Source organism: Geotrypetes seraphini, chromosome 2 (assembly GCF_902459505.1).
Source record: "Geotrypetes seraphini chromosome 2, aGeoSer1.1, whole genome shotgun sequence".
NCBI lineage: Eukaryota > Metazoa > Chordata > Amphibia > Gymnophiona > Dermophiidae > Geotrypetes > Geotrypetes seraphini.
The window spans coordinates 506,625,073-506,753,163 of record NC_047085.1 but is presented as its reverse complement, the minus strand read 5'-3'; the positions used below and the strand labels follow the sequence as shown (position 1 = coordinate 506,753,163).

General features: G+C 45.3%; 1 protein-coding gene across 1 annotated transcript; it reads right to left on the bottom strand.

The window, feature by feature from the left end:
* Positions 1-10,223: 10,223 nt before the first annotated feature.
* On the bottom strand, positions 10,224-118,689 carry LOC117354964 (zinc finger protein 479-like). Its single transcript, XM_033932923.1, has 10 exons — positions 118,358-118,689; positions 117,758-117,884; positions 88,383-88,502; positions 67,052-68,336; positions 40,774-40,886; positions 39,918-40,037; positions 15,675-16,064; positions 14,910-15,050; positions 14,664-14,798; positions 10,224-10,423 (listed from the first exon to the last, which is right to left on the bottom strand). The coding sequence occupies exons 1-10, from the start codon at positions 118,541-118,543 to the stop codon at positions 10,224-10,226; spliced, it is 2,817 nt and encodes a 938-aa protein (XP_033788814.1). The 5' UTR covers positions 118,544-118,689.
* Positions 118,690-128,091: the final 9,402 nt, after the last annotated feature.

Genomic DNA, 128,091 nt, shown 5'->3' with positions numbered 1-128,091 from the left:
GAATGCTGATTCCTTTCTCTCCTTTTATTTTCTTACTTGCCTTCTCTCTCCTGTTACTTCTGTGTGGAATGGTGTTGCTGTACTCATGTCTGATATTTATCTGATTCAACATCCCTTGCTTAGGGATGGCGAATATGCAGCTATTTTATTATTGTGTTTTAGCTATGGCTGATCTCCATATCCTAACATACAATGTCAATGGGCTTAATCACCCAATTAAACGCAAAAAGATGGTTAATTATTTAACTGCTAAGCATCCAGATGTTATTTTCCTTCAGGAGACACACCTTCCCTCTGCATCCGCTCTCAAACTGTCCATCAAAGGTTATACATCTCATGTGTTCTCGCCCGCCCCTAATAAAAAACAAAATGGGGTTTCTATCTTTTTTAAGAATTCCATGCCTGTCACTATATTATCACACAAAGCGGATGCAGAGGGCAGGTGGTGCCTAGCTCATGTTGCACTACATTCTGTGGAGTATGTCTTTCTAAATATATACGCACCAGTTTCAGATCATCCAGAATTTTTCAGAAACATTCAATCTGTTTTGCTTGAATTCTCTTCCAAATCTTTGATCATTGGAGGAGATTTCAATCAAATTCAAGATATAGTCTTAGACAGATCCTCTTCTTGCAAACCCTCTCAATCCAAGACATACTGGTCACCGTACCTCAAAAAGGACATGGCAATGCTTGAGGGAGTCCAGAGAAGAGCAACTAAACTGATTAAGGGTATGGAAAACCTTACATACACTGACAGACTGAAGAAGCTGGGGCTGTTCTCCCTGGAAAAGCGGAGACTCAGAGGAGATATGATAGAGACCTTCAAGATCCTGAGGGGCATAGAAAAGGTTGACAAGGACAGATTTTTCAATTTGAAAGAAACCACAAGAACAAGGGGTCACTCGATGAAATTGAAGGGGGACAGGTTTAGAACAAACGCAAGGAAATTCTTTTTCACACAGAGGGTGGTGGACACATGGAACACCCTTCCAGAGGCCGTGATAGGAAATAGCACAGTACAGGGTTTCAAGGAAGACCTGGATAGGTTCCTGGAGGACAAGGGGATTGAGGGGTACAGATAAGAGCAGTGGAAGGTTTAGAGATAAGTGTAGAGGTAGGTATAAAATTAGTCAGGGACCGCTGCTCAGGCAATATGCCTGATGGGCCGCCGCGTGAGCGGACCGCTGGGCGGGATGGACCTCTGGTCTGCCCCGGCGGAGGCGACTACTTATGTTCTTATTATGTTCTTATCTTTCCAGCCATTCTCCTGCCCATCTCCAGAGCTCCATTCCCAGCCCTGCCTCCTCTCAGGGGCTCCTGTGGGATTTGATTGTCAGTCTGAGTGTTCAGATTCTCTCTGGTGTTTGAGACCCCTGCAGCTGAGAAGATCTACAAGTCCCTCCTTGAAGGCCACAATCCAATCGGGTTTTCAGGATTTCATCAATGAATATGCATGAGATCTATGTGCATGCACTACTTTCAATGCATGTTCATTGGGGAAATCCTGAAAACCCAACTGGATTGCAGCCCTCAAGGAGGGACTTTAGACTGTGAACCTGCTGGGGCAGAGAAAGTACTTGCATATATGTACAGCGCTGTGTATGCCTAGTAGCTATAGAAAGTAGGAGGAGTAGTAACTATTTTTTGCTCCATTATACACACCTGACCATAAGACCCACCCTAAATTTAGAGGAGGGAAACAAGAAAAATAAATTCTCCCTGCCAGGCTCTGCATCCAACCCCATATTCCTTACCTGTACCCTGTCCCCCCCCCCCTCTGGTGGTAGGCCAGAACAGGGCAGGTAGGTACGCAGACCTCTTCCTCCGCCCCCCCCCCCCCCCCCCTGGCAGGCAGCAGGAAAGTCCTGGCCTCTTCCTCCTCCCTCCCTACCCCCCCAGGCAAGCAGCAAGGCGCCGGCCCCTCCTCCTCCCTCTCTATTTTTAATTGGGCAAACAGGCAGGCCCGGCCTCTTCTTCTTCACCTCCCAGGCAGGCGAAAGGCAGACCCTGGCCCTCTTCCTCCTCCCCGCCGGCCCCCACGCGTACTTTTTTTTTAACTTCTGTTCGCGGGCAAGGCTGGCTGGTTCCCACCGCATCCTCACAAAACTGCCAGCTGACGTGGCTGCCTCCTCTTCCGTTCTCTCGCAGCATAGCGGCGCACCAGGTTGCCTATCTGGGGACCAGGCAGGCAACCTGGTATGAAACATAGAAACATAGAAGATGACGGCAGAAAAGGGCTACAGCCCATCAAGTCTGCCCACTCTGCTTACCCACCCCCTGTCTATGCCCTAATGACCCAATTTCCTTATCTTGACCCTCGTAGGGATCCCACATGGGTATCCCATTTATTCTTAAAGTCTGGCACGCTGTCTGCCTCGATCACCTGCACTGGTAGCTTGTTCCAATGATCAACCACTCTCTCTGTGAAGAAATACTTTCTGGTGTCGCCATGAAATTTTCCGCCCCTGAGTTTGAGCGGGTGCCCTCTTGTGGACGAGGGTCCCTTGAGAAAGAAAATATCATCTTCCACTTCGACACGTCCCGTGAGGTACTTAAATGTTTCAATCATGTCTCCCCTCTCCCTACGTTCCTCGAGAGTGTAGAGCTGCAATTTGTTCAGTTTCTCTTCGTACGAGAGACCCTTGAGCCCCGAGATCATCCTGGTGGCCGTCCGTTGAACAGATTCAATTCTGCGCACATCTTTATTGTAATGTAGCCTCCAGAATTGCACACAGTACTCCAGATGAGGTCTCACCATGGCCCTGTACAACGGCATTATGACTTCAGGCTTTCAGCTGACGAAACTTCTATTGATACAACCCAATATCTGCTTTGCCTTAGATGAAGCCCAGTGGCGTACCTAGGGTATGTGGCACCCAGGGGCCCATCATTTTTTGACACCCCCCCCCATGTAAAAAAATATTTTTTGTAATGACCATGAAATGGAATAAATGGTCAAAATAGAAACAGGCAGTGAAAATTTTCTTATATTCCAAACATAACATAACATAAATTATGTCTGAATTGTCATGACATCAGAAGTACATATGGAGTAGTTGCAGGCTGATGCTTGGGACAGTTCTGATTGTGTTAGTTCGGTTTTATGTGTTTTTTGAATAGAAGGGTTTTTATTTCTTTTTGAATGGTTTTGTAGTCTGTGGTCGAGGTCAATAGGTTGTAGAGTTGGGGGTCGAGTGTTGCAGCTCGATTGGCTAGGAGGTTGTCGAACAGTTTTTTTCTTTTGACGTTTTTGGTTGGAGGGTGTGTGAATGGTGCGTGAGTTCTCCTATGTCTGTTTGAAGTGGATTGAATTATTTAGCTGAAGAAATTAGTTACCCCCTCATCCCACACACATTAATTCTCTTCCATTTTTGTTCCCATTATAAAAAACACTGATAAGTTCCCAGAAAAAAAATACATTAAAATAAGAAGTGAAAACAAAGGCCCCTACAGATGAGAACATAACATAAGAATAGCCTAACTGGGTCAGACCAATGGTCCATCATGCCCAGTAGCCCATTCTCATGGTAGCCAATCCAGGATACTAATACCTGGTCAAAACCCAAAGAGTAGCAACATTCCATGCTACCGATCCAGGGCAAGCAGACACTTCCTCCATGTCTTAATAACAGATTATGGACTTTTCCTCCAGGAATTTGTCCAAATCTTTCTTAAAACCAGCTACACTATCTGCTTTTACCATAACTTCTGGCCACTTCATTTTTAAGTTTAGATCTTTCCTTTCAAACAGAGACCTTGCTAGATGTCAAATACAGCACAAAGTAACTTCACATGGACTTAGCTGTGCAGGAAATGTGAATCTCCTCATACACCCACCATATAGTGCAAAAATGTGCAAAGGTCTGTTTTTTTCTTTCGATCACTACATAGCCTAATGCCACACAAGCAGCGCTGTTACAAACATATTCTGTAGGTCAATGCTAAGGATAACAAAGTTTCCTTCCTTGGACCAGAAGGAGATACTGATAAACCACTGGAAGAGATCACAACACAACACCCAAAGACCCGCTCAGTGTGTGAACCAATTGAGTGGAGTGGACTAACTGAGGGGTGGAAATGGGCCCGGAGTTTGCTCAGCAGAATTTCCCAGACCACCTCTTCCTCTCAACACATTGACACGCTGCTGCCACCACCACCACTAGAAACACCTCACTGGGTAGGCCAGCTATGCTATAAACTTTATAAAACACATTATTATATTTTCTTATAAAGCACATATTTTAACTGAACTCTCTGACATCCTCAGCCTTTCCATTCACAAAAATAGAAGGAAGAAAAGTTCCCATTTCCTGCTGTTTCATGTCCCCGGCCTATACAATATTTTTTTTCTGCAGACCCTTCAAAAGTCTGACCAAATCCTCATTTCACTTGCATTATAAAGTACTGAGGATGCCATCTCTCCCCAATCCCAGGTCCTAAAGTCTAAGACAGTAGCGCAAACTAATGCTGCCAGATTCAGGAAAAAAATTTCGATTTGATTCAGCCTATTGAATTGTTTTTTCAATTCGATTTTCCTGCCCAGTTGGGTGATTTTTTTCAAAACTCCTGGTGGGTTTTATAGCTTTTTCACCCCCTTTGGCTTCTCCTAACCACACTGGCGCTGTGGTGTAAATAAAATAAAGAAACAAAAAGGACTTTTCCTCTCTCTGTTAAATCCTAGCTCACGTTTGCAGTCCAACACCAGCTCTGTCAGGATACACATTTCAAATCTGACATATTATAATCACAAAACAGAAAATAAAATTAATTTTTCTACCTTTTGTTGTCTGGTTATATTTCAAATCTTGTTGGTCCAAGGCTCTGGTTTTCTTCTGATAACTTGCTTGCCAGGGTCTCCTTCTTCTTTCTGCGTGCTAACCATCCATCTGCCAACTCTGTCCTCCCTTTCCATTTCCCTTCCCTCCCCAGGAAGTCTGGTATCTTTCCTTTTTTTCATCTCCCTCCACAGATCCACCTTTTCTTAACTACCCTTTCATCCGGCATCTCTCCCTCCTTCCCCACCACCCCAGAGTCCACCATCTCTCCCTTTCTTTTCCCAATTACCCTCCTATCCAGTATCTCTATCCCTCCTCCACACCATCCCTTGTGTCCAATTTCTCTCCCTTTCAGTTTCTTCCCTCCCTAAATCCCATGGTCCATCATTTCTCTCCCTCTCCTCTATTTTCAGACCCATTATTTCTTCATCCCCCCCCCCCAAAGTTTGGCATATGCACGTCTCTTTGAACACCCCCTTCCCTCCGTGTACTTCTAAACCAGGGTCCCCCCAAAGGCCTGTCCCCCCTTAAAGGTCTGCCTGTCCCCCCTTGAAGGCCTGTCCCACCCCCTTGTAGGCCTGTCCCCCCCTTGAAGGCCTGTCCCTCCCCCTTGTAGGCCTGTCCCCCCACCTTGAAGACCTGCCTGCCTGTCCCCCCCTTGAAGGCCTGTCCCCCCCCTTGAAGGTCTGCAACCCCCCCAAAGGCCTGCACCCCCCCTGAAGGCCTGTCCCCCCCTTGAAGGCCTGTCCCACCCCCTTGTAGGCCTATCCCCCCCTTGAAGGCCTGCCTGCCTGCCTGTCCCCCCCTTGAAGGCCTGCACCCCCCATGAAGGCCTGTCCCACCCCCTTGTAGGCCTGCCCACCCCCTTGTAGGCCTGCCCACCCCCTTGTAGACCTGTCCCTCCTTGTAGACCTGTCCCCCCTTGAAGGCCTGCCTGCCCCCCCTTGAAGGCCTGTCCCTCCCCCTTGAAGGTCTGCACACCCCCCCGAAGGCCTGTCCCCCCCTTGAAGGCCTGCCTGCCTGTCACCCCCCTCCCCCTTGAATGCCTGCCTGCCTGCCCACCTGCCCCACCCTGAAGGACCGCTCGCCCCCCTGGCCTCCCCGCACCACCTATGAAGCAGCACTACCTATGCTCCCGGCCTTGCCATTCAGTCCCCACCACCCCCGAAGGACCGCTCGCCCCACTGACCTTCCTGCACCACCTATGAAGAAGCCGCAGCAGGATCGCGACGTCAGCTATCCCTGCGCTGCTTAGGCGCTGCTTCCTGCGCCGTGTTCCCGCCCCTCCTCTGACGTCAGAGGAGGGGCGGGACCGCGGCGCAGGAAGCAGCACCCAAGCAGCTCAGGGATAGCTGACCTCGCGATCCTGCTGCTTGCTGCTTCACAGGTGGTGCAGGAAGGTCAGTGGGGCGAGCGGTCCTTCGGGGGTACTGAACGGCAAGGCCGGGAGCACCCCTTCAGGGCTGGCACCCGGGGCGGACCGCCCCTCCCGCCCCCCCTTGGTATGCCACTGATGAAGCCTTCTCCACTTGATTGGCAGTTTTCATGTCTGCACTGATTACTCCTAAATCTCGTTCTGCTGAAGTCCTAGTTAAAGTTTCTCCGTTCAAGAAGTACGTCCTGCATGGATTTCCGCTTCAGAGGTGCATGACCTTACATTTCTTAGCATTGAAGCCTAGCTGCCAGGTTGAGGACCAACTTTCCAATGTAAGCAGGTCCTGCGCCATATAATTCTGTAAACTTCATTCACTTACTATATTACATAGTTTGGCGTCATCGGCGAATAGTGTTATTTTACCTTGAAGCCCTTGAGTCAGATCCCTTATGAATATGTTGAAAAGGAGTGGACCCAAGACCGAGCCCTGCGGCACTCCACTGGTCACCTCCGATGTTTTAGATAGGGTACTATTAACCATCACCCTCTGAAGTCTGCCACTCAGCCAATCATTGACCCATGCAGTTAGTGTCTCTCCTAACCCCATCGATTCCATCTTGCTTAGCAGCCTGCAGTGTGGGACACTGTCAAAAGCTTTACTGAAGTCCAGGTTCACGACGTCCAAAGACTCTCCCAAGTCCAACTTTCTTGTTACCCATTCAAAGAAGCTGATGAGATTGGATTGGCAGGACCTACCCTTGGTGAATCCATGCTGACTGGGATCCCGAAGATTCCCTTCGTTCAAGATCGTGTCCAATTTGCTTTTAATTAGTGTTTCCATGAGTTTGCACACTATTGATGTGAGACTCACTGGTCTATAATTCGCAGCCTCTGCCCTGCAACCCTTTTTATGCAGAGGAACGACATTAGCTAATTTCCAGTCCAGGGGAACTTTCCCCCTACTTAGGGAGAGATTGAATAGCTCAGCCAAAGGTTTCGCCAGGACATCGCTAGAGAACGGGAGGAAGCCGCGTCAGCCAGCAGTTCTGGGAGTAAGAGGGGGAAACCAGGCAGCCAGCCTGGCAACGAACAGAAGATAAAAAAAAAAAAGGCATGCGCGGAGGAGCAGTGGGGAGGAAGAGGGCCAGGGCTTACCTGTCACCTGCCAGCCAGCTGAGAGCGCTTTATCCGAGGGAGGGCGGCCGCAATTTAAATAGGTAACCGGGGGGGGGGGGGGCGCTTTGGGTATTCGCTCCCTAAGACACACCCTAATTTCCACCCACTTTTTGGGGGATATAAAGTGCATCTAATGGAGCGAAAAATATGGTAGCTCTGCCTCTTCCAGCTTCAGGTTGGAGTCTAGGAAGTCAGTTCCCTCAGTGAGAAGCTCCGCCCTCCCCTTTGTGATGTCATCAGTCTTTATCCTTTCCTCCTTTAAGTGACCTAAAACCCTCCCAGTCCTGAATTTCACTTTCTGTCCTTCTCTCCTTTCCACCAGCATTGCAAGAGAGAAACCCTAAGCTTCTCCCTTATAGCCAGGGAATGATCCAGATTCATTTCTAAATCCTGCAAACAGCACAAACCAAGAAGAAAATGCTTAGTGAAGCTTCTGCTCAGACAGGACATTTATTCCCAGATTCTTATTCTATGACGAATGGACTGCTCATTTCCCATCTCTGTTTATTTATCAGGATTTATTAAACGTCTTTATTAAGAGATTCATTCCAAGCAATGTACAGCAGGTACAGTTTAACCTAAAACTTAGAATTTGTTAAGAGCATAACAATAGTAATATAACCAAGTATAAACATACAGTAAATACATTAATTAGGTAAACTTGGAAATAGCAAATTAAAACCTAATAGGAGTATCATGAGACAATATCAGAAACATACACATATAACAACGTCAAAGCTCATGTCATGTCAACAGTCATGTCAACCTTCAAAATACTGAAAGGAATCGACAAAATAGAGCAGAGAAGATTATTTACATTGTCCAATTTGACACGGACTAGAGGACATGAAATGAAGCTAAGGGGGGACAGGTTCAGGACTAATGTCAGGAAGTTCTGCTTCACTCAGAGAGTGGTTGACACCTGGAATGCCCTCCCAGATGAGATTATTGCGGAATCGACCGTCCTAGGCTTCAAGAGCAAACTAGATGCATATCTCCTTAAGAGAGGCATGTAAGGATATGGTGGACTATAAATTACGACAGGTGTACACCTGCCAGGGCCTCCGCGTGTGCGGATCGCCGGACTTGATGGACCGAAGGTCTGATCCGGAGATGGCATTTCTTATGTTCTTATGTTAACGCTCCCAGAGATTCATCCGTTTCACGATTTGCTTCATCGGGGGTTAGTAATAGAGGTCTGCATGGGAACGGGGATCGTGGGAATCCCCTCATAACCCACAGGGACCCCCCTCTGGCCCATGGGACTCCCACAGGAACCCCCCTCTAGAAGCCAACGGGACTCCCACGGGGATGGAAGGCTTTGGAAGCAGGGTTCGTCCATATAATATAATGGACACGTCAGCCTTAGTAAAAGAGGGGGGTTTATAAGTTAATTACCTGAACAGAAAACAAAAAAAGGGTTCCACCAAAGAGATTCCACAAGGAAAACAGCAGCGCAAACACAAAAGAAACTGTGGAATTGATGATCCTGTGAGAAGTAATTGCTGCTTTTTATGGGGACGGGCGGGGATGGAGGTAATTCCCTTGCTGGGACGGGTGGGGATGGAGAGGGGACTGGCGGGTATGGGTGGGGACGGAGAGGATCCTGGCGGGGATGGGTGGGATTTCTGTCCCATGCAACTCTCTAGTTAGTAATAGTAACATTTCTGAAGATCAGCTGTCTTCTTCACTGACGTTTCACCTTTTGATTGGACAAGCATTGTTTTACCATCAATGACACCTCTATTGAGCTCTGCATTATAGCGAATTTCAATCTGATTGGCTTGAATAGTAATACTGGTGAAGATCAGCCGTCTTTGCCCTGCCTTTTCCTACTGATGTTTTACCTTTTGATTAGATATGCATTCCATTCATCATCGATGACATCTCCATTCAGCTCCATAATGTAGTGAGTTTCAATTTAATTGGCTTTTGGGGGTCAGCGTCCTAGTTACAAGCTGGAGGCCATTTTTTCAAACTTGTTATGAACACAAGCCAGAATTCGGCAAGTAACAAGTGATATACTGGTCTTTAAAACTTTTTGAACCTTTTCTACCTTGTGTGAGTTACATTATGTCTTGTGCCAGGTTTTCTGTTTTTTTTTTTAACATTATTTTTATAATGTCATGTCTTTTTTAGAGCGTTACAAATGGGATAGTTCCCTGTATTAAAGAAATACTACAGTGACTTTAACAACACCTGTATATCAGGATATAGAAAAACTAACTCCTGATGAAGCAAATCGTGAAACGGGTGACTCTCCGTTGGAAGTGTTAAGTGTTTCTTTCTAAAAATTTTTTTTTTTTTTGCAACTGCATTAATTGTTCACTATTTTTTGATGTTTATTGAGCACAAAAATTGAAAAATTAAATAAAAAACCAACTTTCAAGTCGAGGGAGGTGTTGTGGGATCAGTAATAATAGTCATAACCCCAGCAAGATGTGGGGTATGTTCACACATTTGGATGCTTGAGGTCCCCTGTCCTTTAGTGACACATGTGAATCCAATTTTGCTAGACATTTCTATGCTCGTATTTTTGTGGTGTTTTAGGAAAAGCCATTTTGTGTTTTTGAATTTAATTTCTTCAATATCATTTCAAAATTTGTCTGCTGGTATTTCCATAGGTGGTTTTGTTCCAGTGGGTCCAGCTGGGTTGGTGGGTGGGTTGGGGGGGGGTTAGCTTGTCTCATATGGATTGAATCATTGTTTTAAAATAGTTAGCTAGTTCTGAGGCTGTTGGAATAGAGGAGTTGTCGCCATTTGTGATGGAAAACAGGTTCAAAAGAGTCCCACACTGAAAGAGCATTAACTCAGATGGAATGCAAAACTCAATTGGTCAGGCAGCCAGTTTGCAAATCTCAGCACACTTTAAACTGCCTCTCTGATTGGAGGAGTCAGAGCAAACTGACATTGGTAGAGCCAATCAGATATTCGCTATCATGTAGCAGATAGATGACTATGTTCTCAGTGATGAGAGACAGAAGGCAGATGAGGAATTCAATGCTACCATGAATGAGTACACAAGAGCAACACTGTGTCACCTTCAAGGACTTCATAGCTAAATTTGATGCTGAGAAAGTCCCTGGCACCATGACTGCAACATGTACATAGAATAAAGCAAAAATTAATGTCCATATTCATTCTTCAAACTGGTTGTGGCAGTAGTGACAGGTCCATAGTGTGTTCCAGGAGAATACACAATACTCTGGTTCTGGCTTCATATGCATAGAAAAAGGTTGTTCAGGCTGAGGGCCTATAATAGAGGCCGACTGAATTTTGGGTTTGGTTTTGTCCCATTTGGCATCCCTTCACATTTCCACGAACATAAGAAGCCCCCTCCCAGACCCACACATACCCTACTTATGTTGCTCTCCTCCCCGAGCTCATCCATAGGCTTTTGTAGGTGCTGCTCTTAGGCTTAGCTTACCACTCTTGTGGTCATGTGGCACATTGGGGTGGGATTAATCCATCGTCACTCCTGCCCAGCCTATGTCTCCAATCAAAATGTGTGCTATGATGTTTAGTGGCAGCCAAATGAGATGACTCATAAGAAAATAAGCAGTGCCTCTGCTGGGTCAGACCAGCGGTCCATCACGCCCAGCAGTCCGCTCACGCGGCGGCCCATCAGGTCCAGATCCTGTATAGTAATCCTCTATCTATACCCCTCTATCCCCTTTTCCTTCAGGAAATCATCTAATCCCTTTTGAACTCCAATACCGTACTCTGACCTATCACACCCTCTGGAAGCGCGTTCCAGGTGTCCACCACCCTTTGGGTGAAGAAGAACTTCCTAGCATTGGTTCTGAATCTGTCATTAGAACATAAGAATTGCTATTTCCGGATCAGACCCTGGGTCCATCAAGTGCGGTGATCCGCACACGCGGAAACCCCGCCAGGTGTACCCTGGCAAAGTTTTAGTCCCCATTTCACTGTATGCTTCTCAAAGAAGATGTGCATCTAATTTACCCTTACCCATATCACTCTATGCCACTCTTAAGAAGATGTGCATCTAGTTTACCCTTAAATCCTAGAACGGTGGATTCTGCAATTACTTCTTCTAGGAGAGCATTCCAGGTCCCCTCTTAACTTTTCCGAATGCCCTCTTGTTCTTGTGACATCCAGATGCAATTTAGGGATTTAAAGCTGCATGGGCAGGAGCCCGTCTACAATAGCCAAAGCTATTTGAGAATGCTGGAAGAAGCTCTTGATTAACAGCGCTTTGTCTTATTCCATGATGTGAATTTTTAGATTGAATGCTGATTGAAGCTTCTATTACACTCATAAGAACAGCCTTACTGGTTCAAACCAATGGTCCATCAAGCCCAGTAGCCCATTCTCACAGTGGCCAATCCAGATCATTAGTACCTAGCCAAAACTCAAGGACGTGCAATATTTCAAGCTACTGATCCAGGGCAAGCAGAGGTTTCCCCAATATCTTAATTTGTCCAAAAATTTGTCCAAACCTTTGTTATAACCAGCTACATTATCTACTCTTACCACAACCTCTAGCAACACCTTCCAAAGCTTAACTAATCTCTGAGTTAAAAAATATTTCCTCCTATTGGTTTTTTGTTTTTTTTTTAAATATCATGTTTATTGAGACAAGAGACAACTGGACAACAAGAGCCAAACACGAAGCAACAAAGCATACAGGGTATCATACAGTGGCGGAATGGTACAAGAAGTATTAAAGCTCACAAAGTTACACAGACAATACCATGTAATCACGGCATGGTCAAAGTGAAATGAGTGAACAGCTCGCAATCCAGTGCCCCTCGTCCAATTTAAGTATAGAAAAACAACCTGAATCCCCAAACGATTCAATACAAGCAGACCACAGCCAAACACAACATGCTCAAACCGTGCTCAAACCCATACACTACAAGACACATCCAGACACTCACACACTCACAAACACACAATCACAGCTCTCTGCCAGAAAAAGCTGCAGTATGAACAGAATGTAAAGGAAAATCCAGGAAACCACCAAGCGGGCACATGAAAACAGAATGAAAACGAACCGAGTCCGTTTCTTGGTCCCGAAACTGCCCTGCACACACTCTGTCCCCTGATCGAATATCCGGAGGCAATTTCCTTAGGAAAGAAGGATTCACAGAAGTCCCAAAGAGATTGCCTAATCTTGTATTAGTTTACATCCAGCTTTATACCTTTTTTTTGTACAAGGGTCAGTGTAACCAATACAGGAAAAGGGGGTTGGACAAGAGAGGGCAGTGGGTGGACGAGCAGGATATGTGCTTCATTGTTTAAATCTAAAGGTGTTAAAGCTTCCCTTATCTCTCTCAACCGGTACATGGCAGTGGGGGGGTCGAACCTCCATTGTCTCCAATGCTAACTTCATTAACAAGATTAAATGGCCTTTTCCCAGAACATTAAGAGAACAATCAATCACACACACACTGTCTGTGTTTGAGCACCTCCAGCACAGACAGAGACAGAAGACTTATCCTTTCAAATGTGTCCTTTCACAGACTATAGCAACTAAACAGCCAGGTCCAAAACCTGCTGCCAGAGGGAACAAGAAGCCTTCCATTGGTCCTGTGGGCGGGCCGCATAAGTGTCTAACTCAAAACGAGCTTGCTGTTTCATCAGGGCTACCCATAGGGTGTAGGATGGTGCCTCCTCAGAAATCCAATATTTCAAGAATAAGCTTTTTCCCCACAAGAATCGCATGTGGGACAAATTTCTGAGAAGGGAAATCCAAGCCGTGCTGTTGTGGGTCATGGACATATCCCCAACAGCAGAGCAGGTGCATTCCAGGGCATCGTGCACTGCAGGAGAACAGCCAGACAACTCTTCACCGAGTCCCAGAATGTCAGTTTGAAACAAACAAAAAAGTAGTGAAGGAAAGTACCCCTATGAGTTTTACATTTAAGACATTTATCATCAGGCCATAACCCCATAACATAGTCCCCGGGTTCGAGTGAGGTAAGAGCAGTGCAAAATTTTGTATTGTATCCCTATTAGTTTTAAAAGTATTTCCCTGTATCTTCATCCAGTGTCCTAGTCTTTCTCATTTTTGACAGATTGAAAAAAAAAAAATCAATCCACTCATCCCCATTCTACTCCACTCAGGATTTTGTAGACTTCAATCATATCTCCCCTCAGCCTTCTCTTTACCAAACTGAAGAGCTCTAACTGTTTTAGTCTTTCCTCGTATGAGAGGAGTTCCATCCCCTTTACATCTTGGTCGCTCTTCTTTGAACCTTTTCTAGTGCCCCTATATCTTTCTTGAGATAAGGAGACCAGGATTGAAAGCAATACTCCAGGTGAGGTCGCACCATGAAGCGATACAGCAGCATTCTAATATTTTTAGTCTTGTTAATCATCCCTTTTTAAATAATTCCTAGAATCTTGTTTGCTTTTTTGGCCACCACCCCACACTGGTCGGAAGGTTTTATCCTATTGTTTACAACAGCCAGATATTTTTCTTTCTGAAAATCTAGATACACTGACTATATCAACCAACCCACCTTTATTCACACCTTCAAAGAAGTCAAGCAAATTGGTACGGCAAGATCTCCCTCAGCTGAACCCATTCTGACTCTGTCTCATTCAGTCGTGTTTGATTAGTCTCTTCTATGGATCCTCTGGTGTCTTTTTACATGTGAATGTTGAGTGAAGCTTTTATTACACTCAGTACATGTAAATGGTTTGTACCCTCTGTGAATCCTCTGATGTCTTTTTAGATGTGACTGTTGAGTGAAGCTTTGATTACACTCAGTACATGCATGTGGTCTGTACCCGGTGTGGATCATTTTGTGACATTTTAGAACTGAAAGGCGAGTGAAGCTTTTATTACACTCAGAACATGTAAATGGTTTGTACCCTGTGTGGATCATCTGGTGTTTTTTTAGATCTGAAAGGCGAGTGAAGATTTTATTACACTCAGAACATGTAAATGGTTTGTGTCCCTGTGTGGATCATCTGGTGTTTTTTTAGATCTGAAAGGCGAGTGAAGCTTTTATTACACTCAGAACATGTAAATGGTTTGTGCCCTGTGTGGATCATTTGGTGTTTTTTTAAATCTGAAAGGTGAGAGAAGCTTTTATTACACTCAGTACATGTATGTGGTTTGTACCCTGTGTGGATCATTTTGTGACTTTTTAGATTTGAGAGTCGTGTGAAGCTTTTATTACACTCAGTACATATATATGGTTTGTGCCCTGTGTGAATCATCTGGTGTCTTTTTAGATCTGAAAGGTGAGTGAAGCTTTTATTACACTCAGAACATGTAAATGGTTTGTCTCCTGTGTGGTTCTTCTGGTGAATTTTTAGACCTCTAAGGCAAGTGAAGCTTTTATTGCACTCGGTACATGTAAAAAATGCTTTGTATCCTGTGTGGATCATTTTGTGATTTTTTAAATTTGAGAGCCGTGTGAAGCTTTTATTACACTCAGTACATGTAAATGCTTTGTGCCCTGTGTGCATCATCTGGTGTTTTTTTAGATCTGAAAAGTGAATGAAGCTTTTAGTACACTCAGTACATGTAAATGGTTTGTACCCTGTGTGGATCATTTGGTGCCTTTTTAGAAGTGAAAGCTGAGTGAAACTATGATTACACTCAGTACATGTATGTGGTTTGTACCCGGTGTGGATCATTTTGTGACTTTTTAGAACTGAAAGGCGAGTGAAGCTTTTATTACACTCAGAACATGTAAATGGTTTGAGCCCTGTGTGGATCATCTGGTGATTTTTTAGAACTGAGAGGTGAGTGAAGTTTTTATTACACTCAGAACATGTAAATGGTTTGTACCCTGTGTGGATCATCTGGTGTTTTTTTAGATCTGAAAGGCGAGTGAAGCTTTTATTACACTCAGAACATGTAAATGGTTTGTGCCCTGTGTGGATCATTTGGTGTTTTTTTAGATCTGAAAGGTAAGGGAAGCTTTTATTACACTCAGAACATGTAAATGGTTTGTCTCCTGTGTGGTTCTTCTGGTGAATTTTTAGACCTCTAAGGCAAGTGAAGCTTTTATTACACTCAGTACATGTATGTGGTTTGTACCCCGTGTGGATCATTTTGTGACTTTTTAGGTTTGAAAGCCGAGTGAAGCTTTTATTACACTCAGTACATATATATGGTTTGTGCCCTGTGTGGATCATCTGGTGTCTTTTTAGATCTGAAAGGTGAGTGAAGCTTTTATTACACACAGTACATTTATATGGTTTATCTCCTGTGTGGTTCCTCTGGTGAATTTTTAGATTTGAATGCTGAATGAAGCTTTTATTACACTCAGTACATGTAAATGGTTTGTCTCCTGTGTGTATCCTCTGCTGAATTTTTAGAGTTTTAAGCCCAGTTAAACTTTTATTAAATTCACTACCTGTAAATATTTTCTCATTTTTATGATCCCTTTTCTGCATACGGAGTTCTTTCTGGTGTTTTTCTCCTTTACTCTTGCCCTGGAGGAAAGCAGAAGTCACTTTATCTCTATTATTAATTTGGAAGGGTCTCTCTGCTAGGTGTTTCTTGTCCTCAGGGATGTTACTGAGCTCTCTGTCATTTCTCTCACACCTAATGACTCCATCCGTTGTGTCTCCTTCAGGGTGTCTCTGTTCCTTTGATTCCTGCTTACAATTATTTGTGTTAATCTTCTCAGGTCTCTGGGAAATATCCACACTGACATTTTCTGACTGTGTTTGGATTTGTTCCATTTTTACCGGATCTTCTCCTCGATTCTTTATTCTCTTCCATTTGTGTCGGATCTGATGATCTGTTAGATATAAACAGAAGGTATTTCTCATGAGTTAGAAAACAGCAGTTAGACCTGTATATAATGAGAGAAAGATAGGTTGTATCACACCAGGAGTTTCCATGTGTGGATTGAGAATCAGTCAGTTTCCTATTTGCAAACCATTTTTTCAAGCATTTTATCTCCAGACAGTGCAAGTTGTGAGCTGTTCCTTGAAAATGGCAGTGTGGAGAGTTAAGGGAGACAATTTTGTAAAGGTGCCAAAAATCTGAGTGCTCGACCTGTAATGTATTGATTTTGCGTGTAGGTATAGGAATTGTCTATAACCCACTTGTGCCCCACCTATCTGCACATCATCCCTTCGTACCTATCTGGAATAGCTCTTAGGCCTTCTTATGCTAAGGTATATTTCAGTTGATAATTGCCTTTTAGAACTCTTTTGACAGCAATGTATGATTTAAAGCTTGATTGTATTTCTGAATTGATTGAATTTGTGCTCTATCCCTGTTTATAACAGGGACGATTAATGATGTTGTTTAGACATGTCTATGCTATATGTGGTAATCGCAGGGAAACAAGATTTTTTTGTATGTAATATGGAAATCGCATAGTTGTATGCGGTATATATATTTTTAAATAAATAAATATAAATAAGGCAGGGGTGTCAAATGTCGGTCCTCGAGGGCCGCAATCCAGTCAGGTTTTCAGGATTTCCCCAATGAATATGCATTATATCTATTGGCATACAATGAAAGCAGTGCATGCAAATAGATTTCACGCCTATTCATTGGGAAAATCCTGAAAACCCGACTGGATTGCGGCCCTCGAGGACCGACATTTGACACCCCTGCCTTAAGGAATAGCACTTAAGTGCATTTCGAAGAAATAATAATAATATAACAGTTTATATACCACAGGACCATGAACATAAGAACATAAGCAATGCCTCCACTGGGTCAGACCCGAGGTCCATCGTGCCCAGCAGTCCGCTCACGTGGCGGACCAACAGGTCCAGGACCTGCGCAGTAGCCCCCTATCTATACCCCTCTATCCCTTTCTTCAGCAGGAAATTGTCCAATCCTTTCTTGAACTCCAGTACCGTACTCTATCCTATTACGTCCTCTGGAAGTGCATTCCAGGTGTCCACCACACGCTGGATAAAGAAAAACTTCTTAGCATTTGTTTTGAATCTATCCCCTTCCAATTTTTCCGAATGCCCTCTTGTTCTTATATGTTTTGAAAGTTTGAAGAATCTATCCCTCTCTACTTTCTCTATGCCCTTCATGATCTTGTAGGTCTCTATCATGTTCTATGTGGTTTACAATAATTAGAAGATGTTACAGATTGAATGGATTTAACAATGTTCTGCCGGTTAACATTGATTGAAAGATGCTACAAGTTGAGTGGATTTAACAAAGTTAGAAACTAGTGATTAATAACTCTCGGGATGAGGTTAGCTGCTTAAGTACTTACTTTAGGAACAGATATGTTTTTAGGCGTTTCCTAAATTCCCCATAAGTAGTAAGCAATTGTTCTAGATCTTTACCCTATAATGCTGCCTGGTGTGAGAGGAGATGTTGATGTCTTTTGAATTTACATCCTCTAACTGGAGGGGAGACAAAATTTGAGTATGAACTTCTTTTATGTCTGTTGGCTGAGAAAGAGAAAAGGTCATTTATGTATTTAGGGACTAAACCGAATAGTACCTTGTAACAGAAACAACCAAACTTGAACTTCACACCTGCTGCATTGGCAGCCAATGCAGAAGTCGGTAGGAAGGTGTAACATGGTTGAACTTCTTCAACCTGAGGATCAGACTGATCGCTGTATTTTGCATTAATTGTAGTCGCCGTGTATTCTTCAGGGAAATTGCCAAGTAGGCAATGTTACAGTAATCAAGTTGACTCGGTATGAGGGATTGTACCTGAATTCTAAATGATGACACATCAAAATATGCTCTAATGGACCGAAGCTTCCAGAGAGTGAAAAAACCCTTTCTGATTACGGAGTCCACCTGGTCTTTCATAGTTAGGCTCTGGTCCAGTGTTACACCCAGTATCTTCATAGTAGATTGAATAGGATAACTAATTTAGGGAAAATGGTGGCTTCTATTCAGGAGTCCAAATCAGGATTAACATTGGAGCAGATTACAACATTATTATCGGGAGACAAGACTTTTGGATGGACAAGCTTTACACTGGCAGCCGACTGGGATGATTTAACCAAGTCCCACAAAAGTTCAATCAGAATTGCATTCAGCCATACACAAAGGATTCCATGAGGCTTACAGATCAACAAAGATTTATGGAAAATACGCACTATGTAGAACAATGGAATAGAGTTATATCTCAGTGATCTTTAGATTTAATGCTACTGACAGTAGAAGCTTTACAACCAATAATTTCTGAACAAAGGGTTGAGATGGAGGATAAATAATATAAAAGGGACGCTAGATGATACTAATTTTAATGACTAACACAGGACCTATGAAGACATATTCTTTTCAACATATTCATAGGGGATCTGACTCAAGGGCTTCAAGGTAAAATAACACTATTCGCCGATGACGCCAAACTATGTAATATAGTAAGTGAATGCAGTTTAAAGAATTATATGGCGCAGGACCTGCTTACATTGCAAAGTTGGTCCTCAACCTGGCAGCTAGGCTTCAATGCTAAGAAATGTAAGGTCATGCACCTCGGAAGCGGAAATCCATGCAGGACGTACTTCTTGAACGGAGAAACTTTAACTAGGACTTCAGCAGAACGAGATTTAGGAGTAATCATCAGTGCAGACATGAAAACTGCCAATCAAGTGGAGAAGGCTTCATCTAAGGCAAGGCAGATATTGGGTTGTATCAATAGAAGTTTCGTCACCCAAAAGCCTGAAGTCATAATGCCGTTGTACAGGGCCATGGTGAGACCTCATCTGGAGTACTGTGTGCAATTCTGGAGGCCACATTACAGTAAAGATGTGCGCAGAATTGAATCGGTTCAACGGACGGCCACCAGGATGATCTCGGGGCTCAAGGGTCTCTCGTATGAAGTGAGACTGAACAAATTGCAGCTCTACACTCTTGAGGAACGTAGGGAGAGGGGAGACATGATCGAAACATTTAAGTACTTCACGGGACGTGTCGAAGTGGAAGATGATATTTTCTTTCTCAAGGGACCCTCGGCCACAAGAGGGCACCCGCTCAAACTCAGGGGCGGAAAATTTCATGGCGACACCAGAAAGTATTTCTTCACAGAGAGAGTGGTTGATCATTGGAACAAGCTTCCAGTGCAGGTGATCGAGGCAGACAGCGTGCCAGACTTTAAGAATAAATGGGATACCCGTGTGGGATCCCTACGAGGGTCAGGATAAGGAAATTGGGTCATTAGGGCATAGACAGGGGGTGGGTAAGCAGAGTGGGCAGACTTGATGGGCTGTAGCCCTTTTCTGCCGTCATCTTCTATGTTTCTATGTTTCTATGACATTATTGAAAAATATCGAGGGGGAACCATGGATGTTAAAAATTACAAAATTTAAGCAAGGTCTGTTTGATTAAGCAAGGTCTGTTTTGTTTACCTCTGGATGAACAAAACCAAATCAAATAAGAAAAAACGGGTCGGGTCAAAGAAACATGTGGCTTTTAAAAATTTCATCCAGTGACACATCGGGTGAAGATCATTCTGAATATGCGTCATTGGATGCAACTACAGTGACCCCCCTCTGGATTACCCGATAGCACAGTTACTTACCGTAACAGTTGATATCCAGAGACAGCAGGAAGCTATTCTCACATGTGGGTGATGTCATCCACGGAGCCCGGATGTGGACAGCCTCGCAAGCAGACTTGTTTGTAGAAAACTTAGAAGTTTCAAGTCTTCCGCACCGCTCATGCGTGAGTACCTTCCCGCCCAGCACAGGGCGCTTCTCCTCAGTTCAGAGAGCTAGCAGAGAAGCCCACCAGGGGAGGTGGGAGGGTTGTGAGAATAGCTGCCTGCTGTCCCTGGATAACAATTGTTATGGTAAGTAACTGTGCTTTATCTCAGGACAAAGGAACGGCACTAATGTAAATGTTGATACTACAATTAAGGTTTCTCCACTAATCACATTGGAAAGTTACTAACGTTTCTCAGAATGCCACACCAGACAGCAGTGTGGTAGCATATCCTCACCGGAACAATTATTTGTAACTTAATGTGAACTTTATATTTTTCATATAGTGATACTATTTCTATAACTTATAATTTGTTAAAGCTGATATATGCTATAAAGAATAACTTATCTTTTTTGCACCGGGTCTGTTTCATTCCCCACCAACGCATTTCAGATGTTTCCTCAGGGTCGGGGACATGATTCACTAAAAAAAGGAGAACCCCGTTAGTTCAATGAACCGGTGTCCGACAGTACTTACAAACAACTATATGCTAATATAAATACCAGACTTATCCGGAATACAGCATAATGCTAATCCTGATTGAAAGTCCAAGGCTGTAAAATGGCCACGGTGTATAGTGGAGTATTTAAAGCAGCCTCCCCCTAACATGTGACCCATGATGTCACAAGAACCAGCTGAACCAAAGTGTCATTAATTATCTAACCCTGAGTAGATTGTCAGAAAAAGTAAATTGTCAGAAAAAGTAAACAACGGGGCAAAGGACAGAGAATTAAAGTGCTGAAGTCAGCCAATCACTAGTAAGATTTAATCCATGGGGATTCATGGTGTTTAAAGAGAACATCCATCGTAGTTCTCTGTCCTTTGCCCCGTTGTTTACTTTTTCTGACAATCTACTCAGGGTTAGATAATTAATGACACTTTGGTTCAGCTGGTTCTTGTGACATCATGGGTCACATGTTAGGGGGAGGCTGCTATAAATACTCCACTATACACCGCGGCCATTTTACAGCCTTGGACTTTCAATCAGGATTAGCGTTATGCTGTATTCCGGATAAGTCTGGTATTTATATTAGCATATAGTTGTTTGTAAGTACTGTCGGACACCGGTTCATTGAACTAACGGGGTTCTCCTTTTTTTAGTGAATCATGTCCCCGACTCTGAGGAAACATCTGAAACGCGTCGGTGGGGAATGAAACAGACCCGGTGCAAAAAAGATAAGTTATTCTTTATAGCATATATCAGCTTTAACAAATTATAAGTTATAGAAATAGTATCACTATATGAAAAATATAAAGTTCACATTAAGTTACAAATAATTGTTCCGATGAGAATATGCTACCACACTGCTGTCTGGTGTGGCATTCTGAGGAACTGTTAGTAACTTTCCAATGTGATTAGTAGAGAAACCTTAATTGTATTATCTCAGGACAAGCAGGCAGCCTATTCTCACATGTGGGTGACCTCCAAGCTAACCAGAATGGGATGGTGGGAGTGTTGGCAACTTAGGAGAATAAATTTTGTAATACTCTCTGGCCAAAATGGCCATCACATTTGGAGATCCAGACAATAATGAGAGGTGAAAGTATGAACCGAGGACCATGTAGCAGCTTTGCAAATTTCCTCAATAGGAGTGGATCTGAGGAAAGCTACGGAAGCTGCCATGGCTCTGACTTTGTGGGCTGTGACTAGACTCTGTAGATACAGTCCAGCCTGGGCATAGCAGAAAGAGATACAAGCAGCCAAGCAGTTGGAGATGGTACGCTTAGAAATTGGATGTTCCAACTTGTTTGGATTGAAGGAGACAAAAAGTTGAGGAGCTGATCTGTGTGGTTTGGTGAGTTCTACGTAGAAGGCCAAAGCACGTTTACATTCCAGAGTATGAAGAGCTGATTCTCCAGGATGAGAATGAGGTCTTGGAAAAAAACACCGGAAGTACAATAGATTGGTTGAGATGAAATTCTGAAACCACTTTAGGTAAGAATTTAGGATAAGTACGGAGGATCACCTTGTCATGATAGAAAACTATGAAAGGTGGATCAGCTACTAAAGCTTGCAGCTCACTAACTCTTCGAGCAGATGTGAGGGCATTAAGAAACACCACTCTCCAAGTGAGATATTTCAGATGAGCTGTAGACATTGGTTCAAATGGAGGCTTCATCAGCTGAGCAAGAACAATATTGAGATCCCAAACCACTGGAGGTGGTTTGAGAGGAGGTTTGACATTAAAGGTCCTTTCATAAATTTGGAAACCATTGGATGAGCAGAGAAGGGTTTCCCTTCAATAGGCTGATGGAAAGCAGTAATTGCACTGAGATGGACTCGGATAGATGTAGACTTGAGGCCAGAGGTAGAAGTGCAAAAGATAATCCAGAACAGAAGATAAGGAGGAATCTTGAGGCTCCTTGTCATGAGAGATGCACCACGTAGAAAATCTGGTCCATTTTTTGGAGATAGCATTGTCTAGTGGCAGGTTTTCTACAAGCCTCTAAAATGTCTCGTACAGGTTGAGAAAACTGAAGAGGAGTTATGTTGAAAGAAACCAAGCTGTCAAGTATAGAGACTGCAGGATGGGATGAAGTAGAGACCCTTGACTCTGTGTAAGCAGAGATGGAAAAACTGGTAAAAGGTAAGGCTCCCTGCTGCTGAGTTGAAGTAAAAGGGAGTACCAAGGTTGTCTTAGCCACCGAGGAGCTATCGGAATCATGGTGGCATAATCGTTCTTCAGCTTGACAAGAGTCTTGAGGATGAGAGAGAATGGAAGAAATGCATACAGAAAGAGATTTGTCCATTCCAATAGAAAAGCATCTGCCTTGAAGCAATGAGGAGAGTATATCATGGAGGAGAGTATCATGAGCAGAACTGAGGCAGTTTGTGGTTATCCCAGGACAAGCATATGAGTGATGTCATCAACGGAGCCCCAATGCAGAAGCCTCGCAAGCAGACTTGCTTGAAGAAACTAGAAGTTTCGAGTCAGCTGCACCGCGCATGCGCGGGTGCCTTCCCGCCCAGCACAGGGCATGTCTCCTCAGTTCTCAGTTTTCCGTGGAGCCGAGAAGTCCCTCTTTGACTCTCTGCATTTAACTTTCTTACTTCGTGCCTTCTCAACGCAGTTTATGTTCTTTTTCTTCAGGAATCGCTGTATTTCTTTTATTTTCTGTTTAAAAAAAAAAAAAAATTATTTCTTCCGTTCAGCTGCCGGGGCAGGCCGCTCGGCCGCAGCCCAGGGGCTTCGACTTTGCGGCGGCTGTTTTTCCTCCTATGTCCCATCAAGCAACAGGCTTCAAGAAGTGTAGCCAGTGTCAACGTGCGATTTCTCTTAAGTACCCACACAATAGGTGCCTCAAGTGCCTTGGGCCAGACCATCATCCGAAGTGGTGCGAGCACTGTGCTATTCTTCATCCTCGAGCCCTTAAACATCGTCTACTTTCAGTGGAGAAGCTCTATGGGATGGATTTGATCACTTCCTTGACTCTGAAGCTGACCTCGGGCTCACCTTCAACCGAGGGTCCTCCTGCCTCCACTGCTTCAACCTCGAGCCTCATCAGACCTTCTTCGTTTGCAGTGGCTCTTTCCTTAACGACGTCTGCTGTATCTTCCCCTGTATCCTCAGGTCAGATAGCTCAGCAGAAAGTTGCAGCGGTGGTGCTTAAGGTGCCTAAGACTTCCAAGTCGAAGCACATTTCCACTGCCTCTGTGGAACCTCCAGCCAAAGAAGGTGGTCCGGTTTCAGACACGGATCCATCCTTGCCGGCTTCTTTCCAGACCATGTTAGAGAAGCAATTCATTCAGTTCCTCACTAATATGTGACCGAAGCTTGTTACTCTAATCCAGCCTGGGCTTTCTGCAGACTCCCGCAACGTCGAGCCTCTTCCTATGCCTCAGTCTGAACCTAAACACTCTATGCAGGGAGCAGGGTCTCTGCAAGTGTCTGGTCTGGCATCTATGCACGAGAAGCAAGGAGCAGATTCTTTGCAAGTGCCTCATCAGGAATCCTCACACTCCATACAAGGAACAGAGTCTTTGGGAGTGCATCGAGGTTCCTCCATCAAGCCTCTGGAGCTTCGATCCACAGCTTCCAGCCCTATCCATTACTTGGTAGCATCGACTGCTTCCATCTCTGGGGCGAAATCTCCTAGATCTTCGAGATCTGCTTCCAAGCACCATTCTCACCAACGATCGAGACCTTCCTCGAGGCATACTTCCAGGCATAGCTCTTCTTCCAAGGAGTGTCCTTCTTCAACTAAGCCTCGATCTACACCTTCCGGTTCTACTAGACTCCTTGATCAAGGTCTCCACTTCCACACCTCGAGAACTCAGTGGTGTCTATTGCTTCGTCCAAGTCTCCCTCTTCTTGTGAAGCCTTTTTTCCTGTCAAAGCTTCATCTTCGACCCAGGCTGCCTTGATGTCCTCGAGGCAAGGCATTGGTGGATCAGCTATCTTTCTCTTCTAACATAGTAGATTACGGCAGATAAAGACCCGAATGGTCCATCCAGTCTGCCCAACCTGATTCAATTTAAATTTTTTCTTCTTAGCTATTTCTGGGCAAGAATTCAAAGCTCTACCCAGTACTGTGCTTGGGTTCCTACTGCCGAAATCTCTGTTAAAACCTACTCCAGCCTATCTACACCCTCCCTGCCATTGAAGCCCTCCCCAGCCCATCCTCCACAAAATGGCCATATACAGACACAGATCATGCAAGTCTGCCCAGTACTGGCCTTAGTTCAATTTTTAATATTATTTTCTGATTCTAGATCCTCTGTGTTCATCCCACGCTTCTTTGAACTCAGTCACAGTTTTACTCTCCACCACCTCTCTCGGGAGCACATTCCAGGCATCCACCACCCTCTCAGTAAAGTAGAATTTCCTAACATTGCCTTTGAATCTACCACCCCTCAACCTCAAATTATGTCCTCTGGTTTTACCATTTTCCTTTCTCTGGAAAAGATTATGTTCTACGTTAATACCCTTCAAGTATTTAAACTGTCTGAATCATATCCCCCCTGTCTTTCCTTTCCTTTAGGGTATACATATTCAGGGCTTCCAGTCTCTCCTCATTCATCAGATGGCTACTGACTTGGACCTTCAATTAGATAATCGCCAGGGTCCACTATAAATGCACCTGTTTAGCTTTCAAAATCCTATATGGTATCCTCCCTCCCTTTATCCCTCTTTCTTGGAATTCCTCAAACCCTAATACCACCAGATCCTCCCACAAATTAAAACTATCCTTCCCCTCGCTAAAAGGCATTTCCCACACAGGAAAGCTACCCTCCACTTCAAAATCACTGAGCTCTGGAACAACCTTACCTCCCCTCTTCGGAACTTGAGCTCTCTCCAAGTTTTCCGCAAACATCTGAAAACCTGGCTTTTCTCAAAAAATGTAAGTCTCCCTCCAATTTAGGAATCAAGGAAACTCTTCTATCTTGGCATCCCAAGTCCTCTAAATTTTCTTCACACTTCTACCTCTAACCTTCTGTTGTAGTTCCTTCCTATATCTCCTACTGTAAACCACGTCGAGCTCTACGAACGTGGAGATGATGCGGTATACAAACCTAAGGATTAGATTAGATTAGATGCTGGTTCCAAATACTCTAAGGAGTATTTCGAAGTCATGCATCTTCCTCAACCTCTGGCAGAGACACTTAAGCTTCCTCTTCACAAGCTTTTGTCTCAGACCTTTACCAGATGACTGGAGACTCCTTTTGCAATTCCAGCTGTTCCAGGCAAATTAGACTCCAGATATAAAACTCTTCATTGCAAAGGATTTGAGAATTCGCTGTTATCTCACCAATTCCTACTTGTGGAGTCATCCTTGAAAAGGTCCCATCCTTCCAAGGTTTATGCTACCGTTCCTCCTGGAAGAGAAGGGAAAACTATGGACAAATTCGGACATCGCATCTATCAAAATACCATAATGTCCTCTAAAGTCCTTAATTACAATTTCCATTTTGTCACTTATTTTGAGTTTCTCATTGCTCTTTTACCTAAATTTCTCAGTTATTTAGATACTCAGAAGCACTTTGAATTTCAAGAAGTCATAGCTTCTCTATCACAACTTCACAACTCAGATTACATTTCCTTCAGTCTTCTTATGATGCCGTTGAGTTGTCTGCCAGGGCGGCTGCTTGCTCCATAGCAATGCGCCGCCTTGCCTGGCTTCGTACCATTGACAAGGATCCTGGAATAAATCCTCTGATCTCGTCCTTGAGACCATCACTAACGCATTCCTCAAATTTCAAAGACTGCTAATCATTGGAGATATTAACCTTCACATAAACGACACCACCAACAAGGATGTTATCGATCTCAATAATTTCCTCAACTCTCTAGGCTTCCCCCCCCCCCCGACTCTCTTCCCAACCCATGAAAAGGGGCATACGTTAGACCTTATCACCTTCCTCGACCTCACCGATTACAAAACCTCGGTTGACGACACTCGCTGGGAACCTGTCCCTTGGTCCGACCATTTCCTAGGAGCTTTCTGCCTCCCCATCTTCATGTCATACCTCGAACCACCACCACGCACCCCCAATCCCATTACCTTCCGAAAAAAAATTACGAGCGACCTGTTCTGGAACAAATTCCTCAACCTATTTTCCATCACTCCCAATCCTCCAAGCCCTGAATCCAATTGGCTCAACTGGATCACCCTCTCTGAAACCACCTACCGCTCCCTTGCTCCACTATCAACTAAAACCGTCTCCTACTCCCGCAAGGCTCCCTGGTACCTTCCATACCACAGACATCTGAAACAGAAATGTCGAATACTGGAAAGAAAATGGAAAAAATCTAAATCCCCCACCGACAGACAGTCCTGGAGGGAAAATATCAAGTTCTATAATACTGAATTAAAAAAATCAAGGAAGAACTACTACGGCAACAAAATCTCCAGATCCAACAACCAAAGTAATACACTGTTCAACATTTGGCGTTCCATATCCTCCAAACATGATTCCGCCACACCCCTCTCCTCTCCATCTGCTGATGAACTAGCAAAATTCTTCAATGAGAAAGTCACCACCTTACGATGCTCCTTCCCTCCAACACCCTCTTACAACTCCCTTGTGCTCGCCGCCTCCAACCCAAATCTAACCGATGCCAACCATATCCCAGCCGATAGATCCTGGACCACCTTCGATCTCGTCTCTGATTCCCAGGTCTCCAAACTCTGCCTCAAGTTAAAATCCTGCAACTGCACCTTGGATCCTTTCCCCTCCTACTTATACGAAAATATTCCCACACAAGCCATCTCATCCCTCACCAAACTTATAAATTCTGCTTTACTCTCAGGCCTATTTTCTGCAGAAATGGGAGTCATTGCCTTATCCCCTCTTCTGAAAAAAGCTGATCTAAACCCCTCCACACCGTCCAGCTATCGCCCAATAGCTAACATTCCTCTCCTGACCAAGATGCTGGAGTCCATCATAGCCACCCAACTCTCATCCTATCTTGAGAGATTCTCCATTCTACTACCCTACCAACATGGCTTCAGACCTAACTTTAGCACTGAATCCCTTTTGGCCTCTTTAATTTCAAAAGTCCAACATCTTCACTCTTGCAACAAGTTCGCTGTCCTTCTTCAATTTGATCTTTCCGCAGCCTTCGACATTGTCCATCATGACATACTAATCCTTCAACTTTCTGAAATTGGCATAAACTCCACAGTCTTAGATTGGTTCGCAAAATTCCTACGTTCTCGCTCCTACTTCGTTAACATGAACGGTATCTCATCCTCCCCTTGGAAACCGATTTGCGGAGTTCCTCAAGGTTCACCCCTATCCCCGATTCTTTTCAACGTTTATATGTCCTCTCTGAAACTCCTCAAACTTTCCCCCTTTGAGACACTCTACACCTACGCCGACGACATCCTTGTCCTCCTCGAGACCGACTCCAACCTCACCAACCTTTCTGACAACATCTCTTCTTGTATAACGAACCTCCAATCCTGGGCTCTCACCGTTCAAATGAAACTCAATGAGACCAAAACAAAACTCCTATGGCTAGGCCCAAAATTAGATCAGCTGCCCACCCTCATCCCACTATCCTCAGGCTCCAAACTGCCGCTTGAGTACTCAAGCAAAGTTCTGGGAATCATCATGGACTCTACACTGTCCTTCAACGATCACCTCAACTCCTTAGTAAAAAAATGCTTTTTCAACCTTCACATGCTAAGAAAAGTCAGATCCTGCTTCAACCAACAACACTTCGCTATCCTCGTTCAATCCATTATTCTTTCTAGACTGGATTACTGCAACTCCATCTACCTAAGCCTAACAAAGAAAAGTCTTCTCAGACTCCAGCGGATTCAGAATACCGCGGCTAAATTAATTTTCGCAAAAAGCAAATTTGACCACGTCTCCCCGCTTCTATCTAAGCTTCACTGGCTCCCAGTTTTCCTCAGGGTCCACTACAAATGCGCCTGCCTAACCTTCAAGTCTCTACACGGCATCCTTCCTCCCCTGTTTCCACTATCCTGGCTCTCCGCAAATCCCAACTCCACCAGATCCTCTCAGAAATTCATACTATCATTCCCCTCCTTAAAAGGCATTTCCCATACAGGTAAACTTGGAACATCCCTCCTCTTCAAGATCACCGTTCTGTGGAATAGCTTATCCGCCCCTCTCCGGAGTACGACCTCCCTCCAACGCTTCAGAAAACATTTGAAAACTTGGCTTTTCTCTAAAATGTAACCACTCCCTCCCTCTCCTCTACACTTAATCCCTTCTCTCTCCCCTTATTACCAAGATCTTCTTCTTCCCATTGTAACTCCTTTCTTTTGTAATTCCTGTAAACCGTGTCGAGCTCTACTTCTGTGGAGATGATGCGGTATACAAACTTAAGGTTTAGTTTAGTTTAGTTTAGTTTAATCTTCAGGACCACTTGGCTATTGTTCCTTGTGTAGGCAATGACCTCTTCGATGAATCTATTGAGGCAGCCACCAAAAAATTATCTGAGCATGAAAAATCCTTTGCTTCTTTTGTCAGACCTAAGCCAAAGCCAGCTGCTGCCAAGCCTGCATGACTTCCTCCTATTTACCAGAGGCGTTTTACTCCGAGAGCGGATCCTTACACTTGCCCTTCTCCCAAGAAACAGCAGAATCAGAAGCAACAGAAATCTAAACCTTCTGCTGCACCTAAGGCTACGCAGCCTTTTTGACTGTTTAAAACGGAGCATAACCTCCACCGTTCTGTCTCTGAACTATCTTCCCCCTATTGGAGGTCATCTCCATCATTTTTACCACTGATGGGAGACAATCACATCCGACCTCTGGGTGCTGTCAATCATCAGCGAAGGATACTCTCTTCATTTCACTCAGGTTCCACCAAGAGAGTATCTTTCCAGTCCATCCCAGACCGGCCTTCTTCTTCAAAAAGCTCAAACTCTGCTTCGTCTCCATGCCATCGAACCAGTTCCTTTGGAACAACAGAACAGGGGGTTTTATTCCCGTTACTTCCTTATTCCGAAGAAGACGGGCGATCTGCGGCCAATTCTGGATCTCAGGGCTCTCAACAAATTTTTAGTCAAAGAAAAATTTTGCATGTTATCCCTTGATACAAGTACTGAGATGGTTCAACTTCGGAGAAAATTTTGTTTCATGGATCCAAGCTCTTTACTGGAATCCTTCCTCTAGGATTCTTATTAATGGATCTCTCACAGCTCCTTTTATATTGAACAGAGGCACGAGACAGGGATGTCCCCTTTCTCCACTCCTCTTTAATCTCTCTTTAGAACCAATCCTTTCGGCAATCAATCTCCCCTAATACAAGGAATCCCGTTAACATCTAGAGAGCTTAAAATTGCAGCATACGCTGATGATATTATGTTATTCATTAAAAACCCTTTGTCTTCTCTCCCATCCTTTATACAAATTACAGACACATATTCCATGTACTCCGGATACAGAGTTAACTGGGAAAAATCAGTTATTCTTCCTCTAAATAACCGAACTTCACATGTGGAATTAATGAACTTTAGATTTGCATGGTTCACCTTCCCAGTAAAATACCTTGGTATATATATTCATAAAGATCGAGACACTAATATTGCTAAATTAAAAGAACAGATTACAACTTCTATAACTAAATGGCAACCACTATATATATCTTGTTGGGGACATATTTCTTCCCTCAAGATGACGTTGACACCTCAAATCACCTACATCTTGTCAATGTTGCCCAGTCTTTGCAAACCTTCCTTTCACAAATGGATTGACCGAAAAATATCCGACTTTATTTGGAGAACTAAAAAACCTATAATTGCCCTAAATAAATTAAAATCTCCTAAAATATATGGAGGATTAAATATTCCTGATTTTCACAGATATCACATAGCATCTTTGGCTAAATATGGCTCAAAATGGATTATATATAACCAATCTCAATTTGCTTCATCTGTCCCAGTCTGGTTGGAACTTGAGATTTCAATTTGTAATCCAATACCTATTAACATCGTACCAACTATGTCTATCCTATCTCGACTTAAACAATTTTCTCTTCTCCCAGGTACTATCACTGCAATACGTACTCTGGATCGTATAGCTCATCATTCTATTTTCTCACATAATGAAACGGCCCTTTGGAATAATCCGGCCATTAAACATAGAAAACGCTTATTAAACTAGACATCTTGGAACAAACTTGGTATATGGCATGTCAAACAACTATACCAAGATAACAACTTACTCTCTTTCGCAGAATTTATTCAACGATATCCAACCCTCTCTGAAAAACGGTCTCAATGGTCTCTACTGACCTCCTTACTTTCCTCCATACAATTCTCGAAAGTCACATGCATTTGGAAATGGAGTACCTTGATAGAAGCCCAAGGGAGACCAGTTTCTTATTTTTACAAACTTTTACAAGATAATCAATCCACAGTAAATACAGAAATTAATCATAAATGGTCACAGGAACTTAATATGCAACTCTCAGACAAAGAATGGTCTAGATTTTGGTCAAAAGTAAATAGACCCTTCCTCTCTACCAGTATGTCACAGTCTTTGTTATTTCTCATGTGGCGAGTTGTTTGGACACCACATAGAATGAAACTAGCACATTTGAAATCAGATGATTTATGTTGGCATTGTTTAAAAACTCAGGGTACTTTATCTCATGATTTATGAATGCTCACTAATTTTACCTTTTTGGACTCAAATATGGACTTTTATAAAAACTGTTTCAAACTGTACTGCAGACCTATCCTTTTATATAATTATAATGCGATCTCTTCATTCTTGCTTTACTAACTGTTCCTGTGAACCACAACTGATCGATATTCTACTGTCAGTTGGCCTACAACAAGTCCTATAGAACTGGAAATCCGCTCCCCTTTTAAACTTTACTTTCTGATGGAACTCAATACGTTTATACAAGCGATATGAACAACATGCTTTGGATAAGAGATGACCCCATCTCCTTACTACAGCACACAACATATGGACACCCATTGACGAATATATATGCTCTCTTTGACTATGTGATACCTATACTTTCCCACATATATATATTCAACAATTTTGTTTGTACATTACATATTTACGTAGTTCCAAACTTCTGTATACTGTTATAGTTACATGATATTCATTATTTCTGTTTATTCCTCATTACTCAATAAGCAAATTGAACTTAAAAGAAAAAGTACACACTGTAATACCTTACTCCACTATTCTAGATATCATCCCCGTCCATTAAGAGATAACATTCGCATAGGACAGTTTTTACGAATCTGCAGATTGTGTTCGGATATGACCACTTTTAAACAACATGCTGCCTCTTTACAGACAAGATTTTACAAAGAGGGTACAAAATCGGGTCATACAGAGCGTATAAAAGGGCAGTAAACACTCACCCGGAGTGGAAGACACAGGATTATACCATGGGAGATAACAGTGAAGCCAAGGGAATGAATCATTTAGTACACGTGCTTCCTTATTCATCTCAGGCTTTTAATATCAAAAGCATTATATTAAAACTAGTCTTTAAGTCCGTTACATTAACGAGTGCTAGAATAGATGTGTCTGTCTGTCTTTCTTTGTCTCTCTCTCTCTCTCTCTTTGGCCGCTGTCTGTGTCTTTCTTTCTTTCTGTGTCTCTCCTTGACCACTGTCTGTGTGTCTTTCTGTCTCTCTCTCTCCTTGGCTACTGTCTGCCTGTCTTTCTGTCTCTCCCTCTCTCCTTGGCCGCTGTCTTTCTCTGTGTCTCCCTCTGTCGCTCTCTGTGTGTGTCTGTCTTTCTGTCTCTTTCACTCTCTCTCCTTGGCTTCTGTCTGCCTGTCTTTCTGTCGCTCCCTCTCTCCTTGGCCGCTGTCTGTGTGTCTGTCTGTCTTTCTGTCTCTTTCTTTCTCTCTCTCTCTCCTTGGCCGCTCTCTGTGTATGTTTCTGTCTCTTTCTCTCTCTTTCTCCTTGGCCGCTGTTTATGTGCCTTTCTGTCTCTTTCTCTCTCTCATTGGCTACTGTGTGTCTGTCTTTCTGTCTCTCCCTCTCTCCTTGGCCGCTGTCTTTCTGTGTGTCTCCCTCTGTCGCTCTCTGTGTGTTTCTGTCTTTCTGTCTCTTTCTCTCTCTCTCCTTGGCTTCTGTCTGCCTGTCTTTCTGTCTCTCCCTCTCTCCTTGGCCGCTCTGTGTATGTTTCTGTCTCTTTCTCCTTGGCCGCTGTTTATGTGCCTTTCTGTCTCTTTCTCTTTCTCATTGGCCGCAGTGTGTCTGTCTTTCTGTCTCTTTCTCTCCTTGGCCGCTGTCTGTGTATGTTTCTGCCTCTTTCTCGCTTTTTCTCCTTGGCTGCTGTTTATGTGCCTTTCTGACTCTTTCTCTCTTTCTCATTGGCCGTTGTCTGTTTCTCTATCTCCTTGGCTACTGTCTGTGTGTCTGTCTGTCTTTCTATCTCTTTCTCTCCTTGGCTGCTGTCTGTGTATGTTTCTGTCTTTTTCTCTCTCTTTCTCCTTGGCCGCTGTTTATGTGCCTTTCTGTCTCTTTCTCTCTCTCATTGGCCGCTGTGTGTCTGTCTTTCTGTCTCTTTCTTTCTCTCTCTCTCTCCTTGGCCGCTGTCTGTGTATGTTTCTGTCTCTTTCTCCTTGGCCACTGTTTATGTGCCTTTCTGTCTCTTTCTCTCTCTCTCATTGGCCGCCATTGGTGTGTCTGTCTGTCTTTCTATCTCTTTCTCTCCTTGGCTGCTGTCTATGTATGTTTCTGTCTTTTTCTTGGCCGCTGTTTTGTGCCTTTCTGTCTCTTTCTCTCTCTCTCTTTCCATGGCTGCTGCCTGTGTGTCTTTCTTTCTGTCTCTCTCTCTCTTTGGCCGCTGTCTGTCTTTCTATCTCTTTCTCTCTCCTTGGCCGCTGTCTTGTCTGTCTCTTTCCTTCCCTCTCTCCCGTTCCCTGCCTGCACCCCGTGCCCCTTCCTTTGGCCGCCCCCCCAGCCCATCCCACCCCCTCTGCAGCAGCGTCACCAGCCTCCAACAAATCCTCATCCTCGACCCGGAAATTCACCCAGAGGGGAGAGTGGAGGCAGAGGAGAAGGCTGTGCGACCACGGAGCGGCAGTAGTTGTGGCCTTCCCTTCCCTAGCTCCGTAGCTCGGTCACCGCCGCCTCCTTTTCTCCCCGATGTTTGCTCCCAATGTGCGCACGCGTCGCACACGCTCCACACTCTGCAACATTTCTCCGCCGACCACAGAACGAGCCACAAAAATTGAAGTGCGCATGTGCGCTAAGGGTATTATTATCTTAGATACTGGCGCCCTAAGTTTGCGTACACTCGAGATAGGAATCTGGGCGAGATACTTAGTAGTCCCCTGTTGCGCTTCTCACCAATAGACAACCTGGGACATTTTAAATGTGGTGAATGTTCCATTTGCCAATATACAATGGAGATTAAATCTATTTAAAAAAACCCCACATAGTTCCCAAGATTCCCATTTACGCAGTCATACTGACTGCAACTCCAGCGGAGTGATTTACTGTATTGTATGTCCGCGTAAAAAAATGTATATCAGACAAACTCAGCGCCAAGTTAAAAAAAGAATTATAGAACATCTTAGCCCAATTCGAACTAGCAAAATGGAAGCTCCTTTGTCAGCCCACTGGTTGAAATATGGCCAGACTTTAGGATTTAAGATTTGCTGTTTTACTCCAATTGAATGCTGACAGAAAAGGTAACATTATTATTCAAAGAACAGCGGTTCATTTATGAATGGGACATTTTAGTTCCTAGGGGCTTGAATAATGAGATTGAGGCCCAAATTCTGTAACCAGCGCCTAAAGTTAGGCACCTATTTCGGAGGTGCTCAACTACATAGGCACCTATCTAAATTGAATAACAAGCTCAATTAAGCTTTTTTAATCAGCACTGATTGAAACATAGGCGCCTATCAAGAAAGCGCGATTCTGTAAATATTTAGGCAGCCCTCAAAAAAATAGGCGCTATGCATGTTAGGCATGGGCGTGGCTACCTGTTAGGCGCCTTCTTAGAGAATAACTGCTCTTAAGCGTGCTTAAGCCCTCAGCTAGGCGCCTAACTCTTAGCTGTGCCTAGAGCTGGCCTATTTCTTGGGCACCTCCAAAATAGGTTCCGCTCAGCACCCAATTTTACTTGAATCGAGCTGAACAGTGCCTAACTTTTGGGCGCTTCTTATAGAATTTGCCCTTGAGTGGCCAATAGGTTCTATGTAGTAGTTGTCGACGTCACTTCGCTTTATAAGCCCCCCTCAGCATCAGCTTAAAAACTCTCCCCCAGCCGCACTCAATTAATGATAGCTTGGCGATCTTGCCACTTCCTGAACACCCCTGAGTGGAGGGCTGCCGACAAAAGGTTCTTTATTTTTTATTATTTATACTATTTTTGAGTCAGAGTTGATTAGTTTGTTGAATTATAGGATGTGATTTTTGAGATTTTTACGATTGAGTATTTTTGACACAATTCATTTCAATTTGGTATTTCCTATGGCTAAAGCACGCTTCAGCCACTTGGATGACTTTAAAGAATTATACATCATTCCTCCTGATGAAGACATTTTGAAACTCAGCTAGAGTTGAGGAGTGGACTATATATAAGTCTATTTTTAATACATCACATATGATGGGATTTTGTTTTTGGATTATTTTTCACGTTTTTTGAACACAGAGAAGAGTCCATTTGGTGTCACACACCGTTCGTATTTCTGCACTAGACATTAGGATATTTGATTGATATTTATAAACCTAATTGTGAACCGGTACAACATCACCATTATAGACACTGATTTACATTTTTGAATTTAATGAGATCAGGTTATCGGAGGTCAATGGAGAACAGAATGTGGCTATGATGGTTCTCTGTCTCATTGGCCAGTGTCCAGATGGCTGATGTGCACTGGGGGTTCTGAGCACATTCTTTATATTATATTATTTTACTAGTCTTTAAGCCCGTTACATTAACGGGTGCTAGAATATATGTATGTCTGTCTTTCATTCTTTCTTTCTCTCTCTCTCTCTCTCCCCTTGGCCGCTTTCTGTCTCTCTCTTTCCTCGGCAGTCAACCATCACCCCTTGCCTGTTCCACCTGTCCAGCAGTAGGCCTTCTCCCTTCCTTTTACCTCCCCCTGTCCAGCAGTACTCCTTACCTGCTCCCCAGTCACTCTTCCCTGCATCTCCTGTCCAGCAGCACTTCTTACCTGCTCCCCTGTTTCTCTTCCCTGTTCCCCTTCCCTGCTCTCCCTGTCCAGCAGCCCTCCTTCTTTTCTCCCCTGACCCTCTTCCCTGCTTCCCCTGCCCAGCAGCACTTCTTACTTTCTCCCCCTGACCCTCTTCCCTGCTCCCCCTGTCCAGCATGCGGCTCCTCTTCTTTAAAAGTATGTCTGTATTTTTTTTTTTGCTGTCTGTCTCCTTGGCTGCTGTATGTCTGTTTGTCATTTGTTTCCTGTGTCTCTCTCTCTCCTTAGTGTTTTGTTATTTTTTCAATGTGTCTCTTTAGCCCCCTGTCCTTCTGTGAGTGTCTGTGTGTCTCTAGTCTTTAAGCCCGTTACATTAACAAGTGCTAGAATATATGTATGTCTGTCTTTCTTTCTGTCTCACTCCCTGCCCTTATGTCTTTCTTCTTTTCTTTCTGTCTCCCTCCCTCCTATTATTTGTCTTTCTTTCTATTTGTCTCTCTTTCTGCCTCCTATAAAGCATTTATCTCCCCTTGTCCACTTTCCTGTACAGTAGCCATATCAGCATTCCCTCCCCCTCCATTTCCTTGTGCATCAGCATTTCCCCCCTCCCTACTTCCCTGTGCAGCATTTTCCTCCCTCCCCACTTCCCTGTACAGCAGCTGCAGCAGCATTTCTTCCCCTGTCCATTTTCCTGTGAGAGCCGGGTGAGAGCTGCTACACTCAGCTGTGTTTTTTTATTTTTGTTTTTGTAGATGAAAGCCGCACTGCAATTAGGGTTTGCCGGCCGCCAGCGCTCAACTGCACCGTGAGAGCGGCGACCTCCAGTTGTGTATTTTTTTTTTTTTTTTTAGTTGAAAGCCGCCGCTGCAGCTCCTCTCTCGATCCTGGTGCAGAGCGGGATCAGCACCGCCGGCCCCCAGGAGCTCGAGGTCGACGGCGGACATGCCTGGCGTGCCATGGTGCAGGAGGAACAGAGATCGGTGGCGGCGCGAGGTGGAGAGCAGGTGGTGAAGTAAAACGCGCACATGCGCACTCGTGTTTCCGCGACGGATCAGGAAACACGACTTTTGAGTGCGCATGCACGGCCTACCATTTTATTATATTAGATAATATACTTTATATTATAATATTAATACATACACTATATATGTACTTTATTAGTATTGTTTAAAAGGCATTTATATTTGGAGATATATTTGCAGGGTGCCTATTTAATAACATTTTTCCTAGTAATTGAAGAAGTTTAGAAGAACTCTTGCCATGTTACCTCCGATGCGGCACATAACTGCCATTTTAGCATGAAAGTTACATATCAAAGTGACAATTAACGTTTGGCACACTGTATTAGAGAGTTGCGCGGGGACAGAAATCCCACCCGTCCCCACCCGTCCCCGCCAAAATCCCACCCATCCCCACCCGTCCCCGTGAGGAATCCCTCCGTCCCCACCCGTCCCCGTGAGGAATCCCTCCGTCCCCACCCGTCCCCGCGAGGAATCCCCTCCGTCCCCACCCGTCCCCGCGAGGAATCCCCTCCGTCACCATCCTTCCCTATAAACTTCAGAAATAGTTATTTTATTTAATTATGCTACTGAATTAAAGGCTCTGGTAGAGACCCATTTACAAATAAGCAAAGAGACTATTAATTTGGAAATATTAATTGGGAAGAATACATACTTTGTAAATGGGTTTCTACCAGAACCTCTAATGTAAATATAAAATATAAATATTCAGCTGATGAGAACCCACAAACTGTCAGCTGAGGACTTCCTTTGCAGTTGGCCTGGGGTCCCTTTTGCCAAGCTTGGCAGGCAGCAGTAGCGTCCCTGAGTCACAGATGCTGGCACCTCAGTGGCTCATGGATGCTGCCAGCGACTGCTGCGCTTGGTGGAGGGGAGTTCTGACCATCTCTAGAGGAGGTCCTCTGCTGGCGGTGCTTGGGGATCCCCACCAGTCACAGCAAGGGCCAACAAGTACTTCAACACTGTAGAAATAAAACCAGAAATGCATTTCCTTTTCTTTTGAACACAAAACAAAGATATCTGCCATATACATTTCCCAAGGCAGATGACTCTATGCAATGTCACCTCGGTAACAAAATACAAAAATAGACAAATACACCCCCTCCCTTTTTACTAAACCACAATAGTAGGTTTTAGCACAGGGAGTTACGCTGAATGCCTCGCGCTGCTCTCAATGCTCATAGGTTCCCTGCGCTAAAAAACAATATTGCGGTTTAGTAAAAGGGAGCCATAGTGCAAAATATAGACAGCAGATATAAATTCTCAAAACAGACACATTTTGATCACTAAATTGAAAATAAAATCATTTTTCCTATCTTTGCTGTTTGGTGATTTCATGAGTCTCTGGTTGCACTTTCTTCTTCTGACTGTGCATCCAATCTTTCTTCCTTTCTTTCAGCCTCCTGTATGTTTCCTCTCCTCCAGACCTCATTCTCTCCCCCAACTTTTTCTTTCTGTCTCCCTGTTCCCCCTTCTTTCTGTCTCTCTGTCTGCCCCCTTTCTTTCTTTCTCCGTGCCCTCCCCCAAGCCACTCGGTTTGCTGCCACCGCCATCGGGGAATAGTCCCCAAGCCACCGCTGTCCCAAGCTTTCCCTGCAGAAGCGTCGCGCTGACCAGCATTCCGCTCCCTGACGTCAATTCTGACGTAGGAGAGGAAGTTCCGGGCCAACAAGGCATTTCTCCTCATTCCATCCAGCCTGAGCCCCATCTCTCCTTGATCCAGCATTTCCCTTCTGTGTCTGTCAGAATTACCATTCCACCTATTTTCCAGCATCACCCTTCTTTGTGTCCATCTCACCTATATCCCTATCTCACCACTTTTTCAGAATCTTCATTTGTCTCTGTCCTTGTCTTTACCCCATATTCACCATTTGCCCTTTCAATGTCTTTATCTCCCCCCCCCCCCACACACACTTTTTCAGCATTACTTCTATGTCTCTATTTCACCTCCTCTTCATGTCCCCTCTGTATCTCTATCCTTATTCAGAAGGTCCTGCTTACCCTTTCTCTTCTTTGTGTCACTATCTCCATTTTCAGCTTTCCCCCCTTTTCCTTTGTTAATGCACCCTGTAGCCAGAATCTTTCCACCCTCCCTCCACTCCGGCCCAACCCAGTATGAAATATTTCCTTTTGTTTCTCTCCCCTCTCTCTTCTCCTCCCTCACCCACGAGTCCTGCATCTGGCCCTCTCCCTTCTACCTGCACCTGGCAACACCCCCCTGCTCCGCGGCTCTCTTAAGCAACTCGTCAGCAGCGGTGATCAAGACAAGCTGCCGACATCGAGGCCTTCCCTCTACGAGTCCCACCTTTGTGGAAAAAGGAAGTTGAAACAAGCGGGACTCGCAGAGGGTACGCCCCGACGTCAGAAGCTGCTGCTGAGTTGCCGAAGAGAGCCGCAGGTAGAAGGGAGAGGGAGATAGGAAGGCTGTAGAAGCTCCGGAGCATGACACCGAACCCGGCCAGGATGATTTCTTTTTCAGGCTGCTGCTGCCGCTGCCATCCCCCACCCGAAATGACAAAAAACAGCCTAATGCCCGCGTCGGGAAATAGCCATGCTGAGCAGTGAGCTCAGCACGTACACAGATGAAAGCCTTGCTTGCTGATTGGTCCGGCGGCACGGTGGGGCGGGGCCGCCGGACCAATCAGCAAGCAAGGCTTTCATCTGTGTACGTGCTGAGCTCACTGCTCAACATGGCTATTTCCCGACACGACGCCAGACTTGTAATCTGCATGCTTGCATCGCCAGAATTTAGGTAGGTTGTTTTCATCCCCGTGGGAGTCCCGTGGGCAAGGGGGCGTCCCCGTGGGAGTCCCGTGGGTCAGGGGGGCATCCCCGTGGGAGTCCCGTGGGCCAGGGGGCGTCCCCGTGGGAGTCCCGTGGGCCAGGGGGGGAACCCGCGGGATCCCCGCGGGACCCGCGGGATCCCCGCGATCCCCGTTCCCGTGCAGACCTCTACACTGTATAGAACTAGAGGGAAGAGCTCTGAAGAAAGAGAATATATTATAATATCCTAGGACAAGCAGGCAGCTATTTTCACACCTGCCTTCCTACCTGCTGCATCCTGAGACAGGTGGATCTGCAGGATGGTCTGAAGAAGGGCCTAGTGGTAGCTTTGTTCTGGGTACAGAGTGCCGGTCTTTCGTGTATGGGCCCTCCATCTCTAAAGGAATCACTGGCAGATCATCCAGATGTGGCTCATTTTCTAAGGGGCGCTCTGCGACTTAGGCCTCCGTTGCGCCTTCCCTGTCCAACCTGATCCTTATCTATAAAAGGGCAGAACCCCCTGTGCTTACACTACAGAAAATGTCTATAGAAGGCATTTTTACCCCAGTCCCTCTTATTACTATACTCACCTGAGCAGCTGCTGTTCCCAGTTTCTCTTTCCTCTGATCCAGGCTCACCCCTGATGTACGGCTCTTCTCCTTGTTCGATGTGGGATATAATCATAGGGGTGACAGTTGGAGAACCTGTTGCTGGGGTAAGAAAATTGCATTAAATTAATTTTCTCAAAAGTTTTATACCTTATCAAAGTAAACCCTCTTTACTCAACTTTAAATGACTCATCTACTCTAAATAGGTCAATGTATTATCACCTTTAAAAGGGGGACAGATTCAGAACCAATGCTAGGAAGTTCTTCTTCACCCAACGGGTTGTAGACATCTGGAACGCGCTTCCAGAGGGCGTGATAGAACAGGGTACGGTATTGGAGTTCAAGAAGGGATTGGACAATTTTCTAAAGGATAAGGGGTTGGAAGGGTATAGATAGAGGGCTACTATACAGGTCCTGGACCTGATGGGCCGCCGCGTGAGTGGACTGCTGGGCATGATGGACCTCTGGTCTGACCCAGCAGAAGCACGGCTTATGTTCTTAACTTCTTGAACCCTTATACGACATGCAGGTCTCCTTCTTCACACCCAGAACTTCTGGAATAAGGGGAAACAAACACACTGAGCATGCTCAGACTTATATGAGCTCAGAGAAAGGGCAGGAAGCCAAAATCATTTTCCCACATCCATCTCCAGAGAAACCTTTCCAGCAAAGAATCAGCATTTCAGAGATTATCTTCATTTTAATTGAGTTATTTCTTGGTATCTTTTTGCAGCCTGTATCCTATCCCCAATATTGCAGATGAGAGATCAGATACAAAATGAAAAATGATCACCAATCAGAGCCTGAGATGTTAATAATCTGTTGGTGTGGATATTACCAATATCTACTATAACTTTGTCCTGGGCTCCCGTCTGCCTCTGTAACTTGTAGATGCTATAGAGATTTTTAATAGACAAGGTATCTGTGTTCTCCAAAGAGTCTGCAGTAAAGCTAGCAGAACCTGATTTCAGAGTGTCTAAAGCTGAGTTTTCTGTTATTAAGTTAGACTCACAGGTGCGATTGCAATGAAAGATTAGGTTCTTACCTTTGCTAATCTTCTTTCTTGTAAATCCACACTTTATTCCTGGACAAGTGAGTTTGTTTATCCATACTTGCCAGACAACTTATAGGAAGCCCCTCCCCTCTTAAGTTAGGACTGCCTCCAGGGAAACCAGTGCTGCAAAAGCAGACAGCCACACTGGAAAGGAGAAAGATAAGAGGAGGGGAATTGGGAAACTCCCTGACAAATAAGTCTATTCTGCTCAAAACTAGAACACAAACAAATCATGAACATTATCAATATGAATGATAAAAAACAGAGCTATAGGGAGATACAGCCTGCATGAAAGGGGGGCGCTAGAACTAGAAACCCCAGGGCAAAGTGCTAAACATAGTAAGATGACATACTTTGAAAGGCTGGTCAGAAATTCAGCTTATTAGTATTGGTCAAGGCAGACAATCGGCAAATCAGCAATGTCCTCGGCGAGTTCCAGGAATAAACTGTAGATTTACAAAAAAGAAGATTAGCAAAGGTAAGAACCTAATCTTTCACTCTTGTACAATCCCACTTTATTCCTGGACAAGTGGGACGTAACAGAGTGGTCCCATAAAATCAGGGTGGGACTGAAGAGACCGCTGCAAAAATGGAGAAACCAAAAGCAGCATCCTGATTGGCTACCACATCGATCCTATAAAACTTGGAGAAAGTATGTAGTGAGGACCAGATAGCAGCCCAGGAAATTTCCTCCAAAGAAATCGCCGACGGTTCAGCACAAGACAAGGACGTGCCTGTAATATGTGGTGGTCTTCTAGGCGCCACCTTGTTGCGTGAAGCGTTGGAGCATTGCTCCCGTTGCTGACCCCTCACACTGAGGGTACCTAAATTTCACAAAATTCTTAAAGTTATTCACATTTAAGCGTTTGTTTATTCAACGCTAGTTGTTTATTTAACTTTTTGTGGTGTTTGCTGTTCTAACACTCTTGGAACCCTTGACCATTTTTGCCTTTTTGTTGGTCTAGTAGAATGAGCCCACATAGAAAGAGGGGCTTCTTGCTGGCTGCAGTGTAGACAGGTGAAATAGCCCTACGCATCCATCTGGAAATAGTAGCCTTCGATGCAGGCCAGACACACCAGAACGAACAGATGGTTGGAGACCCGGAAATCGTTTGTGACCTCCAGGTAGCTCAACAAAACCCTGTGCACGTCCAGGAACCGCAATACCCGGTCCCGCTGCTGAGACCCAGAGGTGGTAAAGGATGGGAGCCAAACCTCATGGTTGATGTGAAAGGCTGAAACCACCTTGGAAGAAACGAGGGAACCATGAGCAGAAATACTGCGCAATCAGTGATCATAAGAAAAGGATCACAGCAAGACTGGGCCTGAAGCTCAGACACCTGGTGAACTGGCCACCAGAAAAACCATCTTGATCGAGATATCCATCAAGGAGGCATGGTCTAGGGACTCAATGGGCAGACAAGTTAAGAGACAAGAGGACCAGGTTTAGATTCCAGGTCATACAGGGCAACTGAAGCAGAGGCCCTACAGATTCATCTGGAAATAGTAGCCTTCAATGGGGGCCAGACCCACCAGAACGAACAGATGGTTGGAGACCCGCCGATACCATGAGGTCAAATGTTGGATGACTCCAATGTTCCACTATGTAGCTGAACGTTCTCTGGGACAGGGACCATTCCCCAGGATCCAGGGTCCAGCGGAGATAATATACCTGGACATTGTCCACTCCAGCTATGTGGGCAGCTGATATCACCAGAAAGTGAGCTTCTGCCCAACAGAAGAGAAGCTGGGCCTCCACACTCAGAGGCGCACTTCAAGTGCTCCCCTGATTGATGTAAGCCACCGCAGTGATGTCCGAGAAGACCCTCACAGTTCGAATATAGAGGCAGCACTTAAAGCAGCGAGCCAGCCTGATCGCCTGAAGATCCAAGTGAATGATCGACACTTCTGCTTGGAGGCTGACAAACGACCCTGAACCAGGTTGGTCAGGCATCCCGCAACAATTGTAGAGGCTAGCATCCATCATCAGGATAATCCACTCAGAGATCCGAAGAGGGAGCCTCATGGCCAGAGAAGGTGGACACAACCACCTTCCGAGACTGCGCCATCAATGGGAGGCAAACCTGAAATGGATCCAGCTGCGAACTCCAGTGGGTAATCACGTTGCTCTGCAGCAAGCACAGGTGAGCTCTGGATCAAGGAAGTACATCATTGCAACCATGGACACAAATACCTGGATATTGTAGTAGGATACGGAAATATCCCTACAATATACTGCCAGGCCGTTGGAGCCAAAGTGGCCAGAAAAGCTCTGATGAGCTGAGGGAGCTTCTCCTGGCACTCTGCCGGCAGGAACACTTTGCTGACTCCCATGTGGAAGTGAATCCACAGGTGCTCCAAGTCCTGTGTCGGTTCAAGGTGACTATTTGGGAAATTGATCACCCAACCCAGGTGTTGAATCAGTTGTACAACCTGGTGAACCGCCTGATACCCCTTGGCCTTGGAAAGGGCACAAATGAGCCAATCATCGAGATACGGGTGAACCAGAACCCTTAAGGTTTTTAGGTGAGCAGGCACTACCACCATCATTTGGTGAACATCCAAGGCGCAGTCGCCAGCCCAAAGGGCAGCACCACAAATTGGTTGTGCTCCTGTAAAACATGGAATTGCAGGTATTTTCTATGATCTGGAATGATCGGAATGTGGAGATAGGCTTCTGTCAGATCCAGGGAAGCTAGTAACTCCACTGGAGCCACCAAGGCGATAACTGAGCGCAGCGTATCCATCCAGAAACAAGGCACCATGAGAGCCGCATTGACCGTTTTGAGATCCAGGTTTGGCCTCCAGTCTTCAGAGCCCCTCTTTGGCACTATAAAGAATTGAGCATCTGTTGGAGCCAGAGTCTGGTTCCAGAAAGTGCTCTATGGCCGCAATGTCCAGCAGCCCCTGCACTGTGGCCACTACCTGGCCCACTTTTCCGGTCTCCCTGCAGCGGAATCCAGGAAAAACCCATGCAGAGGATGACACAATTCCAGCTTGTTGCCATCCCTGAGGACCTCCAGGACTCACTTGTCTGAAGTAACGGGCTGCCAATCCATTAGAAATTCTGGAAACTGATGTCTGATCCGTGGGAGGCATCACAGGACAGCTCCCAGATGGCTGCTGATGCTGTGAACCCCCGAATCTTTGCCTGCCTGATGGGGCAGAGATCCGCCCTTTGCTTCCCCCAAAGTACTAACACAAGCATCTGGGGGGATGAAAACTAGAGCGCCATGATCCCCTGGAAGACCGTAGTTGATTATCCAGCAAGACCTTGGGCTTGTGACCCTGCACACTTGCCATCAGGTCATTCACACCTTTGCCGAACAGCAATTGCCCTCTGAGGGGTAACATGCTTAGGGTCACCTTAGTAGAGGTGTCCCCGGACCACTGTTAGATCGACAACATCCTGTGTGCCGAAATGGAATAGGTGGAGAGCTTAATGAAGACCTTGAAAATGTCGTACAGAGCATCTGACATATAATCCATACTAAACTTCAGAAAAACGAGATCCTGGACCACAATAGTATCCGGATTAGAGAATAACACGGTGGCTGTTACCCACCGGTAGCCGCAGGTAACCCGCCAAAACGGTGAGGAAAAACCTGTGTTCACCATGGCTACGGAGATAAGGCCATTCACCGCCCCATGGAGTGGTGAATGGCCTTGTCCCCGCAGTTAAGGGAGGGAACACGTGCGGTCACCTATCACGCTCCCTCCCTCCTTACTGCCGCCGCTGAGTTGAAACAGCTCCCTTTCTCCCTCCCTGCCCCTTACCTTTGTGGCCACGAGTCTATACTGCCTTTTTACAGCAGCCGGAGCGTCGAAGCTGTGTGTGGCTGCTGTAAAGGTCATCTCTGACGCAACCGGAAGTTTCATCAGAAACGACCTTTACGGCAGCCATATGCAACTACTACGCTCCTGCTGCTGTAAGAAGGTAGTTTAGATATTGCCGGCCACAGGTAAAGGGCAGAGAGGTTTGTCGGACCGGGCCCGGGGGGTGAGGGGGGTGAAAGTGCCACAAAGGTAAGGGGCAAGGAGGAGGAAATGTGGGGTGGAGAGGAAAAAACGCTGAAGGGAAATGGGTAAAACAGAGTGGGGAGAAGGATGCTGAAAGCATATGGGAAAGACAGAATGGGGAGAAGGACGCTGAAAGCACATGGGGAAGACAGAATGGAGAGAAGGACGCTGAAGGCACGTGGGGAAGACAGAGGGGGGAGAAGGACACTGAAAGCACATGGGGAAGACAGAAGGGGGTAGAAGGACGCTGAAAGCACATGTGGAAGACAGAATGGAGAGAAGGACGCTGAAAGGACTCGGGGAAGACGGGGGGGGGGAGAAGGACGCTGAAAGGACACGGGGAAGACAGAGAGGGAAAAGGACGCTGAAAGGACACGGGGAAGACAGAGGGGGGAGAAGGACGCTGAAAGGACATGGGGAAGACAGAATGGGGAGAAGGATGTTGAAAGCACATGGGGAAGACAGAGGGGGGAGGAGAAGGACGCTGAAAGCACATGGGAAGACAGAGGGGGCAGAAAGACGCTGAAAGGAAATGGGGAAGAGAGAGTGGGGAGAAGATGCTGGCAGGGAAGAAGACAGATACCAGACTATGGGGGGAGCATAGGGCAGAAGATTGTTGCCAGACCAATTTGGAAGGGGGGAGAAAGGGAGAGGCAAAGTAACAGAGCAAATGGAAGATGCAGAGAGAAGAGAGACAGTGGATGGAAGGAATTGAATGAGAAGATGAGGAAAGCAGAAACCAGACAATAAAGGTAGAACAAAAAAAAAATTCTATTTCTTTTTTGCTTCAGGATAAAGTAGTATATTATTTGTGTTGATAAAAATTTATAAACAAAGCCCTGCCAATTGAACATCTCTTTCTCCAGTTCAGCAGCCAGAACTTTGATTTATAAGGAAGGAATAAGCTAAATATTGCAGTACTGAGGCTTGTAAGGATGCTGCAGTGACGGTAACGGGGCAGTGAATGGGATGGCAGTGACAGTGATGGGGCGGTGAAGGGGATGGTGGGCCGGGGACGGTGCAGTGACGGAGACAGATTTTTTCCCCTTATCATTCTCTAATCCGGATTATGGCGGAGCTTAGAATGACAAGCTCTGACCACAAAGGAAGAGGCCACTGTTGTCTTAAGCCTGGCCACTGCCGAGTTGGAGAGGTGCTTGAGGACAAAATCTACCCTAATGTTCTATGTATCCTTGAACAGGGCGCCACCATCACTGGGCATAGAAGGGCGCTTACTGACCTATACCACCGAAGAAGCCATCTTTGGAGACGTTAGTTGAAGGTGGCCACCATTTGATAAAGTCTGGACATGGCCTTGGCGCTGTTCAGGGAACTCTCCAACACTTCCCAGATGTCTGTGAACATCTTGACAAAATCAGGATAGTCCAGAAAAGAAACAGCCTGTGGCTTCTTGTCACTCATGAGAGAACAGGACGCCATGTTGGAATGGTCACAGGCCAACTTCAATTCCTGAAGAGATTACGAGATCATATCAACCAGGTGTGTGGGCTGGAAAAATCCGCCGCACGGCAGGATCCTCACCAAGATCCTGATCATGGAGATGCACAAGAGTGGCAGTGTCCCCCGCAGTAGAAATACCAGCCTGTATAACAAAAGGCATCAATGGCATCAGCATCAAACAACGGAGCAAAAGACGGAGAAGCCATGGGAAGACCAAGTTCCATACCTATGTCCTGCAAGGTGGCACAGACACTGGCTATGTATAGCAGAAGCCACAAGTGTGCTGCCTTGGGGTCCAATTTTTACTTTTTCGGATACCTCCATGTCAGGAATGGCATCAGGACCCCCTTCTGGGGTCGAGGTGACTTTGTCTGATGAAAAATCACCTCCCTCCCATGCCGCAGCACACATGAACATGGTCCCTCACTGGACAACCATCCACCCCAAATAAGCTATGAATTAGAAGTGCCCCGCCCTGCGTAGTCCATATGAGTGGTTATCTTGCCAAAACTAAGCTTGTAAGGGCATAAAAAATCTTTAAATTCAAATACAGAAAAAAATCCTAGATGGCTGCCGTGCAATTTTCATGAGAAAATAGCTCAGAAAAAGCACAGTAATCCCCCCCAAAAAGCAGCGATTTTAGGATTTTAGGGGTGGGAGTACTACATCTCACTCTCAAAATGTCCAAAACCCACTTTTGGAGACTCCCAACTCTCTGAATAGTACAGTTACTTACTGTAACAGTTGTTATCCAGGGACAGCAGGCATATATTCTCAACAGATAGGTGATGTTATCCACGGAGCACCATAGCGGAGAGCCTCGCAAGCAACTTGCTTGTAGAACTTCAAAGTTCGCGAGTGACATACCTCGCATGTGCGAGTGCCTTACCGCCCGAGTTAGGGCGCGTGTCTCCTCAGCATCTCCTCAGTTCAGCTAGCTGGCTAAGAAGCCAATCCGGGGAGGTGGGTGGGTTGTGAGAATAGCTGCCTGCTGTCCCTTGATAACAACTGTTACGTAAGTAACTGTAGTTTATTCCAGGACAAGCAGGCAGCATATTCTCAACATATGGGTGATCTCCAAGCTAACCAGAATGGGATGGTGGGAGTGTTGCCAATTTAGAAGAACAAATTTGTAAAATTGCCTGGCCAAAAAGGACAGCTCTTCTGGAGAAAGCATCCAGACCATAATGAGAGGGGAATATATGAACCGAGGAAGAAGTGGCAGCTTTGCAGAGTTCCTCAATAGGAGTAGATTTAAGGAAAACTACTGAGGCCGCCATGGCTCTAAATTTATGGGTTGGAACTCGACTCTGCAGAGCGATCCAGTTGGAGATGGTTTGCTTAGCAACTGGATGTCTCAACTTGTTTGGCTCAAAGGAGAGAAATAGTTGAAGAAAAGATCTCCGTGGCTTAGTCCTTTGCAAGTAGAAGGCCAAAGCACGCTGACAGTCCAGAGTAGAAAGAGCTGAATCTCCAGTATGAGAATGAGGCTTTGGAAAAAAAACACTGGAAGGAGAATGGATTGGAGGATATGAAATTCTGAAATTACTTTTGGTAAGAATTGTTGATGTGTACGAAGGACCACCTTGCCATGATGGAAAACAGTGAAAGGTGGATCTGCAACTAGAGCGTGGAGCTCACTGACTCTGCGAGCAGACGCGAGAGCAATGAGAAAAAAACACTGTCTCAGTGAGGTAGTTGAGATGAGCCGAAGACATTGGTTGAAATGGAGGCTGCATCAGTCGAAGAAGAACAACAATGAGATCCCAAATCACTGGAGGAGGTTCAAGAGGTGGTTTGACATTGACAAACCATTCATAAACCTGGAAACCACAGGATGAGCGGATAAAGGTTTCCACGCTAAAAGCTGATGACAAGTAGCAATTGCACTGAGATGGACTCGAATGGATGTTGATTCGAGGCCTGATTGAGACAAATGCTCCATGTGATGAATGATGATAATAACTTTATTTTTATATACCGCCATACCACAAACAGTTCTAAGTGGTTTACAAGGGAAGAGATGGTATACAGACAGCGACATTACAGCGAACTTTCAAAATTTACATTGGCTTGCTAAGTTTAGTCAGGTTTATCTGGAAGTGTATTGGGAGTACATCAGGTTGAGGTGGGGGTCAGAGAAATTTGTCAAAGAGATAGGTTTTTATTGATTTTTTGAACGTTTGGTACAAGTGTGCGTTTGAGATGAAGTTGGTTAAACATATATTCCATTTGCCTGCTTAGAAAGATAGTGTTCTGTCGAGGTATCTCTTGTAGGTGCAGCCCTTAAGGGATGGAAAAGCGAACAAGTAGATACTGCGTGTATTAGTTGTGCCTGGGAATTCAAATTGGTGGGACAGATAGGTTGGGGATGAGCCTGTCATGGTTTTGAAGCAAAGGCAAGCAAACTTAAAAATGACCCTTGCTTCCACAGGCAGCCAGTGTAGTTTTCTGAAATATGGGCTTACATGGTCTGATTTCTTGAGGCCATAAATGAAGAATAATAATAATAACAACTTTATTTTGTATACCGCAATACCACAAGCAGTTCAGAGCAGTTTACAGAGGAAGAGACTGTACATATACAGCGATGTTACAGGAAGTATTGTCAAACACATTTCAATTACATTAGTGGGGCGAGAGAGGTTGGGTATAACCGGAAATATGTCAGAGGTACAGCAAGTATTTCAGTGATGTAACAAGGTAGGGAGGGGTCAGAGAAATTTATCAAAGAGATAGGTTTTAATTGATTTCCTGAAGGATTGGTAGGAGGATACACTTGAAATGACGGTGGTTAGACATTTATTCCATTTGCCAGCTTGGAATGACAGTGTTCTATCAAGGAATCTCTTGTAGACACAGCCCTTCAGGGAGGGGAAGGCAAACAGGTAGGTACTACATGTGCAAGTGGTGCCTGGAAACACAAAACGCCCGATGTCCCATTCTGGATTGAGACGGATTGCAGCATTTTGGACCAACGAGGCCGCTGACGGGGTCGAGGACGGGGCCTTTTCAGTAGACGGTTTCATGACCCTGAAAAGTTAAGTGAATGTGGACCCAACAAGTCTTGAGTCCGTTTCTGAAAAGTTGCGCCGGACTTAGGACAGTGGTCGGGTCCTAAGTAGTTAAGACACGAATGGTGTAGGTCAGTGAGAAAAAAACCGCACGGTTACAGTGACTACAGCGTTTGAATCTCAGAACAAGCCGGGAAATTAAAGAAAACAGCCGCAGCCAAAACGAAGACTCACGGCTAGGGCCGCAGCACAAGCCGGTCAACGGAAGAAAGAAACAAAGGGATTTTTTGTTTGTTTGTTTTTTTACATGCGCCACACAGCGACTTGAAAGGAAAAGTAAGAAAGAAAGAAACAAAGCCGTGGTGTGAGAAGGCAACGAACAACTGGGCAGAGCTAGAAACAGGTGCTTCTCAGCTCCACGGAAAAACAAGAACTGAGATTCTGAGAAGACGCGCACCCTAACTCGGGTGGGAAGGCACTCGCGCAAACGCGGTGTGGCACTCGTGAACTTTGAAGTTCAACAAGCAAGTTGATTGCGAGGCTCTCCGCTACGGGGTTCTGTGGATGACGTCACCCACATGTTGAGAATATGCTGCCTGCTTGTTCTGGGATAACGGGCTGTACTCACTGTGTGCCATGAGGTGCTGGGAGACTGCATGGAAGGAAGCAAAATAGCCCACAGGGAGATCCTCTGCCTCAAGTGTGCAAACAGACTTCTGATCTTCTGACTGCCCCTCCAGTCCAGCATCAATAACCGAGGACCCCTGCCTCCACTGGACACCAGCATGGACGTGACCTTGCGGAGGGATGCAGTGGGCTCCGATCCCGGGTGCACCTCCACTGAATCACTCAGCCTGTGCTCAGACCCACTAGTTGATGAACCTAGGGTGAGCAAGCTCCCAAGGGAAATGTCCCTGAGCCCTGAATTGAAGGGGCAGGCCTTTCAAGGGGTGCACTGCAGTGTAGCCAACCCCCTGGAAACTGATTTTCCACAAAATCTGTGATCTCCTGCAGTCAGAGGCATCCCCTGTGGAGAATCTCTGCAGCACTAAGGTGCGACTCATGAAGAAAACACTGATTTTAAGAAAAAAATAAACACAAGGAGGAAAGACAAGCTTCCTCTGTCTGGCTTATAGGAAGAGAACTGGTTTCCCTGGAGGCAGTCCTAAGGTAAGAGGGGAGGGGCTGAAGACTGAATAATTGAGGCTTCCTATAAGTCTTCTGGCGACTATGGATACACAACCCACCTGTCCAGGAATAAGGTGGGATTGTACAAGGACTTGGTGGAGCTCAAATAAAAGTCTGGTAACAAAGACCAATTAAGATCCAAGATCTGCGGATTTTTAACTTTCCCTAGACGAGGCTGCTTTTACCTATGGAGCTGATTAAAAAATATTTTCTTGAAATGTTAGGGTTTTCAGATAGTGAGTTCATTGCAATTTCCAAACTGTATTAGTTGCCTGATAAGAAGATTCTACGGGATGCTGAGGGGGAAAGTCAGGATGTTTTATAATGCCCGATACACAGGTCCCCTCTGCTTTCTTACAATCTCCATCTGATAATATTCCCACAGCTTAGCTCTCGTATTTTAGCTGTGGGAGCGATGTCTTTCCTTAAATTCCCATAGAGGTGTCTGATTTCTGTTCATTGGTATCGGACACATTTTTGTGTTTTCTGGAGGTCATTTTTTTTTCATGTTTATTCACATTTGTATATCAAGAACAGTATACAAACAGTTCATAAATACAACCACGAGGTCCTTTTATTAAAGCTTAGCACACGCTAAATGTTGAGTGTCCTGTTTTATACCTCTGGGCCACGTGGCACACATAGTGGACGCCAAGCTTTAGTAAAAGGAGGCCTAAGTTACTAATACAATTCAACCCCCCACCACTAATCCTCTAAATCCTCCCCCACTACCCACCTAACCTCTGTTGCAATACTCCAACATGACAGACTGTGGCTCTCTACGGCCTACCCCCAATTCTAGTCATTGGCAATCCAGCCTGCGTCCAGAAATCCACTGGGCAGTGCTGTTTCTTCTAGTGTCCAGCTGTATGATTCATCCTGAAAGAGCTCTTGACCTCCTATTTCTCCCCTTCCCTCCTCTCCCCCAGCCTTCTGTTTAATACCACTTAGAAAAAACCACACTCCAACCTAAATTTAATTTTCATTTTCCTTTCACCAGTTTCCACTCCTCATATAATCCCCATCATTTCTCATCCTAAAATTCGGAAGGAAACTGAAAACATTTCTATACAATAAACCAGGGGTAGGGAACTTTGGTCCTCGAGAGCCATATTCCAGTCAGGTTTTCAGGATTTCTCCAGTGAATATGCATTGAAAGCTGTGCTTGCAAATAGATATCATGCATAATCATTTGTGGAATCCTGAAAACCCAACTGGAATACGGCTCTCGAGGACTGGAGTTCCATACCCCTGCAATAAACTGTCAGGATCGCCCATGCGACAACATTCTCTTTCTGTACAACTGATAATATTGAATAACTGGCATTACAGTAAGAATGGCATTGTATTGAATAACAGAGTGCATTGTATATCTTGTATAATTCTATACAGTAATTAAAACTGTCCTTATAATAATGGCCCACTACTGCTAATAAACATGTAAATTTATCTCTTACCTAGAGAAATCAGGATCTGATAATTCTCCTTCATCACCTCCTTGTAGAGCTCCTTCTGCTCTTCATCTAAATATTCCCACTCCTCCTGGGAGAAAGAGACAGCGACCTCCTCAAATGTCACCTGCATCTGAAATACAAATCAGAAACACACTCAGCACTTTCAGAAAGAGGCCTCCCAGGGCTGGCGCTCATTGGGGAGGAGGAAATTATGCCGGGTATACATAATTTGCAATTACATAACACAGAGTCCCAGAACAGGGTTACATTTCAGGAGACCTCCCAATGCTGGGGCTGAGCATTACAGAGGGACATATTTGTAACACAACCCCAGAGGAGGGTTAGATTTCAGGAGAGCTCTCATTAGAGCAGAGGAAGAGATTTCTCTGTGTATATAATTTGCAGCCACATAATTGACAGTCCCAAAGCAGGACTATAGCAGGAAAAACCAGTTACAGCCAAAATCTCCCTTTGAGACTCCTGATCTCTCTCCTTCCCCTCAGGGGGGTCCCAAAGTGTCTTTCCTCAGCCCCAGCTCTGCTCAGGGTCCCAAGTCAGAAGTTGGGGGGGGTCTCTCCCACCTGGGCAGAAGCTCCTGCAGACATTTTTTCCCCCTCTGCTTTTGTAGTTTTCAGGATTAGAAATGCAGGTGGGGCTCTTTCTCTGGCTGAGGGTTTGTTTCTTGCAGTGTCGGAAGAAGGAACAAAAGGACAGGAAGTGAGATTCGGAGCTCTGATGAGCGTTTCCTGTTGGGCGTAGGCTGATGAGGTCACAAAGGGGAGGCGGGGCTTCACACTGATCGAGAGACGCGAGTACTGTACAACACCCAGCGCAGGAAGCATTTCATGGCAGATGGGGGCGGGGCGTTCTCTTTCGTGCGTCACAAGGAAAGCTCATTAGAATACGAAGGCGTTTGCAGAGAAGTTTCTGTGCCCCTGAGGCTGCTTTAAGAGTCTTACTGGGAGGGAATCCTTTGCAGCATCCGGGTCCTGGTGTTTTCTACTCGGCTCCACCCCTTTCAGTGCTGATTGGTCAGAAAAGAGCTGGTGTAGTTAAAGGGATCTGCCCACTAACACTGAGAGGGGGGAGGAGTTTTAGCTCATTCTGGCACTTATTGGTCAGAATAATCCTGGGATGGGGGAGGAGACTTTAAAGAGGGAGGGGAAGAGCCAAGTCAGCCTGTAAGTTCTGCTCTAGAGAAGGGGGGAGGAGACTGACCCCTGCTGGTTATTCCTTGCCAATGTCTCATCAGCTGTAAGGGTTTTGTCCAGGTGAGAATGGGCTACTGGGCTTGACGGTCATTATGTTCTTATCTTTCCAGCCATTCTCCTACCCATCTCCAGGGCTCCATTCCCAGCCCTGGCTCCTCCCTCCCCTCACAGCCTCCTAAGGAGCAACTGTGGGATTTGTCAGTCTGAGAGTGTTCAGATTCACTCTTGTGTTGTGGATATTTTCAGCTTCAGGGTTTTCAAAGTCCCTCCTTGAAGGCCGCAATCCAGTCGGGTTTTCAGGATTTCCCCAATGAATATGCATGAGATCTTTGTGCATGCAATGCTTTCAATGCATATTCATTAGGGAAATCCTGAAAACCCAACTGGATTACGGCCCTCAAGGAGGGATTTTAGACTGTGAACCTGCTGGGGCAGAGGAAGTACTTGCATATGTGTACAGTGCTGTGTATGCCTAGTAGCTGTGTATGCCTAGTAGCTAAAGTAAGAGTAGTAACTGTATTTTTCGCTCCATTAGACACACTTGACCATAAGACCCACCCTAAATTTAGAGGAGGGAAACAAGAAAAATAAATTCTCCCTGCCAGGCTCTGCACCCAATCCCACACTCCTTGCCAAGCTCTGTACCCTGTCCCCCCTCTGGTGGTCTAGTGGTAGGCCAGGCCAGGACGGGGCAGGTAGGAAGGCAGACCTCCCCCTCCCCCCCCTCGACAGGCTGCAGGAAAGCCCCGGCCTCTCCATCCTCCTTCCCTATTTTTAATTTGGCAGGGAGGGCAGGCAGGCCCCGGCCTCTCCCTCCCTACCCCCCAGGCAGGCAGCAGGCAGGCAGGCTCCGGTCTCTGCCTCCTCTCTCCCTATTTTTAATTGGGCAAACAGGCAGGCCCGGCCTCTTCTTCCTCACTTCCCAGACAGGCAAAAGGCAGACCCTGGCCCTCTTCCTCCTCCCCGCCGCCCCCCACACGTACCTTTTTTTTTTTTAACTTCTGTTCGCGGGCCAGGCTGGCTGCTTCCTGCTGCTTCCTCACAAAACTGCTTGCTGACGCGGCTGCCTCCTCTTCCGTTCTCTCGCAGCGTAGCGGCACACCAGGTTGCCTGCCTGGGGACCAGGAAGTCAACCTGGTGCACCGCTATGCCACGAGAGAATGGGAGGCAGCCGCTTCCCAGCAGATCTGGGAAGAAGTGGCGGGAACCAGGCAGCCAGCCAGCCTTGGCTGCGAACAGAATGAAAAAAAAAAAAAAAAGGTATGCGCGGGGAGGATGAAGAGGGCCAGGGCCTCCCTGTCACCTGCCAGCCAGCTGAGAGCACCGCATCCAGTGAGGGAGGGTGGCCGCACTAAAAGGTAACCGGGGAGGGGGGGGGGGGTGGCACTTTGGGTATTCGCTCCATAAGACGCACCCTAATTTCCACCCACTGTTAGGGGGGAAAAAAGTGCATATAATGGAGTGAAAAATACAGTAGCTCTGTACAAGCTCTGCCCCTTCCAGCTTCAGGTTGGAGTCTAGGAAGTCAGTTCCCTCAATGAGAAGCTCCGCCCTCCCCTTTGTAATGTCATCAGTCACTATCCTTTCAGAAGTTCTTCCTCTCCTTTAATTGATCTAAAACCCTCTAGTCCTGAATTTCACTTTCTGTCTTTCTCTCCTTTCCACCAGCATTGCAAGAGAGAAACCCTAAGCTTCTCCCTTATAGCCAGGGAATGATCCAGATTCATTTCTAAATCCTGCAAACAGCACAAACCCAGAAGAAAATGCTCGGTGAAGCTTCTGCTCAGGCAGGACATTTACTCCCGGATTCTCATTCTATGACAAATGGTCTGCTCATTTCCCATCTCTGTTTATTTATCGGGATTTATTAAACACCTTTATTAAGAGGTTAACTCCCAGCAATGTACAGCAGGTACAGTTTAACCTAAAACTTACAATTTGTTAAAAGCATAACAATAGTAATATAACCAAGTATAAACATACAGTAAATACAATAATTAGGTAAACTTGGAAATAGCAAATTGAAACCTAATAATAGAAGTATCATGAGACAATATCAGAAACATACATATATAACAACAATGTAGGATGGTCATGTCAACGCTCCCGGAGATTCATCTGTTTCACGATTTGCTTCATCGGGAGTTAGTAATAGTAACATTTCTGAAGATCAGCTGTCTTTGCCCTGCCTTTTTCTGCTGACGTTTTATCCGGATTCAAAATACATTAGAAGAAATGATGAAGATAAATTAAAAATCTTTATTGAAAAAGGTTACAGAGATGTGTGAAAAATGGAACCCATTGCATTTGTCATGGTGGGGGAAAATTCAAACTGTTAAAATGATGATTTTCAGGGGTCCTTTTATAAAAAATTAAATAGTTTTCTAACAAAATTTATTTGGCTTGGAAAATCTGCAAGAATTGCTATGGTATCTTTACAAAAGCCAATTGCGGAGGGTGGGGTAAATTTTCCCAATTTTTATAGGTACCATCAAGCCTATATTATGCGTCAAGGTATGTACTGGATCCTCCCTGAACTCATGAAAGAGTTTACGGATTGGTTTCTGGATTGGTTGACGTTAGAATGGCAACTCATGTTTCCTTTGAGTTTAAGTCATGTCATTAATATCAAAATGCCCAGAATATATAAAGATCACAGAATACTAACTGATACATGGAAAACATTTAGATATGTTAATGATTGAACACCTATTTCAATACTTAAATCAACATATCAGACCATATGGCTAAATTCCAAGATTAAAATTGGCGGATATAAGGTCATTTGGAAATACTGGATGAAGGCAAGTATACGTACTTTAGATGATGTTATTTCTAATGGGAAGTTGATTGATTTTTCACAATTGCAACACAAATATGATAAGTAGTTTGCCTTTCTTGTGTTTCCAGGTAGACTTCCTGTGCCTCCAGGCTGCTCAGTGGTATAAATTAATATCTGGATTTATGAATCAAAAAATGGTCTTCAAGACATTTGGAGCATTGAGATTAAGCATCAAATTACTGCGTCTCATTGGCCACGAATTTGGTCTTGGAAGATAAGATGTACAATGTCTGCATCTATGAGACAAACTTGGTTTTTTCTATTACATAGAACATTCTGGACCCTGGTGCGTTTACAAAAATTAGATAGCTCTAAGTCTAATAGGTGTTGGCACTGTCATCTTGAAGCTGGGACATTACATCATTTGTTGTTTTTTTGCCCTCTAATACATAATTTTTGGAAATCTATTTGGAATCAAATTAATAACTTACTTGAAAATCCGGTAGCACTCTCATATGATACGATATTATTTGGGACATCAATGAGGAAAAAGAGTCAAATTTCTTCTAAAAACAATCACACTTTTACTCATAATGACAGGAGTTGCTAATCAACAAATTGCAAAAAATTATGATAGATTAAATTATAGTTTTTGGTGGAATTAATTGTCCCATTTTTTAAAATGGAGAAAATATTAGCTGTCCAACAGGGACGTTATAAAAAGTTCATTGAGGTTTGGGAGCCATTAACAAATTATTGTAAGGATTGATTATAATTAATAATTGTTTCTCCCCTTTTGTCTACTGAAGAATAGGGTGGGGGAGGGTGGGATTAATTTTAATTATATAAAACTATAAGATTATATTGGAGGGAGGGTGGGAGGGAGAAAATATATTATGAATTAATGAATGTATGATTAATAAGTAATATTACAGTGTATATGTTTGTATTATAAATCACTTGTTGAAAGTTTGAAAATGAATAAAGAATTTAAAAAAAACACACAAAAAAAACCCATTTCTGAAGATCAGCTGTCTTTGCACTGCCTTCTTTCACTGACGTTTCACCTTATGATTGGACAAGCATTATTTTACCATCAATGACACCTCTATTGAGTTCTGTATTGTAGCGAGTTTCAATCTGATTGGCTTGAATAGTAATACTGGTGAAGATGAGCTGTCTTTGCCCTGCCTTTTTCTACTGACGTTTTACCTTTTGATTGTATATGCGTTCCATTCATCATCGATGACATCTCCATTCAGCTCCGTAATGTTGTCAGTTTCAATTTCATTGGCTTGAATAGTAACACTGGTGAAGATCAGCTGTCTTTGCCCTGCCTTTTTCTACTGATGTTTTACCTTATGATTGGATATGCGTTCTCCATTCAACTCCGTAATGTAGTGAGTTTCAATTTGATTGGCATTTGGGGTCAGCGTCCTAGTTAAAAGCCGGGCGCCATTTTTTCAAACTTGTTATGAACACAAGCCAGAATTCGGCAAGTAACAAGTGATATACTGGTCTTTAAAACTTTTTGGACCTTTTCTGCCTTGTGTGGGTTACATTATGTCTTGTGCCAGGTTTTCTGGTTTTTTAACATGATTTTTTAATGTCATGTCTTTTTTAGAGCATTACAAATGGGATAGTTCCCTGTATTAAAGAAATACTACAATGACTTTAACAACACTTGTATATCAGGATATAGAAACACTAACCCCTGCTGAAACAAATCGTGAAATGGGTGACTCTCCATTGGAAGTGTTAATAATAATAATAATAACTTTATTTTATATACCGCAGTACTGTCAGTTTGAAAGTGGCCCCCACAATATTAGGTGGTAGGGGTTAAGTGAAAGTGGCCCCCACAATATTAGGTGGTAGGGGTTAAGTGAAAGTGGCCCCCACAATATTAGGTGGTAGGGGTTAAGTGAAAGGCGTACTGACAAACGCCAGGTCCCAGGTTCAGTTCCTTCACAGAAGTTTCATTAGGGATAGAATCAAATAAGAAGCACAGCCAAGGGTGATTATATAAAGAATATATTATAGAAATAGTCTTACAGAAAAGTAATATTTATAAGGATTACAATTAAGCAGAGAGCATTACACTTAAGCAGAGAGCAAGCAGTCTCACTGCCTTACAGAGGTCAGAGATAAAGAGGGACATAGAAGCTTGTAGTTCTAGGAAGCTTCGTGTTCCATAGATAAAGGGAAGGATAGACAGAGAGAGGGAGAGCCAAGACAGAACCAGAGTGCCAAGCAAAGAGCCAAGAGCTAGTTAGATAGAAAGAGAGAGAGAGAGTGAAGACCCCTCTCCTGATAGCTCCATAGAAAAAGAGAGAGAGAGATCTGTGTGTTGCAGAGCGCAGGCTTTTATACCTTGACTCAATATAGAAACCTGTATGCCCCAGTATCTTTCTGTTTAGAATTTGTAAACTGTTTGAAACAATGGTTAATTTAATTGCTAAGGAGGGTGAGATACCTGTAAGCATGGTGATGGGATTAAGTCTCTGGCTTGATCTGTGCACCATTTTCCTAAGCACCCTCTTAATCAGACATTAACACCTTTTAGCTAGCCATGATTCAATCAGGGCTACTTGAAACTTAAAATATATCAATCAGGGCTACTTAAAACAGTTTCCCTGCACTAAGGGTCTATCTGCCTTCCCATGCCAGGGTCAGATTGATATAATCTCCCAGAGGCCTCTAGGCTGACAAGTACCACAAACAGTTCAGAGCAGTTTACAGTGTAAGAGACTGTACATTAAGGCCCTGATTCTCTAAAAGTGCGTCCCGATTTTAGGCAGCTGTAGACGTCCTACAGCTGTCTAATCAGCCAATCGGGATGCACGTTTAAAAAAAAAAAATGCTCCCCAGGCAGGCCTGAAGGCGCCTCCGGGAGCCTAGGGAGACCCGCAAGATGCCTAAGCTCGTCTAAGGGCCTTAGGCTGAACCTAGGCGGCCCTACGCGTCTCCCTAGTAGATGAGAAGCTTAAAAATGTAGGCCAGCAAAATGCTGGTCTACATTGTAAGTAGATGCGGCCGCTATACTTATCGCGGCAAGGGATCTCTCTGCCGCTATAAGTATAGCGGGCCGTGGCCCCTGACCGATCACTGGCAGGAGGGTGCCCAAACCCTCCTGCCCGAAGACGCACCCCCCTCCCTGACACTACCGACCGCCCCCCCCCCCCCCCCGACACTACCGACCGCCCCCCCCCCGACATTACCGATCCCCCTCTGACAATATCGGTCGCTGGCAGGAGGGTGCCCAATCCCTCCTGCCCGAAGACGCACCCCCCCCCCGGCGTTCAGACCTTAGACTTAGTAGGGATGGGCGGACCCGCTATTCCTAAGGCCTGATTGGTCCAGGCTTCTAGAGCCTGGGCCAATCAGGCCTTAGGCTTCGGCGGGATGGGCCGTGAAGGGGCGGGCCCGCCTCATTTCGACGAGGCGTGCCTGCTTGCTCGACATGCAAGACCCATCTGTAAGAACAGGTTTGGTGGAGTGGGGGTTGTTAGCGCCGGGGGGGGTGCGTCTTCGGGCAGGAGGGATTGGGCACCCTCCTGCCAGCGACCGATATTGTCGGGGGGGGGCGATCGGTAGTATCGGGGGGGGGGGGCGGGCGGTAGTGTCGGGGGGGGGGGTGCGTCTTCGGGCAGGAGGGTTTGGGCACCCTCCTGCCAGTGATCGGTCAGGGGGCCACGGCCCGCTATACTTATAGCGGCAGAGAGATCCCTTGCCGCGATAAGTGTAGCGGGCCGTGTCTAATCTAACCCGATTCTCTAACCCGTGTCTGTAACATGGACGCCGGTTACAGAATCGGGGTTTAGTTTAGGCCGATTCTGAATAGGACGCCTCTCCCGGGCGTCCTATACAGAATCAGGGCCTAGGTGTCTTACGGGCCTCGCCTTCAATATAGGCGGCCTGCCTGGGGAGCATTTTTTTTTTTTAAACGTGCATCCCGATTGGCTGATTAGACAGCTGTAGGACGCCTACAGCTGCCTAAAATCGGGACGCACTTTTAGAGAATCAGGGCCTAAGTGTTTCTTTCTAAAAAAAAATTTTTTAATTTATTCATTTTCAAATTTACAATAAGTGTAACAATATATCCAAACAAATTAACAATAAATATAACACTTAATAATCATCAATGTTACAAATAATATGCTCTTATCTCCCACCCTTCCCACCCTTTCTTATCATATAATCAATACCTTATATAATATATAACAATAAATTTACCCTCCCCTCCTCCCCTCACAATCAAACTTGTAAATTTAAGGGGGAAAAAAAAAATAAAATGTCATCTAATCGGTACAATACTTTGTAAATGGCTCCCACACATCCTGAAATTTCCTGAAAAAAACCGTGCTGTATTGCAATAAATCTTTCCATTTTATAAACATGACATAAGGAATTCCACCAGAATTTATAATTTAATCTACTCCAATTTTTCCAATTATACTTAATTTGTTGAATGGCAACCCCAGTCATTATAAGTAATAATTTGTTATTATTTGTAGAAATCTGACTTTTTGCTCTCATTGCCATACCAAATAGCACAGTATTATATGATAATGCCACTGGGTTATCTAATAAACAACTCATTTGGTCCCAAATTGATTTCCAGAAATTCATAATAAACTAGTCTTTAAGCCCGTTACATTAACGGGTGCTAGAATATATGTCTGTCTGTCTTTCTTTCTTTCTTTCTGTCTCTCTCTCTCTCTCGCTGTCTCTCTCTCTCTCCTTGGCTCCCTTTTTCTGTCTGTCTTTCTCCCTCTCCCTAATAAACTAAAAACTTCAATGGTAAGAACAACAAAGTTAAATTGGCAGGAGAGGTAAACAACATTGCCAATGCAAAATTAAACTACCCAAATATGGTATCACATACTATTGTTATTTTGTTTACTCCCTGGAGAATTCTGCAAATTCTGCATTATTTGTAGTATTTTTGCACAGAATTTTTCTATAAGGCCTGAAATTCTCTCCTTCCTTTTTCCTCCTCAGGCTCCAGCCTCCCAGTTCTCTCTACAAACCCAGCAAGAACTCTAATTCTGTCTGTCCCAAAATCTTATCCAACATGCAGTACTCAAACCGCTCATTCTTTCTTTCCTTGTAGACATACCCTGACCTCTAATTCTTCCTTCCCCCCCCCCAGACATACACTCCCACTTCTTATTCTTTCTCCTCTTGTTCCCAGGTATCATTATATCATTTCCCATGGCACACAGTCACGCTTGATGTCCTCCCCCTCCCAAAACACACCAGTAGAATACTTTCACCTTTTTCTGCCACCTCTCCCATCCATATGATGCATATTATGCTTTCTCTGCTCACCTCTCATTCTTCTGGTGCACCCTCCAAAATCCCCAGCGTAGTTGCAGCATTTCCCCCACTCCTTCCCTTCTCTTACCGCGATCTTGCCTGCTCCGTTCGGCCCCTCCCCCGCATTCTGGCCTGCTGCGATCTGGCTGCTCCATTCGGCAGGAGTCCTCTTATTTGTCGCCCCCTCTTCCCTTCCTGCAGTCTTGAGCTTCGGTCTGGTCGCTCGCCTTGTCGTTTTTTTTTTGTTTTTTTTTAGTTGAAAGACGCGGCGGTGGCTCCTCTCATGATCCGCACCTGCGTCGGAAGTCCGACGCAGGCGGGGATCGTGAGAGGAGCCACCGCTGCGTCTTTCAACTAAAAAATGCAATACGGCATCCGTGTTGCAGGAAATCGTGCGAGTTGGCGAGAGCCGGTGACTGCCTCAAGCACTGTTTTGGGTGGGGGGGGGGGTAGGCAGGCGTGGGGACCGGGATGCACGCTTTCGAGATCGAGTTGCCGCCATTTTGAAGATATTTTTAATTTGAAAGACACGGTGGCGGCGGCTCCTCTCAAGATCCCCGACTGCAGAGTTTTGTTCAGTTCGAGAGAGGAGCTGGTAGCATGCAGAGTGAGAGGCGGTGGTGAGGAAGGCCACCGCAGATGTGTAAGTTTTTTTTTTATTTGAAAGCCGCCGCCGCAGCCATGAGTATAAAGCGAGTAGGTGGTGACGTAAAACCCGCGCATGCGCACTCGTATTTTCGCGACAGATCAGGGAACACGTTTTTTTTAGTGCGCATGCGCGGCCTATCATTTTATTATATTAGATGGACGATAGAATAATAAATGATCTAAAGTCCCTGTTTCGAGATGACAGTGCCAACATTTATTAGACTTAGAGCTATCCAATTTTTGTAACCGAACAGGGGTCCATAATGCTCTATATAACAGAAAAAACCAAGTTTGTCTCATAGATGCCGACACTGTATATCTCATCCTCCAAGTCCAAATTCATGGCCATTGAGACGCAGTAATTTGATGCTTGATCTCAATGCTCCAAATGTCTCTCAGACCAGTGTTTGGTTTCTTTTTAATAAATCCAGTCAGCAATTTATACCACTGAGCGGCCTGGTGAGCCAAGAAGTCCGCCTGAAAGCATAAGAACGCCATACCATATTGATTATTAAGGTTTTTCCAGTCAGGGAACCCCGCCTGAATGGCATGCTTCAGTTACAACCATCTAAAACTTTCAGATTTATTAAGGCCATATTTATGTTGCAACTGTGAAAATTCAAGCATTTTACCATTAGAGATAACATCATCTAATAAACGTATTCCTGCTATCATCCAATGCTTCCAGGCGAGCCTTTCTCCTCCATTTTAAATCTTGGAGTTCAGCCATATAGATTGATTTGTAGATTTGTGAATGTATCAGCTAATATTCTGTTATCTTTACTGTAACTAGGCATTATGATACTGAGCACATGACAAAGTCGCAAAGGAGACATGAGTTGCCATTCAAGCCACAACCAATCTGGGAGTTTTTCCATGAGCTCTGGGAGGACCCAATACATACCCTGGCGCAAAATATAGGCTTGATGATACCTATAAAAATTGGGAAAATTTACCCCTCCCTCTGAAATTGGCCTTTGTAAAGATACCAAGGCTACTCTGGGAGTTTTACCCAGCCAAATAAATTTTATGAGAATACTATTTAATTTTTTATAAAAGGACCCTTGAAAATAAACCGGCAACATACCCATCTGATAACAAACCACAGGCAAGATCATCATCTTAATAGTTTGGACTCTCCCCCACCATGAAAGATGTAAAGGATTCCATTGCTCACACATTTCTGTGACCTTCTGTAATAACAATTTTTCATTTATTTTTATTGTTTCTTCCATTGTATTTTTAATCCAAATGCCTAAATATTTTATTCCATCTTCCCTCCATAGAAAGGGAAATGAATCAAACAAACCTTTTGTACAATGGACATTTCTAAGATTGATTGATTTATTTAAATTTTTTTTTTTTTCAACTGCATTAATTGTTCACTATTTTTTCAAGTTTATTGAGCACAAAAATTGAAAAATTAAATAAAAAAAACCCACTTTCAAGTGAAGGGAGGTGTGGGATCAGTAATAATACTCATGACCCCAGCAAAGATGTGGGGTGTGTTCACACATTTGGGTGCCTTTAGTGACAAATGAATCCAATTTTATTAGACATTTCTATGCACGTATTTTTGTGATATTTTAGAAGCCATTTTGTGTCTTTGAATTTAATTTCTACAATATCATTCCAAGATCTGTCTGCTGGTATTTCCATATGTAATCTTTGTTCCAGTGGGTCCTGCTGGGTTGGTGGGGGGGGGGGGGAGTAGCTGGTCTCATATGGATTGAATCATTGTTTTATACTAGTTAGCTAATTCTGAGGCTGTTGGAATAGAGAGGGGTTGTCGCCATTTGTGATGGAAAGCAGGTTAAAAAAAATCCCACACTGAAAGAGCATTAACTCAGATGGAGTGATCAATTTATTTGCATCAACATCACTCAACCAAGCCCTGACCGAATGCAAAACTCAATTGGTCAGGCAGCCAGTTTGCAAATCTCAGCACACTTTAAACTGCCTCTCTGATTGGAGGAGTCAGAGCACACTGACACTGGTAGAGCCAATCAGACATTTGCTATCATGTAGTAGATAGATGACTCATGTTCTCAGTGATGAGAGACAGAAGGCAGATGAGGAATTCAATGCTACCATGAATGACTACATAAGAGCAACACTGTGTCACCTTCAAGGACTTCATAGCTAAATTTGATGCTGAGAAAGTCCCTGGAACCATGCAACATGTACATAGCATAAAGCAAAAATAATGTCCATATTCATTCTTCAAACTGGTTGTGGCAGTAGTGACAAGTCCATAGTGCGTTCCAGGAGAATACATGATACTCCGGTTCTGGCTTCATAGGTTGTTCAGGCTTAGGGCCTATAATCGAGGCCAACTGAATTTTGGGTTTGGTTTCGTCCCATTTGGCATCCCTTCACACTTCCACGAACATAAGAAGCCCCCTCCCAGACCCACACATACCCTACTTATGTTGCTCTCCTCCCCGAGCTCATCCATAGGCTGTTGTAGGTGCTGCTCTTAGGCTTAGCTTACCACACTTGTGGTCATGTGGCACATTGGGTGGGATTAATCCCTCTCACTCCTGCCCAGCCTGTGTCTCCAATCAAAATGTCTGCAATGACTCCTGTGACATCCAGGTGCAATTTAGGGATTTAAAGCTGAATGGGCAGGAGCCCATCTACAATACCAAAGCTATTTGAGAGTGCAGGAAGAAGCTGTTGATTAACAGCTCTTTGTCTTATTCCATGATGTGAACTTTTAGATTGAATGCTGATCGAAGCTTCTATTACACTCATAAGAACATAAGAGTAGCCTACTGGTTCAGACCAATGGTCCATCAAGCCCAGTAGCGCATTCTCACAGTGGCCAATCCAGATCATTAGTACCTGGCCAAAACCCAAGGAGTTGCAATATTTCATGCTACGATCCAGGGCAAGCAGAGGCTTCCCTCATATCTTAATAACAGACTATGGACTTTTCCTCCAGAAATTTGTCCAAACCTTTCTTAAAACCAGCTATGCTATCCGCTCTACCACAACCTCTGGCAACACGTCCCAGATCTTAACTAAACTCTGAGTTAAAAAATATTTCCTCCTATTGGTTTTAAAAGTATTTCCCTGTAACTTCATCCAGTGTCCCCCTAGTCTTTCTCATTTTTGACAGAATGAAAAATCGATCCACTTGTACCCGTTCTACTCCACTCAGGATTTTGTAGACTTCAATCATATCTCCCCTCAGCCTTCTCTTTTCCAAGCTGAAGAGCCCTAACCATTTTAGTCTTTCCTCATACGAGAGGAGTTTCATCCCCTTTACCATCTTGGTCGCTCTTATTTGAACCTTTTCTAGTGCCCCTATATCTTTCTTGAGATAAGGAGACTAGAATTGAACACAATACTCCAGGTGAGGTCGCACCATGGAGCAAAACAGCAACATTATAATATTTTTAGTCTTGTAAATCATCCCTTTTTAAATAATTCCTAGAATCTTGTTTGCTTTTTTGGCCACCATCCCACATTGGGCGTAAGGTTTCATCATATTGTTTACAATAACATCCAGATCCTTTTCTTGGGCACTAACTCCCAAAGATGGACCCTAACATCTGGTAACTGTGATTTGGGTTAATCTTCCCAATATGCATCACTTTGCATTTGTCCACATTAAATTTTATCTGCCACTTGGACGCCCAGTCTTCCAATATCCTAAGGTCTGCCTGCAATGTTTAATAAGCCGCATGCGTTTTAACAACTTTGAATAGTTTAGTGTCATCTGCAAATTTCATCACCTCACTCGTCATTCCAATTTTCAGATCATTTATAAATAAGTTAAATAGCACCAGTTCCAGTAGAGACCCCTGCGGCACTCCACTGTTTACTCTCCTCCATTGAGAAAAATGACCATTTAACACTACCCTCTGTTTTCTAGCTGAAAACCAATTCCTAATCCCCAACTGAACTTTGCCTCCTATCCTATGACTCTTTAATTTTCTCAGGAGTCATTCATAAAGAACTTTGTCAAAAGCTTTCTGAAAATCTACATACACTGACTATATCAACTGATCCACCTTTATTCACACCTTCAAAGAAGTCAAGCAAATTGGTAAGGCAAGATCTACCTCGGCTGAACCCACTCTGTTTCATTCAATCGTGTTTGATTAGTCTCTTCTATGGATCCTCTGGTGTCTTTTTACATGTGAATGTTGAGTGAAGCTTTTATTACACTCAGTACATGTAAATGGTTTGTACCCTGTGTGAATCCTCTGATGTCTTTTTAGATGTGAATGTTGAGTGAAGCTTTTATTACACTCAGTACATGTAAATGGTTTGTACCCTGTATGAATCCTCTGATGTCTTTTTAGAAATGAAAGCTGAGTAAAGCTTTTATTACACACAATACATTTATATGGTTTGTCTCCTGTGTGGATCCTCTGATGAATTTTTAGATATCTAAGCCAAGTGAAGCTTTTATCACATTCAGAACATGTAAATGTTTTGTACCCTGTGTGAATCCTCTGATGTTTTTTTAGATGTGAATGTTGAGTGAAGTTTTTATTACACTCAGTACATATAAATTCTTTGTATCCTATGTGGATCCTCTGGTGTTCTTTTAGATGTGAATATTGAGTGAAGTTTTTATTACACTCAGAACATGTAAATGGTTTGTATCCTGTGTGGATCCGCTGATGTCTTTTTAGATTTGAGAGCAGTCTGAAGCTTTTATTACACTCAGTACATGTAAATGCTTTGTGACCTGTGTGAATCATCTGGTGTTTTTTTAGATCTGAAAGGTAAGTGAAGCTTTTATTACACTCAGAACATGTAAATGGTTTGTACCCTGTGTGGATCATTTGGTGTCTTTTTAGAAGTGAAAGCTGAGTGAAGCTTTGATTACACTCAGTACATGTATGTGGTTTGTACCCTGTGTGGATCATTTTGTGTCTTTTTAGATTTGAGAGCCGTGTGAAGCTTTTATTACACTCAGTACATGAAAATGCTTTGTGCCCTGTGTGGATCATCTGGTGTTTTTTTAGATCTGAAAAGTGAGTGAAGCTTTTAGTACACTCAGAACATGTAAATGGTTTGTACCCTGTGTGGATCATTTGGTGTCTTTTTAGAACTGAAAGATGAATGAAGCTTTGATTACACTCAGTACATGTATGTGGTTTGTACCCAGTGTGGATCATTTTGTGACTTTTTAGATTTGAGAGCAGTGTGAAGCTTTTATTACACTCAGTACATGTAAATGCTTTGTGCCCCGTGTGGATCATCTGGTGTTTTTTTAGATCTGAAAGGCGAGTGAAGCTTTTATTACACTCAGAACATGTAAATGGTTTGTACCCTGTGTGGATCATTTTGTGACTTTTTAGGTTTGAAAGCCGAGTGAAGCTTTTATTACACTCAGAACATGTAAATGGTTTGTGCCCTGTGTGGATTATCTGGTGTTTTTTTAGATCTGAAAGCCGAGTGAAGCTTTTATTACACTCAGAACATGTAAATGGTTTATGCCCTGTGTGGATCATTTGGTGTTTTTTTAGATCTGAAAGGTGAGTGAAGCTTTTATTACACTCAGCACACGTATGTGGTTTGTACCCTGTGTGAATCATTTTGTGACTTTTTAGATTTGAGAGCCGTGTGAAGCTCTTATTACACTCAGAACATGTAAATGTTTTGCATCCTGTGTGGATCATCTGGTGTTTTCTTAGAGATGAAACCTGAGTGAAGCTTTTATTACACTCAGTACATGTATATGGTTTGTGCCCTGTGTGGATTATCTGGTGTCTTTTTAGATCTGAAAGGTGAATGAAGCTTTTATTACATTCAGAACATATAAATGGCTTGTCTCCAGCATGGATTCTCTGCTGAGTTTTTAGCCCAGTTAAACTTTTATTACACTCACGACTTGTAAATATTTTCTCATTTTTATGATCCCTTTTGTGCATACAGAGTTCTTTCTGGTGTTTTTCTCCTTTACTCTTGCCCTGGAGGAAAGCAGAAGTCACTTTATCTCTATTATTAATTTGGAAGGGTCTCTCTGCTAGGTGTTTCTTTTCCTCAGGGATGTTACTGAGCTCTCTGTCATTTCTCTCACACCTAATGACTCCATCCGTTGTGTCTCTTGTAGGGGGTTTCTGTTCCTTTGATTCCTGCTTACAATTCTTTGTGTTAATCTTCTCAGGTATATGGGAAATATTCACACTGACATTTTCTGACTGCGTTTGGATTTGTTCCATTTTTACCAAATCTTTTCCTCGATTCTTTATTTTCTTCCATTTGTGTCGGATCTGATGATCTGTTAGATATAAACAGAAGGTATTTCTCATGAGTTAGAAAACAGCAGTGGTTTCTAAGATAAGACCTATATATAATGAGAGAAAGATAGGTTGTATCACACCAGGAGTTTCCATGTGTGGATTGAGAATCAGTCAGTTTCTTATTTGCAAACCATTTTTTTCAAGCACTTTATCTCCAGACAGTGCAAGTTGTGAGCTGTTCCTTGAAAATGGCAGTGTGGAGAGTTAAGGGAGACAATTTTGTAAAGGTGCCAAAAATCTGAGTGCTCGACCTGTAATTTATTGATTTTATGTGTAGGTATAGGAATTGTCTATAACCCACTTGTGCCCCACCTATCTGCACATCATCCCTTCGTACCTATCTGGAATAGCTCTTAGGCCTTCTTATGCTAAGGTATATTTCAGTTGATAATTGCCTTTTAGAACTCTTTTGACAGCAATGTATGATTTAAAGCTTGATTGTATTTCTGAATTGATTGAATTTGTGCTCTATCCCTGTTTATAACAGGGACGATTAATGATGTTGTTTAGACATGTCTATGCTATATGTGGTAATCGCAGGGAAACAAGATTTTTTTGTATATAATATGGAAATCACATAGTTGTATGCGGCATATAAATTTTTAAATAAATAAATAAGGAATGGGTGTCAAATGTCGGTCCTCAAGGACCGCAATCCAGTCAGGTTTTCAGGATTTCCCAAATGAATATGCATTAGACCTATTGGCATACAATGAAAGCAGTGCATGCAAATAGATTTCATGCCTATCCATTGGGAAAATCCTGAAAACCTGACTGGATTATGGCCTTCGAGGACCGACATTTGACACCCCTGCCTTAAGGAATAGCACTTAAGTGCATTTCGAAGAACTCTTGCCTCAGTAATTGAAGTTTACACTAATTGAGGGAAAATGGTGGCTTCTGTTCAGGAGTCCAAATCAGGATTAACATTGGAGCAGATTACAACATTACTATCGGGAGACAAGACTTTTGGATGGACAAGCTTTACATTGGCAGCCGATTGGGATGATTTAACCAGGTCCCACAAAAGTTCAATCAGATTAGAATTGCATTCAGCCATACACAAAGGATTCCATGAGGCTTACGGATCAACAAAGATTTATGGAAAATACGCACTATGTAGAACAATGGAATAGAGTTATATCTCAGTGATCTTTAGATTTAATGCTACTGACAGTAGAAGCTTTACAACCAATAATTTCTGAACAAAGGGTTGAGGTGGAGGATAAATAATATAAAAGGGACGCTAGATGATACTAATTTTAATGACCAACACAGGACCTATGAAGATATTATTGAAAAATATCGAGGGGGAACCACGGATGTTAAAAATTACAAAATTTAAGCGAGATCTGTTTGATTATACGAGGGGATACATTTACCCCTGGATGAACAAAACAAAATCAAATAAGAAAAAACGGGTAGGGTCAAAGAAACATGTGGCATTTAAAAATTTCATCCATTGACACATTGGGTGAAGATAGTTCTGAATATGATGTCATTGGATGCCACTACAGTGACCCCGCCTCTGGATTACCCGATAGCACAGTTACAGTTGTTATCCAGGGACAGCAGGCAGCTATTCTCACATGTGGGTGACCTCCAAGCTAACCAGAATGGGATGGTGGGAGTGTTGACAACTTAGGAGAATAAATTTTGTAATACTCTCTGGCCAGAATGGCCATCCCATCTGGAGATCCAGACAATAATGAAAGGTGAAAGTATGAACCGAGGACCAAGTGGCAGATTTGCAAATTTCCTCAATAGCAGTGGATCTGAGGAAAGCTACGGAAGCTGCCATGGCTCTGAGTTTGTGGGCTGTGATTCGACTCTGTAGATGCAGTCCAACCTGGGCATAGCAGAAAGAGATACAAGAAGCCATCCTGTTGCAAATGGTACACTTAGAAATTGGATGTCCCAACTTGTTTGGATCGAAGGAGACAAAAAGTTGAGGAGCAGATCTGTGTGGTTTGGTGCGTTCTACGTAGAAGGCCAAAGCACGTTTACAGTCCAGAGTATGAAGAGCTGATTCTCCAGGATGAGAATGAGGTCTTGGAAAAAACACTGGAAGTAGAATAGATTGCTTGAGATCAAATTCTGAAACCACTTTAGGTAAGAATTTAGGATGAGTATGGAGGACCACCTTGTCATGATGGAAAACTGTGAAAGGTGGATCAGCAACTAAAGCTTGCAGCTCACTAACTCTTTGAGCAGATGTGAGGGTAATAAGAAACACCACTTTCCAAGTGAGATATTTCAGATGAGCTGTAGACATTGGTTCAAATGAAGGCTTCATCAGCTGAGCAAGAACAACATTGAGATCCCAAACCACTGGAGGTGGTTTGAGAGGAGGTCTGACATTAAAAGTCCTTTCATAAATTTGGAAACCACTGGATGAGCAGAGAGGGGTTTCCCTTCAATAGGCTGATGGAAAGCAGCAATTACACTGGGATGGACTCGGATAGATGTAGACTTGAGGCCAGAGGTAGATAAGTGCAAAAGATAATCCAGAACAGAAGATAAGGAGGAATCTTGAGGCTCTTTGTCATGAGAGATGCACCATGTAGAAAATCTGGTCCATTTTTGGAGATAGCATTGTCTAGTGGCAGGTTTTCTAGAAGCCTCTAAAATGTCTCGTACAGGTTGATAAAACTGAAGAGGAGTTATGTTGAAAGGAAACCAAGTTGACAGGTGTAGAGACTGCAGGTTGGGATGAAGCAGAGACCCTTGACTCTGTGTAAGCAGAGATGGAAAAACTGGTAGAAGGTATGGTTCCCTGCTGCTGAGTTGAAGTAGAAGGGAGTACCAAGGTTGTCTCGGCCACCGAGGAGCTATCGGAATCATGGTGGCATAATCGTTCTTCAGCTTGACAAGAGTCTTGAGGATGAGAGGGTATGGATGAAATGCATACAGGAAGAGATTCGTCCATTCCAATAGAAAAGCATCTGCCTTGAGGCGATGAGGAGAGTATATCATGGAGCAGAACTGAGGCAGTTTGTGGTTGTGGGGAGATGCGAAGAGATCTATCTGAGGAGTTCCCCACTGAGAAAAAATGTGGTGAAGAGGCGAGGAATTGAGTGTCCTTTTGTGAGGTTGCAGAAGACGACTCAATATGTCCGCCAAACAGTTTTTCGCCCTTTGGATGTAGACAGCTTTCAGGAAGGTTTTGTGGAGGATTGTCCAGTCCCAAACCTTCAGAGCTTCTTGACAAAGAGAGAGAGATGCTGTTCCTTCTTGTTTGTTGACATAATACATAGCGACTTGGTTGTCCGTCCGAATGAGGACTATCTTGTCGTAAAGAAGATGTTGAAAAGCTTTGAGCGTACTGAAGATCGCTCTGAGTTCCAACGGATTGATATGACACGACGATCCGTGCTGGACCAATGGCCTTGAGTACGGAGACCGTTGAGGTGAGCCCCCCAAGCGTAGGTCGAGGAATCTGTTGTGAGGACCTTGTGAGTAAACCTCTGGAGAGATTGAAAAAGAGCTTCCACAAGTGGAGAGATTGCTTCAACGAAGGAGTGACTGTAATGTCGAAAGAGTGGTTCGCAAACCTGAGTCCACTGAGATGCCAGGGTTCACTGAAGAATTCTGAGGTGAAGTCTGGCAAAAGGAGTCACGTGAATGGTCGAGACCATGTGACCGAGTAGTACCATCATGTGTCTCGCTGAAAGGAAAGGAAGACACTTTGTGACACAACTGAAGAGCATCCAGACGCTATTGAGGAAGGGATGCTCTGAGTTGGATAGTATCCAGAATAGCTCCAATGAACTGCAGATTCTGAAAGGGCTGAAGGTGGGGTTTGGGGAAGTTGATCTTGAATCCCAAACTTTGTAGGAACCACGTAGTCCGTTAGGTTGCTACAATAAGCCACTGAGATGTTGAATCTTTGATGAGCCAGTCATCTAGATATGGGAACACCTGAAGATCATGGTTTCTAAGAGCTGCTGCTACCACCACCAGGCACTTGGTGAACACTCTTGGAGATGATGCAAGGCTGAAGGGTAGCACTCTGTGTTGATAATACAGATTCCCCACACAAAATCTGAGGTACTGACGGGAGGCTGGATGAATGGGAATGTGAGTGTAAGCCTCCTTGAGATCCAGAGAACATAACCAATCGTTCGGATCTAGAAGGGGACAAAGGGATGCCAGGGACAACATGCAAAATTTTTCTTTGACCAAAAATTTTTTGAGAACCCTGAGATCAAGTATGGGTTGCAAATCACCCATCTTCTTCAGAACTAGGAAGTAATGGGAGTAAAATCCCTTGCTCTGCTGTTTCAAGCGAACTTCCTCGATGGTACGGAGATGAAGCAAGCTTGAGCTTCCTGAAGAAGAAGGGCGGTCTAGGATAGATTGGAAGTATACTTTCTTGGAGGAAGCTCTGGTGGAATCTGAGTCAAATGAACAGAGTATCCTTCCCTGATAATTGACAGTACCCAGAGGTCGGTTGTAATGGACTTTCATCGATAGGAAAAATGATGGAGATGACCTCCTATGGGGAGAGGAGAGGACAGAGGCAGAAGAATGGAGGTTATGCTCTGTTTGAGACAGTCAAAAAGGCTGAGCAGCCTTAGGTGCAACAGAAAACTGAGGTTTCTGCTGCTTCTGTTTCTTGGGAGGTGCTCGAGTTTAAGGAGCTGCCCTTGGAAGATAGCGCCTCTGAAAAGATGGAAGAGGTCTGGAAGGTTTTACAGGAGCCGGCTTAGGTTTAGGTCTGACAATAGAAGCAAAAGATTTTTCATGTTCAGACAATTTTTTGGTGGCGGCCTCTATGGATTTGTCAAAGAGCTCATTGCCCTCGCAAGGGATATTGGTCAGACGATCCTGAAGATTGGGGTCCATATCAATGATCCGAAGCCAGGCCAGGCAGCGCATCACTACTAAGAATGCAGTGACCCTGGAAGAGAGTTCAAAGGCATCATAAGATGACTGAAGAAGATGTTACCTGAGTTTCGCCAAGGTAGCAGTGACTTATTGGAACTCCAAATGTCTATGTTGGTCAAGGTTTTTTGTAAAACCTGGAAGTATATCAATCAGGTACTTAAAGTAAGTAGTGAAAATAAAATTATAGTTGAGGACTCTGGAAGCCATCATCGAATTCTGATAAAGGCGATGGCCAAACTTGTCCATGGTCTTACCCTCTCTTCCAGGAGGTACTGTGGCATAGACCCTGGAAGGATTGGTCCTCTTTAATGAAGATTCCACAAGAAGGGATTGTTGATGAGATAGTTGTGAATTTTCAAAGCCCTTGCAATGTAGAGTTCTATACCTTGATTCCAATTTGCCTGGAACAACAGGTATAGCATAAGGAGTCCCCAGATTTTGTTTGAAAGTTTGAGACAGAAGCCTATTAAGAGGAAGTTTGAGAGATTCTGCAGGAGGTTGATGCAGATGCACTTCCTCCAAATACTCCTTAGAGTATTTAGAACCAGCGTCCAATTTAAGATCCAAGTCGTCAGCCATTTGACGGAGGAAGAAGGAAAAGGACAATTGATCCGCTAGAACATGGCCTCAAGAAGGACTCGATGACCTCAAGGCGCCTTGAATAGAAAACGAAGGCAAAGCCTCTCTGGAGTATTGCTAGCGGAAAGAATAGACAGACTGGGATGAGGCATTGGAAGCAGCTGAGTCCTCGGGGTCTGCAATTGGTGTCCTCGATCGAGGAGTTGGAGGCCTCAAAGAGCTGGAAGGTCTGGACAGAGGCCTGGATGAGGAAGGCTTTTCTCTGGAAGAGGACCTGTGCCTCGCTGAATGTCTTGCTGAGGACCTCAATCAATGATTAGAATGCAGCCTGGAAGCAGGTCTTATAGAAGATCGAGGAGACTTCACCTTATGCTTGGAAACGGGCAATGTCGCCGATGAATGAATAGGGCTAGAAGTTGTAGATTGAAATCCCATAGACTCAGTGGTTTGGATCGAGGAATCTTAAAACACTCCCAAAGCCTCGGATTCCTGATGAGACACTCGCAAAGACTCGACTCCTTGCATAGAGTGTGAAGATTCCAATTAAGACACTCGCAAAGACTCGACTCCTTGCATGGAGTGTGTAGATTCCAGATTAGACACTCGCAAAGATTCGAGTCCTTGCATAGAGTGTGTAGACTCAGCTCAAGGCACAGGCTGGGACTCGACCTCATGTGAGACTGCTGATTGCCCAGGTTGGACTGCAGGAAGCAAAGTCAAGACAGGACTGTATTTGCTCAGTAACTGAACAAATTCCCGCTCTAAAATGGTCTGGATAGTAGCCTGCAATTTTGAACATAAGAATTGCCGCTGCTGGGTCAGACCAATGGCCAATCCTGCCCAGCAGTCCTCTCACATGGCGGCCACAAGGTCAAGACCAGTGCTCCAAATGAGTCTGAAACTGGACCACTTGCTGAGGCTAAGCTCTGATATGGCAGGAGAAGCATACTTCAACTTGGTGGATTGATGCTTGGATATCTTGAGGACCACTGCAGGAATCTTCTGCTTAGGTATCTGACCTGAGGGAAGCTTAGGGGAAGATAAAACAGGTGTACTCGAGGCCAAAGATGATCCAAACGAAGGTCTGATGAGACTCGAGGTTGGAGTAGTGGAGACAGGAGGACACCCCGTTGAAAGCTTCACCGAGTCAGAAGTCGAAGTCGAGGATGTAAGAACATAAGAATTGCCACTGCTGGGTCAGACTAGTGGTCCATCGTGCCCAGCAGTCCGCTCATGCGACAGCCCTCTGGTCAAAGACCAGCACCCTGAGACTAGCCCTACCTGCGTACATTCCGGTTCAGCAGGAACTTGTCGAACTTGGTCTTAAATCCCAGGAGAGTGTTTTCCCCTATGACAGACTCCGGAATAGCGTTCTAGTTTTCTACTACTCTCTGGGTGAAGAACTTCCTTACGTTCTTACAGAATCTATCCCCTTTCAATTTTAGAGTGCCCTCTCGTTCTCCCTACCTTTGAGAGAGTGAACAACCTGTCCTTTTCCACCATGTCTATTCCCTTGAATGTTTCAATCATGTCCCCTCTCAATCTCCGCTGTTCGAGGGAGAAGAGGCCGAGTTTCTCTAAACTTTCGCTGAACGGCAATTCCTCCAGCCCCGTAACCATCTTAGTTGCTCTTCTCTGGACCCTTTCGAGTAGTATCGTGTCCTTCTTCATGTACAGCGACCAGTGCTGGACGCAGTACTCCAGGTGAGGGCGCACAATGGCCCAGTACAGCGACATGATAACCGTCTCTGATCTGTTCGTAATCCCCTTCTTTATCATTCCTAGCATTCTGTTCGCCCTTTTCGCCATCGCCACTCTTTCCTGGGAGGTCTCTCCAAGTACCGCCCCACACATCCTGCATTCGTACATGAGATTTTTGTTACCAACATGCATCACTTTACACTTATCCATGTTGAACCTCATCTGCCATGTTGATGCCCATTCCTCGAGCCTGATTATGTCACATTGCAAATCTTCGTAATCCCCCTGCGTCTTTACTACTCTGAACAACTTCGTATCGTCCGCAAATTGAATCACTTCACTTGTCGTACCTATGTTCAGATCGTTTATAAAGATATTGAAGAGCACGGGTCTAAGCACCGAGCCCTGCGGCACCCCACTGATGACGCTCTTCCAGTCTGAATATTGTCTATTTACCCCCACTCTCTGATTCCTATGCTCCAGCCAGTTTTTAATCCACGTGAGTATTTCACCCTCGATTCCATGGCCCGCAATTTTCCAAGGTAGTCGTTCATGCAAAACCTTGTCAAACGCCTTCTGTAAATCTAGATATACAATGTCGACTGCCTAAGAAGCATGTCTCCAAGTCAAAGAGTCGTTCTTCCTCTTCTTCCTCGGAGACTGTTGCTGTGCCAAAAGTACCAGGTCCTCCAGTCTCGGAGTCACATTTGGAGGCTCTGATCCAGACCATTTTGGATTGTCAGTTGGGCAATATCCTTGCCAAACATACTCCTGCCTCGACTCTGCTTCCTGCAGTCCAGCCTGAGCACTCAGCAGTAACACCTGGAGTCAGCCTCGAGCTGAATCTCTTCACTCTATAAAAGGAGTCGAGTCCTTGGGAGTGCCTCAAGAGGATTCCACATTCTGTATGCAAGGAGTCGATTCTTTGCGAGTGTCTCATCTGGAGCATAGGCACGCTATTCAAGGAGCCGAGTCCTTGTCAGTGCCTCAAGATGCCTCAACACCAGAAGCTCAATCTCAATCACTTACCGTGCTCTTGCCCCTCTAGCCACTAAATCCATCTCCTACTCTCACAAGGCCCCCTGGTATCTCCCATACCACAGGGAACTAAAACAGAAATGCCGAGCCCTCGAGCGAAGATGGAAAAAATCGAAATCCCCTTCAGATAGGCAATCCTGGAGAGAAAACATCAAATCCTACAACTCCATACTAAAAAAAGCTAGGAAGATCTTCTATGGAGATAAAATCTCCAGATCAAAAAACCAAAACAGTACACTCTTCCACATCTGGCGAAACCTAACTTCTAAAAACGACTCCTCCCCCTCCCCCACCCTCCCATCCCCAAATGACTTAGCCAATTTTTTCAACGAGAAGATCTCTACCATAAAGAGTTCGTTCCCCCCAGCTATCCCTTACAACTCTCTTCCTCTGAAAGACTCCGACCCTATCCCTGCTGACAGATCATGGACTACTTTCGAACCTGTATCCGAGCCCCAGATCTCTAAACTCTGCCTGAAACTTAAATCCTGCAAGTGCATCCTAGATCCTTTCCCATCCTACCTCTACGAAAACATCCCAGCGCAGGCCATCTCTTCCCTTACAAACCTTATAAACAAAGCTTTACTATCGGGCCTGTTCTCCTCAGAAATGGGCCACATTGCCTTGTCCCCTCTTCTGAAAAAAGCCGATCTTGACCCTTCCTTACCATCGAACTACCGCCCCATAGCCAACATCCCTCTTTTAACAAAACTTCTGGAAACCATAGTCGCTACCCAGTTCTCCTCTTACCTAGAGAGATTCTCCATCCTCCAACACTACCAATTCGGATTTAGGCCCAACTTCAGCACCGAGTCCCTCCTAGTTTCTCTAATCTCAAAGGTGCAACAACTACACGCCCGAAACAAATTTGCTGTTCTCCTACAGTTCGATCTCTCCGCAGCTTTCGACGTCGTGCACCACGACATACTAATCTACCAACTTTCCGAGATAGGAATAGACTCCTTTGTCCTAAAGTGGTTCTCAAACTTCCTTCGCGCACGCTCCTACACTGTCAACGCAAACGGCTCCAAATCCACCTCGTGGACACCATCCTGCGGGGTCCCACAGGGCTCTCCCCTATCCCCTATCCTCTTCAACATGTATATGACCTCCCTGAAGCTTCTCAAACTATCCCCCCTTGAAACAATTTACACATATGCAGACGATATCCTTATCCTCCTCGAAACAGACCAGAACCTTACAAACCTCCAAGAGAACATCACCTCATGCATAATGAGACTTCATGCCTGGTCCCTCTCTGTTCAGATGAAATTAAATGAATCAAAGACAAAACTACTCTGGCTCGGCCCAAAGTTAGCACACCTGCCCACCCTCTTCACTCTACCCACAGGTCCCGCTCTTCGCCTTGAATTCTCAAGCAAGGTCCTCGGCATCATTATCGATTCCTCCCTCTCCCTAAACGATCACCTGAACTCCTTGGCAAAATCATGTTTTTTCAGCCTCCACATGCTTAGGAAAGTTAGATCCTATTTCCACCAAAAACACTTTACCGTCCTGGTACAATCCATCATCTTATCCAAACTCGATTACTGTAATGCCATTTACCTGTGCCTAACAAAAAAAAGTCTTCACAGACTCCAGCTCATCCAGAATACTGCGGCCAAACTGATTTTTGCTAAACGCAAATTTGATCATGTCTCCCCCTTACTTACCAAGCTTCACTGGCTCCCTGTACTTTCCAGAATTCACTTCAAATGCTCCTGTCTAGCTTTCAAGATAATTCATGGCATCCTTCCGCCACTAATCCCTCTATCCTTCCTCGCCCAAACGCCTGCTACCACCAGATCCGCCCACAGACATAAACTATCCTTCCCCTCTCTACGTGGCATCCCCCACGCAGGCAAACTGGGAAGATCCCTCCTCTCCAAAATCACGGGCCTTTGGAACGATCTCACTATCCCGCTGCGAAACCTGGGCTCCCTCCAGCTGTTCCGGAAACAACTGAAAACCTGGCTTTTCTCTAATATATAACATCTCCTTCCTACTTCCCCCTTTTCATATGCCCTTGTAAACTCTCTCTCCCCTCTTCTTGTATTTTTAAGCTTTGTAAACCGTGTCGAGCTCCGCTTGCGTGGAGATGATGCGGTATATAAACTTAAGGCTTAGTTTAGTTTAGTTTAGTATGGTGTCTCGATCTCCAGCCCTCGTTCCTCACATAAGGCACCGCCCTTCCTGAGGCATAGGGCAAAGACTCCTCAAATTTCTTCTCAGCAAGACCTGCCTGGTTTGAGGCATCCATCAAGGCACAGATCCTTTTCTCGAGACATGCCTCGTCTCTCTACAACTCGAGGCTATTCAAGGCTTTCTACTCCGAAGTCAAGGACGCCACCTCCATCTGCTTCTTCTGCGAGGGATTCTTCTCCCAGTGAGTCGTCTATATCTGCATATTCAGGTCTCAGGTATGAATACTCCAGGGAAGCTTCGCCCTCGTTCTCTGCTCTTCGAGGCACTTTGAGGTCACCTTCCCCTCGAGGTCTGCCTACCTTGGAACAGATATCCTTTTCTTCTTTCCTACGTCAAATGAGTAAGGAACTCAATATTAATTTGGACTGATTCCAAATACCCTACTGAGTATTTAGAAGAAATGGGTATGTCTCGACCTCCTGCAGAGTCTTTTAAAATACCCAATAGACTTCTTTTTCAAACTTTCAAGAGGAGCCTTGAAACACCTTATTACATTCCTGCTATACCAAGCAAACTGGAATTCCGTTACAGAATGGTCCATTGCAAGGGCTTCGCGAAATCTCAATTATCCCATCAATCCCTTCTCGTGGAGTCCTTTCTGAAAAGGAACAACCCTTCCAAGGTTTATGCCACTGTCCCCCCTTGAAGTGAAGGCAGGACCATGGACAAGTTTGGCCGCCGTTTGTATCAGAATTCTCTGATGGCAACTAGGGTTTTGAATTACAATTTTATCTTCATTTCTTATTTCAAGCATTTGGTTGATACACTGCCTGCATATTTCAAATATGTTCCTCAACAAAGTCTTGCAGGTTTTCAGAATACCATTACCACTCTGAATCAACTCCACATGCATCTCCTTCAATCTTCCTATGATACATTTGAGCTTTCCTCGATGGTCACTGCCTTCTCAGTGGCCATGCGCCTGCTTGCCTGCCTTCGCACTGTTGACATGGACCCTAATCTTCAGGATTGTCTTGCCAACAGTCCTTGTCAAGGCAATGACTTGTTTGATGACTCCATCGAGGAGGCCACTAAGAAGTTGTCTGAACATGAGAAGTCATTTGCTTCCATCATTCGTCCTAAGCTTAAGCCTCCCACCTCTAAGGGCTTCAGGCCTCTAACATCTTACCAGCGGCGTTTCCCACAGAGGGCAGCTCCTTATACCAGAGTGCCTCCTAAGACACAACCACAGCAACAGATGCAGCAGAAACCTCAGACTCATGGAGTACTGTGTGCAATTCTGGAGGCCACATTACCGCAAGGATGTGCTGAGACTGGAATCGGTCCAGAGAATGGCCACCAGGATGGTCTCGGGACTCAAGGAGCTCCCATACGAGGAGCGGTTAGGGAAGTTGCAGCTCTACTCACTCGAGGAACGTAGAGAGAGGGGAGATATGATCGAGACATTCAAGTATCTCACGGGCCGCATCGAGGTGGAGGAAGATATCTTCTTTTTCAAGGGTCCCACGGCAACAAGGGGGCATCCGTGGAAAATCAGGGGCGGGAAACTGCACGGTGACACTAGGAAGTTCTTCTTCACTGAAAGGGTGGTTGATCACTGGAATAGTCTTCCACTTCAGGTTATTGAGGCCAGCAGCGTGCCAGATTTTAAGGCCAGATGGGATAGACATGTGGGATCTATCCGCCAAGATAGATAGGGAGGGTCATTAGAGTGGGCAGACTTGATGGGCCATGGCCCTTATCTGCCGTCTACTTCTAACCTTTTGACAGTCTAGTACAGAGCATAACCTCCATTGTTCTGCCTCTGTTCTCTCCCCTTCCCATTGGAGGTCGTCTCCATCTTTTTTACCAACGTTGGGAGATCATTACATCAGACCTCTGGGTGCTGTCCATCATCAGGGAAGGATACTCTCTTCATTTCATCCAGGTACCTCTAGATTTGCCTCCAAGAGAATATCCTTCCAATCCATCCCAGACTGCCCTTCTTCTTCAGGAAGCTCAAGCTCTGCTCCATCTCTTTGCCATCGAGGAAGATTCCCTGGAAGAGCAGAGCAGGGGATTTTACTCCCGTTACTTCCTAGTTCTGAAGAAGATGGGTGATCTGTGACCCATTTTGGATCTCAGAGCCCTCAACAAATTTTTTGTCAGAGAGAAATTTCGGATGCTGTCTCTGGCATCATTATACCCCCTTCTAGATCGGAATGCTTGGTTATGTTCTCTAGATCTCAAAGAGGCTTACACTCACATACCCATTCATCCAGCTTCTCGACAGTTCCTCAGATTTCGGGTGGGAAATCTGCATTTTCAGTACAGAGTGCTACCTTTCGGCCTGGCTTTATCTCCAAGAGTGTTCACCAAGTGCCTAGTTGTAGTAGCAGCAGCTCTGCGGAACCATGAGCTCCAGGTGTTCCCGTACTTGGACGACTGGCTCATCAAAGATTCAACATCTCAAGGGGTTATTGTAGCAACCCTACGGACTACGTGGTTCCTACAAAGTTTGGGGTTCGAAATCAACTTTCCCAAATCCCAGCTGCAGCCCTCTCAGACTTTACAGTTCATCGCAGCTGTCCTGGAAACTGTCCGACTCAGATCATTCCTTCCTCAACGTCAGGATGCTCTCATTGGCTTCAATTTCAGCAAGACACATGATGGTTCTCCTAGGTCACCTGGCCTCGACAGTTCATATGACTCCTTTTGGCAGACTTCACCTCAGAATTCCTCAGTGGACCCTGGCATCTCACTGGGTGCAGGCTTGCGATCCACTCTCTCAACATATTATAGTAACTCCTTCGTTGAGACACTCTCTCCACTGCTGGATGCTCTCTTCCAATCTCTCCAGAGGTTTACTGTTTCAAATACCCCCTCATCAAAAGGTCCTCATGACAAATTCCTTGACCTACACTTGGGAGGCTCATCTTGACGGTCTCCATACTCAAGGCCATTGGTCCAGCATGGATCGTCAGTGTCACATCAATCTTTTGGAACTCAGAGCGATCTTCAATGCTCTCAAAGCTTTTCAGCATCTTCACGACCATTCGGACAGACAACCAGGTAGCCATGTACTACGTCAACAAGCAAGGAGGAACAGGATCTCTCCTTCTTTGTCAGAAAACTCAAAAGCTGTGGGACTGGGCAATCCATCACAACACCTTCCTGAAAGCAATCTACATTCAAGGAGAGAAAAACTGTCTGGTGGACAAATTGAGTTGTCTTCTGCAACCTCACGAATGGACACTCAATTCCTCACCTCTTCATCACATTTTTTCTCAGTGGGGAACTCCTCAGATAGATCTCTTTGCGTCTCCCCACAACAACAAACTGCCTCAGTTCTGCTCCAGGATATACTCTCCTCATTGCCTCGAGGCAGGTGCTTTCCTTCTAGAATGGATGAATCAGTTTCTCTATGCATTCCCTCCAATTCTCAAGACTCTTGTCAAACTCAAACAGGAACATGCCACCATGATTCTGATAGTTCCTCGGTGGCCCAGACAACCCTGGTACTCCCTTCTACTTCAACTCAGCACCAGAAGTGTCTACTTCTACCAGTATTTCCCTCTCTGCTTACACAGAGTCAGGGGTCTCTGCTTCATCCCAACCTGCAGTCTCTACACTTGACAGCTTGGTACCTCTCAACATAACTGCCACTCTACAGTTTTCTCAATCGGTATAGGACATTTTAGAGGCTTCTAGGAAGCCTACCACTAGACAATGCTACAATCGGAAATGGACTAGATTTTCTGCTTGGTGCACCATTCATCACAAAGTGCCTCAATCTACCTCCTTGTCTTCAGTTTTGGATTACATAGAAACATAGAAGATGACGGCAGAAAAGGGCTACAGCCCATCAAGTCTGCCCACTCTGCTTATCTACCCCCTGTCTATGCCCTAATGACCCAATTTCCTTATCTTGACCCTCGTAGGGATCCCACATACTCTCCTCATTGCCTCGAGGCAGATGCTTTCCTTCTAGAATGGATGAATCAGTTTCTCTATGCATTCCCTCCAATTCTCAAGACTCTTGTCAAACTCAAACAGGAACATGCCACCATGATTCTGATAGTTCCTCGGTGGCCCAGACAACCCTGGTACTCCCTTCTACTTCAACTCAGCACCAGAAGTGTCTACTTCTACCAGTATTTCCCTCTCTGCTTACACAGAGTCAGGGGTCTCTGCTTCATCCCAACCTGCAGTCTCTACACTTGACAGCTTGGTACCTCTCAACATAACTGCCACTCTACAGTTTTCTCAATCGGTATAGGACATTTTAGAGGCTTCTAGGAAGCCTACCACTAGACAATGCTACAATCGGAAATGGACTAGATTTTCTGCTTGGTGCACCATTCATCACAAAGTGCCTCAATCTACCTCCTTGTCTTCAGTTTTGGATTACATAGAAACATAGAAGATGACGGCAGAAAAGGGCTACAGCCCATCAAGTCTGCCCACTCTGCTTATCTACCCCCTGTCTATGCCCTAATGACCCAATTTCCTTATCTTGACCCTCGTAGGGATCCCACATGGGTATCCCATTTATTCTTAAAGTCTGGCACGCTGTCTGCCTCGATCACCTGCACTGGAAGCTTGTTCCAATGATCAACTACTCTCTCTGTGAAGAAATACTTTCTGGTGTCGCCATGAAATTTTCCGCCCCTGAGTTTGAGCGGGTGCCCTCTTGTGGCCGAGGGTCCCTTGAGAAAGAAAATATCATCTTCCACTTCGACACGTCCCGTGAGGTACTTAAATGTTTCGATCATGTCTCCCCTCTCCCTACGTTCCTCGAGAGTGTAGAGCTGCAATTTGTTCAGTCTCTCTTCGTACGAGAGACCCTTGAGCCCTGAGATCATCCTGGTGGCCGTCCGCTGAACCGATTCAATTCTGCACACATCTTTACTGTAATGTGGCCTCCAGAATTGCACACAGTACTCCAGATGAGGTCTCACCATGGCTCTGTACAATGGCATTATGACTTCAGGCTTTCGGCTGACGAAACTTCTATTGATACAACCCAATATCTGCCTTGCCTTAGATGAAGCCTTCTCCACTTGATTGGCAGTTTTCATGTCTGCACTGATGATTACCCCTAAATCTCGTTCTGCTAAAGTCCTAGTTAAAGTTTCTCCGTTCAAGAAGTACGTCCTGCATGGATTTCCGCTTCCGAGGTGCATGACCTTACATTTCTTAGCATTGAAGCCTAGCTGCCAGGTTGAGGACCAACTTTCCAATGTAAGCAGGTCCTGCGCCATATAATTCTGTAAACTGCATTCACTTACTATATTACATAGTTTGGCGTCATTGGCGAATAGTGTTATTTTATCTTGAAGCCCTTGAGTCAGATCACCTATGAATATGTTGAAAAGGAGTGGACCCAGGACCGAGCCCTGCGGCACTCCACTGGTCACCTCCGATGTTTTAGAGAGGGTACCATTAACCACCACCCTCTGAAGTCTGCCACAGCCAATCATTGACCCATGCAGTTAGTGTCTCTCCTAACCCCATTGATTTCATCTTGCTTAGCAGCCTGCGGTGTGAGACACTGTCAAAAGCTGTACTGAAGTCCAGGTACACGACATCCAAAGACTCTCCCAAGTCCAACTTTCTTGTTACCCATTCAAAGAAGCTGATGAGATTGGATTGGCAGGACCTACCCTTGGTGAATCCATGCTGACTGGGATCCCGAAGATTCCCTTCATTCAAGATCGTGTCCAATTTGCTTTTAATTAGTGTTTCCATGAGTTTGCACACTATTGATGTGAGACTCACCGGTCTATAATTCGCAGCCTCTGCCCTGCAACCCTTTTTATGCAGAGGAATGACATTAGCTAATTTCCAGTCCAGGGGAACTTTCCCCTTACTTAGGGAGAGATTGAATAACTCAGCCAACGGTTTCGCCAGGACATCGCTCAATTCTCTGAGCACTCTTGGGTGCAAATTGTCTGGTCCCATGGCTTTGTTCACCTTGAGTCTTGCCAGTTTATTGTAAACTTCACCTGGTGTGAACTCAAAATTCTGAAACGGGTCTTCTGTGCTTTGTGTTGCCTTCAACTGCGGACCGTGTCCCGGTACCTCACAGGTGAAGACTGAGCAGAAGTATTCATTCAGTAGTTCGGCTTTATCGGAATCTGTTTCCACGTAACTTCCGTCCGGTCTTCTAAGGCGTACTATCCCGCCTGTGTTCCTTTTTCTGTCACTAATATACCTGAAGAAGGATTTGTCCCCCTTTTTAATGTTTTTTGCCAGAATTTCTTCCACTCAAAGTTTTGCCTCCCTAACTGCCATTTTGACCACTGTAGACCTGGTCCTATATTCTACCTTTGCCTCTCGTTTCTCCGTGCGCTTGTAGGAGAGAAACGCTTTTTTCTTTTCCTTAATGAGGTGCGAGATCTCCGCCGTGAACCATTGGGGTTTATTGTTTCTTTGCCGTTTATTTACTGATTTTATGAAGCGCCTAGTTGCTTCATGTATGGTTGATTTCAGTGTTAACCACTTAGCTTCTACATCATCGGTCTCCGCTTGGTCCTGCAGCGTCCAATGGACAAAATCTCCCATGCGTGCGAAGTCTGTGCCCCGGAAATTGAGTACCTTTGTTTTCGTGTTTGATCTAGGGAAGCCTTTCCTAAGGTTGAACCATACTATGTGGTGGTCGCTGGAGGCTAGCGTATCTCCTACTGAGACCTCTGAGACGCTTTCCCCGTTGGTGAGTACCAGGTTGAGGATCGCCTGGGCCCTAGTGTGCTCCGTTACCATTTGTTTGAGACGTGCTCCCTTTATGGAGGTTAAGAGCCTCCTGCTACCGCTGGTTGTCGCTGAAAATGAGTTCCAGTCTGCATCAGGCATATTGAAGTCCCCTAGCAGTACAGCTTCTCCTCATAGAGTGATATTCTCTATGTCTTCAATTAATTCTGCGTCCATGTCTTCCAGTTATCTTGGGGGTCTGTATACCACACCTAGATACAGGCATTTTTCTCTGCCTCTTGCCAGGTTTACCCATTCCAGGTTTACCTGTTCCATTTAACTCAATCAGGCCTCAAATCCACATCCATTCGAGTCCACCTCAGTGCAATTGCTGCTTTTCATCAGCCTATCGAAGGGAAATCCCTTTCTGCTCATCCTGTGGTTTCCAGATTTATGAAAGGTCTTTTCAATGTTAAAACATCTCTCAAACCTCCTCCAGTGATCTGGGATCTCAATGTTGTTCTTGCTCAATTGATGAAGCCTCCTTTTGAACCAATGGATTTGGCTCATCTTAAATATCTCACTTGGAAAGTGTTTTTTTCATTGCTCTTACGTCTGCTTGCAGGGTCAAATAGCTACAAGCTTTAGTAGCGGACCCACCTTTCACAGTATTCCATCATGACAAGGTGGTCCTCCGTACTCATCCTAAATTCTTACCTAAAGTGGTTTCAGAATTTCATCTCAACCAATCAATTGTACTTCCAGTGTTTTTTCCAAAACCTCATTCTCATCCTGGAGAAACAGCTCTTCATACTCTGGGCTGTAAGCGTGCTTTGGCTTTCTACTTGCATTCAACTACATAGATCTGCTCCTCAACTTTTTGTCTGCTTCAATCCAAACAAGTTGGGACATCCGATTTCCAAGCGCACCATCTCCAACTGGTTAGCAGCTTGCATCTATTTCTGCTATGCTCAGGCTGAACTGCATCTACAAAGTCAAGTCACAGCCCACAAAGTCAGAGTCATGGTGGCATCAGTAGCTTTCCTCAGATCTACTCCTATTGAGAAAATCTGCAAAGCTGCCACTTGGTCCTCAGTTCATACATTCACCTCTCATTATTGTCTGGATGCTTTTTCCAGACGGGATGGCCATTTCGGCCAGGCAGTGTTACAAAATTTATTCTCCTGAATTGCCAACACTCCCACCATCCCATTCTGGTTAGCTTGGAGGTCACCCATATGTTGAGAATAGGCTGCCTGCTTGCCTGGGATAAAGCACAGTTACTTACCAAACAGGTGTTATCCAGGGATGGCAGGCAGCTATTCTCATAACCCACCCACCTCACCTGGTTGGCTTCTCTGCTAGCTATCTGAACTGAGGAGACGCGTGCCCTGTACTGGGCGGGAAGGCACTCGCTCATGTGCGTTGCAGCAGTAGTGAACTTTTTAAACTTCTACAAGCAAGTCTGTTTGCAAAGCTGTCCGCTCTGTGGATGACGTCACCCTTATGTTGAGAATAGCTGCCTGCTGTCCCTGGATAACACCTGTTATGGTAAGTAACTGTGCTTTATGGATTCCGGTGTGATACTGCGTACCTTCCTTTCTTCCAAAAGTGGTTTCTGTTTTCCATGTGAATCACGAAGTCCAGCTTCCTGCTTTTGCTTCCTCTGGTTCAAGGGAGCAGGATTGGGTGTTGCGGATCTTGGACGTGTGCAGAGTTTTTTTGTGTAACTGAAGGTCACCAATGAGTTTCGCCTCTCTGACCACCTGTTTGTTCTGGTGGGTCCTGCCTGTAAAAGTAGTCCAGCTTCGAAAGCCACCATTTCTAGGTAGATTCAGATAGCCATTTCTGAAGCTTATGCGGCAGCTGGAAAGAAGCCTCCTCTCGAGGTGCGTGCTAATTCGACCAGAGGTGTTTCATCCTCTTGTCAGCTGCTTCTCTGGATGAGATTTGCAGAGTCCTACCTAGTCCTCCTTGTATACATTCACCAAGTTTTATAGGATCGATGAGGTGGCTAAGCAGGAGGCTGCTTTTGGTGTATCTGTTTGGGCAGCGGGCTCATCAGTCCCATCTTGAATTTTCAGGACTGCTCCGTTACATCCCACTGGTCCCGGCATAAAGTGGGACTGTACAAGAACCAAAAAATGAAAGATAGGTTTCTTACCTCTGCTAATCTTCCTTCTTGTAGATCTTCTCTGGAGGCTGAACTGACGGGATCTCTGATAGCTTCAGCTGCAGGGCAACTAAAAGATCCCTCCCCTTTGGGCTACCTGCCCGGGAGCTTCCTGACATGCTCAGTTTGTTCCTGCAACTTCACTGCATGGTTGAATTTAATTCTGCTTGTGATTTGTTTTCAATTCCGTCTTTTTGGTTTTGTTTTGTTTTTTTAGAACTGTCTTCTTTGCTTCCGAAAGTAGTTTCCTCTTCCCACGTCACCCAGAAAGTTAATTTGCAAGCCTTTGTTCCTTTGGGTTCCTTGTCTCAGGACTGTGTTTTGCAGTATCTTCTTTCTTGTAAATCCACACTTTATTCAGGGAACCTGCCCTGTCCTTGCTGATTTACCAATTGTTTGCCTTTACATGTACTAGAAAGCTGGATTTCTGTTTCTGACCAGCCTTTATAAGAATGCCATCAGAGACCCTGCTGCTTCCCAGGCTTCTGTACACAGACCCAGTACACATCAAAGCTCATAACAGTCACAGTCCAGGATCTGGCACCACAAAACACGCCTTCCTTCTAACTTCCTCATAACACAGTTTTGAGCTTCAGGATTTCTGACATGTGAAATTACAGATAAATATGTGAAGTTACAGAAAAACACCTTCCCTCCACCTTTCCAGATACTGTGTGGCCCATAGGTTAAACTTTGCCTTACAGGTCAAATGACTGATCCTTATCTATAAAAGGGTAGAACTTACCCTACAGAAAGTGTCTATAGAAGGCATTTTTACCCCAGTCCCTCTTATTACTGCACTCACCTGAGCAGCTGCTGTTCCCAGTTTCTCTTTCCTCTGATCCAGGCTCACCCCTGATGTATGGTTCTTCCCCCCGTTCGATGTGGGATATAATCTTAGGTGTGACGGTTGGAGAACCTGTTGCTGGGGTAACAAATTGCATTAAATTAATTGTCTCAAAATTTTTATACCTTATCAAAGTAAACCCTTTTTACTCAACTTTAGGTTCAAACAATTTTTGTTGATGCAAACAACACAGTAAGCACACAATAGAACACAATGGGTTCACATCACAAACAATGAGGCATCGTATGCAATACTTTAGCAAGCAGTAACAGGAAAAAAAGTTACAGTAACCGACCCCCCAAGTTCCAAGTTTCCAAGTTTATTAGTTTTTAATATCCCGATCATAAAACAAATATCTGACCGGTTAACAATAAAATTTAAGATAGGTTAGAAAGAAATAGTAGTTTGGTGTATTTGAATGATTAGAGTAAACATATATAACATATACTGACAGACCTGAAAGTGAGGATAAGTGGGGAGGAAGGGAGAAGTTACATATTATTAGAGGAAATGAGATAGAGGGAAGGGATAGAACATGAGGGATGGGGGTACATGGTAAAATTGATACGCGCTGAAAAAAAATAGATTAGAGATTAAGATTTGTCAAAGGCATCTTGAAATAGGAAGGTTTTAAGATTAGTCTTGAATTTTGGTAAATGAAGTTCATCGCGGAGAAATTGAGGGAGAGAATTCCATAATGTGGGGGCAGTTATAGCGAAATTAGTTTTCCTAGTATAGTAGGATTCTTTTAAGGATGGAATGAAAAGGAGTTTTTGGTCAGTAGATCTTAAGGAACGGGGAGAACTTTGGGGTATTAATAATTTATCAAGAAATAAGGGTAAGTGGGAGAGTTTGATTTTGAAAGAGAGCAGTATAATTTTATAGATTATACGGTGGGTGACAGGGAGCCAATGAGCCTCTTTAAGAAGTGGGGTGACGTGTTCGAATTTACCTATTTTGTAGATGAGTTTGATTGCTGTATTTTGTATGAGTTGTAAACGTCGAAGTTCTTTTTGGGGTAGTCCATTTAAAAGAGAGTTACAGTAATCTAGGTGGGAAATGACTAAGGAGTGAATTAGGATATTAATCGAGTCAGCATTTAGAATAGAACTGAGTGAACGGATGATGCGTAATTTAAAGAAACAAGTTTTTACAATTGAACTTATGTGGTTGTGAAAAGTAAGCTCTCTATCTAAAGTAACGCCCCCCCCTCAATTCCACTCCTGGCAAACGAGGTCAGAGTGGATGGAATGGCACTCCGAGGTCCTAGACTCTGATGAGCCCCAAAGAAACCACTCCACCTCGCTCCCCCCACTCATCCCCAAAGAATATGTTAGTGACTAAAGTGCCAGAACCGTACAAAACACCACCCCTCCCCAATACCTCCCAACTCCCCCCTTGGTACTCTCCACCCCGCCCTACATTATCTCACCCGTGCTCTCACACTTCAGCAAGCTGAGCTCCTAGATTAGGACATCCTACGTAAAACCTCACTCCGTCCCTTTGGATGTAAGAACTGCAGATATGGCTCCCAGATATTCAAAACCACCAACTTCCGCTTCCAAGACCCTTCCGCATCCCTCGCCTCCTAAGTAGCCAACTGATGCAACTGGCTCCTCCAATGCCAAAACGCCAGAGGGTCCGGGACCGTCCAGTATTGAAGAATACACTTCCTGGCCAGCAAGCTCATCTTCCTAGTCCAATCCCTCGTACTGAGTCTACTTGACTTGACTACTGTAACATCGCCTATTTAGCAATTTCCCAAAAGAACATGCAGCGTTTACAATTGATGCAAAATGCAGCGGTCAAACTGATCTTTGGGCTGAGGAAGTTTGACCACGTGACATTCTACTACCGACAGCTGCATTGGCTGCCAATGGAGGCGCGCGTAAAGTTTAAATTTGCCTGCTTCTGCTTCAAAGCACTACACGGACTTGCCCCTAAATATATAACTGACCTTTTCGTCTTCTCAGCCAACAGACACAAGAGAAGCTCACATTCCAACTTCGTTTCCCCCCCAGTGAGAGGTTGTAAACTGAAAAAACACCATGAACATCTTCTCTCGCACCAAGCAGCATCATGGGTTAAAGACCTAGAACAATTGCTTTCGCCCACTACTTATGAGGAATTTAGGAAACGTCTGAAAACACACCTGTTCCTAAAGTATCTAGACAACTGATCCTCTCTTCTCTCTCCCCTCTATAGCGATTAACTTGTTCTATTGATCACTCTCTCCTCAAAAATGGATTTCCTGTCCTATTAACCCTCTTTCTTCCTCCCCTCTTAAAGTCAATCAATTTGTACCTTTGCTTAATCTTTGTAAACCGCATAGAACTTCACGGTATTGCGGTATATAAGCTGTTATTATTATTATTATCTTCCTGCAGAGAGCCCGGTTCCCCCTAGGCAAATGGCCATAAGCCTCTGGCAAATCCAATACGAAGTGGGCCGGGGTACTACACATGGCTCTTCCAAGCAACTCTGACATGTAAGAGACTATATGCCTCCAGAAGCGCTGGATTATGGAGCAAGACCAAAAGGCATGCCCCAAAGTGTGTCCCCCCTGTCCCATATTTATGACAGATTTGTGTAGGAAGACCTCCACTGTAATATAACTGTGTACGAGTATAAAATGCACGTAAGGTCACCCTGTAATATGTCTCCCGCAACCAGGCACACGGGATCACCCCAGGTGTCACCTTCAAAGTACGAGCAACATCCCATTGTCCCAAATTAATCTGCAATTCCATCTCCCATTTACCCCTAACTAATTGATAGTTCTTAGCTGGTAGTAAGTCTTGCAAACTAGCATGTATGCGGGACACCGAGAGGGAAACCCCCTCCTCCTGGGTGAAAAACTCCCGAAACCAGGCCCCCAATGGCTTGCTCAACTGTGCTCTATCGAGGGATCCCACATAATGCTCCACTTGATGATACGCAAACTGCGCTCCCCAGGTATCTCCCACCGCAGCCTGCATATCAGCACGGACCAACAGCTCTCCATCGGCCCCCAAAAGGTGTTCTAACCAGGAAACTCCTCGCTCTCCCCAGGACAAATACTCCCAGGACTCCCTACCCAGAAGAAAGGCTGGATTACCCCTTAAAGGCAAAAGATCTGTGACCGTTGGATTCCCCCCCCCCCCCCCCAGTGCTTGTACAAGCCAACACCAAGCAGCTTGTAATGTACAAAATAACACACTGGTCTGAGCACATATCTTCCTTCCATATCCTTCGCCAAAATTTGTAAATTATCAAGGAGGCCCATCGCAGAAGCCGCTATACACTCCCCCACCCACCATTGTTTCAACTTAGTATGTTCAAGCTCAGTCAAATGGGTTTCCTGGAGGAATGCCACATCCACCTTATGGCGCTGTAATTGTTGTAAAATTCTGGAGCGCTTAACTGGGGAATTTATCCCCCCCCCACATTCCAGGTTACAAAATTAACCAGGATCTACTAGAATCAACCACTCCACATACTCCACCATCAGTATCCATGTGACCCAGCCACCCCAGCCCCTGACCTGGCCCCACCAGAGCATCAGCTGACCATCCTGAACCAAGTGGGGCAGAGAGTACCATCCCTCCAACAGCCCCTTCCCCCAGCTCCCATCCCCTTCCCCTCCCTTCACCCTCCAAAACCCCCCTCCCCCAATCCCCAACCCAAGACTACATCTCGAGACCATCCAAGCAGATCTCAAGATCCCTCTAGGAAGAAGTAACACCACCACCCCAGCCGCCCCAATGCATACACCATCCACCCCAGAATCTACACAGTAAATACACTAGACATTCCGCCCAAATCCCCACCACAATCATACTCCCCAAACAGAACCTCCAACCCACCCTAAGGCACTCACCCTTCACTCAACCACCGTACACCTCCCCATTAAAGTCCCCTTGGCCATTCTGCAGAACTACTGCCAAGGCCTGCAATGAAGTCCAGAAGCTGGCAGCAACCCTCTCACGTGAGCTGTCCGGTAGGCTCACTGCACTCCGCGCCGTTGATCCTCTGGTCTGCCACCGCCAGCTGGAAGGTCCAGCTCTCTCCTCCACTCTCACTCCAGCAGATCTCCCCTCTGGCAGATTAGGAGCACCCAGTTCTTTCAGCACCGACCAGGCCTCCGCCACTGTACGGACCCGTCTCATCACACTCCCCACCGTCATTGCAAAGGCAAAGGGGTAAAGCCACCTGTAGAGGAGGCCCTCCCTCGCCACATCCTGATATATGTCCACCTTCAGAGCATTCCATTTGTAATCCCTCTGCTTTCGCGCTGCATGGAAAATCTCTTTCACCCTGAAACTGCCTAGACACAAAACAGTGTCCCAGGGCAAGTTGGATTTTGGGCGTCCCAGGGCCTGGTGCGCTCTCTCAATATCGATTTCTGGCACCCGCCCTTCACTGTCCAAAGCACTGGTGAGAATATCAGTACAAATGTCCAGGGCCGTCTGTCGGGCGTCCTGATAAGCACTTCCCTCAGGCACCTCCCAGATCTGGAGATTACACCGCCTGGACCGATTTTCCAGATCTTCCAGCTTATCCCATAAAGCCAGCACTTCCGCTCACACTCCCACCACGGCCTGCTGTACCTCTATTATGTCCTCCATCATAGTATTAACATGGACCTCCACCTCGTCCTGACGTTTCACAATCTCCACCAGCTCTTGTTTCAGGTCCATTACCGCTTTGGTAACATCGTGGCACAGGGACTGCATTTCCTTGCAGATAACCAGCAGCAGGTCTCTAAGGTAGTCCGGCACCTCTTGGTATACCCCCTGCAGACTGCTACCCGACTATTACTGCTGCTCCGCACCGCCTACCAAGGCATGTCTGAATCCGCCATCTTGGCTGCCTGCATCGGGCTTGCTCCTGCTACCTTTGGTGCTCCCTGCTTATTCCCCACGAAGCCGTAGCTGTCTAACTTCCTCCGCGTGGACATCATGCTAGTCTGACAACCAGCCGCACTTTTTCGGGGGCCATGGGTGCCGCTATTGGGGCTATTTTTGCTATTTTTAAAGCGGCTCCACCGGAGCTTCATTTATAGGTAACTGGGCATGTAGGTGACGTCACTTCTTCTTTACTCAACTTTAAATGTCTCATCTACTCTAAAAAGTTCAATGTATTATCACCCTCATTTCAATATATGCAAACTTTTTCAACCCTTATACAACTTGCAGGTCTTTTTGTTCACTCCCAGAACTTCTGGAATAAGGGGAAACAAACACACCGAGCATGCTCAGACTGATATGAGCTCGGAGAAAGGGCAGGAAGCTAAAATCATTTTCCCACATCCCTCTCCAGAGAAAACTTTCCAGCAAAGAATCAGCATTTCAAAGATTATCTTTAACTAGTGCAGTAAGGATTTATTTTCCATTTTAATTAGGTTATTTCTTGGTATCTTTTTGCAGCCTGTGTCCTATCCCCAATATTGCAGATGAGAGATCAGATACAAAATGAAAAATGATCACCAATCAGAGCCTGAGATGTTAATAATCTGTTGGTGTGGATAATACCAATATCTACTATATCTTTGTCCTGGGCTCCCTTCTGCCTCTGTAACCTGTAGATGCTTCAGAGATTATTACTAGACAAGGTATCTGTGTTCTCCAAAGAGTCTTCATTAAAGCCAGCAGAACCTGATGTCAGAGTGTCTAAAGCTGAGTTTTCTGTTATTAAGTTAGATTCATAGGTGCGATTGCAATGAAAGATTAGGTTCTTACCTTTGCTAATCTTCTTTCTTGTAAATCCATACTTTATTCCTGGACAAGTGGGTTTGTTTATCCATACTCTCCAGACAATTTATAGGAAGCCTCAATTATTCAGAATCTTCAGCCCCTCCCCTATCTCCCCTCACCTGCCTCCAGGGAAACCAGTGCGTGCAAAAGCAGACAGCCACACTGGAAAGGAGAAAGATAAGAGGAGGGGAATTGGGAAACTCCCTGACAAATAAGTCTATTCTGCTCAAAACTAGAACACAAACAAATCATGAACATTATCAATATGAACGATCAAAAACAGAGCTATAGGGAGATACAGCCTGCATGAAAGGGGGGCGCTAGAACTAGAAACCCAGGGCAAAGTGCTAAACATAGTAAGATGACATACTTTGAAAGGCTGGTCAGAAATTCAGCTTATTAGTATTGGTCAAGGCAGACAATTGGCAAATCAGCAATGTCCTCGGCGAGTTCCAGGAATAAACTGTGGATTTACAAGAAAGAAGATTAGCAAAGGTAAGAACCTAATCTTTCACTCTTGTACAATCCCACTTTATTTCTGGACAAGTGGGACGTAACAGAGTGGTCCCATAAAATCAGGGTGGGACTGAAGAGACCGCTGCCAAAATGGAGGAACCAAAAGCAGCATCCTGATTGGCTGCCACATCAATCCTATAAAACTTGGAGAAAGTATGTAGTGAGGACCAGGTAGCAGCCCGGGATAATTCCTCCAAAGAAAGCACCGATTCAGCACAAGATAAGGACATGCCTCTAGTAGAATGAGCCCACATAGAAAGAGGGGGCTTCTTGCCAGCTATAGTGTAGGCAGATGAAATAGCCTTACGGATCCATCTGGAAACAGTAGCCTTCGACACGGGCCAGACCCACCAGAACCAACAGATGGTTTGAGACCCGGAAATCGTTTCTGACCTCCAGGTAGCTTAACAAAACCCTGCGCACGTTCAGGGACCGCAACACCCGGTCCCGCTCCTGAGACCAAGAGGTGGTAAAGGATGGGATCTGAACCTCATGATTGATGTGAAAGGCTGAAACCACCTTGGAAGAAATGAGGGAACAGTGAGCAGAAACACTACGCAATCAGTGATCCTAGGAAAAGGATCACAGCAAGACTAGGCCTGAAGCTCAGACACCTGGCGAGCTGGCCACCAGAAAAACCATCTTGATCGAGATATCCATCAGGGAGTCATGGTCTAGGGACTCAGTGGGCAGACGAGTTAAGAGACCAGAGGACCAGGTTGAGATTCCAGGTCAGACAGGGCAACCGAAGCAGAGGCTGAAGTCACAGTGCACTACAATGAAAACGGACGATGTCTGGATGGGCAACCAAGAAGCCACACGGAAACTGCAGACTGAGGCAGGAGAGAGCAGCAAGTTGGACCCAGAAGGAAGCCTCAGCCAGCCTTTTAACCAGTCCGTTCTGAAGTAACTCAGGTATCTAAGGGATCAACAGAACAGAGGGGTCCGACTGCCTCTGGGTGCACCATGTCTAACAGCATCTACACACCTTCGCATGGGCTACCAAATTGGATTTCCGCCTGCTCCACAGAAGTATAGGACTCATGGCTGAAGAATTGTTCTGGCAAACTAAGGTCGTGCACTCAATAGTCAAAGAGTAATACCAAAGCGGTCCGGATCCTAAAGCGCAATCGGGCCCTGTGTAAGCAGTCATGGATGACAAGGGAGCCTGAGTTCCTAGTCCAGATGAAGTCATAAGAACATAAGAATTTCTGCTGCTGGGTCAGACCAGTGGTCCATTGTGCCCAGCAGTCTGCTCACGCGGCAGCCCTCTGGTCAAAGACCAGTGCCCTGAGACTAGCCCTACCTGCGTACGTTCTGGTTCAGCAAGAACTTGTCTAACTTTGTCTTGAATCCCTGGAGGGTGTTTTCCCCTATGACAGACTTCCAGTTTTCTACCACTCTGGGTGAAGAAGAATTTCCTTATGTTTGTACGGAATCTGTCCCTTTTAACTTTAGAGAGTGCCCTCTCGTTCTCTCTACCTTGGAGAGGGTGAACAACCTGTCTTTATCTAATAAGTCTATTCCCTTCATTATCTTGAATGTTTCCATCATTTCCCCTCTCAGTCTCCTCTTTTCAAGGGAGAAGAGGCCCAGTTTCTCCAATCTCTCACTGTACGGCAACTCCTCCAGCCCCTTAACCATATTATTCGCTCTTCTCTGGACCCTTTTGAGTAGTACCGTGTCCTTCTTCATGTATGACGACCAGTGCTGGACGCAGTACTCCACGTGAGGGCGTACTATGGCCCGGTACAGCGGCATGATAACCTTCTCAGGTGAACAGCTACTACCACCATCACTTTGGTGAACGTCAAAGGCGCAGTCGCCAGCCTAAAGGGCAGCACCACAAACTGGTTGTGCTCCTGTAGAACATGGAATCGCAGGTATTTCCTATGATCTCAAATGATCGGAATTGGAGATAGGCGTCTGTCAGATCCAGGGAAGCTAGTAACTCTCCTGGAGCCACCAAGGCGGAGACAAGGCACCATGAGAGCTGCAATGACCGTTTCGAGATCCAGGATTGGCCTCCAGTTTTCAGAGCCCCTGTTTGACGCAATAAAGCATTGAGCATCTGTTGGAGCCAGAGTCTGGTTCTGGAAAGGGCTCTATGGCTGCAATGTCCAGCAGCCCCTGCACTACCTGGTCCACTTTTCTGGTCTCCCGGCAGAAGAATCCAGGAAAAACCCATGCAGAGGTCGACACGATTCCAGCTTGTTGCCATCCCAGAGGACCTCTAGGACCTACTTGTCTGAGGCTGCCATTCCACTAGAAATTCTGGAAACCGATGTCTGATCCTTGGGGTTGTGGCACGAGGCATGGCGTCAGTATTGCTTCTTAGGAGGCATCATGGGACAGCTCCCAGATGGCTGCTGATGCCTTGAACCCCGAACCTTTGCCTGCCTGATGGGCAGAGCATTGCCCTATGGTGCCCCCAAAGTACTGTCACAAGCATCTGGGGAGACTAAAGTTAGAGCGCCACGATCCCCTGGAAGACCGTGGTTGATTATCCAGCAAGGCTTTGGGCTTCTGATCCTGCAGACTTGCCATCAGGTCATCCACATCTTTGCAGAACAACAATTGCCCTCTGAGGGGTAACTTGCTTAGGGTCACCTAAGAAGAGGAGGCCCTGGACCACTGCTAGTTCCACAACATCCTGTGCACCAAAATGGAATAGGTGGAGAGCTTAATGAAGACCTTGAAAATGTTGTACAGAGCATCTGCCATATAATCCATACCAAAGTTCACAAAAACAAGATCCTGGATCACAATAGTATCCGGATCATGGCGGAGCTTAGAATGACAAGTTCTGACCACAAAGGAAGAGGCCACTGTTGTCTTAAGCCTGGCCGCTGCCAAGTTGGAGAGGTGCTTGAGGACAAAATCTACCTTAATGTCCTGGGTATCCTTGAACATGACGCCACCAACACTGGGCAGAGAAGTGCGCTTACTGACCTATGCCACCGAGGAAGCCATCTTTGATAAAGGTGGCCACCGTTTGATAAAGTCTGGACATGGCCCTGGCGCTGTTCAGGGGACTCTCCAACATTAGGCCAGCCGAAGGGAGACTGCAGGAGCAAGCACGTGGTGGATCAGTGAGAAGAGCTGTGGAGCAGTGAGCGAAGGGAGTGTGCTTGAAGGGAAAGAGGAGCGGAGAAGGCTGGAATAGTGAAAAGAGGAGCGGAGAGGGTAGTAGGAGTGAAAGTAGGAGCGGAGAGAGGAGCGGAGAAGGCAGGAAAAGCAAAGGGAGAGGTAGAGAAAGCAGTAAAGAGGAGCGGAAAGAGGAGCACAGTAATCTGAGGAAGTAGAGAGGGAGGCAGATGGAACAAAGAGAGGGGAAGAGGTGGGAGGTAACTCCGCCTACCCCCCGACGTCGCAGCCGAACTCCCCCATAAAAGGGGACAAGCCAACAGCGCGCAGCCGTTTTGCGCGTGGCAAAGGCAAGCAGCAAAGGCGCTCGCCTTAGTGAGAGTGCCTTTGCGAAGGGCCTCAAGAAGGGCCTCAAGGAAGGGCTCCGGATAACCGCCAAGGTAGGATCTCAACACATAACAAGGTGGAGTACAACCACCAAGCACATATAGCTAGCTAATTAACTTTAGATTATCTTTTAAACTTTCTAAAACTTTCTATAACTAGCTAATTAACATTTAGACTATCTTTTAAACTTTCTATCAAACTTTCAAACCAGGCAGACCCTTCTATCTAGCCAACAAGCAGACAGACCTTTCAAACTAAACAACTGGCAGACCTCACCAGTCACTCTATCCTTCAAACTTTCAAACCATTTAACAGGCAGACCTTTCTAGCCAACTAACAAACAGGCAGACTTAACTAACAATTAACTGACTACCTCTATCCTTCAAACTTTCACTATCTGACAGGCAGACTTTCAAACCATCTACAGACAGACTAACTAACAAATATCTAACTAACAAAAAAAAAAAAAGGAAAATGGCAGGAAGAACTAGAAGCAACAAGACTACAATCAAGACAGGCAGTCCAGTCACCGAAGGAATCCAGGGAGTGGCCACGATCCATGTGCAGAGGGAGGGAGAGCCAGGACGGAGGACAGAGGTCGCTGTACAGACCGAGGCTATCCCCAAGCAGATGACTACAGTCTCCACTCAGACAGAAGAGATGGATCAGCTAGATGGAGGCATCTTGCAGGAGCTGAGGAGCCTGAGAGAGGAGGTAAAGCGCTTAAGAAGCATCTGGGAAGACGAGGCCTTTATCGATGGAGTCATCCAGGAGCTGTCCCAGATCACCGAAAAGGAACCAGACAAGACCATCCTTGAGACGCCCAAAACGACCAAACCTGCAACCTTGAAACCAACGATTGGGATACAAGAAGAGGCTGGAGACGCTGACTCCTAGCAGCTGGTAACTTCCTCCACTGGCAAACACAGAAGACCTTCCTCTTCTTCTGTCTCTTTCTCTTGCATACAGGGCAGTTTTACATCGACCCCACAAATCACCTTGAGGAACAGATTCCAGCTGTTACAGGAAGGACTTGACAATGAGGTACAGGAAGTTGTCCAACAGACGGTTCCGATTCCGGAGACAACAGGACGGCTCCCCCCAAAGAAGTGCAGAGTGGTAGTCATTGGGGATTCCCTGCTGAGGGGCACTGAGGGACCAATTTGCAGACCAGATATGCAATCAAGAGAGGTTTGCTGTTTGCCAGGGGCCAGGATCCAAGATGTAACCGCCTGCCTAGACAGACTCATCAAGCCCCAAGACCACTTCCCCATGCTTCTCATCTACGTCGGAACAAACGACACTGCTAGAAACACCCTGGAGAGCACACCTGAGGACTTTGGAGCCCTGGGTGAGAAGCTGAGGAGGATGGATGCGCAGGTGGTCTTCTCCTCGATCCTCCCAGTGAGGGGCAAGGGAAGAGCCAGGGAAGATTGTATCCAGAGGACAAACGACTGGCTGCACGGATGGTGCAAGGAGATAAACTTTGGGTTCCTGAACCATGGAGAGGCGCTACAAAGACTACAGGGACCAGACGGGCTACACCTGATCAGAAGGGGAAAGACTAGCCCGCCTACTTCATAGGGCTTTAAACTAGGTAAGTTGGGGGGAGGATACCCACTCAAGTACTGGCATAAGTAACCAACCTGGCGATTTAAGCTGCCAATCCATTTCTGAGTCTGAGGTAAGTATACATTGCATTTCTGAGTCTGGGGTAAGTACACACATTGCAAACAGTACTAAAGGAGTCAAATTAGCTCAAGCGGGAATATCTCCACAGAGACATAGCAAACATAAGGTATGGAGGGCTATGTACGTCAATGCCCACAGTTTGGGCAAGAAGATTCTGGAATTAGAGACGGAAATGAGGAACGCTGACCTAGATGTGGTGGCGATATCTGAGACCTGGTTCACAGACTCTCATGGGTGGGATATGGCCATACCGGGTTACAACTTACTTCGTCGAGACAGAGGGCAAAATGGGAGGAGGGGTAGCACTATACACTAAAGATAACATTAAAGTTACCAAAATTGCAGATGTCAGGTACACCGGAGAATCCCTCTGGGTGAATTTGGTCAGGGGGAAGGACAAATGCCTGTATCTTGGCATAGTATACAGACCTCCAAGACAACAGGATGACCTGGATATAGAATTAATTGAAGACATAGAGAATATTACTTTGCTTGGGGAAACAGTATTGTTAGGAGACTTCAATATGCCTGATGTGGATTGGAACAAACTTTCCTCTGCAACCAGCAGCAGCAGAAGGCTATTCTCTATAAAGGGAGCAAGATTCAGGCAAATGGTATTAGAGCCCACTAGAGATCAGGCGATACTGGACCTGATACTTACCAACGGAGAAAGCGTCACAGAGGTAGGCGACACGTTGGCCTCCAGTGACCACAACATGGTATGGTTCAACCTCAGGAAAGGTTTCACTAAATCAACCACATTAACCAAGGTCCGCAACTTTAAGGACACAAACTTCGAAAGCATGGGAGATTTCATCCATCAGGTACTGCAAAATCAAGCAGAAACAGATAATGTACAGGTAATGTGGTCAACTCTGAAAACAACCATACATGAAGCAACCAACCGCTATATAAAATCAGTAAGTAAACAGCGAAGAAACAATAAACCACAGTGGTTCTCTGCGGAGATCTCAGACCTCATAAAAAAAGAAGAAAAGAGCATTCATCTCCTACAAACAATCAGGGAAGCAGGAATCTAGGGAAGACTATCTGGCCAAGTCAAAAGCAGTCAAAACAGCAGTCAGAGAGGCCAAATTTCGAATGGAGGAGAATCTAGCGAAGAACATCAAGAAGGGCGATAAATCCTTCTTCAGGTATATTAGTGACAGAAACAGAAACACAGATGGGATAATATGCCTTAGGAAACCCGACGGGAACTACGTAGAATCGGACTCCGATAAAGCCAAAATCTTAAATGAATACTTCTGCTCAGTCTTCACTTGCGAGGCATCGGGATCTGGCCCTCAGCTGCTGACAAGGGAAAGTTCGGAAGACCCGTTTTGAAATTTCGAATTTACGCCCAGCAGTGTCTACTATGAGCTATCAAAACTCAAGGTGAACAAAGCTATGGGATCAGACAAACTACACCCCAGGGTGCTCAGGGAGTTAAGTGACATCTTGGCGGAACCGTTATACGTGCTCTTCAATCTTTCCCTAAGTACAGGAAGAGTCCCGTTGGACTGGAAAACAGCTAACGTCATTCCACTCCACAAAAAAGGATGCAGGATGGAGGCTGTGAACTACAGACTGGTGAGTCTCACATTGATAGTGAGCAAACTTATGGAAACTCTAATCAAACGCCAAATGGATACGACCCTGAACGAGGAGAATCTACAAGATCCCCATCAACATGGATTTACAAAGAGAAGGTCCTGCCAATCCAATCTGATCAGCTTCTTTGACTGGGTAACAAGGAAGCTGGATATAGGGGAGTCCCTGGACATCGTATACTTGGACTTCAGCAAAGCGTTTGATAGCGTCCCACACCGCAGGTTATTGAGCAAGATGAGTTTGATGGGATTAGGTGAAACATTAACTGCATAGGTTAAGGACTGACTTAGAGGTAGACTTCAGAGGGTGGTGGTAAATGGCACCCCTCCGAAACGACAGAGGTGATCAGCGGAGTGCCGCAGGGCTCGGTCTTGGGCCCAATCCTATTCAACATCTTCGTAAGAGACTTGGCTAAGGGGCTTCGAGATAAAATTACGTTATTCGCCGATGACGCCAAACTATGCAACATAGTAGGCAAGAGCACAACAGACAAAAGCACAGTGCCCGACAAAAGCTCAATGCCCGACAATATGACGCAGGACCTACTCCTGCTGGAGCATTGGTCCAGGACTTGGCAACTAAGTTTCAATGCCAAAAAATGCAAGGTCATGCACCTTGGCAGCAAAAATCCATGCAGGACTTACACCCTAAATGGTGAGACCCTAGCAAGGACTGTAGCTGAACGAGACTTGGGGGTGATCATTAGTGAAGACATGAAGACTGCCAATCAAGTGAAGAAAGCTTCATCCAGGGCTAGACAAATCATAGGTTGTATCCGTAGAAGTTTCGTCAGCCGTAAGCCCGAGGTCATAATGCCATTGTACAGATCCATGGTGAGACCCCATCTGGAATACTGTGTGCAATTCTGGAGGCCACATTACCACAAAGATGTGCTGAGAGTTGAGTCGGTTCAGCGAATGGCCACCAGGATGGTCTCAGGACTCAAGGATCTCCCGTATGAGGAACGGCTGGATAAGTTGCAGCTATACTCACTCGAGGAACGCAGAGAGAGGGGAGACATGATCGAGACGTTCAAATATGTCACGGGCTGTATCGAGGTGGAAGAAGATATCTTTTTTCTTAAAGGTCCCACAGCTACAAGAGGGCATCTGTTGAAACTCAGGGGTGGGAAATTTCAAGGTGACACCAGAAAATATTTCTTCACCGAAAGGGTGGTTGATTGCTGGAATAGTCTTCCACTACAGGTAATTGAGGCCAGCAGCGTGCCAGATTTTAAGAAAAAATGTGATTGGCACGTGGGATCTCTTCACGAAGGAAGTTAGGGGGTGGGTCATTAGTGGGGGCAGACTAGATGGGCCGTGGCCCTTTTCTGTTGTCAGTTTCTATGTTTCCCAGATGTCTGTGAACATCTTGACAAAATCAGGATAGTCCAGAAAAGAAACAGCCTGTGGCTTCTTGTCACTCATGAGAGAACAGGACGCCATGTTGGAATGGTCACAGGAAAACTTCAATTCCTGAAAAGATTACGAGATCATATCAACCAGGTATGTGGGCTGGAAAAATCCGCCGCACTGCAGGATCTTCACCGAGATCCTGATCATTGAGATCCGCAAGAGAGGCAATGTCCCCCGCAGTAGAAACACCAGCCTGTGTAACAAAAGGCATGGTCAGAGCATCAATGGCATCCATATCAAACAATGGAGCAAAAGATGGAAAAGCCATGGGAAGACCAAGTTCCATACATATGTCCTGCAACAGAGGGATCCACAGAGGTGGCACAGACACGGGGTATGTTTAGCAGAAGCCACAAGTACGCTGTCCTCGGGGTCCAATTTTTACTTTCTCGGATACCCCCATGTCAGGAATGGCATCAGGACCCCCTTCTGGGATCGAGGTGACTTTGTCTGATGAAATTTCACCTCCCTCCCGTGCCATGGCACACATGAACATGGTCCCTCACTGGACATCCATTCACCACAAATAAGCCATGAATTCGAAGTACTCTGCCCTGGGGAGTCCATATGAGTGGTTATCTTGCCAAAACTAAGCTTGTAAAGGCATAAAAATATCTTTAAATTCAAATATGGAAAAAAATCCAAGATGGCTGCCATGCAATTTTCAAGAGAAAATAGCTCAGGAAAAGTACAGTAATCCCCAAAAAAGCAGCGATTTTAGGATTTTAGGTGTGGGAGTACTACGTCTCACTCTCAAAATATCCAAAACCCACTTTTGGAGACCCCCAAATCTCTGAATCAGGTTGTACTCACTCTGTGCCATGAGGTGCTGGGAGACAGCATGGAAGGAAGCAAAACAGCCCACAGGGAGATCCTCTGCCTCAAGTATGTAAACAAACTTCTGATCTTCTGACTGCTCCTCCAGTCCAGCATCAACAACCGAGGACCCCTGCCTTCACTGGACACCAGCGTGGATGTGACCTTGCGGAGGGATGCAGTGGGCTCTAATCCCGGGTGCACCTCCACCGAGCCTGTGCTCAGACCCACTAGTTGATGAACCTAGGGTGAGCAAGCTCCCAAGGGAAATATCCCTGAGCCCCGAATCGAAGAGGCAGGCCTTCCAAGGGGTGCACTGCAGTGTAGCCAACCTCCTGGAAACTGATTTTCCACAAAGTCTGTGATCTCCTGCAGTCAGAGGCATCGCCTGTGAAGAATCTCTGCAGCACTAGGCGCGACTCACGAAGAAAAAAAACTGATTTTAAGAAAAAAATTAACACAAGCAGAAAAGACAAGCTTCCTCTGTCTGGCTTATAGGAAGAGAACTGGTTTCCCTGGAGGCAGTCCTAAGGTAAGAGGGGAGGGGCTGAAGACTGAATAATTGAGGCTTCCTATAAGTCTTCTGGTGACTATGGATACACAACCCACCTGTCCAGGAATAAGGTGGGATTGTACAAGGACTTGGTGGAGCTCAAATAAAAGTCTGGTAACAAAGACCAATTAAGATCCAAGATCTGCGGATTTTTAACTTTCCCAAGACGAGGCTGCTTTTACCCATGAGCTGATTAAAAAATATTTTCTTGAAATGTTAGGGTTTTCAGATAGTGAGTTCATTGCAATTTCCAAACTGTATTAGTTGCCTGATAAGAAGATTCTACGGGATGCTGAGGGGGAAAGTCAGGATGTTTTATAATGCCCGATACACAGGTCCCCTCTGCTTTCTTACAATCTCCATCTGATAATATTCCCACAGCTTAGCTCTCGTATTTTAGCTGTAGGAGCAACGTCTTTCCTTAAATTCCCATAGAGGTGTCTGATTTCTGTTCATTGGTATCAGACACATTTTTGTGTTTTCTGGAGGTCATTTTTTTTTTCATGTTTATTCACATTTGTATATCAAGAACAGTATACAAACAGTTCATAAATACAACCACGAGGTCCTTTTACTAAAGCTTAGCACACGCTAAATGTTGAGTGTCCTGTTTTATACCTCTGGGCCACGTGGCACACATAGTGGACGCCAAGCTTTAGTAAAAGGAGGCCTAAGTTACTAATACAATTCAACCCCCCACCACTAATCCTCTAAACCCTCCTTCACTACACCCCTAACTTTTGTTGCAATACTCCAACATGGCATGGCAGATTGTGGCTCTCTACAGCCTAACCCCCCCCCCCCTCCAATTCTAGTCATTGGCAATCCAGCCTGCGTCCAGAAATTCACTGGGCAGTGCTGTTTCTTCTAGTGTCCAACTGTATGACGCATCCTGAAAGAGCTCTTGACCTCCTATTTCTCCCCATCCCTCCTCTCCCCCAGCCTTCTGTTTAATACTCCTTAGAAGAAACCACACTGCAATCTAAATTTAACTTTCATTTTCCCTTCACCAGTTTCCACTCCTCATACAATCCCCATCGTTTCTCATCCTAAAATTCGGAAGAAAACTGTCAGGATCGTCCACACAACAACATCCTCATACTGTACAACTGACTATATCAATAACTGGCATTACTGTAAGGATGGCATTGTATTGAATAACTGAGCTCTTTACATTGTAAATCACCTTAAACCTATATTATAGATTAAAATAGATCTTTATACAAAGTCTGTTGCCTCACAGCTGCAATTTTAGCCATCCATGAAATCTCCTCCAGTTTCCTCAACATTCCTTTCTGAACAGAGAACTCGTCCCCTCTCCACTGTTTCTCCAGCTCGCTTCTAACTACCGGGTCATTCCATGTCAAGTGATCAGATTCTTGGAAAGTGCCCTGCATGACCATCACGGATTTTGATGAAACTTCATATGCAGAGTCCACCATGTCTCAAACGAACTTTGGTAAAGTTTTAGTTTCGCCTGTGGAATATTCGTGGAGATATAGCCATTTGTTTGACCCCATACTGCAATGACATACAGTACGACAGCAACATTCTGACAACTTTGAGACACAATATCTCCCGAGCTGTGTTTCCAAAAAAACTGAAACTTAGCTACCCTGCACAACTTTTGGAGCTCTGTTCATTGCTACCAATAACAATTTTTGCCGAGCACTGATTGAATGCCTGAATTACAGTAAACTTGGCCGAAAAAATTAGTGCTCCAAAAAAAGTCAAAGTTTGACATTACTTAGCTCCCACAATAATTGAGTAATAAATGCGAAATTTGGCGCATAATAGTACAACGTTGTTTTCAAACGTACAATTTCAACCTCCAAGTTCTTTCCATTAGTTTACAAATTAAGTGTAAAGTTGCTAATTTGTGTAAAAAGGCCAAAAATAGGGTATTTTCAGCCTGCTTTTACAGAAAAATACCTTTTGGAAACTCTTTCAAATCAGTCTCATTAGAAAGAGCATATTCAAACCCCCTAGAAAAGTGGACTTCATTTTTCAACGCAGGTTAACAATGGCTGAAAAAGGGGGACAAAGTTGGGAGACGTTGCCACGGCAACAACCTCTATTTCAACATAGTTCTGTCATTTTTAAAGTTACAGTTTTGTATTGACGTAGTATTACTACTACTCTATTGCGTTGGTCCATGGTGACATTGTCACTACCAGTTCAAGAGTTTGAACTGGCAACCCCATCGCCATAGGGGTCACGCCCGATAGCTGTGCAATACCAGCCATGGGTGGGCCACTTCGTTCAGGTTCCCAAGCCTCGCATTTGGTTTCTTTGTCAAGGTTCCAAAGCCTTTTGTTGGTATCTTTCTGGTTCCAAAGCCAATGATTAGGGTGTCTTATCCTAGGTTCCCAAGCCTAAATTGGGTATCTTATATGGTTCCCAAGCCGAAGTGAAGTCCACTTTGATTTTAACTTCCAGCAATCTTTATAACATTCTGTTAAATTTTTGAGCCACTTTCTTCAATGCAGTTTCTGGAAATTGATATTGGCGGCCGGATGATGTAACTGAAGGGGCACAAAGCATGCAGATGAGGTGTTGCTCTGGAACCCAACAAACATCTTGCCTTTCTGGCCAATAAAACGAATGAGCTGGACCGTGAGGATGCATAAATTTTATCAATGCATCATTTTGTTCAATTGAGACTTCAACAACGTTGCCTATCCACCATTGATTATTGTAAGTACAGGCAACGTAGCAACCAGGAAAGATTTCGGACACTTTCAAATTTGGAATGGCAGTATCAGAAATTTTGGCAACAAAATTTATTGTGTCATTTGAAACTTTGCTGACACGAACCGAGTTTGAGTCGACTGGTACAAATTGGTGGTGCTCTCTGGTACCGGCTACTGTGCTGCTTTCATGCCATCTTTCTTCTTGAAACTTTTTGCTTTCTTCAATTTCTTCTTTTGGAACATAAATGTATTTAACTCCGTGTATATTTTGGTCACAAAAGTTAAATAGATCCTTTGGCGTCAATATTTGATCTTGGTCAATGGTTGATGGTCTTTGGAGGCTAGCCCGGGCAGCCAGTCGTTTAGTTGTTCCACCAACTCCATCGCAGGGTGATTTTCCGTGGCTAGTTCCAAAACAATTCCATTCAGCCTCAATGTTGAAATCATTTCTGTGATTGCACAAATTCACAAAGTTCTTGTAGTTTTTATATTGTGCAGCTGAGCCGTCACTGAAGTAGTATATTTTGGTAATGTTTGTTTGAGTTACCAAAAATTCGATCAACTTTTGAATAAACACGTGTACAGATATCGTATCATGTTGCATATGATCAGAAATAATGCAACAGTTTACAACTTGCAATGTGCCCACTTCATTGAGGTAATATGCAACAAAAGGATGTACCGTAGCTTGTGAATTTTCCCAGTGAAAGCCTTGGGCGGCATCCTGTACAACAAATTAGTAATTTTCAGCGAAATCCATCAAAATGATCATTTCCGTTTCTTTTAAGCCTGTCTTCAACATCTTCAAATATTCACTTTGATGTTTTGAAATGAAATGGTGGTTTGTCAACTTCCAAATCTTGCTTGCAAGTCTTTCAATAAAGTTGTCCATGGTTAGTACGCTTGTTTCTAATGTTTCACGGTCAGCGTGAACCCATTGCTTAAATTCTATTGATTCTTCTGGATCTAAATCCTTGAATATTTCTTCCAGGTATGCTGTTAGTGCTTCTTCACCAGGGCAGTTTTGACATCGTTGTAGCATACAGTCCTTGACATTTAGGTCGCACATAGTTTTTTCCATAAGAACTTTGTAGTTCTCTTTGACATTGGCGCCTTGTAGTATGAGCTTTACATTTTGATGTATTGTGCAGACACACACGGAGTGTGCACCTGATGCACCAACGGTTACACACCACTTTGGCCTGAGCTCACAGAATTTGGAAAAACCAATTTCAGTTCCGTATTTGTTACAGTACGCCACGTACAGCTCTTTTAAATTACACAACAGCAGCCGCTTTTGCTTTTGTACTTTTAAACCATTGAGGCGGACTGAAATGCAATCTTTTTTGCCAGGACATATTCTGCTGAATTCATCGTCTTCGTAAAAATCTTGAACTCTATTTGCAATTTCTTTTGGAAGGGACTTGCCAATTTTTGCATCAGGTATAGAACAAATGCCTTTCTCTTTCTTTACTTTTTGGGCTGTTCTGATCATGCGCTCTGAAACGCCAAACTTCATTGCTGTTTCCTTTATTGACCAACTTTTTGGGGCCATCGTCAATAATTGAACTTTCATTGACCTGTTGGATATTGCAATTTTCGTTTTCATTTCTTCAATGAGGTCAGTGTAATCTTCACATAACTTGCATTCTACAGACTGACGAGACGGCCCAACTTCTTCAGCTGAAACTCCAGCAGCAGATGTAATCTTCTTGGCTATCACATTCTGCACACGTTCAATTTTTCATATCACATAGCCGGCTTTATCTCTACTAGCTAACCTTCGAATTTTCAATGGAGAGGTTCCTAAAGCAGTCAAGCTTTGATCAATTGCATCGGAGATGCTGATATCAAAATCGTCTGAAGATGAAGATGCTGCAGTAGCTTCACTCATTGAAACGTATTGGGCTTTGCACCTACTGCAAAATTTCTGACCTGGCTTGATATAGCACAGTTACTTACCGTAACAGGTGTTATCCATGGACAGCAGGCATATATTCTCACATGTGGGTGACGTCATCTACGGAGCCCCGATGCGGAAGCATTTTCAAGCAAACTTGATTGAAGATTTAAGTTTGCTCTGCTGCTCCACGCATGCGTGCCTTCCTGCTCCACTAGGGGACGCATCCCCTCGTGGTCTCCAGTTCACTTAACTAGCAAAGAAGCCAACCTCGGGGAAGTGGGTGGGTTGTGAGAATATATGCCTGCTGTCCATGGATAACACCTGTTACGGTAAGTAACTGTGCTTTATCCCAGGACAAGCAGGCATGATATTCTCACATGTGGGTGACCTCCAAGCTAACTGAAAAGGGATGGAGGGAAGTTGGCAATTTAAGCAAATAGATTTCGCAAAACCGATTGGCCGAACCGGCCATCGCTCCTGGACAGTGAGTCCAGACAGTAATGGGAGGTGAAAGTATGAACCGAAGACCACGTGGCAGCTTTGCAGATTTCCTCAATAGGTGTGGACCTGAGGAACGCTACGGAGGCTGCCATCGCTCGGACCTTGTGTCCTGTTACTCGACCATGCAGTGCGAGACCAGCCTGAGCGTAGCAGAAGGAGATGCAATCGGCCAACCAGTTGGACAAGGTGCGCTTGGAGACTGGGTGACCTAACCGGTTTGGGTCGAAGGACAAAAACAATTGTGGGACTTTCCGGTGTGGTTGAGTGCGTTGGAGGTAGAAGGCCAACGCTCTCTTACAGTCAAGAGTGTGGAGCGCCACCTCTCCGGGATGAGAGTGGGGCTTGGGAAAAAACACAGGTAAGACAATGGACTGATTGAGATGAAAATCAGACACTACTTTAGGCAAGAACTTTGGATGAGTGCGGAGTACCACCTTGTCGTGATGGAATACCGTGAAGGGTGGGTCCGCCACTAGAGCTTGTAGCTCACTAACCCGCCGAGCAGAAGTGAGCACAAGCAGGAAAATCACCTTCCAAGTGAGGAATTTTGGATGGCATTTGTCTAGGGGCTCAAATGGAGGTTTCATTAGTTGAGCCAGAACCACGTTAAGGTCCCAAACCACCGGAGGAGGTTTGAGAGGAGGGTGGACATTCAGAAGACCCTTCATGAAGCGAGAGACTAGGGGGTGGAGCGAGAGGGCTTTCCCTTCCAGGGACTGATGGAAGGCTGCAATCGCTCTGAGGTGTACTCGAATGGAGTTGGTCTTTAGGCCGGAGTGAGATAATTAAAGTAAATAGTCAAGGACCAGGGGGACGGGGACCGACACCGGGTCCTGGCTGTGAGAGGAGCACCAGGCTGAGAATCTGGTCCACTTTTGGGAGTAGCAGGTTCTCGTTGAGGTCTTTCTAGAGGCCTCCAATATCTCCTTGACTGATTGAGACACGGGGAGAGAAGTCAGGGGAAAAGAAACCAAGCATTCAGATGAAGAGATTGAAGATTGGGATGTAACAGCGAATCCTGACCCTGTGATAGTAGAGAGGGAAACCGAGGCAGAGGCAGTGGATCTCTGACACTGAGTTGAAGTAGAAGGGAAAACCAAGGCTGGCATGGCCAGCGAGAAGCAATCAGGATCAGGGTGGCTTGTACTGTTTTCAGGTGGACGAGCATCCGCAGGATCAGAGGAAACGGCGGGAACGCGTACAGGAACCTTCCCTCCCAGTCGAGGAGGAAGACGTCGGCCTCGAGCCGGTCCGGGGAGTATATCCGGGAGCAGAAGAGAGGCAGTTTGTGATTGTGGGGGGATGCGAACAGATCTATTTGAGGCGTCCCCCACTGTTTGAACACCTGTCGTAGGGTTTGAGAGTGCAGTGACCACTCGTGTGGCTGGAGGAGGCGGCTGAGTCTGTCCGCCAGACAGTTTTGTTCTCCTTGTATGTACACCACTCGAAGGAAGGTGTTGTTGGAGACAGCCCATTTCCAGAGGCGCAGGGCTTCCCGACAGAGGGACCAAGACCCTGTTCCTCCTTGTTTGTTTACATAGTACATTGCTACCTGGTTGTCGGTTCGGATGAGGACCACCCGGTCGTGGAGCAGATGTTGAAAGGCTACAGCTGCGAGATAGATGGCCCGGAGCTCTAGCACGTTGATGTGACAGCGGCGGTCTTCCGCTGACCACATCCCCTGCGTGCGTAGGCCGTCCAGATGGGCTCCCCAAGCGTACTTTGACGAGTCCGTGGTGAGTACCTTGCTGTGATGAGGGGCGAGGAAGAGTAAACCTTTGGAAAGATTTGAAGAGTCGGCCCACCAGCGGAGCGATCTTTGCAAGGAAGGAGTCACTGTCACGGGACGGTCGATCGGGTCCCAGTCTTGACGCCATTGAGAGGCCAGGGTCCATTGAGGGATTCTCAGATGGAGGCGGGCAAAGGGTGTGACATGGACGGTGGAGGCCATGTGGCCTAGAAGAGTCATCATCTGTCGAACTGATACCGAGGTCAGCAGAGAGATCCTTCGACTCAGACTTACTAACTGGCGCGGAGAGGGGAGGAAGGAACGGAGGCGAACCGTATCCAGCGTGGCCCCGATGAACTGTAGGGACTGCGAGGGGCGTAGTTGGGATTTTGGGAAGTTTATTTCGAACCCCAGACTTTGTAGGTAGGTAATAGTCTGTTGGGTCGCTGAGATAACCCCTTCCCTGGACGGGGCTTTGATCAGCCAGTCGTCCAGGTAGGGGAATACCTGGAGGCCCTGGGAGCGTAAGGTTGCTGCGACCACCACGAGGCACTTGGTGAAGACCCGAGGTGATGATGCTAGGCCGAAGGGGAGGACTCGGTATTGTAGGTTCCAGTCCCCTACCTGAAAACGCAAGAACTTGCGGTGAGCGGGGTGCACTGGGACATGTGTGTACGCCTCCTTCAGATCGAGGGAGCAGAGCCAGTCGCCCTCGTCGATCAGGGGGTAGAGGGTCGGTAGAGAAAACATCCAAAATTTTTCCCGTACTAGAAATTTGTTGAGGCGTCTCAAGTCTAGTATTGGGCGTAGGTCTCCCGTTTTTTTCAGTACCAGGAAGTAACGGGAGTAGAAGCCCTTCCCCCGTTGGTCGGGGGGAACCTCCTCCACTGCCCTGAGGCGAAGCAGGTCTCGAGCCTCGGAGAGGAGTAGGGGTAGCTGCGTCCGGTTGGGAGGGCAATTCCTTGGGGGGTTATCTGGAGGAATGGCCCGAAAGTTGAGAAAGTATCCTGATGAGATCACGCCAAGGGCCCATGCGTCCGACGTGACTTGTTCCCAGCGAGGGTAAAAGGCTTTGAGGCGACCCCCGATGGGAAGGAGGCATGGGACTATGGCGGAGGGGGCCCGCCCCCTTCCGCGAATCCCGTCAAAAGGACGGGGATGGTTTGGAAGTCGCAGGCGGTTGGGACTTGGGCATGGCCCGGTGGTGGGCTTGCGGATGCCTGGGTGGAGGCCGCGAGAAGGGAGGGGTGGATTTTTGTGGGTAGCGGCGTGGAGGAGCCCTGAACGGCCTGGGCGCGGGCGGTTTAGGTTTTTGCCGGCGAGGAAGGCAAACGAGCATTCGTGTTCGGAGAGGCGTTTTGTGGCCGCCTCGATCGTGTCATCGAACAGTTCTTTTCCCACACAGGGTAGGTTAGCCAACCGGTCCTGTAAATTGGGGTCCATGTCGACCAGGCGCAGCCAAGCTAGTCGGCGCATGGCGATAGCAAAGGCTGCCTCTCTGGAGGAGAGTTAGAAGCCATCGTAGGCCGCATGGAATAGATGGAGGCGCAGGTTGGAGAGGGACTCTAAAAGCAGGCCAAACGCTCCTTGGCGGGAGGCCGGTAGGTCAGTCTCAAAGGCTCTCAATAGTCCAATGAGGTGTTTGAGGTAGGATGTGAAGGTGAAAGTGTAGCTTTGCACCCTAGAGGCCATCATGGCATTCTGATATAGTCTCCTGCCGAACTTGTCTAGGGTTCGGCCTTCTCGGCCTGGGGGGACCGCGGCTGAGACCCGGGATGGGTGGGCCTTTTTCAAGGAGGATTCGACTAGCAGCGACTGGTGGGAGAGCTGTGGTTGTTCGAATCCTGGGTAGGGTACTGTGCGGTACTTGGCCTCCATTTTGGAGGGTACGGCTGTGACCATGTAAGGGGTCTCCAGGTTCCTGAAGAAGGCCTGTTGGAGTACCGGGTTAGGTGGTAAGCGGAGGGACTCTCTTGGCAGTGATGGCATATCCAGCTCCGCTAGGTATTCCTTAGAGTATCTGGAGTTGGACTGGAGGTCTAAGTCCAAAGCGTGGCCCATGTCCTGGACAAAGCGAGTGAAGGATGGGTGAGATGTTCCCGAGGCCCCGTGTGAGGTCGGTGAACGAGACCTCCGTCGGCTGGAGAAGGATGGGGAGGCTTCCCTCGAGTATCGAGATTCCTGCTCCGATCCACACTCCGAGACCGGGGAAGTACTGTGAAAGTGTTCCGGTGTCGTAGATCTCCGACGTCTCGAGGAGCCCCTCGGAGACGATGTCGGGGTTCGAGGTACCGATCGATGTCGAATCGGTGACCTCAACCCGGACTCCCTCGGTGACAACCTGCAACCTCGGGTCGGAGTCCCGGTCCGAGGGGGAGTTCGGAGGATGCGCGGGTTGGACAGTGATAACTCAGCCACCCTTAGCGGTCCCGTACGAGGTGTAGGTGAACGGCCTCGTAGAGTGGGGGAACCCCGGGCCTTCTTGGAGGTACGGCGGTTTGAGGTGTCTGTCGTTTTAGCACTACGTTTTGCACCGCGGCGGTCTGTGGAGGGAGAGCGCCTCGGGTGCCTCGGTGAGGAGTCCAAGGAGGATGGAATGCGGCGAAGCTTGCGCGCTTTTCTTCGAGGTGGCTCGACGCGAGGCTCAGGCTGGTCTGGCACATGCGGGGTTGAGGTCGAGGCCGGTTGCAAATGGGCCATTGCAGCGGACAGCTCCGACGAGATCATCGCTCGGAGTAGGTCCTGGAAAACGGGCACGGACAGCATCGAGGGCATGTCCACTGCCTCGGTGCACTCCACCGGGGGCGACCTCGTATCAGAGTATTCCCGTGTGGTGGAGGCACGGCCCGAAGGCTTGGAGGGCTTCGCCGGGGCTGTAAGCATGGGACTTCTGCCATGCGTCGCCGGCGTCCCCGAGGCTGGTTTCTTTGCTGGTACAGAACCTGAAGAGGGAAGAGGGGACTTACCCGGAGCCGAGATATTCTGTTGTCCCGAGGACTTCGGGTTCGAGTCTCGAGGCAATGCCGAGGTATTTGGGGCCGAGGTCAAGGCCGGGGCCGAGGCCGACCTCGAGGCCGAGGTAGAAGGTTGGTCCGGGGCGAAAAGGTCCGCCATGCGGGCTTTCCTTCGACGGAGGGCCCGGTTCTGGAAAGTAGCGCACTGGGGGCAGGAGTCGGTTGGATGAGCGGCCCCCAGGCAGAGGATGCACCGGCGATGCAGGTCTGTGATGGAAAGAAGCCGCTCGCACCGGGAGCACTTTTTAAAGCCGGTCAAAGGCCGGGACATAGAATCGAAACTGGCCGCGGCTCGAATAGCAACGCGGCCACGGGGACCCGGAAGCCTCCGGGTCGGTGAAAAACGAAGCAGGAACAGTTGAAACAAGAAAAAAACTCGCGCACAGCGACTAAATCGAGAAAAACAAGAAAAAATTGCGGTGCTAGAAGGCAGTTGGGGCAGAGCCTGAAAAAACACGACTTCTAGGCTCAGCGGAAAATTTTGAACTGGAGACCACGAGGGGATGCGCCCCCTAGTGGAGCAGGAAGGCACGCATGCGTGGAGCAGCAGAGCAAACTTAAATCTTCAATCAAGTTTGCTTGAAAATGCTTCCGCATCGGGGCTCCATAGATGACGTCACCCACATGTGAGAATATCATGCCTGCTTGTCCTGGGATAATTATTTTTGCCACTTTTCTAAAATCATTAGACATGGCAAGATCGACTTTTAACAATCCACTTTGAACAATGTGATTTTTCTTTTCAAATGGATTACAACACGATGTTTGCTTTAATTCGTATTTGTCGAGATACTTTGCTTTGTGGTGGAGGCAGATTTGGTCTTTATCCATCAGTTCAACTTCAGAGCGCCGAGTGATAAGCAATTTTTCATCGGTTGACAAATTATGTAAAAAAATTAGCCCACATTTTTTAGAATAAAAAAAGTGTCATGACACTTTGACAACAATTTTTGCCCAATGGCACAGTCTGGCAGAAAAGGATTATTATTAGTCGATTCGTTGGCATCCATTTTAAACTGAATTAATAATAATGTGGATCTGAAAAAGAAAACAAGTTGTAATTTGTGATCTGCATGCAACAAAATTATCACCTCAATTTCTAGTTAGGAATAATCATTAATTAAGAACACTATAATTGTACTCAAAGCTTGAGTAAAAATAAACAGGGGAAAACAGTGTGAAAAGTGACATAATTGTAAGTTGAAACGTAGGCCGTTGCCATGGTGACATCTCCCAACTTTGTCCCCCTTTTTCGGGCATTGTTAACCTGCGTTGAAAAATGAAGCCCACTTTTCTAGGGGGTTTGAAATATGCTCTTTCTAATGAGACTGATTTGAAAGAGTTTCTGAAAGGTATTTTTCTGTAAAAGCAGACTGAAAATACCCTATTTTTGACCTTTTTACACAAATTAGCAACTTTACACTTAATTTGTAAACTAATGGAAAGAGCTTGGAGGTTGAAATTGTACTTTTGAAAATAACGTTGTACTGAGACATTATGCGCCAAATTTCGCATTTATTACTCAATTATTGTGGGAGCTAAGTAATGTCAAACTGACTTTTTTTGGAGCACTAATTTTTTCGGCCAAGTTTACTGTAATTCAGCCATTCACTCAGTGCTCGACAAAAATTATTATTGGTAGCACTGAATAGAGCTCCAAAAGTTGTGCAGGGTAGCTAAGTTTCAGTTTTTTTGGAAACATAGCTCGTGAGATATTGTGTCTCAAAGTTGTCAGAATGTCGCTGTCGTACTGTATGTCATTGCAGTATGGGGTCAAACAAATGGCTATATCTCCACGAATATTCCACAGGCGAAACTAAAACTTTACCAAAGTTCGTTTGATACATGTGGGACTTTGTGAATAAAGTTTTATCAAAATCCGTGATGGTCATGCAGGGAGCCCTTGATCACTTGACATGGAATAACCCTACCACAAGCTAATAATCTGCAATATTTAGTTGGTCTTCTCAATCTGAGCCCAGTTTCCCACTCAACAGGCAAATCACTGGGCCCAACTCCAGAACTTCATTCACTATTTCTTGTACCCGTTTAACTACTGACGACCAATATTTGCAGGCTTTAGTACATGTTCACCACAAATGATAAAAAATCCCCAATTACCTCTGTAGCCCCTCCAACATCTTCAATCTTCCTCCGATACCACTTCTACTACTACAATTCATTCCCCAAATTTAGTGGCTTCCTGCACATATCCCTCTCCAAGTCTCACTCTGTATTTTAGTTATTTACAAAAACTTCTTACTCACATTAGAACTGCAATTCTGAGTGAGTTACAGAAAACATACTTAATGCAAACACAGAGAATTACGATCAATAACATCTCACATAACCAATAATCCTTACATTAGTTTCATACAGAAAACCAGCAAAATTTCAAATGCATCATTCCCATTTGCACAAGTAACATCGCTCAAACAATACTGTTTTAATCAGTTTCTGAAAATTTAATACCGAAGAAGCCTCTTTTTAATTTTTTTTTAATAATTTTTATTTAGCTTCATATCAGTGAGGAAACAACAACAAACACAACAATCAATATTGCCACTTGAGAGAACAAAACAGAGCACAATACAGTTATGCAAATCACCCCCGTCTAGGAAAAGGGAAGACAATTCAAAGGTATTGAATAAATAAATAACAAAAAACAAAACAACCAACCAGCCGACTCCCCCATACAAGACAATCCAGGAATGCACCTCCTAAAGCAGGTGTACAGTTCCCACACCAACGTGAAAACATTTTGAAGTTTCTCCCCCCCCTCCCCCAACACGATGAAGCCTCTTTAATTTCAAGCAACAAGGTATTCCACCACTGGTTGCCTTGCACAGCAATCATTGGGTGACGATGACACACCAGTCTCACCTGCTTCAGAGGCGGAACCTCCAAGCAATGCTGTTCATCACAACGCAATATACAACTTAGCAAATATTGATGAAAAAGATTACCCATCCCTGCTGGCTACTTACTTTGTCTCGGCTTGTAAATCATACAAAGTACTTTAAACTCGATTCAAGCAGATACTGGTAACCAGTGAAGCTTAACTAAAACTGGTATAATGTAAAGCTCTCACAATTAAGCAGGCCGCTACATTTTGTATCAGTTGCAAAGCTCGAATTACATTTTTTCGGTAAACCTAAGTAAAGAGCACTGACAATAATCAATTGTAGGAATCAAAATTGCAATTCTATATGTACTCGTGAAAAGAGGATAAAAATCTGTACCTACAGCCCATACTGTTTCCTCAAGTTCCAAATTCCCTTGGATTTCCCTGGTCTGTAGTCATTTGACCCCTTTTCTTAAACATAATCCCAAGCACAAACTTTGAATTATGTCATCAGACCAGAATAGTGATTGTCATCTGACAGTGTATCCCTCACTTTGTCAAAGATATCCCCTGTAAGGGCCTAGTAACCCCACAACCTATATTTTAAAGCAACTTCTCCTATCATTTTCTGTTATAATTTGACATAGAACTTTTTCTCACCTTCTGTGTGACATGCTATGACTGCCTGAGTGGTGCCACCCAGTTATAGCCCTCTATGGGCAGGACAACAAGGCCCCTGGTCTCATTTGTTTTCATCACTCGAGAGAAACATAAACAAAATTGTCCTTATAATGATGGCCCACTACTGCTAATAAACACGTCAATTTATCTCTTACCTAGAGAGATCACGGTCTGATAATTCTCCTTCATCACCTCCCTGTAAAGCTCCTTCTGCTCTTCATCTAAATACTCCCACTCCTCCTGGGAGAAAGAGACAGCGACCTCCTCAAATGTCACCTGCATCTGAAATACAAATCAGAAACATACTCCAGCATCTTCTGCATCACTTTCAGAAAGAGGCTTCCCAGTGTTGGGGCTCATTGGGGTGGAGGAAAATATGCCAGGTATACAAGATTTACAATGACATAACACAGAGTCCCAGAACAGTGTTCTATTTCAGGAGACCTCCCAGTGCTGGGGCTGAGCATGACAGGGAGAGATGTTTCTGTAACACAACCCCAGAGTAGGGTTAGATTTCAGGAGAGCTCTCATTAGGGCAGAGTAAGAGATTTCTCTGTGTATATAATTTGCAGGCATATAATTCACAGTCCCAGAGCAGGACTAAAGCAGGAGAAACCAGTTACAGCCAAAATCTCCCTTTGTGAGACTCCTGATCTCTCTTCTTCCCCTCAGTAGAGTCCCAAAGTGTCTTTCCTCAGCCCCAGCTCTGCTCAGGGTCCCAGGTCAGAAGTTGGGGGGGGGGGGGTCTCTCCCACCTGGGCAGAAGCTCCTGCAGGCATTTTCCTCTCTGTTTCTCTAGTTTTCAGGATTAGAAATGAATGTGGGGCTCTTTCTCCTGCTGAGGGTTTGTCTCTTGCAGAGTCGGCAGAAAGAACAAAAAGACAGGAAGTGAGATTTGCAGCTCTGAGGTTCGTTTCCTGTTGGGCGCAGTCTGATGACATCACAAAGGAGAGGCGGGGCTTCACACTGATCGAGAGACGCGTGTACTGTACAACACCCAGCGCATTTCATGGCAGATGGGGGCGGGGCGTTCTCTTTCGTGCGTCACAAGGAAAGCTCATTAGAATACGACGGCGTTTGCAGAGAAGTTTCTGTGCCCCTGAGGCTGCTTTAAGAGTCTAACTGGGAGGGAATCCTTTGGAGCATTGGTGTTTTCTACTCGGCTCCACCCCTTTCAGTGTTGATTGGTCAGAAAAGAGCTGGTGTAGTTAAAGGAATCCGCCCACTAACACTGAGAAGGGGGAGGAGTTTTAGCTCATTCTGGCACTTATTGGTCAGAAACTCAGAATAATCCTGGGGTGGGGGTGAAGGAGACTTTAAGGAGGGAGGGAAGGAGAGGAAGAGCCAAGTCAGCCTATAAATTCTGCTCTAGAAAAGGGAGGGAGGAGACTGACCCCTGTTGGTTATTCCCTGCCAATGTCTCATCAGCTGTAAGGGTTTCTACCAGATGAGAACCGGCTACTGGGCTTGATGGATCATTATGTTCTTATCTTTCCAGCCATTCTCCTACCCATCTCCAGGGCTCCATTCCCAGCCCTGGCTCCTCCTTCCCTTCACGGCCTCCTAAGGAGCAACTTTGGGATTTGATTGTCAGTCTGAGTGTTCCGATTCTCTCTGGTGTTGTGGATCTTCTCAGAGACTGTGAACCTGCTGGGGCAGAAGAAGTGCTGCCTATGCCTAGTAGCTATAGAAAGTAGTAGTAGTAGTAGTAGTTACCATATTTTTCACTCCATTAGACATATCTGACCATAAGACCCACCCTAAATTTAGAGAAGGAAAACAAGGAAAATAAATTCTCCCTGCCAGGCTCTGCACCCTGTCCCCCCTCTGGTGGTCTAGTGGTAGGCCGGGACAGGGCAGGCAGGCCTAGTGGCTGGCAGGCAGGAATGGAACAGGGCAGTTAGTAAGAATGCCACAAAGGAAACACACAGACGCAGTCTTAGAATCAGGAGGAGGCCCTGCAAATGAATGGTCTCTCCCCCTTTTTATTGAGAATCATAGCTCCATTAATTACTTAGCTAATGTTCTACAAGGTTATAATTTCATAATGCATTTACAGTGAGGATTAGACCAAGGTAACTTATTGTTTATCTATTTCATGTGCTTCTCAAAGCTACTATCTTATGTGACATCTGAATACATAATAACAGTTACAATAAAGTGATTCCCAATGTGTACATTTCTGATATGTCTCCAATCTTACTATGACATAAGTATCAACTGAGGAGTCTTAAATAGTTTATCAGGTTTAAACTTCTTAGCTTACAGACCTCAGTGGTACCACCTGTATGCCACTAAACTTTTAGATCATACAGAACACTGGCAACCCTAATCGTCATCGGCTTCTTATAATAATAGCTTTTAAAATATTTTGAATGCTTAAATAGATATACTCATCTTATGCTACGCAGGTGGGGGTAGGCACTCTGACGTAGACCTATGGGCTGTATCAAGGAAATCCCCCTTAAATCAAACAGCTCATGCTCCCTGAGTTACAGATTTAATCGCGGGGAGCATGAGCTGTTTGATTTAAGGGGGATTTCCTTGATACAGCCCTTAGGGGCGAAATGTAGGTCTACGTCAGAGTGCCTACCCCCACCCGCGTAGCATAAGATGAGTATATCTAAGCATTCAAAATATTTAAAAAGCTATTATTATTATAAGAAGCCAATGACGATTAGGGGTGCAAGTGTTCTGTATGATCTAAAAGTTTAGTGGCATACAGGTGGTATCACTGAGGTCTGTAAGCTAAGAAGTTTAAACCTGATAAACTATTTAAGATTCCTCAGTTGATACTTATGTCCTTTTGACTAAGTGGAGGTCTGTAAACTAATAGAGCCGGTTGTTTGATTTCCAATCTTACTATGGCATGTGACAGTCCAAAGGTTATAATGCATATTTCTTAAGCTTTCTTGATTAGCCTTAAGTCAGGGTCTGCTTTGGCACATAGGCAAAGTTTGATTGTTGTCCATATAAGGGATGCTTAAACAAGATAAGAGATAAGATAAGGGTAAACTTGTGTCAGGTTAATATGTGGCAAAAGTCTTGTGACAAGATGATAATATTTTCCTTTACTTAAAATGGCTGCATGGCAAGAAGGGAAAGGGAATGGGAATAATTCATAATTCTTTCCCAAGGGCTCATAATTCTTTCACAGGGGCGGTGAAATCAGTGTGCCGATTTTGCCCTGTTTCAGAATGGTAGAATGGCATCCCTACATCCTCCCCCTCCCTCCGGCAGGCAGCAGGAAAGCCCTGACCTCTCCCTCCTTCCCTATTTTTAATTTGGCAGGGAAGGCAGGCAGGCCACGGCCTCTCCCTCCTGCCTCCCTCCCTATCCCCCAGGCAGCAGGCAGGCCCGGCCTCTGCCTCATTTCCCAGGCAGGCAACAGGCAGATCCTGGCCGTTTTCCTCTGCCCCCCGCGCGTACCTTTTTTTTTTTTTAACTTCTATTCACGGCCAAGGCTGGCTGGTTCCCGCTGCTTCCTCATAGAATTGCCGGCTGACGTGGCTGCCTCCTCTTCCGTTCTCTTGCAACATAGCGGCACACTAGGTTGCCTGCCTGGTCCCGCACCGCTTCACGCATGAACCAGGCAGGCAACCTGGTGCGCTGCTATGCCGTGAGAGAATAGGAGACAGCCGCGTCAGCCGGCAGTTCTGGGAGGAAGCGGTGGGAACCAGGCAGCCAGCCAGCCTTTGCCGTGAACAGAAGTTTAAAAAAAAAAAAGTATGTGCGGGGAGGAGGAAGAGGGCCAGGGCCTGCCTGTCACCTGCCAGCCGAGAGCGCCGCATCCAGCAAGGGAGGGATGCCACATTAAAAATAGGTAACCGGGGAGGGGCGCTTTGGGTATTCGCTCCATAAGACGCACCCTAATTTCCACCCACTTTTGGGGGGAAAAAAAGTGTGTCTAATGGAGCCAAAAGTACGGTAGCTCTGTACAAGCTCCACCCCTTCTAGCTTCAGGTTGGAGTCTAGGAAGTCAGTTCCCTCAGTGAGAAACTCCGCCCTCCCCTTTGTGATGTCATGAGTCTTTATCTTTTCAAAAGTTCTTCCTCTCCTTTCCTCCTTTAAGTGATCTAAAACCCTCCAGTACTTAATTTCACTTTCTGTCCTAAGATTCTCCCATATAGCCAGGGAATGATCTAGATTAATTTCTAAATCCTGCAAACAGCACAAGCCCAGAGGAAAATGCTCGACGAAGCTTCTGCTCAGGCAGGACATTTACTCCCAGATTCTCATTCTATGACGAATGGTCTTCCCATCTCTGTTTATTTATCGGGATTTATTAAAGACCTTTATTAAGAGATTCACTACAGCCAATGTACAGCAGGTACAATTTAACAGCATAATAATTGTAAAATGATCAAATATAAACATACAGTAAATACAATAATTAGGTAAACTTGCAAATTGAAACCTAATAATAGGAGTATCATAAGACAATATCAGAAAAATACACGTATAATAACAATGTAGGACGGTCCTGTTCACGCTCCTAGAGAGTCATCCATTTCCCAATTTGCTTCATCGGGGGTTAGTAACATATCTGAAGATCAGCTGTCTTTGCACCGCCTTCTTTCACTGATGTTTCACCTTTTGATTGGACAAGCATTGTTTTACCATCAATGACACCTCTATTCAGCTCCGTAATGTAGTCAGTTTCAATTTGATTGGCTTGAATAGTAACACTGGTGAAGATCTGCTGTCTTTGCCCTGCCTTTTACTACTGATGTTTTACTTTTTGATTGGATATGTGTTCCATTCATCATCGATGACATCTCCATTCAGCTCCATAATGTAGTGAGTTTCAATTTGATTGGCTTTTGGGATCAGCGTTCTAGTTAAAAGCCAGACGCCATTTTTTCAAACTTGTTATGAATACAAGCCAGAATTTGGCAAGTAACAAGTGGTATACTGGTCTTTAAAACTTTTTGAACCTTTTCAACCTTGTGTGAATTACATTATGTCTTGTGCCCTGATGAAGCAAATCATGAAACAGGTGACTGAATATCCATTGGGAATGCTAAGTGTTTCTTTCTAAGATTTTTTTTGCAACTGCATATATTGTTCACTATTTTTGGTGTTTATTGAGCAAAAAAATTGAAAAATTAAATTAAAAAACCCAGCAAGTCACGGGATGTGTTCACACGTTTGGTGACATATACGAATCCAATTTTGCTAGACATTTCTACGCTTGTATTTTTGTGGTCTTTTAGAAGCCATTTTGTGTCTTTGAATTTAATTTCTTCAATATCATTTCAAGATCTGTCTGCTGGTATTTCCATAGGTGGTTTTGTTGCAGTGGGTCCGGCTGGGTTGGTGGGGGGGTAGCTGGTCTCATATGGATTGAATCATTGTTTTACAATAGTTAGCTAGTTCTGAGGCTGTTGGAAGAGAGGGGTTGTTACCATTTGTGATGGAAAGCAGGTTCAAGAGAGTCCCACACTGAAAGAGCATTAACTCAGAAGGAGTGATCAATTTATTTGCATCAACATCACTCAACCAAGCCCTGACCGAATGCAAAATTCAATTGGTCAGGCAGCCAGTTTGCAAATCTCAGCACACTTTAAACTGCCTCTCTGATTGGAGGAGACAGAGCACACTGACATTGGTAGAGCCAATCAGATATTCGCTATCATGTGGCAGATAGATGACTATGTTCTCAGTGATGAGAGACAGAAGGCAGATGAGGAATTCAATGCTACCATGAATGACTACACAAGAGCAACACTGTGTCACCTTCAAGGACTACATAGTTAAATTTGATGCTGAGAAAGTCCCTGGAACCATGACTGCAACTTGTACATAGCATAAAGCAAAAAATAATTTCCATAGTCATTCTTCAAACTGGTTGTGGCAGTAGTGACAGGTCAATAGTGCTTTGCAGGAGAATACATAATACTCTGGTTCTGGCTTCATATGCACAGAAAAAGGATGTTTAGGCTGAGGGCCTATAATAGAGACCGACTGAATTTTGGGTTTGATTTTGTCCCATTTGGCATCCCTTCACACTTCCATGAACATAAGAAGCCCCCTCCCAGACCAGGGCCGCCATCAGAAATTTCTGGGCCCCTTACTGAGCAATCCTATTGGGCCCCCCTACGCACCCCTTCCCCCCCATTTTTGTCCGGGGGGGGAGGGTGCTATCAGGAAATCGGCAGGGGACAAAAAAAAGTATGACAGCAGTGTTTATTGTTGTGCACAGCAGAAGCATAATACAGGAATTTGTGCTATGGTGGCCTAGGACCAATGTTTCCTCTAAGGATTGATGAGGTGTGTGCAAAAAAAAATATGCATGAGCGACAAGTTACATACTCCACAAATTTATGAGCAGGCAGGGAGGACGCATTTTTAAACAAATGTAGTTTATCCTTGTACTCCTTATGTATTTTTAATCATCTATGGATATGTTTGTATGTTTATTGTTCAAATGGTTTTATTTATTTCCCCAAATTTATTTTTGTTATACGCATTGAAAATATTTGATATTACGTTTAAATCAAAATCTCAATAAACTTGAAACTTGAAACGAGTGCCCGTGAGATTGTGGGAGGGTTAAATACTCAAAACTTAGAAGAATAACAATTTACTTAAAGTTTTTGCTACGCCACCCGGGGCCCATCATTTTTTGGCACCCCCCCATCTTTAAGAAAAACATGATTTTTAGTAACAAACCACACGTCACACATGAGTACCTAGGAAAAGGCAGCATCTTATATATTGCAGTGAGCAGTACATCAATACACCCATTGTAAAACTAAACAAGCCAGACCAGCACAGATCAATCCTACATCGTCAATCCTAACAGAAAACCATGTCTTTCAAACACACAGAACACAGAAAACACCTTCGCCTAGTATGGAATATGTCATCACAAACGAACCCCTCCCCCTTTTGCAAAACTGTAGTGTGGATTTTAGCCACGGTGGTAACAGCCCTGACGCTCATAGAATTCTGAGCATCAGAGCTGTTATAAAAATGCTCCAGTTTTGTAAAAGGGGGGATAAAATAGAAATACACAGTTTCAACGCTCTAGCTCAGAGATGCCCAAACTTTTTGGGCTTGTGAGCTTCTTTAAAATGACCAAGTCAAAATGATCTACCAAAAATAAAATTAAAAAACACAAAGCACACTATACGCTGAGAAAATGTTAATTATCATTCCTATTCTGGGTTTTTTTCAAAGAGATCAAGACAGATGACTCTATGCATTGTCATCTCAGTAACAACCATACAAAAATAGACAAATATACCCCCCATCCTTTTTATTAAACCACAATAGCAGTTTTTAGCGCAGGGAACTGCGCTAAATGCCCAGCGCTGCTCTCGACGCTCATAGGCTCCCTGCACTAAAAAACACTATTGCGATTTAGTAAAAGGGGGACATAGTGCAAAATATAGACAGCATATATAAATTCAGACACATTTTGATCACTAAATTGAAAATAAAATCATTTTCCTACCTTTGTTTGGTAATTTCATCAGTCTCTGGTTGCACTTTATTCTTCTGACTGTGCATCCAATACTTCTTCCCTTCTTTCAGCCTCCTGTATGCTTCCTCTCCTCCAGACCTCATTCCCTCCCCCAACTTTTTCTTTCTTTCTCTGTCTGTCTTTCTCTGATTCTGTGCCCCATTTTTTTGCTTTGTTTCTGGTTCCCTGTCCCCCCCCACACACACACCTTCTTTCTTTCTTTCTTCCTTCCTGCCTCCCCCATGCCACCACCGCCGCGGAATAGGCTGCTGCCGCTATCGGGAACAAGCCATCTCCCTGCTTCTCTTCTGCACGGGGCCGATCTACTCTCGCCGCCCGACGTCAATTCTAACGTCGGAAAGGACGTTCCGGGCAGCCAGGCAGCGATTGGCTAGCCAGAACATCCTTTCGACGTCAGAATTAACGTCCTCTCTCGACGTCAGAATTGACGTCGGGCCGCAGGGAAGAGAAGCAGGGAGATCAAAGATACGGTGCCGGTCTGATCCCCGATGGCAGCAGTGAGAAGGGAAGGGAAGCAGGTTGGGCACCACTGCTCTAGACGAGCCGCATTCTAGGGAGAACAGTGGACCGCCCCCCCCCCCCCTTGGTACGCCACTGGAGCAGCAGCGTGTCTGGCCGGCTCATTCGTTCAAAGCCGCGGGTGGCGGCTTTTGCGAGATCTGCGCCTGCGTCTGAAGCCTCTCTGATGGTGTGACGTCAGAGAGGCTTCCGATGCAGGAGCGAATAGCGCAAGGAGCCGCCAACCTGCGCCTTTGAACGAACGAGCCGGCTGCTGCTCCAAAAGGAAGAGAATGATCGCCTCCAGACCGCGGGCCATAAATAAAACCTGGAGAGCCACACGCGGGTCGCGTGTTTGAGACCGCTGCCTTAGAGGGAACACTGCGGGACCCTGGGGGAGCCCGGGCCCCCTGTCACCTCCGGGCCCTTGAATGCAGGACTGGTAGTACTGCCCTGATGGCGGCCCTGTCCCAGACCCACACATATCCTACTTATGTTGCTCTCCTCCCTGAGCTCAGCCATAGGCTGCTATGGGTGCTGCTCTTGGGCTTAGCTTATCACTCTTGTGGTCATGTGGCACATTGGGGTGGGATTAATCCGTCACTCCTGCCCAACCTGTGTCTCCAATCAAAATGTCTGCTATGACGTTCAGTGGCAGCCAAATGAGATGACTCCTGAGACATCCAGGTGAAATTTAGGGATTTAAAGCTGCATGGGCAGGAGCCCGTCTACAATACCAAAGCTATTTGAGAGTGCAGGAAGAAGCTGTTGATTAACAGCTCTTTGTCTTATTCCATGATGTGAATTTTTAGATTGAATGCCAATTGAAGCTTCTATTACACTCATAAGAACATAAGAATAGCCTTACTGGTCCAGACCAATGGTCCATCAAGCCCAGTAGCCCATTCTCACAGTGGCCAATCTAGATCATTAGTACCTGGCCAAACCCAAGGAGTAGCAATATTTCATGCTACCGATCCAGAGCAAGCAGAGGCTTCCCCCATATCTTAACAGACTATGGACTTTTCCTCCAGGAATTTGTCCAAACCTTTCTTAAAACCAGCTACGCTATACACTCTTACCAGAACCTCTGGCAACACGTCCCAGATCTTAACTAAACTCTGAGTTAAAAAATATTTCCTCCTATTGGTTTTAAAAGTAATTCCCTGTAACTTCATCCAGTGTTCCTCTAGTCTTTGTCATTTTTGAGAGTGAAAAATGATCCACTTGTACCCATTCTACTCCACTCAGGATTTTGTAGACTTCAATCATATCTCCCCTCAGCCTTCTCTTTTCCAAGCTGAAGAGACGTAACCATTTTAGTCTTTCCTCATACGAGAGAAGTTCCATCTCCTTTACCATCTTGGTCGCTCTTCTTTGAACCTTTTCTAGTGCCCCTATATCTTTCTTGAGATAAGGAGACCAGAATTAGAAACATAGAAATAGACGGCAGATAAGGGCCACAGCCCATCAAGTCTGCCCACCCCAATGACCCTCCCTATCTATCTTTGCGGATAGATCCCACATGTCTATCCCATTTGGCCTTAAAATCTGGCACACTGCTGGCCTCAATAACCTGAAGTGGAAGACTATTCCAGCGATCAACCACCCTTTCAGTGAAGAACTTCCTAGTGTCACCGTGCAGTTTCCCGCCACTGATTTTCCACGGATGCCCCCTTGTTGCTGCGGGACCCTTGAAAAAGAAGATATCTTCTTCCACCTCGATGCGGCCCATGAGATACTTGAATGTCTCGATCATATCTCCCCTCTCTCTACGTTCCTCGAGTGAGTAGAGGTGTAATTTCCCTAACCGCTCCTCGTATGGGAGATCCTTGAGTCCTGAGACCATCCTGGTGGCCATTCTCTGGACTGATTCCAGTCTCAGCACATCCTTGCGGTAATGCGGCCTCCAGAATTGCACACAGTACTCTAGGTGTGGTCTCACCATGGATCTATACAATGGCATAATGACTTCAGGTTTATGGCTGACGAAACTCCTGCGTATGCAACCTATGATTTGCCTTGCTTTGGATGAAGCTTGCTTCACTTGATTTGCAGACGCAATACTCCAGGTGAGGTCACACCATGGAGCGATACAGCAGCATTATAATATATTTAATCTTGTTAATCATCCCTTTTTTAATAATTCCTAGAATCTTGTTTGCTTTTTTTGGCCACCACCTCACACTGGGCGGAAGGTTTCATCATTTTGTTTACAATAACATCCAGATCCTTTTCTTGGGTGTTAACTCCCATAGATGGACTCTAGAAACCGATAACTGTGATTTGGGTTATCCTTCCCAATATGCATCACTTTGCATTTGTCCACATTAAAATTTATCTGCCACTTGGACGCCAAGTCTTCCAATATCCTAAGGTCTGCCTGCAATATATAACAATCCACATGCATTTTAACAACTTTGAACAGTTTAGTGTCATCTGCAAATTTCATCACCTCACTCGTCATTCCAATTTTCAGATCATCTAATATAATAAAAT

Excerpts from the sequence above, each read along its gene's own strand:
- LOC117354964 (XM_033932923.1), bottom strand. The coding sequence starts at position 118,543 with ATGTCATCAGACTGCGCCCAACAGGAAACGAACCTCAGAGCTGCAAAT. Across the intron at positions 68,337-88,382 it reads TGGGAACAGCAGCTGCTCAG|ATCATCAGATCCGACACAAA; the intron begins GTGAGTGCAGTA and ends TATATCTAACAG. Across the intron at positions 40,887-67,051 it reads AAACACCAGATGATCCACAC|CTTTACTGCAGACTCTTTGG; the intron begins AGGGCACAAAGC and ends AGGTTCTGCTAG.